Here is a 141613-nt window from a genome sequence, read left to right as displayed (position 1 = left end):
GTTTTTTGTTTTGTTTTTTGCTTTGTTTTGTTTTGAGACAGGGTTTCTCTGTGTAACAGCCCTGGCTGTCCTGGAACTTGCTCTGTAGACCAGGGTGACCTCAAACTCACAGAGATCTGTCTGCCTCTGCCTCCTGAGGGCTGGGATTGAGGGTGTGTTCTTTTATTTTCTGAAGAAAGGTCCCTTAACCTTGGAATAGGGCACAGTTGGGACTGCCACAGAGACCCGTGTCCAGAAGTAGGGAGGAACCAAAGGCTGGCCTGTGTGCCGCCATTTTGGCGTTTGCAGGATCCAGTCCTGAGCTCATCAACTCGTTCTGAAGGGCAGAAAGAGCCCAGAGTTGAGTGGTCTAGAGAGCAAGCTGGCAGCCAGTCTGGTGTCCCTTCCTGGCAGGGAAGGATACTAATGCTGGCCTCTGCCTAGAAGAGAGTGACTTTTGCTGAAACTGAGGCGAAGAGGGGCATCTAGGGCCAAGAGCATGGTGGTTGTGCCAGGATGCAGAATCTACGTTCTGCCCTGGCTCACACATCAGTGTCTGATCCTGCTGTAAAACTCAGCTGAAGATTATAGGATATTGCTTCCCTTCCCAAATGTACAAATCAAGAAACCAAATCCGAGAGATGGGACCTCTGTGGCTGAAGACTTGGTGGCTGGAGGCCAAGCTGTCACCTTCCTTCTTTCACAGGGGTAAATGACTCAGGGGAATCTGCACTGCTGCAGACATAGCCTGCAGCCCAGCAGTCAGGCCTCCCTTGGCTCCCCTCCCCGCCCCCATCCAAGGATTTGCTGGCATCCCAGCCTGCCTGGCCTCACAAGCAGAGAAGCCAGTCCTTGGCAGTGCCTGACCAAAGACTGGTTCTCAGCATCTCCCCAGTGTAGAAGTTCCTGAGCCACAGATCACCAATGACTCCCTTGGGAGCCCTAGAAAGAACAAGCCCTTTTCTCTGAGCCCTTCTGGCCCAAAGCTGGAAATGAGACCTGGAAACAGTTGGTATCCTGTACAACTGTTCACCTGAGGCTCTAGACTTCGGACTCAGTCAACTTGTGGCCAGTATGGATTCGCCATATTACTTGGCACCCTTTTCCAACCACTACCTCAGTTGACCTAGCTGTAGCATGGGAACCATCTCCCTTGACTTCCACAGAACTGATGTGAGGATCAAATACAGTACTGGATGAGAATGCTTGGGACCTGCGATGCAAAGGGAAGTAAATGGAACCCCCAGGCTCGCAGCCTCTCTCTCAATGTCCTAGCAACTCCACCCTTTCCAAGCACTAAGGCTCGCATGTTATTCTTATTAAACAAAATCGGATACATGAGAAGACGGTAACGGGGGACCTGGTGTGGGGGACACTTGCAGCACTGTCCGCCAGACCTTACACCCACTCTGTTGTGGGGGCTGGAGGTGGCCCTGGAGGCCAAGCCATATGCCCTGTCCCTGGTGGGTCCCTTCACTTCTGCAGGAAGGAGGTATGCCAATGTAGACTACTGTGCAACCACTACCCAACCCAAACACAGATGAGGTCAAACCTCCCCACATACTATAGCGCCCAAGCTTGTGGTAAGGGGATAAGCAACAGTGCTTTGGGGAGACATGGGACCACAGGGAGCATCCATCAAGCAGAAGATTAGGGCAGGGGTCTGCAGGTGGGTGGGAGGGGGTAGGGTGTGGGAGGCAGAGGGAGGTGTTGGGCAGGCCTCAGCCCCTCCCCATCCTTCCCAGCGGCGCCCGCTGGCGACATTGCCCCTCCTGGGCAGGGGGGCGGAGAAGACCGCTACAGGAGGGGAGGAGGCGGCGGCATAGGCGGTGGTGGAGGCGGGATTTGGAGTTTCCCTCCGCAGCGGCGGTAGCAGCGGCGGCCCCTAAGCCCCGGGAGAGGCCGCCGCCCGGAGCTCTGGTGGCTTTGAGGGTGGCAGTTGTGGCAGCGGCGCTTTTCACTGCCCAAGCTACGGAAACTTCCTGGCCACGACACACAGAGCCAGGGATCAAGCTGAGGCCAGCCGAGGTGAGCAGAGCACGCGGAGCCCCACCCCGCCCCCACCCCTCTGGCTGCCTACCTCCAAGTGCGTTCCTCCACCTTGGACCCCCAAAGTCCTGCCAAACACATCCCAAAGGCCCCTAGGCATGCCTGGGAACAAGAATCTACAAGACCCATTAGATCCTATCACTACACACCCCTGCCACCCTGCCCGTGCGCCTTCCATGTCCCCTGCCATTTCCACCAGCTGCACAGTCGTGAGCGCACAGGTTCTTGTACTGTACATAACAACACCCCCCTGCCTCACTACTCACCACTATCCCCAACTCTGCCAACACTATCCCAGACCCTGCCACGCCCCAGTACACCCAGGTGCTGACATAGTGCCAACACATCCTGCAATGTCTGCACTAACATAGCTCTCTAGCTCGTGCGCTCTCTCTCTCTCTCTCTCTCTCTGTCTCTCTGTCTGTCTCTCTCTAACACACACACACACACACTATGCCCCTATCATCACAAACTTCCCATATGCCCATTACAGACACCCACCCACGTCCCCACAGTTCAGAGTCACTGTTATCCACCCACTATAACACAAATGCACACTCCAGCGGCCGAAACTCCCCATTCCCCAGACAGACACCTCCAGATCCCCAACACCCTAATATATTGGGATACCTGCTAGATTGCTAGAGCTTCAGCATCCTGCCCCACCCCCATCGCAAATAGCCCTGAACCCCCCCCCCCCACACACACACACACTTCTCTGAGTCCCTCCTACCACCACCCCAACACCTGGCACACAGGCTCTAAAGACTACAGCATTTGGTGGCATCTCTGCCAGGCGGTGGCTCTCTAGCTTGGGACACCCCTCCAGATGCCTCCTTAGACCTTGAGATTCCCCAGGGACTGATTTGACTTCTTCTTCTCTAAGAGATAAAGAAGGCAATTGAGGCCCAAGGTATGGTACTTAGATGTGGAGACAAGGGGCTGTGGGGCTGGAAGGCCAGGAGAGGCAGGCACTGAAATGGAGGAGGCCTAGCTGGGACCAAAAGGGTCCTTTGCATAGTGGGTTGCTTCCTTAAGGGCTGAAGTCTGCATGCACTGTTTGTATCCCAGACTTCATGTATGCTGTGAGGAGTGCTATGTGTGCATGTGTGCTTGTGCGTGTCTGGGAGGAATGTGTGCTCGATAAGGAAAAAGCAGGAGCAGCACCCTCCTGGGCTCCCCCAGGCAACAATTGGTTTCATTCATTCATGCCTTCTTTGTTAATGAGTATTTCTTCTGCAAGCGCCCTCAGGCCCTCACTGGGGGGCTGGGGCCAGCTTGGGACCGGGCACACACCAGTTCCTGCCTTGGAGGAACTCCCAGTCCGGCGAGGAGCCGGACCTGAAAAAGCATAAAGCCATTCCCAGTGTAAAGTGGGTTTTGTGGAAAAGATACTGCATTTGGTAGAATCCCTGTCTCTGGGAGTTGCGCTCCTGGCCATGTGACCCGGCCGTGACAGCTGAAATCCTACCACTGGGCCAGGCGGGAATCATTGCTTTTTGCTGGGGGCAGTGTCGCTCTTGGGCATCTCAGGGGGACCTAAGAGAGCCCGCATCACGCGCTGGACCTGTGGGGGTCATTGGTCCGGCCAGGAGGCTCTGGGGCGCCCAACTGGGGCGGCAGTGGGCTCATCGCCCACCCTGCGGCCCCGCGCGAGCACCGCCTGACTCTACCGCCGAGGGGGGCCAGCGGAGGCCCCAAGTGCGGCGGCCTCCCCAACCCTGGCGGCTGCGAGAAGCGGGCGAGGGGCGGGGCCAGCGCGCAAGCAGACGCTGCCAGGGACATGAGTGGGGGCGAATGGGGGGGGGCTTGGCTGCACCGAACCCTGCAGTGCGGGGGTGGCAACAGGTTCCCATTTGTCCTGTTTGCTGGCACTGCGGGCACAGTAGGCGTCGCGCACTGTGCGCTGACTTTGGAGACTCCCTATCTCACACTAGGGTTGGGACCTTGCCAGCAGGGGCCTAGAATGAGGTGTAGGGGAAGTACTCTGCAGGTGTGGCCAGGAGTAGGGCCGATTGTTGACGCCGAGGATTCCCTCTCCTTCACCATTGTAGGGTATCTCCCTCCCATGTGCATCCCCAGGACAGTTCCTATTACTTCTTCTAGAAAGGCTACCCCAGAGAGCACACCTAGACTTCTAAGAGTACCAATATTTCCTTCAGGTTGAAGATCCTCCCTTCAAGCATTCTGAGCCTCCAGGACTGGGAGGGTGGGATACTGTCTCCAGCTCTCTGCATCCACGGCCCCACACCACCACTACCCCATTCACAATATAATCAAGACCCGCAGTCAGCCCTACTTACAAGTGTGATATGTTGCAGGACTTCTGTGTTGTCTTCGACCTCTGGCCTACCTCCAAGGTCTTACCTGTAGGTACAGTGGAGTTATGGAGGAAGGACCTAGTTTGGATACCCATGGCCAGGCAGCACCAGATGCCCACTTGTGACACTGTGAAACTAGTATGGAAAGGAGAAAGTAGAACATTGAGAAAGAAACGAGTCATGGCACAGTGCTGCCTCTTTGAGGCCACTGTGAGATAGAGAAGGAAGCCTGCCGACTTGCCCATGAGACCAACAGGGTATAGGGACTGGGACATGAGCAGCCATCCTAGGAGACCTGGCTGGGACTGTTTCCACAGAGCCCCAAAACCCTTTGAACACCAACATTGGAACTCATCTTAGAAGCAGGGACATGGCGAGGTGGGAGCTCAGTAGCCTGAGCTCCTTGGCAGTCCACTACAGTGGTGAAGGGGGGGAGCACGGGACGGGGACAACACAGGATGGAACAGGAAGGGACTGGAGGGCAAGGACCCTCTGAGGTAGCCTTAGACTGTATGGCCGACTTCTTCTGCAGCATCACTTCACACAGCATCTCATCTTAACTCTGACTCACTAGAGGAGTCTTTTCAGAAGGCATACGTGGTCTGCAGTGCTGTTAAATGTTCCTCTTTATGAGACTTTCCATTTTTCACCCCTGAGCAAAATGCTTTGCAGTACCCATTATGTGTGCACCAGTCTGCTTTCTTGTCTTTGCTTCCTTAAGCTGGAGCCCCAGAAGTAACTTATAAGTGTGAGTTTTTCTTGTCTGATTATTTTTTGTTTGGGGTTTTCATTGTTTGTTGTTGGTTTGTTTTTTGAAAAGCTGTTTGAGACAGGGTTTCTCTGTATAGTCCTGGCCGTCCTGGAACTAGTTCTGGACCAGGCTGGCTTCTAATTCACAGAGATCTGAGCATCTCTGTCTCTTGAGTGGTGGAATTAGAGGTGTGTACCACCACCCTTGTCCGGCTTTCTTGTCTGGTTCTTTTTTCCCCCTAGTTTTTCCAGACAGGATTTCTCTGTGTAACTGGCTGTTCTGGAACTTGCTTTGTAGCCCAAGCTGACCTCAAACTCAGAGATCTGCCTTTTTCTGCCTCCCAAGTGCGGGGATTAAAGGTGTACAATACCACCGCCCTGCTCTTGTCTAGTTTTGCTGTATATTGTTACACTTGTTTCCAAAAGGGTGCTGCCAAAACAAAATCCCCCCTAGGATGAGAAGAGCACACTTGTTTAACAGCAACCTTGCTTACACTGGGTGTTCTCATTTTGAGAACATTCTACTAATGTAGTTAACAGGGAAGCGTTTCCTTATTTTTTTTTTTGAATTGTATTTCCTTCCAAGCCTGAGCTTCAACCTTTCCCCAAATATTCTTACCCCATCGCATTCCTTCCTTCAGGCAGAGTGTGCAGTCCTTGAGTTCCTTACCCATTTATCTATGGGGTCTTAACCCTTTGATTATTTTGTGCAAGCTTTATCTTATCTGTTGTGTGTTTTCCTTTAACACTGTTATTTACTTTTCTTGGGCTTTAAGCAGAGAAAGAACACATGGCCAGATGGGGCTTTTTTTAGAAGCCTCCCCCTACCTCTCCTTTCATTGTTAGCACTTATCACCCTGATATCTCATTCGGTGTTTTTGCTTATTGTTAGTTTGTCCTGCTGGACTGGAAGACCCAGGCAAGGAGAGCCCCTGTGTGTCTTTCCTGTTCATCACCTGTCTGGTGGGCTGGTTGGTGGCCACCAGCTTTTGTGAACCGAATGGTGCTCTGGAATGGGGCAGGGCGGAGACCAAGCTGGTTTCAGAAACTAGGACTTCTGTAGCCATGGCCAGTGCAAAAGACAGAGGGAGCATGGAGATGGTGACACTGCAGAGGAACGACTTCCTTCCGTGTGGATCCATCCAGGGCTTTATGGGAAGAAGGCTACGAGGAGGAGGCAGGGATGGCTTTTAGGATTCATCATGTAATAAGAGCATAGTGCCCCAGTTTAGAATTGGGTGCTCAGAATCCCTGGGTACCTTTAGCCAGGTCTGTACAAATAAAGCCCGGATGGGAAAGGGGGACCCAGGAGCTGCCTTGTGCCTTAAGTATTTTAATGGCATTTCACAGTAGCCCAAATTGGATAGCTCTGATTAGCCCATTATACAGATGGGGGCCATCTAGTTCCAGACAAGGGCTGATAGTTTAGGATTATTAAGTGAGTTGTTTGAGGTAGTTTCTGGTTCTGGGGCTCTGGGCTTTTGTCCCCACCCCTCTTCCTGCCTCCAGAGACCAGACTGGCGCCGAGCAGGGGCAACTGCAACTGGTCCCCTGCTGGGCCCCCGACCTGCCCTTGGCCTCTGCCCCGACCCTGTCCCGCCTGGGTTGAAGCCCTTGCTCAGCCTGCTGCTCGCAACTCCCACCGGGCTGTTCGCTCGCACTGGTAGGCTGGCCTGGCCCCTGAGCCCGCCCTGCCGGCCCACCGCCCCGCCCTGCCCTGCCCCTCCGAGTTGCTACTAAGTCAGTCCGAAGGCAGAGGCTTCCAAGGTGGAAGCTGGATCCGGCTGCCAGGAAGCGGCCAGCGCACGAGTGGCGCGAGGCTTGGCTTCCACGTGTGAGCCTGCTCCGCCACCCCGCCCTCTCTGAGAGCCCAAGCCTGGAGACTCCCTCTCCAGGGACGATACCTGCGCCCTGCCGTGGCACTAGCTGTGGCCAGGACGTCCACGCGCGGTCGCCTGCCTCTGGATCTCGCTCCAGGTCTCTCCTTTTGTTCTCTCCCTGGGGTGGGGAAGAGTGGGGCCGGGTCAGCTCTTACAAAGACTCGCCTAGGCCCCTCACCTTGGTGACCCTCTTATTCTCTGGGTTTTTCTGGGCATAGAAGAGATCCAGGCCTTTAACGCAATTTCTCCACACATCCAAAGTCGAACTTGGGAAGTGATGGAGATCGGGGCAAGTGAGAAAGTCAGAAAAGGGGTGTGGAGGGAACTTGCTTTAGTTCTAGAACCCCAGAAAAAGTCTTCATTCAGGAGGCCACTAGATACCCAGCTTTCTTCTTCTGGAGTATGTCTCACGCAAACTAAGTGGGACCGTGAGCAGCATCCCAGTGGCAGCAGCCTCGGGTGTTTTTCCTGGGGCGCCTTTCTTGGTCTTCTCACTGTGGGTGGAGCGCAAGGAGAGAAGCAGGCGGTGGAGGAATGTCCCTGTAGGGACACTGGGCGCCTGCCCTCAGGACAGGGGCTGACTTCCCGTCTCCAGTAGTCTGGTCCATGCCGCGGGACTGGAGACAAACCTGCCCTCACTCCGCGCCTGACCTCTCTCCACAGCACCCGCTGTCCGACGTGCGGAAGTGCAGAACGCCGCGCGCCCATGGAGAGTCTGGGTCGTTCGTGCCTGTGGCTGCGCCAGGAGCTGTCGCCCCCGCGCCCACAGCTTCTACTGCTGGACTGCCGCAGCCGGGAGCTGTACGAGTCGGCGCGCATCTGCGGGGCGCTGAGCGTGGCCCTGCCCGCCCTGATGCTGCGCCGCCTACGTAGAGGAAGCCTGTCTGTGCGCTCGCTCTTGCCTGGGCCACCGCTGCAGCCTCCCCCACCCGCCCCTGTGCTTCTGTACGACCAGGGTAGTGGCCGAAGCCAGCATGGAGAGGCAGAGGCACAGGCAGAGGCACAGGCAGAAGAAGCCCCAGAGTGGGAAGCTGACTCGGTGCTGGGCGTCCTGCTCCAGAAGCTGCGGGAAGAAGGCTACCTGGCCTACTACCTACAGGGTAAGTGAGGGGCAATGGGCCGAGAGAGGGCACAGGCCGCCTCTGGTGGCCTCTCAGGTCAGGAGAAGGCCATGCCTTCCGAGGGGATTTCATTATTACTTTATCCTTGGGCAAACTCCACCTTATTTTGTGTAAAATGTGGGTAAAACTTCCTCCCTATAACCTGCCAGGCAGCGTTTGGGAAGGCAGACCTGAGCATGACCTTGGGCACGTCCTTTATCCATCCGAGCCCATTTATAAGTCTGGAAAATGGGGAGAATGGACATGAATCAGCCGCAAGTGCTGAGTGAGGATGGGTGGGTGTCCGCAGCACACACCACACATGGCACTCCAGTATAGGTGAAACTGATGGCTTGCATGTCCCCTTTGGCAATATCTGCAACCCACCTGGGCTGTGTAGAGTCAGCTCTCTAGCCCCAGCTAGCGATTCTTGACTGCCCAGGTGGCTATAATAGCAAGACCCCCTCCCATTCTTTCCTGACAGGTGGTTTCAGCAAATTCCAGTCCGAGTGTCCTCACCTTTGTGAAACCAGCTTTAGCGGTCGTGCCGGCTCAAGCTTGGCCTCAGTACCTAGCCCCGTGCCTGTGGTGGGGCTAGGTGGCCTGTGCCTGGCCTCTGATATCTCTGATGCAGAGTCTGAGGCTGACCGCGACTCCCTGAGCTGTGGCCTAGATTCGGAGAGCACCACGTCCCCTCCAACTGGGTTGCTACCACCCTTCCCAGTCCAGATCCTGCCCAATCTCTACCTAGGCAGTGCCCAAGATTCAGCCAACTTGGAGAGCCTTGCCAAGCTTGGCATCCGCTATATCCTCAATGTCACCCCCAACCTCCCTAACCTCTTTGAGAAGAATGGTGACTTCCACTACAAGCAGATTCCTATCTCCGACCACTGGAGCCAGAATCTGTCCCAGTTCTTTCCAGAGGCCATTGCTTTCATTGGTGAGTCCTCCCTATCCTTGCTGTCTTCTCTCTCCACCGGTCCCCACCCACCAGACTGACTCCTGGCCTCTCCTGCTCCTTACCCTCTTCTATAAGGAAATTCTTGCCCAGCTTAGCTACCATTCCCAGAGCCCACAAGGCACTTGGGTGGGGGAGGGGGGTGTAGAGCTCTGGTCATCTGCCAGTGAAACTTCCCAGATATGGGCAAGGAAGGATGGGGAGACTGAGATGCTGCCCCCAAAAAATTCACTTGGCTCTGGCCTCACTCATGCTGACCCTTGCCGGGGGGGTGTATATTTCTGTCCTGCTCTACCTAGATGAGGCCTTGTCCCAGAACTGCGGGGTGCTCGTCCACTGCCTGGCAGGGGTCAGCCGCTCTGTCACTGTCACCGTGGCCTACCTCATGCAGAAGCTCCACCTCTCACTCAACGATGCCTACGACTTGGTCAAGCGGAAGAAGTCTAACATCTCACCCAACTTCAACTTCATGGGGCAGCTGCTAGACTTTGAGCGCAGCCTGCGCCTGGAGGAGAGGCGCTCTGGGGGGCAGGGCAGTGGGGGGCCGGAGTCCACTGTCTCAGACCCACCTTCTTTCTTTACTACTCCTACCAGTGATGGGGTCTTTGAGCTGGACCCCACATAAGAGTTGTGTGGGGCTGCTGGGCTGGTCCCTACCTGTGACCCCATGTATTAGCAGAGTTGGGATGCAGCCATAAGCGGGGAGGGGGAGGGGGAGGGGAAGCTCAATACCTCACATGGGGGTGGTGGAGCAAGGCAGGAACAGAGCAGAGACCTGCCCTACCCCGGATTCTATTACACGTGCCTATGGGTGGACCCGTGGCTTCGGGCCTGACCTGCACCGCTTTAGAGCAGGACCATGCTCCAGAACCTGCCTCTTCTGCGACTGTTACTTTATTCTTTCCGGGTGGGAGTGGGGCTTCCTATCCAAGAGACCAACCATTCCAGATTTCTGCCTGCTGCCTGGGCCCTGCCCCTTCTTGCAGTTTCCTCTTCAGGAAGATTGTATCACACTTTGCCACAGGGACCTGCTCTCAGTTCCTTCCCTGTCTCCAAATGACCACCTGTGGGGAAAGGCCTCACAGCTTTCACTGGTATAGTCTCCTTCCTTCCTCTCTGACTAGAACTTCGCCTTCTTGGGGCTCTGGGGTGTGGTCTCTGAGACGCAATGGCTGCTCACAACATCCGCAGGACAGTATCTCTGGGTGGCTTTTTGCTGGGCAGCGTCACATGGGAGGGCATGGGCCTGGGAGCCAATAGGCGGGATCCCAGCCACACATCTGGTGCCCTGACTGTTTCTTTCCTCCTCCCCCAGATGTCTTGACAGGATCACTGAGACTCTTTGTGACTGAGGGTGGTCAAACTGCCACCGGAGGAGATAGGGTCTCAGAGTGAGAGCTGAGGGGGAGGGAGGGAAGGATGAAGGCCTCAATTTTGCTGCTGTGTGTCTCACACAGCCGGTGTTGGTTTGGGGGGCAGGGAAGGGGCCAAGCTGCAGACACACACATGGTCATTCATTGAAGTCCACACCCCTTTGGAAACAGTGTGTATGTATGTGTGTGTTCACACTTGCACACTAGTCTACTCACACATTCAGCCTGGAACTGGCAGTACCTGTGGCAGCAGGACCATCTTGTCTCTGAACCTGGAGAGGCTTGTGCTTATTTGTTTTTGTAATCCACTTTATAATCGCTTTCTTTAATTGTTCCTCCTGAATAAACAGTTTATTTAATATACTCGACAGAGGGTGCTGCTTCCTGGGCTCCTTGGGGAAGGGAGGGAGAGGAAAGGGAAACCTGCCTATCACCCATTCCTCATTTCCCATCTTTACGCTGCCTGTTGGTTACCTGGTCACTCACAATCCATTTGATCTCCTATTCTAGCACACCCTTAAGAAACTGGGGTACAGCCGGGCGATGGTGGCGCACGCCTTTAATCCCAGCACTTGGGAGGCAGAGGCAGGCAGATCTCTGTGAGTTCGAGACCAGCCTGGTCTACAAGAGCTAGTTCCAGGACAGGCTCCAAAGCCACAGAGAAACCCTGTCTCGAAAAACCAAAAAAAAGAAAGAAAAAAAAAACTGGGGTACAACAATAAACCAGATATGAAGAAGCTGCTTCATCTTCAGAGGGGAATGAGATACAGTGTGGGCCAGTGCCGCAATCAAATGCCCCAAATCAGTCAGGAAGTTACAAATGACCCCCAAGCCCTGAGTCAAAGTGGGCTGGCTGGCTGTGGTGCTGAGGGTGACTAGGCTTCAACAGGGGGAGGACGTGAGCTGGGTGGATCATATAGTGTGGAATCAAGGCTACAAAAGTCTAGGTGAGGTCAGGGAGAGTTGTGCGACGCTTGTTCACTGGGCCATCTGGCAAGTTAGGTAGAGTCCACATCACTGGGCCGTGTAAGTTTTAGGTGGGGCTTTTCTGCTCAACACTGCCAGTGCCTTCACACTCAGCCAGCAGACCTGGGAAGCTATGTTTCCAAAGCATAGAGATAGAACAGAAGGGAAGGAAGAGCAGCAGAGCGTTTATGGAGGAGAAAGTAATGGAGACCGAGTTGTTTCAGTCGGGTTTCCAGTCAGCACAGGCATACCTGAGGCAATAAGCTTGCAGAGAGAAAAGATTGATTTTTGGCTCACATTTCAAAGTTCCAGGCCACGGCTGGTTGGCCCTGTGCTCTAGGCAGCACCTGAGTGCACGGGAGTGTCGAGTGAGACATATGCGTGACCAAGAGGGAAAGGAAGGGACTGGTGTCCCTCAAGACCCTTCAAGACATCTCAAACTGGACTGGGCGCTGGTGGCGCACGCCTTTAATCCCAGCACTTGGGAGGCAGAGGCAGGTGCATATCTGTGAGTTCGAGGCCAGCCTGGTCTACAAGAGCTAGTTCCAGGACAGGCTCCAAAACCACAGAGAAACCCTGTCTTGAGGAAAAAAAAAAAAAAAAAAAAAAAAAAAAAGACGTCTCAAACTGAAGACATAGCCCCTCCCCCTAGGCTCTACTTCCCAGTAGCAGTGCCTGAGAGACTAAGCTCTTAAACACGGACTTCTGAGACATTCAAAAACCCAACTGCAGCAATAGACTTAGAAACGGGATGTTCAGGTAGCACCCCCAGTACAAAAACCCTAAAATGAGGGTGAAATTTAAAACCCTGTGACCAAATGGCTGAGCTGGTGATAAAATAAGAGAAAGGTTCTGAGGGGGAGGGGAAGTAGTGAGGAAAGTCCACTCCAAAACTGCCTGAGGCCTAATAGCTTAGGCCTGGGAGCCAGGAGCCTCCACAGGAATGCAGCCTCTCATACCTGTTGGTCTTTAAAACTAGGATACACCATTCTTTCTGGCAGGGTCACATGTAGCCCAGGCTGGCTTTAAATTCACTGAATTCATTTTGAGGCTGAGGATGACTTTGAACTCCTGATCCCCTCACTTCCACCTCCCAAGCGCCAGAATTCCGGGCAGATACCACCACCGCAGCAGGCAAAGTGCTGGCTGGCTCATTAAATTTATGGTAGTTTGTGACAGCAGCAAATAAATACAATAGATGCCCTTGAAAAATACCCTTTCAGAAACAAATGAGGATGCATACTTATCTCAAACTTATATTTGTGTCAAAGTGGAATGAAAAGAAAATGTCACCCCCTGAGAATTTCTTGCCACAATAAAAGCCACACATATACAGAAGGACTTATCACACCAGTGCGCATATACAACAATGCAGGCAAAATACTCATAAAATAAAATGTTAAAATAAATCTTAAAAATAGCAAAGTTTAAGGTGAGTATGGTAGCACACACCTGTGATTCTGGCATTGGGAGATGGGATCAAGAGGATTAGGAGTTCAAGGCCAGCTTGTACCTTGTCAAAGAACTATTGGAGACATAGTCTAACCCAGGGAAGAGCACACCAATTGGTTATTCAATACCAAATGGTCGGCCCTAAAGTCATATATACACATAACATTATACAGACTGAGCAGATTATATTTATGTCATATATGCATGTCAAAACAATTAATACAAATAGAAGCCATGAATTTGAAAGAGAGGAAGGAGTGGTTTATGAAAGGGTTTGGAAGAAGGAAAAGGAAGGGGGAATTTATGCAATTATAATCTCAAAAAATAGAAAAACTAATTTTGAAAAGAAAATTTTGAAAAATAATTTTGAAAATTTTCCACTATGGAAAGATTTTATGGGGGAATTGCTAAGTATTCCCAGTCTCTGTCTTCCCCTTTACCCTTTTATAAATAAAATACCCAACAGTCAATAGAGCATAAACATCCCAGATAGAGACTTCATTTTCTGTCCTTCCTTGTGCCAACTGTGGTCTTGTTCTTATGTATCATCTACTTTTTCTGGTAGTACCTTAGCATTGTGTGTGTGTGTGTGTGTTCTTTTCTGTGCAGATGTGCATAGAGTTTAGAAAATAACCTCGGTCGTCAATAATCTCTGAAGCATTGTTCACCATGTTTTTTGAGACAGGATTTCTCTCTGACTTGGAGCTCACCAAGTAGGATAGTCTGACTACTCAGTAAGTCCCAGTAATCCACCTGTCTCTGCCTCCCCAAATCTGGATTTACAGCATGAACTATCGCCTCCAGCTTTTTAATGTGGATTCTGGGGTACTGAATTCAAGACCTTCTGGTTGCAAAGCAAAGCACTTTACTGACTGAGCCATTTCCTAGTCCAGCATTTTAGCATTTTATTTATTTATTTATTTTGTTTTTTTAAGATAGGGTTTCTCTATATGGCCCTGGCTGTCCTGGAACTAGCTCTGTCAACCAGGCTGGTCTCGAACTCACAGAGATCCGCCTGCCTCTGCCTCCCGAGTACAGGGATCAAAAGTGTGCACCACAACTGCCTGGCACATTTTAGCATTTTAATCAGTTATTTAAAAATTCTCAGTCTGATAAATCCAACCTTCCTACACTATCTGATTTTGTTTTTGGTACCCATTTTGCCTCATCTTTGGAACTGTCTTGTTGAGAGTTGAGCATTATGTGCCAGGGAAAAGTAATCACTATAACAGTCCCCTGTCATGTGGGAATGAAGTGTCAGAGAGAGGCCATGTGTCAGAGAGAATACATGCATTGTGTCTTGGAGAACCTGTCTCTGCCCTGTGCTTCTCAGATTCTGACTCCCCAAAAGTGGGGCAGGATGACCACAGGAGACTAGAGCTGGGCATTCCCTTTGCCCACCCACCCCTGCCATGAAGGCTCCAATAAAGCCCAGCAGTGCAGACCCTGCTTCAATAGCTTCTCTTGAGGACAGGATGTGTTAAGAATAATGTGGTGTTCTTACCTATGAAAGATAGAATCTCAGAGTTGTTTTGATTTGCATTTCTCTGATGACTAAGGATGTTGAAGATTTCCTTAAGTGTCTTTCAGCCATTTTAGATTTAGACTTTGTTGAGAGTTCTCTGTTTAGGTCTGTACTCCATTTTTTTATTGGATTATGTGATCTTTTGGTGTCCACTTTCTTGAGTTCTTTGTATATTTTGGAGATCAGACCTCTGTCTGATGTGAGGTTAGTGAAGATCTTTTCCCATTCTGTAGGCTGTTGTTTTGTCTTGTTGACCGTGTCCTTTGCTTTACAAAGCTTTTAAGTTTCAAGAGATCCCATTTATTAATTGTTTCTCTCAGTGTCTGTGCTGCTGGGGTTCTATTTAGGAAGTGGTTCCCTGTGCCAATGTGTTCAAGTGTACTTCCCACTTTCTCTTCTATAAGGTTCAGTGTGGCTGGCTTTAATGTTGAGGTCGTTGATCCATTTGGACTTGAGTTTATGCATGGTGATAGATATGGGTCTATATCCATTCTTCTTCATGTTGATATCCAGTTATGCCAGCACCACTTGTTAAATATGCTTTCTTTTTCCATTTGATATTTTTTGCTTCTTTATCAAAGATCAGGTGTTCGAAGATTTGTGGATTGATATCCGGTTTTCTATTCGGTTCCATTGGTCCTCCTGTCTGTTCTTATGCCAATACCAGGCTGTTTTTAGTACTGCAGCTCTGTAGTAGAGTTTGAAGTCAGGTTGTGATGCCTGGTCTGGCTGCATTTTAAATACCTAGGTTCTCTTCCCCTGCCAGAAACATGAGCTTGTTCTTTGTGTGAGCCCTACTAGGTTTATGACGACAAAGTTCCTAAGAGCATGCAAATCTGCAAGTTTTAATTGTTTAAACTTTCCACTCTGAGCCTCTGCAATTCAGCAATTTCCATGAAGTATGTCTTTAGTGATTCTGGGTGGCTTGTAGGTTCCTTGGGTTCCTGTGTGTGCTTGCCCCATTCCAACCTGGTGAGGATGGTTTATGGATTTGAAGGGGTGCTTCATTTTCAGCTGCTTTGACTTTGTTTAGCATAGCAATGACTTCTCAGCTCCTTCTGCAATGCATCACACATTAGTTTCCTAGGGCAACTTCTAGAATAAATACAGAGAACACTGATTCCAGACTAGAAAAGGGAAGCGTGAAATGATGAAGGGAAAAACTCTCTATTAATGCAGAAGTCAAGAGAGAAATACAGAACACTGGAATAAGTAGAAAATATAAAATAAGATGACCTCTGGGACAACATTAAGCATCTAAGGTGGGCAATTTAGAGATATGAAGAATGAGAAAGAGAAACAAGCTGTGGCATGACTTTTCCTGGAGAAGATGGGAATAAGCATCTATTGGGGGCATAGTTACAAGGGCATTGGTGAGCATGATGAGTCAAAGGCAAGCTGCCTCACCTAAAAGACCAGCTCAGCAGAGCTAAACAACTCATGAAAACTCCATCTCTGGAGCTTCCTGAAGAACTTGCAGGTTGCTTGGTGTACTGGAGAGTCTCTCTTCAGATACTGTTTGCTGCTGAGGCTAGAGAAATGTCAGTGGATGACTCTTGTATGGGACCTGGGTTATGTTCCCAGCATCCACATCAGATAGCTCTACTAAGAAAACGTGGGTGTTAGTCAATGTTTCATTACAAGGACATACCTTACATAGGCTACTAATGAGGAAAAGAGGAGAATTTCGGTCACAGTTTTAGAAATTTAAAGTAGAAAGAACAAAGGCAAGAACCACCAGGTAGCTGCATCATCTCAGAGCATAGATAGCAATCACACAAATCCCAGGAACAAGTAACCATTACATTCCAAGACAGGAACAGAGAGGCTCTAGGGAACTTGAGAGGTCACACAGAACTACTTCCCAGGAGCATACCCCAAATGACCTAAGGACCTGTCACAGGCTCCACCTCTTAAAGGTCCCATCCAAGTCTTTCATCACAGAGACTTTTGATAGAGACACAAACTCTATTCCAATCATAGCAAATACAAAGAACGCCATTCACAGATACTCCACAGTCACTATGGAAAGACAAAGATACACAAATTGAGAAAGTAGCAAGAGAAACATGACCCACAAAGACAATTTAACATCTGACTTATGGTCAGAAACATTGTGGGTCAGAAGTCAGAGTAGTGATACATTCAGAGTGCAGAAAAGCAAATAATATTATCAATCAAAAGATCTATACCCAGCTTTTCAAAAGTAAAAGTTTGGGGTGAAGATGTAACTCAGTTGACAGAGTGTGTGTCTAGCAAGCATGGAGCTCTGAGTTACGTTCCCAGAACTGCATAGAACCGTTCTCTAAAATGCATTTACCCTTTTTCCAGAGATTTTATTTTGTTTTTATTTATATGTGTGGAAACATATATGTGAGTGCCCATGGGAACAGAAGAGGATTTCGGATTCATCGGAGTCAGCTGTGATGTCAGCTCTTTACGGTATTTTACTATATAATAGGTCTCCTTTCCTGTGATGTCAGCTCTTTACGGTATTTTACTATATAACAGGTCTCCTTTCCTGTGATGTCAGCTCTTTACGGTATTTTACTATATAACAGGTCTCCTTTCCTATCTCCTCAGGCTCAAGTCAATGTTTCAGCTAGTTCAGGGACTAGCAAGAACTATCCATGACTTGCTGCCAGTCAGCTTCTCATTGTGTCCTCACCTGGCATCTCTTCAGTATGTGCCTGTGGAGAAAGAGAGCAAGTGAGCTCTCTTGGTTTCTCTTATAAGGATCCTAATCTTATCAGATAGGGTCCCATCCTCACGATTTTTTAATTATTTCCTTAGAGGCTAAGTTTCCAAGTATAGTCCCATGAGAGTTTCAACACGTGAATTAGAAACATACCCTTTCAGCCCATCATAATCTACAGATTATCTGAGGATTCAATGATATCTCTGCCAAAACCTCACTTTTTTTGTTGCAGAAATTGACAAACTGATGTTAAGAATTCATATGAAAATGCAAGAAACTTAGAATAGACAGAACAATTTTGAAAAGAACCAAGTTGGAGGACTCTCAAATCCTAATTTCAAAATTTATCACATAGCTACAATAATTAAGACACTATAGTACTGACACAGGAATAAATGGAATAGAATTGAGACTTGAACAAAAGAGACCTAGCAGGGTGTGTAGATTATGTCTAATCCCAGCATTTGGGAGGCAGAAGCAGGTGGATCTCTGAATTCAAGGCCAGCTTGGTCTACAGAGTGAGTTCCAGGACCCAAAGCTACATAGTGAGACCCTGTCTCAAAAAACAAATGGTACTGGAACAACTAGACCGCCTATATAAAAGAGGAAAATTGCAGACTGGAAAAATGGTTCTGTGGGTAAAGGTACTTGCTCTGTAAGTGTGAGGACCTGAGTTCAAATCCTCAGAACTCACATTAAATGCCTGGCATAGCTGCATGTGCCTATAATCCCATTGTGGAATGGGCAGAGACATGTAGATCTCAGTGCTCAATGGCCAGTCAGCCTAGCCAAAATAGTGAGCTTCTGGATCAGAAAGAAACCTACTCTGGAGGCTATCAGATAGACAATGACAGAGGAAGACGACACACAAAATCCTGTTCTGACCTCCTGAACGTTCATACACATGCACACACAAACATTGGAGAGAGCCGGGTGGTGGTGGCGCACGCCTTTAATCCCAGCACTTGGGAGGCAGAGGCAGGCGGATCTCTGTGAGTTCAAGACCAGCCTGGTCTACAGAGCTAGTTCCAGAACAGGCTCCAAAACCACAGAGAAACTGTCTCGAAAAAGCAAAAAAAAAAAAAAAAAAAAACATTGGAGAGAGGTAGAGCAGCCCTTCGCTCTGCAGCTCAGAGGTGCAACTGATTCAGCCACAAGCGGCTCCACTCGCCACGTTGAACTGTGCTGACCTCAGGCGAGGGAATTATTGTAATTACCATAATAACAACGCAGTTAAGATTTAGACTGGCAGTAAACAGGCAGTACCGTATTACTTCTACATGGTGCAACTTAAGTTTTTAAGAAGTGCTTAACATTTTAAGAAATGCTCCTGGATAATAAAGAATTACAGATTCACAATAGAACAGATTCAAACATAAAAGACGTGTAAATGGGTCACAGTGTTGGATGAGTGTACGTAGGCTCGGGAGAGAGAAGAAAAAGAATATAGAGAGTAAAGTTAATGCCTTAAAAAAGGGTAAAGTCTTTAAAGAGACAGAGTACAGATAGTTATAGATTAAAATAAATAAAGAAAAATAAGCCACATAAAAATGGAAAATTCTCAGAGAGCCTGGATTCTGTGTATTATTGTGTTTTCTTTAAAATTTTTGACTGTAAAGGAGCTAAGTACAGAGAGACATTTCATTATATGGGCTGCCAAGCGGAACCAGAATGGATATCATAAGGGTATGACTTCAGAATTTGGATCTAAGAACATGATGCTTTGGAAAAGAGGGTCTTCTTCTTTCGTTTTCACAGAGGATGAGACCCTGTGGATTGTGTCTATCCCAATATGGTATGATAGACCACACCCTCCTGAAAGGTTGCTGTGAACACCCTCAAAAAATTACTTCACTCAACTGCCAACTGAAATGAACCTGGCACACAGGTTATACCATGAAAGACCTAAATAACAGCGCCCCCATACAGCAGGAAGCAGTTTGGAGAGAAATAACTGCGCCCATGTTCCCAAATATTGTTTATAAATGTTCTTTTACATTTAAAGGGGGCTATGATATAGATGTGAATAATTTGCATTGGTATGGATTTTAAGGACAATTTTGTTATATGTATATGTATTTCTGATCTTGATTAAGGTATTGTGATTGTGTAGTTCATTTAAAAATGTAATGTATAATTAGGAAAGATAAAATAGATATAAATATTGTAACTGTAATTCTTACTTGATAACTGTTTTGTTATATGTAAATTTTACTATGTTAAAGTTAAAGCCTTTCTTTTTTGTTTAAACAGAAAAAGGGGAAATGATGTAGGTGGGTCTTCTATCTATCTGTTGTTTCATTGGTTAATTAATAAAGAAAACTGCTTGGCCTAATAGGTCAGAACATAGGTAGGCGGGGAAGACAGAACAGAATTCTGGGAGAAAGAAAGCTGAGTCAAGCAGACGCTATAGCTCTCCTCTCCAAGATGGACGCAGATTAAGATCCTTTCCGGTGGGCCACCACCTTGTGGTGCTACACTCATTAATAGAGGTGGGTTGGTCAAGATGTGAGAGTTGGCCAGTGGGGGGCTGGAGCTAATGGGCCAAGCAGTGTTTAAAAGAATAGTTTTCGTGTAATTATTTTGGGCAAAGCTAACCATGCGAGAGTCGGGCGGGAACGCAGCCCAGCACTCCTTCTACATACACCTACACATATACACACTGTTCTATAGCAGTTTCATCTCACTTGAAACTCCATCTTGGAAGGAAACTTGTCAGTTAGGAAGTTCTAAAAGGAGGCTCTTCCTTAAGACTTAGGAAGTAAACAATTCAAGAGTCTCAAGAAGTCCCTGAAACTGGCTATATTTACAAGACCCCTCCATTTCCGAGGTTACATACGCAGTAAGAGGACTGATGAGAAAAAATTCTCTCAACAGTTGAGCAGCCTAACTGTTGTCCAGAGTTCTTACTTTCATCAGTTGTCACCCATGTTGGGGTGACTTTTGGTGATACAGCTGTCTTTTAGTTCTCCATTTTCCTGAAAATGACCCTTCCTTCATCTATATTCTTATAAGTAACCCCATTAAATTTATTAGTTCATTAAGTTGAACTTAAGTATATGTTTGCTTTGGTTTATCATCAATTCCCAGTATGGGTGAGTAGATGTTTGATCATGTGTCACAAGGAAAAAGTGTCACACAACACAGACATGCACACATGCATACATGTGCACACACACATAAGAAATTGGACCCCAGTGGAGCACGCCTTTAATCCCAGCACTTGGGAGGCAGAGGCAGGTGGATCTCTGTGAGGTCAAGGCCAGCCTGGTCTACAAGAGCTAGTTCCAGAACAGGCTCCAAAGCTACAGAGAAACCCTGTCTCGAAAAACCAAAAGAAGAAAAAGACAGAGAAGAAGAAGAAGAGGAGGAGGAGGTAGGGAGGGAGGAAGGGAGGGAAAGGGAAAGAAAAGAGAGAGAGAGAGAGAGAGAGAGAGAGAGAGAGAGAGAGAGAGAAGGAAGGAAGGAAGGAAGGAAGGAAGAAAGAAAGAAAGAAAGAAAGAAAGAAAGAAAGAAAGAAAGAAAGAAAGAAAGAAATTGGACCCTAAACTCAAGTGGCATACAAAAATCAACTCAAAATATATCAAAGACATGAATGCAGAAGTTAAACTTCTGTTGTGGGGTGCTGGCCTCAGCATGGTGTGACGTTATCATCTTGAAATTAGAACAGCTGTGATAACAGGCAAGAGAGTCTCAAAATTGGACCCCTAACATTCTCTCTTGGAAGTAGGGATCTGGCTCATAAGGTCCATGAGGTTTCACCCTTCCCCAAGGTTATATAAGGGTTCACAATTTCTAAAAGAGGAAGAATTCTTTCAGTGCTGTAGCTGCTGGCAGGTTACCCAGGTTCCTTGTATGTAACGCCTCACCTATGCTCCTGTATGTAACGCCTCACCTAAATTCCTGTAAGTAACACCAATTAACCTTACTATTCCCATTGGTGGAATAATTTCCTTGGTCTGTTGATGCCTTATTTGGAGTGAATACATGTTTATCCGTATCTCCTCAAAATGTTAATACAACCACTTAAAAAAATATTAGCATCAATTTTGTTATCAGGATTAAACAATAGTTCTTTACAATATTGTGTAATTATGACCTCCAACTTAAAATATTGTCTCCCGGAGAGAGGAGGGAAGCTCAAGTAATTTACCAGGTTCAGGAAAATAAGGAAATTTCTAAGGCTCTGAGAGCTCAAAAATTTACAAGATTCTTTCCCCAAGGTTGAGAAAGCAGTAAACAACTGTAGGCTGAGCTGCCAGCAAATTGTTCAGGAAGCTCCAGGGATGTAGCTTTCATGAGTCATCATCCATGCTGGGATGTGCTTTGCAGAGATACAGCTGGTTTTGAGTCACCCATGCTCCTGTAAGTAACCCTTCACCTGTGCTCATGTAATTAGCACCAGTAAACTCAGAGGCTCATTGAGCCACAGTTGGGTGGAATCATTTTTTCGGTCTGTCATCAGTGTCTCATCTGAGGTGAACACACATTTGTTCATATCTCCCCAGGAAAAGTCACAAAACATACACCACAAGCACAGGAAACCAAAGAAAACCGTTGGAGTTTATCACAAGTTTAAAACATCTGTGAATAAACAAGTAAAAAGACAGCACACAGAGTGGGAGAAAAGACAATTTATATATCTGATAATGAGCTACTAATAGAAAATTAAAAAAACTCATTAACAAAAAGACAAATGACTCAAAAAATGAACAATTAGAGAATTGGAAATCTAAGGCTAGGTAGGATTATCTTCATAACAAGCCCTGGCCAGTTTGTCCGACATAAAACCCTGTCTCAAACACACACACACACAAACACACACACATACACACACACATACAAACACACACACACACACAATGTGAAAAGATGTATAACATCATTGATCAGCAGAGAAATGCAAATCAAAGGTGTGAAATACCCTTGAGTGACTCTGAAAAAAAATCACAGGCAATAGCAAATGTGAGCAATAAGGTGGAAAGTGGGAGCGCTTGTGTACGTAAAGTTGTATGTCTGCTTTGGAAAACAGCCTGCTGTTTCCTGCAAACATGCAATTTCCGTATGTCTCAGCATTTCCTTTTCTAAGTCTATGTTCAAGACAGTTGAACCAGTTAGAGTAGTGCATGCCTATAATCCCAGTTCTGGGGAAGCTGAGGCACCAGATAGTGAGTTCCAGGCCAGCCTGGAAACCTTATCACAAAAAAACATGGATAATGGAAAATCTATTTACTGAAAATCTTCCACACAAATGTTCATAGCAGCATCATTCACAATATGTAAAATGCAAAAACAACCTAAACATCTAAACTCTGTCTAGCCATTAATAATAATGAAGTCTCAGACACACGACAATAAAGCATTATGCAGAGGCTAAGCAGCCAGACATTGAAGCTCATAGATGGCATGACTATGCTTATTTGAAATTCTAGAGTAAAGCAAATTCACAAAAGCAAGAAGTAATTTAGTAGTGGGCAGGGGCTAGTGAGGACTGCTAATGGGTACAGGGTTTTCTTTTGCAGTGATGAATATGTTCTGAAGTTACACAGTGGTGATGATTGTGAAACTCATTGAACTGTACAGGATACTGGGACTGAGAATGAAATTGCTATGTAGTCCAGAAAAACTTTGAACTCCTGACCTTCTGCCTCCACCTACTGAGAGCTGGGATACAGATCTATGCCACCATGCCCTTACACTTTGAAACAGTAAAGTTTGTGCTGTGTGAATTTTGTCCTCATATATGTTGTGTACTATATACATGCCTGGTGCCCTTGGAGGTCAGAAGAGGGTGTCGGAGTTACTGATGGTTGTGAATAAGCTGTGGGTGCTGGGAATTGAGTCTGTGTCTTCTGCAAGGGCAGCAAGTTCTCTGAACTGCTAAGCAATCTCTCCAGGCCAGTGAAAAAATTTTAACCTTGGGAGGAAAAGGATTTTTTAAAACTAGTAAGAAAATAATAACAAAAAGTAGTAGTTGCCATATTAATGTTGACAAAGAGGATTTTAAGGCAAAGGCAATCTTAGTACTACATTTTTAATAAAGTATTGGACCAACCTGAAATGTGGAACTGAAAAGTACATAAGGCAGCAAACCAAAGAACTATAAAGATATTCTGGAGAGATGGCTAAGTGGTTAAGAGCACTGGCTGATCTTCCAGAGGACCCAGGTTCAATTCTTATAGTGACTAACAATTGCTTATAACTCTAGCAATGAGAATCTGGCTAAAAGCACTTAGCCTTTGCTTAAAGGATCATTCAAGGTATCTTACCCCTGGGGACAGAGAAGGAGGAGACCTGAGGATGAGGTTTTAATTTTGATCAAAATGACCAGATAGAGTTGAAAATATTGAAAACTATGGCTCTGCTTGTGAAAGCCCCAGCCATGAAAGTCTGACATCCTGAGTCTGATCGCCAGAACACATAAAGTGCTCACCTAATGTTAAGGATGGAGACCCGAGGCCTGGCTAAAGCTAGGCTTGGGTAAAGAATGTGGTTGCAACATGTCCTTTGGACATACGCCTGACAGGAAGGAACTTGTAGCTATGTTGCTAACTCAGTCACTGTCTGTCCAAGGGACCTTCATCCCTAGCTCTTTCCTGGGTTCTTGGCCACACCCTTGACTTATCCATGGCCCACTCCTGCCCTTCTGGACAGCCTACCTTCACTGAGTCCAACTTCAGCTAAAGGTTCTTTGTGTCATGTGCCTTGTTCTTCTGTGAACCCAGAGTGCCTATCTCCAAGTTACTATGACTACTCTGAACTCTAGAGGTATCTTTGTAGGGCCCAAATCTTATCCCCCACCCTACCACCATGGGAAGATTTCCTGGTTTCTGTTTAACAGGACATTAAAGGAGGTAATAGAGAATGCTAACAATTACACAAAATCCTTTAAAGACAAGACTGAAATCTAGTCTTGTATTTTCTCTCTTTGAGGACACTGACAAGAGGGGGCTAGAGAGAACTCTCCCTTTCTTCAGTTACCCAGTCCTTATGGCCCAAGCAAGCCCGTCCTTCATATGAAAGCAGGCAAGATAATTCAGGGTGAAAGATTCTCCCTCTGCCACAGGCTGTGTATCCTTGGCTCAGTTAGTTAGCATCTCTATGTCTCAGTTTCCACACATTAACAGTGAGGGTGATGACCACCTTATTCACAGGTGAGCTTTAAGTAACTTTACATTAAGCTTTTCCAAAGCCTGGTATAAGGTAAGTGCCCAATAATGAGTCATTGTCAGCTTCCTTTTTAATACAAGAGAGAAGCCTTCCATAAATATTAGCTATAAAGCTAGATACATATTTGCTATAAGAACGGTAAAGAGTAAGTTGCTCTTTCTCTACTTTTGGATCCCTCAGGCATCTTGAACTTACCGTATCCAAAAGTGATCTTATTACCTCTCCCACCGAGCATTCCCAGTTGAATCTTTCTCCAGATCTGTAGCCAGGGCCACCCACTCAACTCCTAAAGCGCTCCTATCTTCGGCTGAGGTAGAGTGCTGCCTAGCATGTGCTAAACCTTGGGCTGGCTCTCCAGCAACACACACCTGCAATTCCAACACTCAGCAAGAGGAAGCCTGAAGTACATCTCTGGCCACATAGCAAGTTTGAGACCGGCTGGGTCTACTACATGAGACTGAGTCTCAAAATAACAACAAAATGCGCTCCTGTTACCCACATAGCCCTACAAGTTCAGCTTTTTGAAACCTCTGCCACTCACATTGGTTCCAAGATAGAGTATGAGTCCTGTTTGCTCATGATCTGGTGAGGCAATGTTCTCTTGTGACACCCACAAAAGGTACCCCCTGAATTTCGGTCTGTCCCTGAAAGACTGGGCCCCGCTCCTGATTCACAGCACCTGACTTTCAGAGGCATCTCAAGCCCAACTCTCACCCCAAACTGAACAAGAATGCTGCTTGTGGAGAATACATCAGGAGCACCATTGACCACAGGCTGTCTCCTTCCAGGTTTTGGTGTGGCTCCTTCCTCCGTTGACCAGTCTCAATGCCTGAGCCTGCCATGATGGACGGAGGGACGTCTTAGAGCCCCTACTTTCCAGTAACGGGCATAGAAGACAGGGAGTCCCTCTGCCAGGTGACCCAAAGCTCTGCTCTCACAACCTGCCTTCCTCCAAGGGGAAGATCTGAGAATGAAAAACATGCTGCCTCTATATGAGCCAGGGGTACCCTGATATTCCACTCCAATATGAAGAGGATGAACCTCTTGCCCCAGATCAGGTTTATCTAGGGCAGGATTTAGGAGGCTGGTGGCCAATGAATGGATTTGCGTCACTGCCCCATACTAAAGGAATAGTCTAAACATGTGTCTGTGGCATCCCCTGCTGGTGGTGAAAACATATTGCACCCTATGCAAGGCCATTGCGTCAAGAGGGCAGATGTGACCCAGCCCTATGCCTAGACAGGAAGAGCACCCACTGATGTTCTGATACTCATGCTCAGGGCTCCCAGAGTAGCTAGGAGAATACTTTTCCTGTAAAACTCGTTAGGGTCATCCTCATCAAAACACCCCCTTTGCCCACCAAGATCCTCCCCCTGCAGTGGAAAGGTCCAATCAATACTTCAACAAAATAAGAATGGGAGGGTTCCCCTGTTCCCTTGCCCTAGAGTCTCCACCCACCTCAGTGGCCAGAGCCCAGGCTAGGCCTATGCCTACCATAGGTACTCCTGGTAATGGCTGGATCTGCCCTGTGCTATCCCTGACCTGTCAGGGAAACAGGGCCCACAGGCAGGCTGGAAAACCGGGTTCTTCTGTCCATCAGTAAGTAATACTCCCTGCTCGGCTGCCCCTCCCCACCTTTATATAAATTCTCTGGATCACCTTTGCATAGAAAATAAAAGTTTTCGCTTTGTAAGAAAAAAAAAAGAATGGGTGGGTATCATGAGTGACTGAGGGGAAAGGTGAGAAGCAGGGCTGGAGGGATGACTCAGAGGTTAGAGCACTGCCTGCTCTTCCAAAGGTCCTGAGTTCGAATCCCAGCAACCACGTGGTGGCTCACAACCATCTGTGATGGGGTCTGGTGCCCTCTGCTGGCCTGCAGACAGACACACAGACAGAATATTGTATACATAATAAATAAATAAAATAAATAAATACTATATTAAAAAAAAAAAAGAAAGGTGAGAAGCAGGACAGTCTGACCAAAAGACAATGAGGTTCCAGGACAGGTCATTGGAAGTGAGTGAACCAAGCTGCTGAGACCCATTTATGGTACTGGATGTCCAAGGTTTCCCTCCAGTGACCCCATGGGGTGAAACAGCAGGACACTGGGCAAGCATGTCCAGGATATCTGGTCCAAAGCCTGAAGCACAAAATAGCCTGGGGTGACCATGAAGCTGCTCACTTGCTTCCAGACCTCCTGGCTCCAATCCCAAAACCCAGGCCAGCACTGTATTAGACCTCAGTATCTCCCTTTGGATCCCAAAATTTGACAAGAGTTCTCATACACACATCCCAGTCAGGCTCTGTCATCCAGCTCACATACTGGGAGTTGGAGCAGAGAAAGAAAGAGGAAGCAGAGTCTCCTCCAAACTCTGACTGGCTGAGGCCTTCTCCTGACTATCCCAACAAGGCAGACTTCTGGAGCCCTGACCCTGGTGGTTAAGTGGGGCTGGAGTCACTAGAACCAGAAGCAGCCGTAGAGGAAAGTACCCCAAACTCCTGTCTCCTTCCCCACAGGCTCAAGCCCTTTCCAGCCCTGGGAAGGATCTGGAGCCGATGCTGCTGCTGGTGAATTATGCCTCCTGCCATAGCCCCCTGCTGGCAGCCCAGTAGACCTTGCTGGCATCCATTTTCTATCAAAAAGGCAGTCAGGCAGCCTTTTACTGGCAGCACGGTGGGGGACAGAATCAGGAAGTCCTTGAATAATCCAGGGAGCCTGTGCCTCAGTCCCAGCAAGAAGAGGTTCAGGATGCAAAGCACAAGACCCAGTGCAGATCCACTGGCAGTGAACTTGCTTCCCTCATGTCCTTCCATGAGGTGACCTGCAGCCCCGTACTCATCCCAGACTCAGTCAGCACCAAGGCATTGCTCTGTTTGTCTTTATTGGTTGGGAGGAGAGGAAACTGAACAGCTACAACACAAGCAGGGCCACCCACAGTCAGCAAAGCACAGAACAGCCATGCGATGCATGTGTGCGTGCAAGGTGCAGGAAGGACAGCCCCAAAATTCACTTGCAAACACCTCCTCAGTGTCCAAAAAGTGTGGCAGCAACATGGGGAAGAGAGCCTCCACCATAGGTAAGGGTAGGGACTGGGGGACACACTGGGGAAGCCCCCTAGGCCAGTGCCATGCAGCACACCCACAGTCTCAAACTTTCCAGCAGAGGCCAGCTCGGGAGACAAGGGGCAGGGAAGGAGATCAAAAGGGCCGGAGGAAAGAAAAGCTGGGAGTCAGTCCACTTGGTCTTCTTTGGCATCCACCTTGGGTAGAGGGGAGAAAAAGGAAGCACAGGAAAACAGGTTTAAAAGGCGCCAGCCTTCCTGCATCCTTCCTAGCATCTTACTCAAGCCTTGGCTTTCCTGAGACTCCAGAGGTCATGCCTCTATCTCTAGCATAAGGTGTCTGCTATAACCCTCTGCCCAGCTTCTCCTTCTCTGACACTCTCTGACCTTGACCCTGCAGATCCCACCTACTTCACTGCCATCCTCTAAGCTCCCTAAGAAGTCAGTTCTCAGAGAGCACTGGGCATACACACCTGGTTGTCACCACTTGGGGGACTGGCTAGTCCCAAGGCCTGGGTGGCTGTGACAGGTCCTACCCTGCCGGGAGACCTCCTCACCCTCTGGGCTCTGCCCCAGCTTACGGATGTGATGTAGGAATGATGTGGCATTGAATGCTCGCTGTGGGAAGAGAGTGGGGTCAGGCCAAACTGGGCCCAGCAGCAAGATCAGTTCCAAGACTAGCATCAAGACATCAGTGGCCACACCCTGAAACAGGAGCATGGTAATCTCTCTCTCCTTGCTCACCTTCCAGTGTGTCCGGGCAAAATTCTTCTGGATCTGTTCACTGACAGAACCCAGGATGTCTTTGTCCAAGGCTGCATCCCCAGAGATCCTAGAGAAAGGTTGAGTTAGGAAAAGTGTCGTTCCTGTCCCTGTACCACCTGCCAGGCATCCCACTCACCAAAGATGCTGTAAGGCCTGTTGGCAGGTGAACCTCTTCTGGGGATCACGCTCCAGCAGGTGCCTGATGAAGTCTTTGGCTGGAGCAGGGGGGCAAAGTCAGTCTGCCATGTCCCTGGTGCCTTTTGTCAACTCCCTAGCACAAAGCCCACCTTACACTCACCTGATTCTGAGATGTCATCCCAAAAGGGAGAATCAAACTCATAGCTGGCCCTCAGAATCTGGCTGAAGAGTTCAGGGTCGCTCTCGTCGTAGAAGGGGGGGTACCCACAGAGCCTGGCACCCACAGATGAATCACCCAGATGTCCACCCCTCCCCAACCCAGCAGGGGCAGGCATGTAGGAGTTGAGCCGTCCCAGCGGTCACTCACAGGATGTAGGAGATGACACCCAGGGCCCACACATCTACGGCCTTCCCGTAGGGTTTCTGCTCCAGGAGCTCTGGGGCTGGCGGCCAGAGGCAGACAGACAGACAGACATGTCTGCACAGGCACGTACACATGTCATGCCCTCGAGGGCCACACCTGGTGTACTTATTCAGCCCCAGGCAGCAGGTGTCCTAGGTCCTGGAGCTTTTGCATCCCCAGGGTCACCAGCTCCCTCCCCACAACAGTAAGCCTTAGAGCACTTCCCTCTTACCCACATATCCTGGGGTCCCACAGGCTGTGCCTAGCATGTTGCCAGCTTGTATTTTGGACAGGCCAAAGTCAGAGACCATGATCTTGGAGTCCTCAAAGGGTGTGGCATAGAGGAGGTTTTCAGGCTGTAGACACATGGAGCCAAGGAAAGGACCTGAGTCCCAGAATGGTTTAGGCATTGGAATGGGGTGGGCCTCAGCACCCTTAATTTCCCCGGACCCAGACTGAAGTGTATTTTGGAAAAAAGACACTCAGGGCCAGAAGTGGGTGGGGCCCAGCCAGGCACCTTGAGGTCCCGGTGCACAATGCCCAGGCTATGAAGGTAGGAGACAGCCCCGAGGACCTGCCCTACAAGGTGGCTGGCATCCTTCTCTGTGTAGGAGCCCCGCTCCATGATGCGGTCAAACAGTTCACCACCAGTCACCCTGGGACAGGAGGAATGAGGCAAGAAGTCAGCTGACCCAGGCATGGATCCTGGCATTGCACCCCTTCTGCCCAGCCCCCCCAAAAAAACAGCCCTCCTCACAGCTCCATGGCCAAGTAGAGGTGAGAAGGGCTCTCATGAACGTCTTCCAGAGCGACAATGTTGGGGTGACTGATCCTGCAACAGAGAGAAAAAGGCTCCTTGTGGAGCGCTGCATCCCCTTCATCTGGAAGAGCTCTGCCCTGAACCCTCCCCTCTTCTCTTCCTTCATCTGGGCTCCCATTCCCTACCAATCCCTGCCCCCACTAGCCAAGGTCTTCCTAGAACACACACTTCTGTAGGCCATTTATAAAGTACAGATGAATAGAGTGCCTCTAATGTCGCCATGGAGACAGTGCTGACTCAAAGGGGAAGAGACAGGTACGGCCCCCCTGCAGACTCAACCAGGCCTGGTGAGTCCAGAGGACTCAGCCTGTGGTCACAGATCTCCCCAACGCAAGGGTCAGGGAAGCGCACCTGCGGAGTACCGCAATCTCATTCTCCACCAGGGCCTCCTTGCCCCGAAGGGCTTTCTTGGGGATACACTTGAGGGCCACAAGATGGGCAGAGCCCCTTTCCTGGGCCAGCATCACCTCGGAGAAGGCACCCCTGCCATAGAGCCAGATGGTGGGAGGCAAGAAGGGAGGGGAAAGGTACCAGTGAGGAGGAAGAGCAGAAATGGAGGATTCAGGTCATACCACCCACCCTAACACACACCCACAAGTGTGCACACACACATCCCCACACCACTTCCCTCACATTCACACACACTGACACATTCACCAGCATTCACATACCACTGCCCACATAGACGACATGCCTCCCAGTTCACCCCCATGTTCACACTCATACCACACTCACCACTCATAAGCTCCCTCACACATTCGTTCACATGTGCACAGGCCTCACATTCGGAAGCGGTCACTCCCACAGCCCGGCATGTACACTCACGAGCCCAGCTTCTCCCGGATCTCATAGACACTGCTGATGTCCTCCGTCTGTTTCTTGAGCAGCAGCATGTCTGGAGGGGGTGGGGGGAAGAGATGGAGCAAGGCCCTTGGCAATGCGCAGCTCCCTTGCCCACCAAGTCAGATGTCTCCCAACTCAGGATGGAGCCACCCCACTCCCCAGTCCAAGTATACCTTTCCCCTCCCCCACAGTCAGAATCACACTCCCACTGAGGCAGGCCACTGCATGTAGGCCTCCCACCCAGGTATGCTGCTGTCAGCCTGTGCTCCCCGACTCCAACATCCAGAGCAAACGTAGTGTTAGCCACCAACACTACAACACCCCTTTCTGCCTCCACTCATGGAACCAGCACTGCCGGCTATTTTGCAGAAGGCTTCAAACACTCCCATCCTGGCTCATCCAGGCCCACCTCCACCCCTAAGGCCCGTGCCCCTCCCCCACCAAACCTGCCACCGTGGCACAGTTCAAGAATACACCACCTAGGCCACCAACCCTCTCGAATGCACCTGCGATCTTGCTCGCAGCCACCTGTCACAACCGCAGCCACCCAACCTCTGACTGGCCCCTTGGCGCCTCGAAGTCGGGGGTGAGGGTGAGGGACTCCGCAACCTCGGCCGCCTGCGTCCAGAGCTGCGTGGACCGCGCGCGTGCGGGCAGGGGGCGCGCTGGGCGTGACAGGTGTGCTGGGGTAGAGGAAGCTGCGGAGCTAAGGCGGCCGTTGGCCTGGACCCTGTATGCCCTGGCTCGCCCGTTCCGCTAGCCCGCTTGCCCCCAGCCCAGAGCTGCTGGCAGGTGCTGCAGACCTGCAGGTGACGCCACCGCAATGTCGCCTAACGCAGTAGCTGCAGCGCCGAGCCCCCCGCCCGCGTCCCGCCGGCCCCGCCCCCTTCGCGCGCGCCCCCGCGAACCCTGGGCAGTCGAGCACGCGGTGGCCATGGCCACAGCACTGCAGAGCTCCTTGTAAGGCAATTCCTGGGCTCTGGCCACCAGTATCTGGCTCCTTAGTTATGCTTGTTGACTACTGAATGCTCCAGTGCCCCATAGCCCCCGCTAGGTGGCCCCAGGACCTTTGCACCACCGGTGACTTCATCCCGAAGTGTTGCATACATGAACCTGGCTGTCTGCCTTCCCTGAGCTGTTTTAATGTGCTGTTCACAAAGAGGTTGTCTAGGCCATTTGCTATACAGCAGCCTCTTTTCCTAGTGCCTGCTGGCCCTTGTAACCTTGATGTCAACACAGTGGTGACCTGGCCTAAGTCTCCACCAGCTGGGCTTTCTCTGCTCCCACCCTTACCTCCTGCTCCTCCTCTTTTGCACCACAGCATTCCCTTTGCTGAGGTCATGTCGCTCCAGGAGGCACATATGCCACTCCCTGGCAGATTAGGAGTCTCTGCAGCGTCTGATGACTCTCCGCAGCGTCTGATTTCCCCTCTTCAGCCTCCTCTGAACCTGCCCCCTGGCCTTTCATGCACTACCCCTCTTTGCCCTGATATCTGCTCAGTTCAACCCTCCCTCCAATAATTAGTTTGGTGTGCTGCCTCCTCAGACAGGCCTCCCTTGCTTGCGCTTGCCAGTTCTCTAGTTCATGGTCTGTCCCCTCTTCAAAACATCTGCTCCTGCAAATCACCTTGTCTTCTGCCCCAAAGCGAGTGACCCGGCCCAGGGGAGGCACTAGGGAAACAGCACTTCCTGCTGATGGGGAGCTGATAATCTTATGGGGACCCAAAGAAAATTTGGGATTATGGTCAGTCCTGACTGGAGTATTCTGTGAGGCTGGATCATCTCAGCCAGCGGTCTTGAATCTGTTCTGGATGTAGAAAACTGCAACAGAGGAGTTCCGAAACATTTGGTCACCTGAGCCAGCCATTGCCATTGGAGATTTTTCAGGGAGTCTTCCCACGCACCATGTAACTGGCCAAGAAGCAAGGTGTAAGGTAACAAACCACGAGCCTCGTGGTAAAATATAAAATAATAGAAATGGGTTAATTTAAGATGTAAGAGATAGCCGGGTGGTGGTGGCACACGCCTTTAATCCCAGCACTCAGGAGGCAGAGGCAGGTGGATCTCTGTGAGTTCAAGGCCAGCCTGATCTACAAGAGCTAGTTCCAGGACAGGCTCCTAAGCTACAGAGAAACCCTGTCTTGAAGAACCAAAACAAAACAAAATAAAAAAAAAAAGTAAGAGCTAGCTAGGAATATGCCTGAGCCGTTGACCAAAGAGTGTTGTAATTAATATAGTTTCTATGTAATTATTCAGGTCTGGGTGGCCGTGTAAGACTTTAAGACAATCCTGAAGCCATTTTGACAATTCTGAATCCTCTCAGCCTCTGTGCCATAGTGTTCCTCCCCTGGGAACCAAGGACCTAACAGCTACACTCGCACGTACTCAGTTCCTGAACAATTACCCATATACGTGTGTTTTGGTTCAGTCCCCTGGAAAATGGGGTCAAAATGACCTCTTACCTCACCTGATCTGGCAACAGCTCTCCAGTCAATTATTGGTAATAGCCCTTTCGAATAAGCCAGTCAAAATAGTCAAAGAACAACCCCCCTTGCTTCTGTGGCCCCTTTAAAAGTAGCCTGTGCCTTCTATTCGGGGTCCCTCGGCTTCCTGAATGCTGGGGGACCCTGTCATGACAGAATTAATAAAATCCTCATGCTTTTGCATCGGCTGTGGTGTATGAAGTGGTCTCTGGGGCAACTCCTCCTCAGTGTTTGGACGCTAGAGTCCAACAGCCGGAAAACAAAAGCACAGTCTCCATTTACATAAACATGGAGACTTGATTCTTACTTATAAAAGCCTGGCCTTAGCTTGGCTTATTTCTAGCCAGCTTTCCTTACCTTAATTTATCCCACCATTTGCCTCTGGACTTTTTCCTTTTCTTACTTCTGTATGTCTTACTTTCACTTTTTTTATTCTTTTTTTTGTTTTGTTTTTTGTTTTGTTTTTCGAGACAGGGTTTCTCTGTGGTTTTAGAGCCTGTCCTGGAACTAGCTCTTGTAGACCAGGCTGGTCTCGAACTCACAGAGATCCGCCTGCTGGGATTAAAGGCATGTGCCACCACCACCTGGCTTTACTTTCACTCTTACTCTGTGGCTGGCCGTGTGGCTGGCCCCGTGGGTTCACCTCTCCTTGTTCTTGCTCTTCTTTTGTCCTCCAGATTTCTCCTCTCATTTGTTCTCTCCCCCGTCAACCCTGCCTGTCCTTCCCTGACAAGCTATTGGCTGTTCAGTTTTATTAAATCAGTCAGTTGTTTTAGACAGGCAAAGAATCACAGCTTCACAGAGTTAAACAAAGGCAGCATAAAAGAATGTAACACATTTTTGCATCATTAAAGCAAATGTTCCACAGTATAAACAAATGTAACACATCTTAAAATAATAACATCCACAACAGATGATCAAGGCAGAGAATCATGAAAATCAAAAAAAGTACATGGTGGGGTCTCTTGGCAGGATGTTCAGGCAGCCCTCTGGTCCCCCACCGCCCCTGCCTGGGCTCCCAGGCCAGGCCTCGCTTCTGCAAGCCACGCCTGGGACTCCAAGACCATTTAACAGCACTTCCAGAGGTTCTGAGTTCAATTCCCAGCAACCACATGGTGGCTCACAACCATCTGTAATGAGATATGGTGCCCTCTTCTGGCCTGCAGAGATACATGCAGGCAGAACATTATATACGTAATAAATAAATCTTAAAAAAAAAAAAAAAAAAAAGGTTGCAGTTGTCTGCCCAGAAACCAGATCAAGTTATCAAAGAGGATGTCTCAGAACTAAGGAGTGAACTACAGTGAAAAGACATGTTGGTCCAGAAGCACTTGACAAAGCTAAGGCATTGGCAGCAGGTGCTGGGGACATCAATTTGCAGCACAAGAAGCCAGCTGAGATCCCCCAGGGCTCCTCAGCCTACCTGGAGCAGGCATCTACCAATATTCCTGAGAGCACTCTGCCTGGGATACAGCCGTGTAGTCTTGCCTGATGTCTTTCTTTGTAGACATGACCTATTGGAAGAACTCCATTGATAATGCATGGGTGGTAGTTTATGTTCCTGCCCATTTTTATGATTTCTTTATTAGGTAGAATTTAAACATAACCCAGGCTGACCTTGAACCTATGAGTCCCTTTCCTCATCTTTGCTAGTTCTCTAAATTCCTGGAATTCTTTATAAGATGCCTGAAGCTTTGATAAGCCAAGTAAAGTTGTTGTTTTTTCAAATTCTTTTTTTAAAATATTTATTATGTATATATACAATATTCTGTCTGTGTGTATGCTTGCAGACCAGAAGAGGGCACCAGACCTCATTATAGATAGTTGTGAGCCACCATGCGATTGCTGGGAATTGAACTCAGGACCTTTGGAAGAGCAAGCAATGCTCTTAACCACTGAGCCATCTCTCCAGCCCTGTTTTTCAAATTCTTTAGCCAAGTTTGGACTGTGAGAATGATTACTCACATTTCTATTTGACCTTTGCCATTTGTTTTGACAACATTTTGTCATTTTGTGCCTTCATCTCTTTAATTTTTTTTTTAGTTGTGAATTTGGTAAAACCTGAAGGAAAAGATTTTTTAAGATTTATTTATTTATTAAGTATACAGTGGTCTGCCTGCGTGCATGCTTGCAGGCCAGAAGAGGGCGCCAGATCTCATTACGGGTGGTTGTAAATCACCATGTGGTTGCTGGGAATTGAACTCAGGACCTTTGGAAGAGCGGCCAGTGCTCTCAACTGCTGAGCCATCTCTCCAGACCAAGGAAAAGATTTTTAATAGTTTGAGAAGCCAGGGGATAGAGAGTTTGGTGTCAGCCTTAAGAACCACCTATGGTAATAGAGGCAGATCTACAAATCTGCTGTTTCAAAACTTTGAACCACCTCACAAGGAATCTGACTCAAAATGCCATTCTTCCAGAACGGCACAGGCTGAGCAGACTTTGCAAGTGGCTCGGAAAAGGCTAAAATATGCTGCTGGTGTAGTATTAAAGGAGGATGCTTACCTTCATGTTCCATTGTTCTCCGGGGTAAGCTGCGTTTTCTGGGTCCTTTTCCGTTGTCTTGAAGGCACGCACAGCAGGAGCATGTGCTGAGTGCTCTCTGGCTGTGAGTGATGGTCACTGGAAGAAATGGGGGCACAGGAAGAAGGCACAGGTGAGGTCTGAGGACCAAAGCCTGGCTTGGATCGTCTCTAAGTTTTATGTGCTTGTTATTCATTTTTTTCAAAGCAGAGTACTCTATTTACCCAAAACAAATATTCCCTACCTCTTGAACAGTCAGTGCATCTCCAGCTTGGTTTGGTCTTATCCATTTTGGTTTCTGGAGCCTTGAGTACCGAGTCACTACTTGCCTAGTCTGGGCACAGCCATCTAGTCTGTGAAGTTTCTGAATCCCTTTCACTGCATCCCAAGGCATAGCTTTTCTTTTTAAATTCTATCAACTTTCTTAACTTCTCCATATGCGTGATGAATTGTGGCTGTCTCTGTGTTACTTGCCCTGTAGTATGCCTGTGAAAATTAGGCGTTTCCTTGCTAACGCAAGATCTTCCTATCTCCATGTGTGTGCTTGGTGGTATGTTTTAATCTAGCATTTGGGGGACAGAGGGAAGAAGGGTCAGAGTTTAATGCCACCTTCAGGTACATAGCAACTTTGAGACTGTTGTAGGCTCCATGAGATCCTGTCTCACAAAACCCTGATGAAAACAAAAACAGAAAAACCACCCACTTTATGAAGCACTGACTGACAGCTTTACATTTTGTGGATTTCTTAGCTAAAACCAAAACAAACTGATTACATTTTGGTTGGTTTTTCAATAATAAAGGTGTTGGTGAAAGTAAAAAAAAAAAAGTAAAATGATTGCTATTTTGCAAATATTATATTTCACAATGTATCACACACACTTGTTTCTCAGCAACTGGAGATTGTTCACATTGAGCAAGATAAGAAGGCCCAGAGTCTTCCAGAGAACAGCGGTTGCCAACTGAAGGAGGCCTATTTCCTGCTCTGGGGATGGGCTCAGTATCTGCACATGATGTGATTTTGTTTCTTTGAGGATTGGATTTTTCTTTTTGTTGTTGTTATGAGGTATGCTGGCTAGTTTTATATCATCTTAACAAAAGCTAGAGTCGTCTGAAAGGTGGGAACCTTCTTTGAGAAAATAACTTTATAAGATCCTGCTATAAGGCATTTTCTTAACTAGTGATGGATGGTGGAGGACCCAGCCCATTGTGGGTGGTGCTATCCCTAGACTGGTGGTCCTGGGTTCCATAAAAAAGCAGGCTGAGCAAGCCACAGGGAAGCAAGCCAGTAAGCAACACCCCTCCATGCCACTGCATCAGCTCCTGCCTTCCTTCAATTCCCAGCACCCACATGGCAGCTCACAACTGTCTGTAGCTTTAGTTCCGGGGGATCTGATACCTTCATACCAATGCATATAAATAAATGCACATAAAATAAAGTTAAATAAATTATTAAAAATGATATCCTAGCTTTTTGTTTGATACCAGTTGTCTTAGTTACTTTTCGATTGCTGTGCTAAGACACCATGACCAAGGTTTAATTTAGTTCATGATCATCATGTCGAGAATCATAACAGCACATGGGCAGGGATGGAACTGGATCAGTAGCTCGGAGCTCACATCTTGATCCACAAGTAGGAGGCAGAGAGAGGAAGAGACACTGGGAATGGTGTGAGTCTTTTAAAACCTCAAAGTTAACACACCTCCTTCAACAAAGTCACACCCTGTAATCCTCCTCAAATAGTTTCATCACCTGTGACCCAAGTATTCAAATATTTGAACATATGGGGGTCATTATCATTCAAAACACCATGCCAGTCATTCAGTAATTATAACATTTGCAACTATTTAGACATCCAATGAAATACTGTGCATGTCAACTTCAAGCTCCAGTGTGTGTGCGGTGGGAATTGGTGGCAGTGAATAAAGAACTTTTCAAAATCAGCTTGAAGAGGCTGGAGCATCCTGCTTCTCCCAGAGGACCTGAGCTCCAGTCCTAGTGTGTGCATCAGGTGGCTCACAACTGCTTATGTATTCCAGTTCTACAGTATACAATGCCCTCTTCTGGCCTCCACAGGCTCTTGCACACATGAGCACAAATCAACACCCCTCCAGATACATAATTTAAAATAAAAGAAATACTTTAAATTACATTTTTATGAATTCTTTGAAACGTAATACATTCTGAATATATTCACTCGTCCCAACTCTTCCCAGACCCACCCAATATTATCCAAAGTACACAGAGAACTGAAGTAGGAAAGTGAACAATCCAGTTTTTTTTTATAAATAACTTTTTTTAAGATTTATTTATTACCTATTCAGTGTTCTGCCTGCATGTATCCCTGCAGGCCAGAAGATGGATGCCCCAACGGTACAGAGAAACTTTGGGTGACTGTCAAGGCAGCGAGATGTCTCTGTCATTTCTAGAGTTTGAAAGTTGCTTATTTTTTGTTTGCTTAGGTAATATTATATCCTTCTGGAGTCTTTGAGGGAGTTAAAGAATATATAGATAGTTATTGTTTTCCTTAGTTATGATAAAGATAAAATAGATGTAAATATTGTAATTTTTACTTGATAACTGTTTTGTTGTATGTAATTTTGCTATGTTAAAGTTAAAGCCTTCCTTTTTTTGGTTTAAACAGAAAAAGGGGAAATGATGGAGGAAGGTCATTGGTTAAAAATAAAGAAACTGCTTGACCCATTTGATAGGCCAACCCATAGGTGGGTGGAGTAGACAGAATAGAATGCTGGGAGGAAGAGGAAGTGAGATCAGATGCAGGGCAGCTCCTCTGAGAAACAGACGCCATGCTCTCCTCTCCAGAGCAGACGCGATAAAGCTCCAACCCAGGATGGACGTAGGCTAGAATCTTCCCGGTAAGCGCTCCTTGGGGTGCTACACACATGAACAGAAATGGGCCAAGCAGTGTTTAAAAGAATACCGTTTGTGTGTCATTATTTTGGGGCATAAGCTAGCCATGCGACTGGGAGCTGGGGCAGCATGAACACAGCCCACAGCTCCTTCAACAGTGGAACTCACTCTGTAGCCCAGGCTAGATTCAAACTCACAGAGCTCCACCTGCCTCTGCCTCCCAGAGTTCTGGGATTAAAGGCGTGTGCCACTACTACCCAACTGAGGGTTGGCAATTTCTAATGAAGCTAAACTTACTTTTATCATAAAGTCCAGTGATAATAGTCCTTGGTGTTTATGACACAGACTTGAAAGTTTTTGCCCACCAGCTTTCTTCATAATTAGTGAAGACTAAAAGCAAGCAGGACACCCTCAGTAGCTCAGTGGAAGACTAGTCAATGAGGAAGAGGAAAGAACTATGCACCACACAGAGAAACTAAGAATTCTTTTTTTTTTAATATTTATTTATTATTTATTATGTATACAATAGTCTAACTGTGTGTATGCCGAAGGCCAGAAGAGGGCACCAGACCTTATTACAGATGGTTGTGAGCCACCATGTGGTTGCTGGGAATTGAACTCAGGACCTTTGGAAGAGCAGGCAATACTCTTAACCACTGAGCCATCTCTCCAGCCCGAAACTAAGAATTCTTCAGAAGATTTGCCTGAGCCAGGCATGGTGGCAAACACACTAAGGAAATAGATGCAGAGAGATCAGGAGTTCAAGGTAATCCAGAGGTACACAGCAAGTTTGAGGCCAGCCTAGGATACATGAGACCTTGCCCCCACCCACAAAACAAACAACATATTGTTAAGTGAAATAAGCCATGGGGAATGAACCACCTACGATAGAGTCTATTTCTAGAACATGCCAGAAAGGCAAAAGCATGGATACAAGAAACAACTCAGCAGTGGTCAGGGGAGCAAGAGGGGACAGTGTTTTACTAGGGGGAACATAGGGGATTTTGAGAGCAGTAAAGCCATTCTGCATGGGGATGTCATGGTGGAAGAATGACATTCAGCAGAAGTGTCTTGACAGTGGAAGAGGGAACTGAAGTTTATACAAGTCCTGGTGATCTTCTAGGAAGTAAGATAGTCACAATACAGAGTACAGACTGACAAAAAGACCTTAACAGTATCACACACATATACATCGCTGAAGCAAGGGAAAGGACCGATTTGAGTCCCTCTAGGCAAGAGTCTATCAGACTTAAGTGGAGGCTGCAAAACAAGCATAGGGCCCTGGATTCAATATCCAACAATGCAAATTATAGAAGAGGTTGGAGGAAAGAAAGGGAAGGGGTGTGATATAATCATATTTTAATTAAAATTTAATCTAAAACATTAAAATAAATACATGTGATTAAGAGTAGAGCTGGGGTCAGGCAGTGCTGGTGCACGCCTTTAATCCCAGCACTCAGAAGGCAAAGGCAGGCGGATCTCTGTGAGTTTGAGGCCAGCCTGATCTACAGAGCAAGTTCCAGGACAGGCAGAGCTACACAGAGAAACTCTGTCTCGGAAAAAAAAGAAAAAGATTAAAGCTGGGGCCAAGTGGTGGAGTGTATGCCTTTAATCCCAGCAGGAGGCAGAGGCAGGTGGATTTCTGTGAGTTCAAAGCCAGCCTGATCTACAGAGCTAGTTCCAGGACAGCTAGGGCTGTTACACAGAGAACTCCTGTCTCGAAAAACAAAACAAAACAAAATGAAAAGCTAGTTGGGGTCTCCAGAACTCATAAAAAGGCAATGCATATCTGTAATCCCAGTCCTGGGCAGGTAAAGACAGGAAGATCTGTGGGACTTGACCATCAACTGGCCTATCTGAATCAGTGAGTGCAGGTTCCAAACCAAGTAGAGGGCCAGCAAGATGGTTTGGCAGGTGCCGGATGCCAGATCCAATTACCTGACTTTCATTCTCACATGGTAAAGAGAGAACTAATTCTGGAAAATTTTTCTCTGACCTCCACATGTGTGACATGGCACACACACACACACACACATGTTGTAATAGGAGCGGCGGGGGCTGCATCCCCGGCACCCAGCCGCCCGCATGGCTAGCTTATGCCCCCAAATAATTACACGGAAACTGTATTCTTTTAAACACTGCTTGGCCCATTAGTTCCAGCCTCTTACTGACTAGCTCTTACATATTGATCTAACCCATTTCTAATATTCTGTGTAGTACCACGAGCTGGCTTACCAGGAAAGATCTTAACCTGCGTCTGTCTGGAGTGGGAGAATCATGGCGACTCACTGATTCGGCTTTCTCTCTCCCAGCATTCTGTTCTGTTTACTCTGCCTATCTAAATTCTACTCTATCAAAGGCCAAGCAGTTTCTTTTTTTTTCCAGTTCTTTTTTTTATATTTATTTATTTATTTATTTATCCAAGCAGTTTCTTTATTAATTAACCAATGAAAGCAACAGATAGACAGATGACCCTCCTCCATCATTTCCCCTTTTTCTGTTTAAACAAAAAAGAAAGGCATTCACTTTAACATAGTAAAATTACATATAGCAAAACAGTTATAAAGCAAGAATTAGTTACAATATTTATATCTATTTTATCTTTTATCATAACAAAGGAAAACAACTATATCTATCTATTCTTCAACTGCATCAAAGACTCCAGAAGGATATAATATTACCTAAGTAAACAAGTAAGAAACTTCCAAAACTCTAGAAGTGACAGAGACATCTTGCTGCCTGGACAGTCACCCAAAGTTCTTTTGTACCGCTGGGGCATCCATCTTTGGCCTTCAGGCCCATAGTATCCAGAGTCTTTTCCATGAAGCAGGAAATTTCAAAGGCAGTTTGGTCACTATCTGCTGTGTCCTGAAGAATGTTTCGCAGACTCCTTCATGAATCAGGAACCCCGAAAGATCATCTCACCTTTAGGCAAGTTCAGCACTCCTCTCTCTGAGGGTTCTCTGTGTCCAGTTTATGCAATAGTCCAGGCAAGAGCAGTTTCTTGCCCAAATGGCTATCAAACTCCATAAGGATCCTCCTCGATGCCCATCTTCCTCTTGAAGTAGATCGGTGCTGCCAGGAGCAGACGTGTCTCATTGTCATGAAAAGTCCTAAGTTATTAAAACATTAAATGCCATATTCTGCAGTCTTTGAAAGATATGAAGAATGCCTATCTAACTGAAATATATCTCTATATATCTAGAAAATCTAACAACATGACTACAAGCATGACTATTATTGATGATTATCCATTAACAACCTATATTTCCTAATTATACATTACATTTTTAAATGAACTACACAATCACAATACCTTAATCAAGATCAGAGATACATATACATATAACAAAATTGACCTTAAAATCCACACCAATGCAAATTATTCATATCTATATCATATCTCCCTTTAAATGTAAAAGAACATTTATAAACAATATTTGGGAACATGGGCACAGTTTTTTCTCTCCAAACTGCTTCCTGCTGTATGGGGCGCTGTTAATCAGATCGTCTAGGGTGTAACCTGTGTGCCAGGTTTCATCTCAGTTGGCAGTTGAGCAAAGTAATTTTTTGAAGGTGTTCACAGCAACCTTTCAGGAGGGTGTGGTCTATCATACCATATTGGGATAGAAGTAATCCACAGGGTCTCATCCTCTGTGAAAACAAAAGAAGAAACTCCTTTCCAAAGCATCATGTCCTTAGATCCAAATTCTGAAGTCATAATACCCTTATGATAACCATTCTTGGCAGCCCATATAATGAAATGTCTCTCTGTACTTAGCTCCTCACAGTCAAATATTCTAAAGAAAACACAATGTACATAATCCAGACTCTCTGTGAATTTTCCATTTTTACGTGGCTTATTTTTCTTTATTTCTCTTAATCTATAACTATCTGTACTCTGTCTCTTTAAAGACTTTACCCCTTTTTTTTAAACCATTAACTTTATTTTCTATATTTTTTTCTTCTCTCTCTCAAGCCTATGTACACTCATCCAACACTGTGGTCTTTTATGTCTGAATCTGTTTTATTGTGAATCTGTAAATTTTTTTACTATCCAGGAGCATTTCTTAAAATGTTAAGCAGTTCTTAAAAACTTAAGTTGCACCATGTACAGGTAATATGGTACCGCCTGTGTCCTGCCCAGTCTAAACCTTAACTGTGCTATTATTATGGTAATTACGGTAGTTCCTGCCTGAGACCAGCACAGTTCAGCATGGCAGAGCTGAGCCGCTCCTGCCTCAGAGCCATTTGGTACCCCTGAGCCACACACAGTTCCAGGCACACAGCAGTCCACATTGCCATCAAGCAAGCCATAGCACTTTACTCCAAATGCTCCATTCAAAAGCTCTGTCTCCCGCAGGAGCCAGACAGAGATGGCGATGGCGGCACAGCCCAGAATGCCGGCATTTTAAAACAGCCAGTTTTTTCCTGCTGCTGAGTCAGAACAATTTCTCTCTGCTGCACGCAACCCACAAACAACAAAAAGCTGTCTTAAACTCTCTCTCTCTCCTTTTTAAGCCCTCTCAGGTTTTACGTGGCATTACTTAATCACATTGGGCGCCACTCTGTAGTGATAAGAGCGGTGGGCTACGTTCCTGGCACCCGGCCGCCCGCACGGCTAGCTTTATCCGAAATAATTACATGGACACTGTATTCTTTTAAACACTGCCTGGCCCATTAGTTCCAGCCTCTTACTGGCTAGCTCTTACATATTGATCTAACCCATTTCTAATATTCTGTGTAGCACCACGAACTGGCTTACCAGGAAAGATCTTAACTTGCGTCTGTCTGGAGTGGGAGAATCATGGCGACTGCCTGACTCGGCTTTCTCTCTCCCAGAATTCTGTTCTGTTTACTCCGCCTATCTAAATTCTACCCTATCAGAGGCCAAGCAGTTTTTTTTTATTAATTAACCAATGAAAGCAACAGATAGAAAGATGACCCTCCTCCATCACACACACACACACACACCTAAATAAACAAGTTTTTTAAAGATGGGCATGGAACTCAGGAAACAGAGGCAGGCAAATCTTTATGAGTTCAAGGCTAGCCTGGTGTACATAATGAGTTCCAGGCCAGTCAGAACTACATAGTCTTAAAAAATAAAATATTAAAGGCAGATGGGGTGTGGTGGGAGGGTATGAGTTAACAATCCTAAGACCGCTAGATCTTTATAGTGTAGTTAAACCTATCTGGTGGCCAAAGGTGGAAGCCAGGTTGTTTGCACAGGGAAGAGGCTAGAATGATCCATATGGTGAAGGGTTAGTGTCAGAGACATCAATTTGAATTCCTATGTAGCTTAATGCAGACACCAATGCATGTCTATTTATAGATAGTACACAGGGTAATGCTTTTTGTAAGATTCTTTGCTCTGTCTGCTGACAGGGCCCAGAAACACTAGTGCACGGCAGTGAGCATTTCCAATGAATGACTCCTTGGAGAAATGGCTCATTCGAGATCCACAGCAGGTAACGCATAAACTGGGCATGCAGTCAGAAAGCAAGAAAGTGCTCAAATAGGCATGTACACTCATACAAGTGATGAAGGAGGTGTCAAGGGGATACAGAAGTGATCTGGAAGCAAAGGTCAGTGGTAGAGCACATGCCTAGCATGTCTGAAGCCAGGGGTTCCCCATATAGTACCAAAACAGTTTTTTTTAAAGGGCCCATGTTGGCTCACAACTGTCTGTAACTCCAGTCCCAGAGGATTGGACCTCCTCTTCTGGCCTCAGGTATGCAAGTGGTACACAGGCATACATGCAGGCAAAACCCCCATATACATGAAAATATTAACATTTAAAAGGGCCCATGATAATTAACATTGTCAAATGGGCATGCTTGTAAGGGACTATCTAGATTAGGTTAACTGAAGTTGGAAGACCCACCTTAATTGTAAGCATCAACATTCCATGGGTTCGGATCCCAGACTAAAAGAGAAAGAAAAGCAGAGGAAGCAAGCTGAACACAAGCCTTCATCCTTCTCTGAATGCTGACTGTGAATGCAATGTGACCAGCTGCCTCATGCTCCTGCCACCATGATTCCTCCACCATGATGGACTGTACCCCTTACACTATAAGCCAAAATAAATCTCTCCTTCCTTAAGTTGTTTTTGGCAGGTGTTTTGTCACAGTGCCCAGAAAAGTCACTTAGACAGGGGTCCAAGGGAGTCAACTGAAAGAACCTCCAAGAATCACAGATGTAAAATGTAAGCAACACATTAGAGAACTATTGAGCCATTAACAAAGATATAAACTACATCTAGTGTGGTAACACACAACCTACTGTCCCACCACTTGGGAAGCAGAAGCAGTAGAATCAATGCAAATTTGAGACCAGCCTGGTCTACATGGCAAGTTCCAGTCCAGCTAGGGCTATATAGTAAGACCCTGTTTCAAAATAACAAATGAGACAAATGAGAAGTGAGAGCCAGGTGTGGTAGTGCACACCTTTAATCCCAGTGCAGGGAGACAAGCAGATCTCTGTGAGTTAGAGGCTGACCTGGTTTATATAGTCTCAAAACAGCAATAAAAACAAAGTAACAAGAGAACAAAAAAGTATAAAGTAAATATTCCTAAGTCCAAACTATACTAAATCACTTATTAGCAAATAAATATGAGAGAATAAATAAAACACCTGTGAGGACTACTACATATCATCATGCCTACTCTTGTCTGTTACGATTTATAATATGGATTAAAGGCTTGCTCACCAGTGGGTAGTGCTATGGAGAGGGTTGGAACCCTTAAAAGATAGGGCTTAGTGAGAGGAAGTTAGGTCACTGGGGTGTGTCTTTGAAGAGGATATTGGGGACCTCTTCTTGTGGCTTTCTGGTCAAAATGGGGTGAGCAGTTTTACTCTCCCATGGTGTTCTGCCTCACTGTACGACAAAGATCCAAGTGACTTTGGTCTGAAACTCTAAAAATTGTGAACTAAAACTAACCCCACCTCTGTAAGCTGCTGTACAGGAAGTGACTGCCATAGCCCCAGGGAGGTGGGAATGTCTTCCTTGTAAAGAGAGTACAGTACAGAAAGAGAATAAGGGGTCACTTTGATAAGTGGGAATCTGACACACCTCCACCAGACAGCCATTGTGAACACTAGCCAATGGTGCTATAAGCACTGATTTACCAAAGAATGGATGAGTATGGCCTTACAAACACCTAAAGTCCAGCTAGCTATAAGAGAAATGGCGGAAGATCTAACAAGGGACATTCAACCTCCATCAGCTCTCCTTGGTCTATCAGAGTCATTGAAACAAAGCACTCCTCACAGTCACAGTGACCATGATAGCCCAAATGATAGCCCAAATCAGTGGTGGATTCTGGAGATGGGATCTTGGAACAAGAGTACTTGCCGCAGAAAGCTGAATAAACTGGTCTATACTTAGTAGAGGAACTCTGTTGACTCATTAAATGGGATAAGTGTAATAATCTAGGATAGATGCAACAATCTAGCATAAGAATTTTGTGGCAGAGGGGTGTGGGAGCACTCACTATCACACCAATTTCTGTAAATCTAAAAGGAGTATAAGCAGCATATAGTATCCCACATCTGGAATCCCAGCAGTCTGGTGATGTGGGATTCCCCTCTGTGTGCTGTGATTATCATTAATGAATAAAGAAACTGCTTTGGACCTATAACAAGGCAGAACTTAGCTAGGTGGGGAAAACTAAAATGAAAGAAAGAAAGAAGGGTGGAGTAAAAAAGATGCCATGGAGCCACTGTAACTTTGCTGGTAGGCCATGACCTCGTGGTAATACACAGATTAATAGAAATGGGTTAAATTAATATATGGGTTATCCAATAAGAAGCTAGAGCTAATGGGCCAAGCAGTGACTTAATTAATACAGTTTCTGTGTGATTATTTCGGTTCTAAGCTAGCCAGGTGGCCGGGAACCAACAAGCAGCCTCCCTCCAACACTCTGGAGATGAAGACAGGAGGATCAGATGAACAAAGTCACCCTGAGCTACACAGTGGGTTCAAGGTACCTGAACTAAATCTTGTCTCAAAGCATTGGAAAAATATTTCTGTAAACCTGAATGTAGTAAGTCACACCTGTAATCTCAGCACTCGGGAGGTTCAGACAAGCGGATCTACTCAAGTTCAAGGTCAGTCACTGTCCCACCATGCCCCCACACAAAGGGAAAAAGAAGTTTATGGCAAAATGTAAAACACCAATCCTTTCAGATTGTCTGTGTGAGTGAGCACAGCTGGTAGACAAGGCAGACTGTGCTGGGGTGGAGGCTTCTGCAGCTGCACCTCGAGCTCCAGGAACCTTGACTCTGGTCCATTTATTCCCCTTGCCTGTTGGCACAAGAGTTGGAAGTACAAAGCCTTGCCAGGTGGACCCCAGTTTTCCCTTTGTTCCCAGCTCATTCTAATTCCAAAGTTCATTGTGCTTGGCCTCTAGAGGAGGTGGCCCAACCCTACCTTTGGCTGCCTAGCTCCTTACAGAATCACTGTAGGGGTGACAATCTCCATCTAGTCTTCTCTCAGTTCATGGTTACCTCAGGCCTGGGAAGGCACTAGGTTCAACTTTAGCCTTACTTGCCAGCCTCTACCAACAAGGGCCCTGTGGCAGCCCTCTCCCAGCTTGTTCCTTCTGCTCTCAGCTTCTACCCCAGCTCCTAGGGGCTCTCAGCACAGTTCAATGTCATTATGACTGGAACACCAGGGCCCTAAAGTGCTAGTTAGGACGATCTTGTGTTTATCAGCTGAGATCCTGGGAGTCCACCATGCTCCTCCCTAGCAACTGCACCTCCCCCCAGTAGGAGTATGCTCTGGAGAGAGCCTGCCCAGGATTGGAAAGAGAGTTCCCCTAGTGCTCTGCACCTCCTAGGAACTCTCACTAGACACATGAACTGACCCCATCAGGGCACACGCTTCTACAGCACAAAATTTAATCATTCTTAATAATAAAAGCCCAGAGTCAGCTATCAGGGGTGAAAGCTGAAGGATCAGAGAAGCAGAGTGGCCAGACACTAGAGAGTTCTTCCCTCTACCAATGCTCAGACCGCAGGGGTGATCCTGTCTCTATGAATCCTCAGACTGCATGCTCAGACTGGCTGCTCCTCCGTCTACTTGTCCAGACTACTTCAGACTGTACTGCTTCCTGTCTCCTCCTGCCTGCTATTCCTCTCTCTGCCCAGTCATATCACTTTCTGACTCCATCTCCATGGTGCTGGCATTAAAGCTGTGAGCCACCATCTCCTGGCGCTATTTCTCTTTGAGGGTGGCAATGAAGGCTAGACCAGGCCCTGAGTGCAAAGATGCAGGGTGAGACTGGCCCTCAGCACCATCCAGATCTCTACATCCTGGCCACCTTCTGAGGCCACAAGGCAGTGCCTGCCCCAGTGCCTAAGAGCGGGTGACTGGTACCTTAAAGTGCCTTTTGTGCCGAGGTGAAAACAATACTCCTTACATTCCTGTACCTGGGCTTGGCACATGCCCTTACCCAGCTGCTCAGCATAGGCCCAGGATGGAGGGAGGCCCTCACCCTTGCACCCAGCCTTGACTTTTTCACCTTTGGACCTCCGCACACACTGCTGTGACCATCTCCTCAAAGTGTCATCGGCTCACCCCCATGTTTCTCAGGCCACTATGTTCTTTCCCTCCCACCACGACTCTGGACAAGCAGGGTCTTAAATCCCCAAGAGTAGCCAGCATCCAATCCCCAGTCTGCTCTCACTTCCACAGGCTGACTTTCCTATGGTCGACTGGTCTCCGCCCACACGTCATCCAGGTCACTGCTGCCGCATTTCCTTTCCCTTTGCAGGTCTCACATCTGCACACTCTAATCCTTCTACAATAGAGTCCTCTGTATCCATTCCTTGGCATCCGATTCTTTCCTCTCTTAAATGCTCCTTGTTCCTTGGGTGGCTCCAGCACTTCCAGGATGTGTGCTATGGGGTAACTCCTCTATGGCCTTTGTTTCTACAGGAGGACTTTGGTCCCAGGCTGGGCCAGAGAAGACCCAAGTTTGAGTTCTCTGATGAGCAAAGAGACTCTGCCATGAAACAGGCACGTGACACACACACACACACCCCTCCTCCTCCTGCTAGCCTGGGTAAAAATGCTGCCCCTCCCTCCTTCCTCACCTATCAGGCTCAATCTGGCTCAGACTGAAACTGCTTTTCTTTCTAAAGCCGCCTGATGGCTGCATGCTTAGCACGACGGGATGGGGGGGGGGGGATGAGCCACCTGGGAACTTTGGTATCTGATCAGATCAGGGAGTTGCGGATTGAAATGGGCACGTCTCACCTTTCTAGTCCACCCCAGGCTAGTCTTGGCCCTGGAAAATTCCCAAGAATCTGCTCAGTTGCCTGGAGGTCCCTATGGAGCAGGTGTTGAGTTTAGGGAGAGGGTCTGTACAGCAACCAGGCACCAGGGGGCAGCCTTACCCTATTCTTACCTCCGTATCCATAGGTCACACGCCCTACCCACCCCCACACCAGGCAAAGGGTGAACTAACTGGAGTATCATGGAGTCCCCTCCTCTACCTTGGTGACAAATTGGAACGCTGATCCTCAACCAGGCAAGCTACCCTTTGCTCACTCTGGAGACATACAGAAATTGGTCACACCCAGAGCTGACACCTGGACCCTTAGCTTATCTTTGGGGAGGCCTAAATGTCTTGAAGAGACAGCTCAGTGCTTCTGGCAAAGTTCCACAGAACCCCTGGAGGCAGATCTCCCTCTCCAAGCCAACGCAGAGATAGTCCTTCAGGAGACAACCGACAAGGGCACCTACTTTGGTGCAGGTACCAAGAAATTTTGCACCTGGATACCCAACTCTCCCAATTGGGAGACATGAGGCAGGTTAGATGAACCTTGGTCAAGGACGGTCCATCAGGAAGGGAGACCCCAGGCTAGAAACAGTAGAGGAAAGGAGAAGGACTTAGGATGTCTGGAAGTCAGCCAAGGACTCCGTTTTCCTGGTGGTTCAGAAAAACCTGAGGGGACTTTGGCCCCACCCGGGCCAGGTGATCCTGGAACGACTGACGGCAAGGCCCACTGAGGAGGAGGTGCTGGCCAGCGCCCCAGGTAGCAGCCATCCTGCTCCGAACTAAAGCAGCCTCTCCCGAGGAGGAGGAGGAGGTAGGCGGAGTGACGGGGAGGGCGGGATAGAGGGGGGGAGGGGAACAGCCGGATCGTGGGGGTGGGGCGACAGTGACATCACCGGGAGTCGGTTCTTAAGCAGCAGCCGGTAGCGTCGGGAAAGAGACGGACAGTTGGAGTGCCTTGGCGAATCTGAGTCCGCCGCAGCCGGAGAGCGGCTGTAGCAGCCGCCACCGGGAAGGAGGGGGCGAGGCGAGCCCGGGGCCACCAGAGCCGCTAGCTCCAGCTGAGCCGCGGGCGAGGACAGCCGCGCGGAGCTGGGCCGGGGCCGGGGGGGCGCGGGCCGCAGGCCCCTTGCTCCGGCCGCCACTTGCAGACAGTGGGCTTCCGATGCTACCCGCGGCGCGCTAGGGTGAGCCTCCGGCCAGGCGAGCAGTCGCCGCCGCAGCCGCCGCCACCGGAGCGGCGGGCAGGAGTCTTGGGAGCCGCCGCCGCCCGGTCAGGCTCCACCGCCGCCCGCGCGCTCCCGGGCCCCCGACACACATGAGATTCTTCAGGCTCACTTTCAAGTGTTTCGTGGACTGCTTCTGACTGCGCCGCCCCCGCCGTCCCGCACCCCGCCCGCCCGCCGCCCCGTCCCCCGGCCCGGCCGCCCCCGAGGCCCCCGGGCGGGCCCGTGCTTTCGGGGCCCTCTCTCCAGGTGCCGCCGAAGCCCCTTGCCCGCCCGCCACCCTCAAGGCGCCGCGACCCCCGGCCCGGCCTCGCGGCCCCAGGGACCATGGCGAAGAAGAGCGCCGAGAACGGTATCTATAGTGTGTCTGGTGACGAAAAGAAGGGTCCTCTCATCGTGCCCGGGCCCGACGGTGCCCCAGCCAAGGGCGATGGCCCCACGGGCCTTGGGCCGCCCGGCGCCCGCCTTGCCGTGCCACCACGAGAGACCTGGACACGCCAGATGGACTTCATCATGTCGTGCGTGGGCTTCGCCGTGGGCCTGGGGAACGTGTGGCGCTTCCCCTACCTGTGCTACAAGAACGGTGGAGGTGAGTGCCCTCGCCCCTGAGCATCCCGGCTTCTCATCAGGGGTCAGTTCCAACCCCCAGCCTGCCTCAGGCCCACCAGAGCAGTGGGGTGAAGTCCAGAGGGTGGGGAGGCCCGCCCAGAGCTCGTGGGGGCCATAGTGCCCCCTCACCGGCCAAGCACTCAGTGACCCAGCGCACCAGCCTCCACCCCCCTCACCGGTCATGTGCCTGGCAGTGGAGGGGGAAGCTAATCAAGGAGAGCTTCCTGATGAACTGAGGGGGCTACTTCCCAGACTTCCAGCCCAGACTAGGAGTGATTGGCCCTGAGGTGGGAAGGGAAGGCCTGCCCCCAGTGGAGGGGACTACGGGAGGTGAGGAGCCCTGCCTGCCCCCGTGGGTCAGGCACACAAGTGACACATTGTGTGCCCCCCCCCACGTGTGCACACAGGAACACACACAAACACAATGGGCCACTCTGTCCCTCCCCCACGCTCTCCTCTCCCCTCCCTTTTCTCTTCTCTTCCCTCCCCTCTGACCCAGGCTTGGAACACTTGGTGCTTGAGCCAGGCTTGGGAAGTCTGCGGCCTGGCCCGACTGGCGCCGCCACTAGACAAGCTACATGCACATCCCATGCCCAGTTGCTGAAGCTCAGCTTAGCAACAGTAGTGGGCACTTGCCTGTCCTGGGACTGCAAAGCAGAACTGGATTCCTTGAGAGCTAAAGCAGCTAGGTGATGGGTGGGAAACTGAGTCCCAGAGGGAAGGCCTCTAGCCCAAGGTCACACACGGAAAGGATGCTGGGAGCAGGAGCCCGCCTGGCAAACTGCAGTTAACTCCATTACTGAGTAGCTGAAAGAGCTAAGCCTGAGCAGAGTAGGGGGTCCTAGAGAGCAGTAGGGGGAAATAGGTCAGAGCTTCTCTGTTCTCCCCTCCTTGCTACTAGCCCATCTAATACTGAAATCTTGCCTCAGTCCCTTTCCTTGACTTGTCTACCTTTGTCCTACACCAAACCCCCATAAGCAGAGGCTTGCCACCCACCCATCTTTCTCCTGTGACCCTCATGAGTGCAAAGTACAGGGTAGTTGGGCACACTGCCTTTGAACAAGCCCCCAAGACTGAACACCCAGCCTGGAAAACACACACACGTGCACACGCACACACGCACACACCCTAGCCATTCCATCCTGTTCTGCTGCCTGCCAAAAAAGATGGTCTCCATGCATGAGCCTGTGTGGTTTTGATGCCTGTGAAGTCACCCTAGGTGGTGTCCACAGGCCAAGGACCCCATGATACAGAGAATACTGTGCCTCCTCTCACCAAACCTAGAGTAGATCTCCTGGGACTGTTCACCTTGAGCCTCTGAGTCAGTGACCACTCTTGCACTGATTCACCCAGTGGGAAGTCATGGGACTGGGGCTCTGCCTGGGACTTCTAGGCCTTTGGAGGCCGGGCTGGTCTGTGAGGCCTGGACAGCTTGGCTGAAGGGTTTGGGTTAAGTCCTTGCCTACTGCAGGGGCTCATCAGGACACATCCTGAGTCCACTCTATGCTTCCTCCACTAGGTGTGTTCCTTATTCCCTACGTCCTGATTGCCCTGGTTGGAGGAATCCCCATTTTCTTCCTGGAAATCTCACTGGGCCAGTTCATGAAGGCCGGCAGCATCAATGTCTGGAACATCTGCCCTCTATTCAAAGGTGAGCCACCCTGAGCCAATTCTCAGTACTCCTTTTTTTCAACTACTGGGACTTAGGGCAGGGGAACAGAGTATAGCTATGATCCACATGAAGAAATCTTGCCTAGGTAATACCCTCCCAGGCTCAGGAGAGAATCTGCAGTTAACTTGAAGAGTCAGGAACTAGGGTGGAGTGGCAAGCTTGCTTTTTTAAGAAAAGGATGAAGCAGAAACAGTTAAGCTTAGGGACAGGATCTGTTGGACACACTTGACTCACTCCAGAGGTCCTTGTCCTTGCCTTCTGTAGCTGCAGGGTGGCAGTGGGACCTGGGAAAGGGACAGCATTTGAAGCTGGACTAGCAGCAGAATATAGTAGCCACACAAGGTAGGAGAGGAGGGCTGTCTAGCACTGGGCTAGATAAAGGAGCTGAAGCACAGAGATTAGTAGAGGAACATGGCAAATGTTAGCGGGAGACAGACAGGAAAGGTAGCCCACTGTTGGAACACACACAGTCGTGCTCCAAGTTTGGAGAAGCCTCTGGCAGGATAAAGGAAAGTAGAATACTGGGAAGGAAGGAGACATGCAAGAAGCAAGCTGTCAGGAACTCAGCAAGAATCAGTGCCAGCTCTGGAAAGGGAGATAATGGGGGTAGTAGAAAAATGGCCATAAAGAAGCCCAGAATAAAAGGAAGCTTCTCACTCATCCTTAGGCCTGGGCTATGCCTCCATGGTGATTGTCTTCTACTGCAACACCTACTACATCATGGTGCTGGCCTGGGGCTTCTATTACCTGGTCAAGTCATTCACTACCACTTTGCCCTGGGCCACATGTGGCCACACCTGGAACACTCCTGACTGTGTGGAGATCTTTCGCCATGAAGACTGTGCCAATGCCAGCCTGGCCAACCTCACATGTGACCAGCTTGCTGACCGTCGATCGCCTGTCATCGAGTTCTGGGAGTGAGTTGGGTGCCTCTGGGCCAAGCCCGTCCTATCTCATCCCTTGGGCTCTCTATATGTGGGCCAAACTCTGGGGCACATGGCCAGGGATGCAAAACAACCCACTCCTGGGCTTTGTCTGTCCCTGTCCTCCTGGAGCTTATAGACATTGCTCCTACAGCAACATGTCATTTGCCATTGCCCTATCATGTTGACCTGGCTAAGGAGCTGAGACTGCATATTTGCAGAAGGTTGGGGTGAGGATGATCTGGGGTAGTCAGTCCTACAGATCAGGGCTGTGGTGAGGGAGGACCCATCAACTCCTAAGCAAATCCCAGTCACCGTGCCCTTTGCTGACATGACCCTCAGGTGCCCTCCTTTCTTTTCTACCCTAGGAACAAAGTCTTGAGGCTCTCTACGGGGCTGGAGGTGCCAGGGGCCCTCAACTGGGAGGTGACCCTGTGCCTGCTGGCCTGCTGGGTGCTGGTCTACTTCTGTGTGTGGAAAGGGGTCAAGTCAACAGGAAAGGTATAGCTGGAGGCAGGCGGTGGGGGGGCGTGCAGCATTGCCTGGGAGGGACACAAACACAACGGGCGGTGACTATACGGAGGCTCAAGCCTACAGAGTAGACAGGTCTTTATTGTCACCCTGTTGATGGGCATTATTTCTCGTAGCCTTCAGACCTGAGGGTGAAAGGTCAGGCCATACCTACTCTTCCCCATGTCCACCACTCCATCTCAACCCTTTCTCTTTCCTTCCGCCTCTCTCTGTTTCTCCCTACTTATCTCTAGATGCCTAATCTTTGGGGCTCTCCTCACCTCTATGATCCTCAGACCCCCCAGGAAGACTTCATATAGCCCTCCTTCAGAGGTTCCCTCTCAGGTTACAGATACAGATGAACCAACATATTAAAACTGCTAAGCCATGGAACATGGTCAGATGCCTAGAGGGCCAGATTGCAAACATTCATTCCCAATAGTGTCCTCAACGGCTGTCTTCCTCCCTCCCTCTCCCTCCTTCCTTCTCTCTCTCATCACCAGTAACACTGAGCTATAAAAACCAACCCTGTCCTCTAGCCCACCTAGAATCCCTAGCTGCCATGGACCCCACCGCCCTATCAAGGATGCCCTGGAGTTTGGGACCACAGGGCTCTGAGGAATATGTACTTATTACAATCCCATGTAACATTGCCACAGATTCTCCTTACCCATACTCCCCAAACCTTCTTGTCCTCATAGGCATGTCCCCACATGGACATACTGAGATGCTGCCCGTCAGGAGAGTTCACATTTTCTCACTCCCCATGGACTGATTTTCCTCTTTATACATTAGATGTGCCTAGAGACCCTCACCTTGGAATGCCATGATCCTGTCTCTCCCCTCCTACAGCTGCTATGAGGCTGCCTGGGCTCCAGGCTGGCCCCTAGCTTCCCTGGGGATGGTTGGTCATTTAGGAATAGAATGAGTGCTACTGGCTTTCCTCACCTAAATTCTGAGCATGACTGCAGTTTGGGGTGACTGTGGCCACTTAAGGGGAACTGGGGTTCAGAACCTCTCTGAGCACCCTGGCCCCCTAGATCGTGTACTTCACTGCTACATTCCCCTACGTGGTCCTTGTCGTGCTGCTCGTGCGAGGGGTGCTGCTGCCTGGAGCCCTGGATGGCATCGTCTACTATCTCAAACCTGACTGGTCGAAGCTGGGGTCCCCTCAGGTGAGGAAAGGTGCTTTATGACAGCAAGACTGGGGGGCACAGCCTGTTGAGTAGGGTCCTTTATGACTCTGATCTTTGCCCATCCCTTCCAGGTATGGATAGATGCCGGGACCCAGATTTTCTTCTCTTATGCCATCGGCCTGGGGGCCCTCACAGCCCTAGGCAGCTACAATCGCTTCAACAACAACTGCTACAAGTAGGCACCCGCCTCTGCCCTGCCTGCCCTGCCTTGCCCTGCCCTGGAGCAGTGGGGCTGCCTAAACCAGAACATTCTGCCCCTCCACCCCCAGGGACGCCATCATCCTGGCACTCATCAACAGTGGGACCAGCTTCTTTGCTGGGTTTGTGGTCTTCTCCATCCTGGGCTTTATGGCCACAGAGCAGGGTGTGCACATCTCCAAGGTGGCAGAATCAGGTGAGCTGCCAGACCTCACCCACCTCCAGACCTGCAGAACTATCCTGATGTAGGGCATGCACAAAAGCATTCTGAAACGTGACAGACGAGTTCAGCTAGCTGTTGAGATGGCTCTAAGCAGCTGAAACAAGGCTGTTCTCTGGAGCCAGGAGGGCCTCCTGCCACCTACCTCTAAGGCTGCAGAGTGTGTCTTCATAGTTGTTGAGTACTGGAGATAGAAAAGGAGCTGCTCCTTCAGCCCCTGCTGTGTCACCCCAGGGCAACCAGAAACTGCCATGGCTGTTTGAGCCCAGGGAAAGTAGTGTGAGTCAGGAGGTCCTGCTAATATGGGGTGAAGCTGCCAAGGACCACAGCCTTCCAGACTATTGGTGTGAGGTACCTGTAGGACTTCAATGGGTCTAGCCATGCTGAGGCACAAATAGCCCCCAAGTTTTTATTATCTGGGGGATGGGCATGACCTTGAGCGTCAGGGTACTCAGGATGGTGCTGAGGGCCAGTCTCACCCTGCATCTTTGCACTCAGGGCCTGGTCTAGCCTTCATTGCCTACCCACGGGCTGTCACACTGATGCCTGTGGCCCCACTCTGGGCTGCCTTGTTCTTCTTCATGCTGCTGCTGCTCGGTCTGGACAGCCAGGTTTGCAGGAGCTCTAGGGCAAGAATGGGGTAGGGGCTGGTGGTCAGGGGGCTTGGCACATTGGGCAAGAGATGCACGGGGACATGGGAGACCTGGGCCTGAGCTGCCCTGGCCACAGTTTGTAGGTGTGGAGGGCTTCATCACCGGGCTACTGGATCTCCTCCCGGCCTCCTACTACTTCCGTTTCCAAAGGGAGATCTCCGTGGCTCTCTGCTGTGTCCTCTGTTTTGTCATCGATCTCTCCATGGTGACTGATGTGAGTAGGGTAAGGTGGGCTACTACTGTCAGTCTCCAGCCATGGGCCATCATCTTTCCTTACCTGGCTCTGTTCTCCAGGGCGGCATGTACGTCTTCCAGCTCTTTGACTACTACTCAGCTAGTGGCACTACCCTGCTGTGGCAAGCCTTTTGGGAGTGTGTGGTGGTAGCTTGGGTTTACGGTAGGTCGGGGTGAAGGGCTGGGCTAGAAATTATAGGGTGGAATGGAAGGGGGTAGTCTCCAACTCTGTCTTTCCCATCCACCTCACCCTATTCCAGGAGCTGACCGCTTCATGGATGACATTGCCTGTATGATTGGGTACCGACCTTGCCCCTGGATGAAATGGTGCTGGTCCTTTTTCACCCCATTGGTCTGCATGGTAAGATTGGGGAAGCTAGGCAAGTGGGGTGGTGTAATGGGGCCCCAATGACTGAAGACACGTGTCCACACAGGGCATCTTCATCTTCAATATTGTATACTACGAGCCGCTGGTCTACAACAATACTTACGTGTACCCATGGTGGGGCGAAGCCATTGGCTGGGCCTTTGCACTCTCTTCCATGCTGTGTGTGCCCCTCCACCTCCTGGGCTGTCTCCTCAGGGCAAAAGGAACCATGGCAGAGGTAAGGTCCCTGCCCCACTCTTTCCTGGGAGGGGCAAACCGTCATCCAGAAGCACAGCCAGCTCAGACTACATAAGAAAAGCTAATCTATCATGGCTTCATGTGGAACCAAGGAAGCAAGGCCCACCTCTCACTTTCCACACAAGGGCCACTTAACCCTGCTTCCCATTGTAGGGAGCATGACCTGGAAGGGTGCCCTAAGAGAAACGGACCTGCCTTGGTGGCAGGTAGCAGAAGCTATTGCCATGGGGTAGAGCAAGTGACTCATGGGAGGCTGGCTCAACGTGCTCTCCTCTCCCACAGCGCTGGCAGCACTTGACCCAGCCTATCTGGGGCCTCCACCACTTGGAATACAGAGCTCAGGATGCAGATGTCAGGGGCCTGACCACCCTGACTCCAGTGTCTGAAAGCAGCAAGGTTGTCGTGGTGGAGAGTGTCATGTGATAGGCACCCCAGCTCACATCACCAGCTCATCCTTTGGTAGCCATAGCAGCCCCTGCTTTAGCCTCTACCCATCCCTCCAGGGGGCTTGCCTTTCCTTGACAGTTCGGGGGTCTGCCTGGGGGGAAGGGGAGGAAGCACCATGAGTGCTAACAAAAATAACTTTTTCCATTTTTAATAAAACGCCAAAAATATCACAACCCACCAAAAATAGATGCCTCTCCTCCCCAGCCCCCAGCCACGCTGGTACTTGCGTTGCTTCCAGGTCCCACCTCCAGTCCTTCCTCTCAGTTCCCAGGACCCACCTCCTAGCCCTGCCAGCCCCACCTGCCTGCCTCCTAAGCTCTGCTCTGTACCACACCTTCACCCTGCAAACCACAGTGGCAGCTTGGGGAACAGGAGAGGAGGGAAAGAATAAGGTGGGACAGGAGGGTAGGCAAGAGAGGGACAGTGGAAACAAAGCAAATGTTTCAGCTGGATTAGACCCCTCTTCCCACCCCTATTCTAGAAGCTAGAGAGCCAGTCAGCAATGGAACCTTGTGTTCTTGCGCCAATTGCCACCAATATTAACTGTATGAGCTTGGGTCCGAGTGTGTGTGTGTGTGTGTATCTGTGCACGCATGTGCGTGTATAGAAGATGTGTAGGTCTCTTATCTCTTTGTGAAGGTGAATACCAGAAGTTAAACAGCCTCTGGGCAAAGGAGGCTTGTATTTTGCACATTTTATAAGAAAAAAAACTGAGAGTGAGACTTCTGCTTGTATATTTCTAAAAAGCCCCAATCATCCCCACCTTACCACTCCTCTCCTTCACATCCCCACCTTTCTTCTCTGACCCTAGCCAAGGAGTGTGAATTTATACTTAACTTTCATAGGCAAAACAAAAGCTTCAGGCTGTTGACTATGTGAGTCTGTTGTATGGATGTTTTGTATGGTCTCCAGCTGAGACTGGAGTGGGTAAGTGGGAGCCTCAAGGGCATCCCCACACTATCCTTTGCCCCTAAGCCTATGGGGTAAAAGGCTACAGCATTGTCCCAGGGATCTGGGTCTGCTCACCTGGCATGCTCAGGCTTGCCCACACCCTGTTCCTGGGCTGGGTATGATTGCAGGGATTGCCCATGGAAGGGATCCTGGGCACAGCTCCCACCTCTGAGCTAAAGGCTGATGTACTTTTGACATCTCAAGTCTTCCGTAGCAGCTTAAACTCACATCTGTGTCCCGTCAAGCCTGAAATAGCCAAGTAGCCCCTAGAAAGGCTTCCTTCACACAGGGCTAGACTAAGCCAGGGAGATGGGGCTGGGTAAGAGTGCAGGCCTTTGGGGACATTCTTACTGTGCTAAAAAAGCCACTGCAAACATAGCAATAAAAACACTTCATTTTCCAAAACTGGCTCCTGCTTCTGCTTCTCTGGAAGATGGATAAGGTGGGGAGATAGGTGTGGGGACCTTCCTCCAGTTCCAACTTGGCATTAGGTAAGGCCCACTGTGAGGGGCTCTACACCTAGCACCATGCCAGAAACTGGAAAAAGAGTGGGGAAGAAATGCAGGAATAAAGCCTCAGTCCCCCAGAGTGAAGAGCATGGGGTGACATAAGTTCAATAGGAACAAATACAGCAGAGAAGGGAGGCTGCAGCCAGGAGTTGCTTGCTCTAAGAATCTTACTGAACTAGGCATGATAGCTTGTGGCTGTAAGCCCTGCACTTAAGATCAACAGAAGTGTGCTCCTGAGCAAGTAAGTAGCTTTCCAAGATCGAAAAGTAAAGGGTACACTGGGAGCACAGACAGTAAGATGTAACTTTGATCCACGGACTAGGGACCGGCATCTGGACCTGGTTTGTGGCACCAGTTAGTGGGGTAGAGGGGGTTCTTTGGATTGGGATCTACTTTGCTGGCAGGGCCAGAAGGAGCTGTAGATGACTACATGATGCAGGACTGAGGAGTCAAGACAAACACCAGAGATTTGGCTTGAGACACAGGTTGAATGGTGCTGCCAGGTCCTGTGATGACAACTGGGAGTTGGCTTTGGGCATGTCTTGTTGTCCAAAGGAAGATCTCTGGTTGGCAAATGGACACAGGAGTTTGCAGTTCTAGAAAATCTGGCCTGGAGCTAAAACTTCTGAAGTTCTCAGCTGGGGGTAGAGCTTAAGTGAGTACAAAGGGAGACTCAGCCTGGCTGGCCAACAAGGATTAAGATGGTGCTATAGTTCACTGTGTAGCAAAGAGATCGTGGAGACTTGGACAAGAGTGGTCTTGGGCCACATGCAAAAACCTCACTAAAACTTGCAATAAAAGAAGTCAACCGGGCCAGGAAGCAAACCTGTCAAATCAGCTACTCAGGAGGCTAAAGCAGGAAGACCAAAAGTTTAAGGTCGCTTGTGCTGCAGAGTGAGTTCAAGGACAGTCTAGTAGCTAAGGATATGATCAATGACAGAGAACCTAACATATACAAGGCCCTGGTTGTCAAAGGTGTGGAGCATGGTAGGGTGGTAGTGAAGTTAGCTTAGCCTGGCAATCCCAGCTATTTGGGGAGCTAAGGCAGGGCAACATACATAAATTCAAAGTCATCCTGGGCAACATACGGATTGTTTCAAAACATAAAGAACAGGAGATAGAGGTCAGAAGTACAACACTTGCCTAGCATGTGTAAGACCCTAGGTCTTACAATGCCTAATAGAAGAAGGGAGGAACCCAAATATACATGAATGAATTAAAGTATGGCTTATTCATAAAATACAGTATTAATTAGCCTGAAATAGGAAATTGAGATATATGCTACATGGGTGGCCCTGAAGGACATGATTGGTGAAACGAGCCACTTACAAAAGAACATTGTATGATTGTACTCACAAGAAATTCCTGTAACTGTCAAATCCATCTCTATGAATGATGAGTACCAGGGGTTGGGGTTAAGGGGACATGGTTTAATGGAGACAGCTGCAATATGGGGAGATGAGCACTTGATTATGATGTCCAACTGCTTAATGCCATCAAACTATGCACTTGAAAATGGTGAAGATGTGTAATGTGAATTCTAATTGGTCTTAATAATAAAAACATGTAGCCAGATACCAGGGTAAATGCTGAAAGATCAGAGAAGCAAAGGAGCAAGCCACTAGAGAGAGAGACTTCTTACCTCTACCGAATCCTCAGACAGAAAGGGTGAGCTCCTGTCTCCTCCTGTCTTATATTCCTCTTTCCACCCAGCCATAATCCTGTTTCAAACCCCGAGTGGCAGGATTAAAGGCGTGTGCCTCCCAAGTACTGGGATCAAAGGCATGAGATCCAAAGTGCTGCAATCAAAGGTGTGTGCCACCATGCCTGGCCTCTATGGTTAACCAGTGGCTAGCTCCACCTTGTGATCTTCAGGCAAGCTTTATTTGTTAGAGCAAACAAAATATCACCACAAAGAAGTTTTATGTGTTACAAGTATATGAATTTATATTTTACCATAATATAAAAAGGTGATACAAGACAGGTCTTGGAAGGGTGGGACGTAGTGCACAGAGGTCAGCCTCTGATGAGTATGTTGTGCCACAGGACAAACCAGACAGCCCTAATTCTGTTATGTGCAAAGTGGTTGTGTTCTATGCAGAGCAGGAAGCAGGCATCACCTGGTGCAGGCTATAGCCTCCCTGTCCTCTTCTTAGCACTTTTATTCAGTTCCTTTATTCCTTCACAGACCCCATGCTCTTGCCCAGAGTGCTACTCCCAATCTCCCTCTTGCTCTCATCCCTAAGTCTCAGCCTGTTATCTTCAGCTGCAAAAGATCTTCGCAAAGTCCAGTAGACTTTTCCCCAGACCCTCATGCCAGTCTCTCTCAACTAACTCCACCCATGAGGAGCTTAGAGTCTCAGGCTTTCTCCACCAAGTATCTATTCTGGATAAGAACCCTAGTGGGGGTCACACTAAAGGCCTTCCCAGCAAACTGTCACAACACTAGATATAAAAAATGGTAGCATCACAGAAAGGCAACTTCACAGACTTCACTGTGTGCTTCACTGGATGCTACAATAGATGGGGCCTATTTACTCAGGAAATCAGCTTTTATACAAGGGTTTAGGAAACTGAGACCAAAAAGTTCAAGCAGAGTGAGAAAATAGAGTGGAGAACCATCAGACAGGCTGTCCCAGGAGCTGGGCCAGAGAGGAGAGTGGTCAGGGTTAGAGTAGAAAAGCAGGAGAGGTGATCTGGACTTTAGCCTTCCAAAGCACAGACAAGCAAGCTTAGGGAAGCCCAAAGTAGTCCGGAACACTTCCTGGAAAAGCAGACTAGTCCTATGCCTTGGCATAGCAACCAGAGGGTGTTACCTCTACCCTCATGGGCACTGCCTCTAGACTGCTGAGAAAGGGGCAGCCTCCTTACAGGGCAGCCATGCTTTGAGGATGGGTAAGAGTGACAGGATGCTTGGGAAGGCAGCTGCTTGGCCTAATCCCAGACAGAAGTAGGAACACAGTTATTTGTCAACCTCTAGCCAATATCAACATCTTCAGGAGTCACTCCAATCCCAAAAGATACTAACCAGCTCCCACAATTCCTCTTTAGTCTTCACAGACAGTAGGCATAGCACACACCCTGAGCAGGAAGGCTAACAGGGAGGAGGGGGTGACAAGCATGTGATCAGGAACAGGCCCTTTCTTGTGCCTTGCTGGAGGGAAGCTTAGCTGCAGGCTGATCTTGCTCTAAGGAAGTAAGCAATGAGGGCATGGATCTGTCAGCAAAACAAGTCAGTGCAGAGGCAGGACCCCATCCCATCCTGTAAATCTTCATAGCCGGTGGGCAGTAGAGAGACACAAGCACTCTGCAGTCCCTTCTTGATTGCCTTGCAGCCCCCCTCTATAGCCTTGTTCTGCCCTAGCCAGTTCTAGGTCACTGCCAAGGACAGTCTCCTCTCCCAGTCAGCATTAGTCAGAGGTCACGCTGTAAACCTTCAGTAGGGGGTTGGGCAGCGAATGACTGGTGGCACTCTGCCACATTCTATCTGTCCCAAATGTGATGAATAGGAACCCAGAGAAAGTACCAGGAAGTCCTGCTGGTTTACCTGGCTTCCCAGACAGTTACCAGCTCCCAGGGAGGTTGACAAGACAGACACTCCCTAAGAGCCATAAAGTGGAGTTGTCCTGGTTGAAGCGGAACAAGAGGGGGAAGAGCAGGGGCAAAGAAAACAGGAGTTTTGAGGGCAAGCATGAGCCTGCTCTTCAAGGGCTAAGAACAAGTCCAAGTAAAGGAAGAATGTCACACTGAACCTGTGCAACCTTCTGGACACTCTTCAGTTTTGAGAGGGCAGAAGCAGAACCATCCCCAAAACCTCAGACACAAACAGCTTGTAACCTAACAACATTTATTGTCCTCAGGATAAAACAGTTGACCTGCCTCACAACCACCTTAAGGACATACATCAAAATAAATGGGGCTCAACTGCAGGCCAGGTCACAAGTGCTCTTCTACACTTCTAGAAAGTACCCTGGCCAGGCAGCACCATGGCAAATTACTCCAAATAAGCAACAATCAGGTCCCTTTTGGTTTGATGGCAGGTATGTGTAAAGGAGTCAAAATAATGATCTGTAAGCTGTGGAAGAAAACTGGGGAAGTAGAAGGGGATAAACGCAAGTACCAGAGGGAGAGGGTAAGCTCTCAGTGGTAAACAGTGAGCATGGATCAGGAGGAAGCCAGTTGCAGGGAGGGGTAGAAACAAGCCTTTACTCCTCCTTCTTGTCCGAGGGACCACGTACTAAGGCCTAGAAAAGGAAAGAAACCCCAAAGAAGTAAGTTAGCAAAGCCTATCCCCAAGCCCTTGGGCCTTTAGTATTATGCCCCCAAACACTTGGTTCTTCTCTCCTGTTAATAGCAAGTACCCAGACAAACAAGGTACCCTACCCTCAACAGTACCCAAAAGCTTGTCAGGGTGAGTGTATCAGCCCATCCATCCACTAGGGAAGACCCTGTACCTACTGCCAGGAGAGGATTGGCAGGACTTCAGGGAACTGAGCCCCATCAGGTGCAGTGGCAGCTGGAGGTGATAACTGCAGCTCTCTTTTACTACAATGAGAGCAGAACCAAGACCTCCTCTAGAGCACACAGCAGACCACCAACCTTTAAGTTCCAATTTGGGGCCTTTCCACCACTGTGTACTATGCATGGTGTTCTTAAAACTCAAATCCTTAGGGGTCAGGAGATAGTATCTGGCATAAAAGTGTGAGTACCTAGGTTCAATCCCCAGAACACATAAAAAAGACAGGTAAAGTAGAGCATACTTGTTATTCCAGAGTTGGGAGACATATGAGGCAGATCTCTATAGCTAGTCAGCTTAGTTTACTTCATAAATTCTAGACCAATAAAGAGATCCTGTCTCATAAAAATAAGTTGGATAGCTCTTGAAGAATGATACCAAGGTTTTCCTCTGGTGTCCATAGTCATGTATGGACATGTGCATGGACACATAGACCCCAACCACCAAGTCCTTTCCAGATGCCTGGTATATTCTGAGGGCACAGGGACTCCCTGTGGGGCTGGGCTCTCCCTCTAACTCACTACCTAATGCAAACCAAACAAATCTAGGAATTTGTCTCCTTCCACTCATCTTCCTGACCACCTAAGCTTCCAGCTATACCTGGAGTTGTGAGGCTAGCCTAGCCTAAAAACTCAGATCAACAACCAGAGCCTACCAGGTGAGGCACCCTTTGAAGCTTTCTCCTCACTTGCCAAACACTACTCCCCCTGCATCCCACAGGAGAGGTAGCTAGAACAAGATCCCTACTTATTGAAGGGTTTTGTTTTTTAAGATAGGGTCACAGTATCTAGTCTAGGATGACCTAGACTTTTCTCATTCTCCAGCCTCAGCTTCCTAAAGTACTGGCATTTCAGGTGTGGCCACCACACCCAGCTTTCCCAAGCATGTTCCTGATAAAACCCCTACCACAGCTGATAATAGCCTAGAATGATAAGTACCCCTCTTTAAGGGCTTGTCACTGGATTTAAGGTAGTAAGGGCTCAAAGCAGAGAGAGCCAACCTACTTATATGAGCTGCCCTTAGTAGGTTCCAGCCCAGCATCTAGTACCATGCCATACCTCCTGCATGAAGGGTTGTAGCAGCTGAGTCTGCCCACACTTAGCAACAAAAGAGGCAGCAAGGGAGGGCAGGAGAGCAACACCAGTAAGACATGTAGACCTACTGCAAGGCCTATAGAAGAAGCAGCAGGCTCCCCAGCTCCCCTAGGAACTGTGCTGCAGGACCCTGGCCCGAACTCTAACCCACACCTACAGGTAGGGAGACACTGACCTGCAGCTTGGCGTGCTCTTCCAGCAGACGGTCATACTCCTTGGTAAGACCCTCAGACTGCTTCTGCATGGCCAGAGCCTCGTTTTCAGCTTTCTCTAGCTCTGGCAACGATACAAATGAATACAGGAAGAAATTAAAAGACTGGGATTATGTAAGAAAAACACCTACCTACGAATAACATGGAAAATTGTTCTGAATCTGTCTCAAAAGAGGTTGTACAGTTTCCAGTGTTTGTTAATGTCTCTGCCTTCTATGTCTTCCTCTAGAGAGGTGAAAGGAAGGGAAGACCCAATAGGTACACAGAACAAAAAGTCAGAGCACCGCCCCTATGAGTCCCTTCAATGGAGGGATGTTAATGGTTCTCAGGAGGGGTGACCTTTTGAATGGCCAGGAGTGAGAGGCCATGAGCAAAATCCCAGCATTAAGTGACAGTGACACCTTACAGAGTATCAGTGGCCAATGCCTACAGTGCTGGATGTGTCTGGACTTAATGCAGGAGAAGGAAAAGAGAAGGGAGAAAGGGAGCAGATACCACACAAATTCTTCCTGACACTCCTTTTGTTCTCAGCTCCCAAGCATCCTGGGGCTCCCCCCTCCCTCGCCTGCCTGTCTTGACAAGAAATCCCTAGTAGGCACTACTAAAGCATGCACAGCAGCTGCTAGGGCTTCTCCAAAGCCCTAAACCACTAAAATGTTCTAGCCGTGAGCTCGCTTAGTCACACTTGGGTGTAAAGGTGCAGAATGCTATGTTTGTTTCTACCCAACTCTAAAGTTTGCACATGAAGTATACTATTAATACTTGATACTAGGGGGCAGCAGTATGCGGGAGTGTAACAAGAGGGCAACTCACTTTTCTTGCTGTTGGCCAGCTCATCTTTTAGCTTCTTCAAGTCATTCTTCAGGCTCTTGTTCTCCTCTAACTTCACCTCAGCACTCTCAACATCAAACTTGCCTCCGTCTTCGGCAGCTCCCTAGGGAGAGTGAAGGTGAAGCATCTCCAGACCAGTGCACTCCTTTGAACTGTACTTCCTCAAGCTACCTCCAGCAATTACTTGCACTTTTGGAAATGTCAAGACAGAACTGACCACTAGAAGCTCCTAGGCATGGACCAGGCTATGGCTAGCTGCTGAGGAAAGGAGAATAGCCAGTAGGGGCACCTACTGCAAGCTCATAGGCCACACACTCTGCCTACCCTGGCCCCTAGACCTACCTTCCCACCAGTAAAGCTCAACTTGCTGTTACCTGGAACTCTCTGCCCAGATAACCTAACTACTCTTATTCCTTCTCTTCCTGCAGGAAACGCCCCCAAAATTTGTTCCTATCCACCCCACCAATCTCCAAACCATCACTCTCCTTCCTAGCTTAACACTTCACCTCCTCTGACAGACTAACAAACTAGTCTCTGCTTCTTCCCTAGTACCAAGGGGTCCATTAGCCCCATGTTGCTGGAAGTGTTGCACTGACAGCTAACTTCTGAAGAATAAAAGGCTGAGTCCCAACAGAAGTCCCTGCTTCCAGAAGATCTATTCTCATCAGAGAAAACTGCAACTGGCACCAGCATATGGGTACAATAGTAGTATACCCTCTTCCTCTACTGTGCCTCAAACCAGCTAGCAGAAGGCACCAGACTCACCCCAGATTCTTTCAACAGGCACACCCTCCCCACTAAAAACTTCCTTTATCAGGCAACAGCACTCTCACATGGGTCCCAGCCTAATAGTGACCACTGTGGACCCTTAGAAATGTGGCTCTAGAAGGCAGACTTAACTCACCTTCTTTAGCTGGTCATTCTCCTCCATGTATTTCTTGGCCGCCTCACTGGCACTTTCTGCTTGCTTTTTAAAGGCTTCATTGGAGGCCAGCAGTGTGGCCTGCTGGGAGATGAGAGTTACCAGGCGTCTAAGTAAGCTGCAATTGTTTACAAAAAGAGGGAGAAGTAAGAAGCACGAGAGCAAACGGCCTGGCAGGAACGCTTCTTGGCTGCTACCTGTTCAGACTGCCTCCATCCTGGACCTGGCAACATAAAGTGGGGCCCAGGAATTGTCCTCTGCCACCTCCCCCAAACAGTTACACTGGGCTCTGGGAAGTATCTCAGGGAGGGGTTGGAAACAGAAGCACACCCAGGCATGGCCTAGCTATATAGAAAAAGATCTTAAACCACCAGCACTTTCCAGGTAAGGGCCTAGATGTGCTAGACAAGCCTCAGCACTGTTTGCCTCACTGCGAGGTCAGGCTTGCCTCCCTAAGAGAACAATGTCAGAAAAACAAATTTGGGCACTTCCAACATGCCAAGTGAATTCCTCATAGTTACTTTATGAGGTAGTTACTTTTGCTACCCTCATTTGACAGAAAACTGAGGTTCATCAGGATGAAGCAATGTATTTAAGATAAAGAGCCAAAAATTCATATAACTACAATTCCAATTCCCATCTACCTGCACTGAAAAACATTCTCTCTCAGCTTCCAAATCCCAACATGAGTAGAAAAAACTCTTCTCCAAACCCCTTTCCCAAACACATCTTACAATCAGCTGCCATAGTGTAGCTAGTATATAATAGCATTCAAACTGAGGTTGTCTTTCACTACTTGGAACAGAGAAAGACCAACCAGGACACAGGTGTCTGTTGCCTGTCTCGAGCATCTGGAAAGGTAAACAGATAGCAAGTGGGGATAAGCACTGGTCCCTGAACAGTAAGACTAGATAGAGGACAGAAGGACTTGCTACAGTCTTGAGAAAGACACTGCTCAGGCAGCCAAGAAAGAAGAGTACTTTCCCACATGTCTCGGAAAGTCTAGCCACAGCACTTGGAGTCAGGTAAAGTGCATGCAGAGGCCTGGGGAAAAAGGAAAAAAACATGCCTGATGCCTGTTCCAGGGCACTTCAACAAAAGTGCTTGCTCAGAGGAGCAGTAGCAGCCTTGGTAGCCTATTCCAGGGCTGGCCTCTCTGGTCCATGATGCATTGGCGTTCCGTCATTCCACCTACAGCCTGGGCAGGCAAGGGAACCAGAAGCACAGAGCTCTATTCTCACCCTCAGTCCAGGCTCTGCAGGGCTCTAGAAGAACCCTTTTTGGGAATGCACATGTGGAATAGAGGGGTCTTGTAGGTCTTGCTTTGGGGAGACACTCCCAGGGGTCTCCGGTGGCACAGTGAGAACCAAGCTGTTGATTCCTGGCAGGAGAGGAGAGTTTCCAGTGACATGTGCTCTCTAAAATTAGCGGCCCAGACCTCGTGGCCTAGAGCTCAGGTTTCCCTGCCTCAGCCTCGAGCTGCCCACCAGCCTGCCCCCCACTGGGCTGAAGCCCTGAAAGCAGAAGAAGTTACCAAGCACTCCAACAGCCAGCAAGAAGTCATGGGCCTGACATACAGTGATCAGAAGTAACAGAGAAGCCAGAAAGAAAAGCAACTCTCAACACAGAAGCTTCCTGGTTCCCGAACAGATCTCTAAAAGTTTAAGAAAGCCCACTCCATATCTAGAAATGGTGAGGGGGGGGAACGACACCAATGCATGCCACCTAATGGTAAAGATGGGGTCCATGGACATTTTTGGGTCCTAGCAAAGATGAGTGAGTAAAACCAAGGGTTCCCACTCCTACCTGGACAGGCAAATAGCTGCTAGGGAGTGTCCACAGCTGTCACCCCAGTGGTAGATGACACAACCAGAAAGGCAGTACTATCAGGAATGACAACCACAATGCAACAGCTATCTTCTGTGCTATCCAAGGCTTTCCTCAGATATCGCAAACTAGGATTTCCTAGATAGTTCAGGATACCCACAGAAGATATACCAGATACACCAGGATACCCAAGCATAAGATCTTAGACAATGTCTGCTCACAATTCTGGCCTTTGGTTTCCAGCCATTAAGAAGATAACAACAGGGGGCTGGAGAAATGGCTCAGTGGTTAAGAGCATTGCCTGCTCTTCCAAAGGTCCTGAGTTCAATTCCCGGCAACCACATGGTGGCTCACAACCATCTGTAAAGAGGTCTGGCGCCCTCTTCTGGCCTTCAGGCATACAGACAGAATATTGTATACATAATAAATAAACAAATATTTAAAAGGAAAAAAAAAAGAAGATAACAACAATAACAATGAGGTCCGGATTTTCCTTCCTCTGGCTAACTGTCATGGACACTTCCCACTTCCCTTCCAGAACACCCTCGTTGGCACCCCCAACATACACAGTGCAGTTCTTTTGTACCACCTGTGTTGGAGCTATCTATGCCTCTAATCCATTCAAGGCTGATTTGGGGGTCATTTTCCCTTGTATGTTGCATCTCATGCCCTTGCCTACAATTTCTCCTCATCAACTTTCTTGCCATTTCCAGTTACATCCATCTTCTCTCCTTCCCACTTATCCCCTGCCCTTGCATCCTTCAACCACTCTTGAATTTTCAGAGGATATGCACTCTGTAACATACGCTGCTACTAACAGGTCACTTTTAAGATGTCTGCCATGTAGTACTCTGTTCCTCAAGTGTCTACTCTGTACTCTAGATTTTCCTCCAGCTAACTTTATCTCCTAAAGTGTTTATCTGCTACCAGACTCACAATTAAACTATCTACTAAACATCAGCTTCTGATGTTATCACAAACACTCCAAACACAGCCTGCCAAGATGGGTCTTCCCTTACTCCATCAGAGGGCACTGCCAAGTGTGTTCCTGCTGTACTTCCAAACATGTAAGCTGTCTTGGACTCTGTCCTCCTTGTTCCTGACCCCAAGTCACTATTCAGTGCTTTCCATAGCAACTCTAGAGAGGATACCCTCTAGTCATTCCACTGCCAGTGCCTGGTGCCTCTTCCCTACTGGCATCTGTACAGAATTCCCATCCACCACAAAGCTGACAAATTTGACTGGTTTCTCCTCTGCTTGACCCACTGTGTGGAAGTAATGCCAAGCCATCACCATCCCTTAAACATGCCTCGTTCTACACATCAACCACCATATCCTTTCTTAGCCAGTTCAACTACCACCTCCCTTAGGAAACTCTTGTTGCGGAGGTACCCTCTGATGCTCCCACAGCAGCCCCCAGTACACTCCAGGCTCTTGTATCCACTTTCTCAGGATATTCAGTTATTGGATTGCCCTATCACGCTACAAATACCTTAGGCTGGCCCTATAGCAGCCATCACTGCTCTCCCAGACCAGGTACAATAAAAAGAAACTTTCCAGGTGACCTAATTTCACTCCTAGGACAGGGGAAGGGCCGTGTTTGAAGCTGCTTGTCAGGTCCAAGCCTGCCCATTTTTTTCTTGTAAAACCCATGTCTACCTGGCAGCCTGTCACTGGGGGAGGGGAGGAGGACAAGCTGATATAGCATTTACCACACTAACAAAAGAGAAGATAGAACAAGCAGCAGGAGGTGCTGGCTCACACTCTTTTAGCGAGCAAGCTGGGCTTATGGCCGAAGTGGAAGCTGAGAAGCTACATGGAAAACTCAATTCACTACCTCAAGCTCTCTCTCTGCCCTCCTCCCCAAACCTTAAGGCCCCAGCAAGACAGATTAGGCCCTTTCCAGCATTTGCCAGCCTCGGAGTGAGCTTTCTGGAATATTTTACTGCTCTTTCTCACACTGAGCTACGCATCCAGGTCCCACTTGCTAGTCACCTCTCGGGCACTGTCTTGAGGCCCCCAGAACCGAGTGTGGTATATGGTGAACAAGGACAAGCTTGAGAATTGCCGTACTCTGGTCCTAAAACACATCAGCTTACAGAAATCAGAAATGACTACTTCATGGCCTCTACTCCTGCTGTGTTATCTATCATGCATTGCTTTGTTTTATCTTCTGAACACTGTTACATTAACTGTTCATACCTACTCACTTTTTAAAAACACACAGCTGAGATGGGGGTGCATGCCTTTAATCCCAGCACTTGGGAGACAGAGACAGGCGGATCTCTGTGAGTTTGAGGACAGCCTGGTCTACAGAGCTAGTTCCAGACAGCCAGGACTGTTTCACAGAGAAACCCTGTCTCAAAAAACCAAACAAAAATAAAAAGCATAAGTAAAAACCAAAGAGCCAAAGAGAATTTCTAAAGGTCTAGGGTACTCATTGACAACAGCTCAGGGTTCAGATCAACTAAATCCAAACATAGATATTAAGCCCAGAGAACAACACTTAACGGAATACAGATGTGTCCTTGGCACCCAAATACCTGAACTCAACTTGGCGTTCCTGGTAAAATATTCTTGGATGCTCAGCGGGGCTACAATGCTTTCATAAAAGGCCGAGTAAACAAGAGAAGGCAAGAGAAGCTGAATCTCTCTCTGGCCTCTAGAGAAACAGGCCAAATACATCAAATAAAGAGACATGGCTCACAGGGACTTTTCACCTATCTGCCTCAGTGAGCAAACAGGAGAAAAACATGAACAGGAAATGGGAAAAGGATCAAGTCCAATTGAAAAGTCCCATGATGTGGCTCAGAAGAGCCTCAGCTGAGAAGCCGTCCCTTCAGACATAAGTTGTATATCCAAGTTCTTCTACACTTTAGCCCCATGCCAAGTAGAGCCCTGGTGTCACAGTGCCACCTGCTGATTTTATGCTGTTACAGTCTAGCATACAGTCTACAATGTGGCATGGCCCGGGGATACTCTGAATATGTCTCAATTATTGAAGAAAAGGTGAGATGGCTACCCTGACAAGGAACCACAATCAGGAGATGCCAAGGCAAGACCAGGTGAAGCAAGTAGTATCAGAGCTTCCATTGCTCAAGGTCTCTCAAGCTCAAGTACCAGCAGTCATGAAAATAAGGAAGAGATAGGGCATCAAACCAGCCATGCTCCAAAAGAAAAAAGGCGTAACACTCAAGGCTCTCCAAGGTGACATGTCAGAAAGATCAGGGCACAACAGAACAGGAAAACTAGATAGAGCAATAGAACACTTATGAGAAGCTCCTGCCAGTGGACACAAAGGATAATGGTGACTCTGTTGTGGTTCTAACTTTGGCCTAACAGAAACCATGCCCGTCCATGGGTGAATGTCCTTTACAGCTCCCAAACCTCTTCCTCTTTCTGAAATACACTCAGTCCTGACTGTCTGTGCCCAGTAGCTTGCCTGCCTTGTCCTTCCAATGTGCTCTGCTGTCCCTATCCATGAGCTGCTCGCTCAGAAGATTCCTTATTAAGCAGTCCACAGAGTTCCCTTTCTTTTTTTTGGGGGGGGGGCGGTTGTTGCTTTTGAGACAGGGTTTCTTGGTGTTCTGAACTAGCTCTGTAGACAGGCTGGTCTGGAACTCACAGACATCTGCCTGCCTCTGCCTCCTGAGCGCTGGGATTAAAGTAACATGGTGGTATGCTACCTCATCCAGCCAGAGCTCCCTTTCTAGCCAGTGACCAGGTCCTCACATTCAATATGCTCAAGAGCAGAACACCCCAGCTGCCAGAGCCTCTCACACCACCTCCTGGTGTGGGACAATGCTCTGTATTCTGTCAATTATATTTTAAATAAACACTGATTGGTCAGTAGTCAGGCAGGAAGTATAGGCAGGACAACCAGCCAGGAAGTAGAGGTGGGTCAATGAGAACAGGAGAATTCTAGGAAGAAGAAAGTCCTAGTCTACAGTCGTGACCCAGCCACAGAAGAAGCAAGATGTGACTGCCTTGCCGAATAAGGTACCAAGCCACGTGGCAAACACAGACAAGAATAATGGGCTAATATATGTTATAAGAGTTAATAGGAGTCTGAGCTACTAGGCCAATCAGTTTATAACTAATGTAGACCTTTGTGTGATTTCTTTGGGACTTAACAATTGCGGGAACTGGGCAGGACAGAAACCCCGACAACATCCTTCCTGACTCCTATTACTGCCTCAGTTCAGTCACCTGCATTTCTCGTGATGATTTTTCACTCCTAGATTCTCCTGGTTTCCTCCAACCCATATACTCTTACAAAAAAAATCTTTAAATTCATGAAGCTGACCAGACATAGCACTACCTAAATAACTGTCCACCACTGAGAGATCTTGCCCTTTGTCTCTCCTGACCCATCTACCCCACTCTATCAACCAGGGACTATCCAGCTCCTCCTGGTGAAGTAAGAACACAGAAGGCAGGTAGGCTGCCCCAATACCCCCCATCTACCGGACCCTGCAAGTTACAAGCCCCACCCTGCCCCCAAACATGCCTATCCTACAACCCTGGTGGAAGGCTGAAACAAAGCTTGCTACAATGCAGAGAGGACCAAGAGGTGAGTGACCAGTCACCTGGTGGGACACCCCACTCTCTAGGCCCTCCATTCAGGGCAAAACCCTGAGACCCTCCCCCCACCTGCCTCAGCTTCTCTAACCAGCCAGTAAGAGAGTTTCCTGTAGGTAGGCTGCCCCAATACCTGCCCCCATCCATCCGACCCCACAAGCTACTAGCCTCATCCCACCCCCAAACTCGTCTATCTTCCTGCAATTTCAGTGGAAGTCTGAAACACAGCCTGGTACTACACAGAGAGGACCAAGAAGTGAGTGACCAGCCACCCAGTGAAACACCCCACTCTCTAGGCCCTCCATAATGAAGCAAAACTCGGGTCCCTCCTCCACCTATCTCAACTTCTATAGCCAGATGGCAGGTGAGTTTCCTGCAGGTAGACTGCTCCAACACCCCATCCCATACATCAGACCCTGAAAGCTACAAGTCCCACTCCGCCCCCAAACCCTCCAACCCCCACCCCTGCAACCTCAGAGGAATGCTGAAACACAAACTGCAACTACACAGAGAGGACCAAGAGAGAGGACCAAGAGAGGACTCTAAAGCACAAGCTGTGAGTACAGAGTAGACCAAGAAGAGAGCGAACCAGAAGAGAAGAGCAAGAAAGCAGGCTAAGAGAGACCTCAATGGCTCCCTGAGACACAGACAGTGACAGTATAGAGCAAATCAAGAACAGTTCCCAAAGACAAAGACAGCTACTGCAAGGACTGAATCAAGATGCAAAGACACTGCTGGCACCAATTGAAGGAAGAGATGGGTAGGCGCCAATGCAAGAATTCCTCCAACAACCTAAAAAGCAACGTGATAACACCAGAACCTAGTGGTCATACAACAGGAAGACTTGGATCATCCTAACCCAGAAAAAAACGATTTTAAACTTAACTTTATGAAGATGGAGACCTTTAAAGAGGAAATGAAAAACTCCCTTAAAGAAATGGAGGAAAAGACAAACAAAAAATGGAAGAAATTAATAAATAAAGACCTCAATATAAATCCGACCACATTGGACCTGATAGAAGAGAAAGTGGGAAGTAGCCTTCAATGCATGGGCACAGGAGACCACTTCCTAAATATAACCCCAGTAGCACAGACACTGAGAGCAAAAATAAATGGGACCTCCTGAAACTGAGAAGCTTTTGTAAAGCAAAGGATACAGTCAATAAGACAAAAAGGCAGCCTAATAAATGGGAAAAGATCTTCACCAACCCCACATCAGACAAAGGTCTAATCTTCAAAATTCCAAATAACCCAATAAAAATTGGGATACAGAACTAAATAAAGAATTCTCAACAGAAGAATCTCAAATGACCAAAAGACACTTACAGAAATGTTCAACATCCTTAGCCATCAGGGAAATGTAATTCAAAGCAACTCTGAGATATTGTTTTATACCAGTCAGAATGGCTAAGATCAAAAACACCAATGACAGCTTATGCTAGAGAGGGGGTGGAATGCTGGTGGGAATGCAAAGTTGTACAAACACTTTAAAAATCAGTATCATGGTTTCTCAGAAAATTTGGAATCAACTTACCTCAGGATCCAGCAATACCACTCTTGGGCATATACCCAAAAGCTGCTCAATTATACTACAAAGACATTTGTTCAACTATGTTCATAGCAGCATTATTTGTAATAGCCAGAACCTGGAAACAACCTAGATGCCCCTCAACTGAAAAATGGATAAGAAAATGTGGTACATTTACACGTTAGAGTACTACTCAGTGGAAAAAAAAATGACATCTTGAATTTTGCATGCAAATGGATCGAACTAGAAAACACCATCCTGAGTGAGGTAACCCAGACCCAAAAAGATGAATATAGTATGTATTCACTCATTAGTGGATACTAACTATAAACAAAGGACATTGAGCCTATAGTTCATGATTTTAGAGAAGCTAAGTAACAAGATGAACCCTAAGAAAAAACATATATAGATCCACCTGGAAAGTTGAAATAGACAAGATCGCCTGACAAAACTGGGAGCATGGGGGGTGGAGGGAGAAGGGAAGGTGAAAGGGGAAGAGGAAGGGAAAAGGGAAGGGGGGAAAACTTGAGGGAATAGGATAGTCGAGAAGGAGGAAGAACAGAGATGAGAGCAAGGAAGGAAATATCTTGACTGAGGGAGCCATTATGGATGGCTAGCAAGAAACCTGGCTGAAAAAGCATTTGACAAAATTCAACATCCCTTTATGATAAAGGTCTTAGAGAGATTAGGAATACAAGGGTCGTACCTAAGTATAATAAAAGCTATTTATAGCAAGCCGTCAGCTAACATCAAATTAAATGGAGAGAAACTCAAAGCTATTCCACTAAAATCAGGAACACGACAAGGTTGTCCACTCTCTCCATACCTCTTCAATATAGTGCTTGAAATTCTAGCGATAGCAATAAGACAACATAAAGGGATCAAAGGGATTCAAATTGGAAAGGAAGAAGTTAAACTTTCATTATGTGCAGACGACATGATAGTGTACATAAGCGACCCCAAAAACTCCAGCAAAGAACTCCTACAGCTGATAAACACCTTTAGTAGCGTTGCAGGATACAAGATCAATTCCAAAAAATCAGTTGCCCTCCTATACACAAAGGATAAGGAAGCAGAGATGGAAATCAGAGAAGCATCACCCTTCACGATAGCCACAAATAGCATAAAATATCTTGGGGTAACCCTAACCAAGGAAGTGAAGGATCTATTTGACAAGAACTTTAAGTCTATGAAGAAAGAAATTGAGGAGGATACAAGAAAATGGAAGGATCTCCCTTGCTCTTGGATTAGGAGGATCAACATAGTAAAAATGGCAATTCTACCAAGGGCAATTTATAGATTCAATGCAATCCCCATTAAAATCCCATCAAAATTCTTCACAGATCTTGAGAGGACAATAATCAACTTTATATGGAGAAACAAAAAACCCAGGATAGCCAAAACATTCTTATATAATAAAGGATCGTCTGGAGGCATTACCATCCCTGACCTCAAACTCTATTACAGAGCCTCAGTTTTGAAAACAGCTTGGTATTGGCATAAAAACAGAGAAGTCAACCAATGGAACCGAGTAGAAGACCCTGATTTTAACCCACAAACATATGAACACCTAATTTTTGATAAAGGAGCTAAAAGTATTCAATGGAAAAAAGAGAGCATCTTCAACAAATGGTGCTGGCAGAACTGGTTGTTAACCTGTAGAAGAATGAAAATAGATCCATATCTATCACCATGCACAAAACTCAAGTCCAAATGGATTAAAGACCTCAATATCAGTCTGAACACACTGAACCTGATAGAAGAGAAAATGGGAAGTACTCTACAACACATGGGCACAGGAGACCACTCCCTACGTATAACCCCAGCAGTACAGACATTAAGGGCAACATTGAATAAATGGGACCTCCTGAAACTGAGTAGCTTCTGTAAAGCAAAGGACACTGTCACTAAGACAAAAAGGCAACCCACTGACTGGGAGAAGATCTTCACCAACCCTGCAACAGACAAAGGTTTGATCTCCAAAATATATAAAGAACTCAAGAAACTAGACTTTAAAATGCTAATTAACCCCCCAAAAAAATGGGGCACTGAACTGAACAGAGAATTCTCAACAGAAGAAATTCAAATGGCCAAAAGACACTTAAGGTCATGCTCAACCTCCTTAGCGATAAGGGAAATGCAAATTAAAACAACTTTGAGATACCATCTTATACCTGTCAGAATGGCTAAAATCAAAAACACCAATGATAGCCTTTGCTGGAGAGGTTGTGGAGAAAGGGGCACACTCATTCATTGCTGGTGGGAATGCAAACTTGTGCAACCACTTTGGAAATCAGTGTGGCGATTTCTCAGGAAATTTGGGATCAACCTACCCCAAGATCCAGTAATACCACTATTGGGAATATACCCAAGAGATGCCCCATCAAATGACAAAAGTATCTGTTCAACTATGTTCATATCAGCATTGTTTGTAATAGCCAAAACCTGGAAACAACCTAGATGCCCTTCAATGGAAGAATGGATGAAGAAAGTATGGAATATATACATATTAGAGTATTACTCAGCGGTAAAAAACAATGACTTCTCAAATTTTGCATGCAAATGGATGGAAATAGAAAACACTATCCTGAGTGAGGTATCCCAGACCCAAAAAGAAGAACATGGGATGTATACACTCATAATCGGTTTCTAGCCATAAATAAAGGACATTGAGCATATAATTTGTGATCCTAGAGAAGCTAAATAAGAAAGTGAACCCAAAGAAAATCGTATAGTCATCCGCCTGGAGAGGGGAAGTAGACAAGATTGCAGGGCAAAAACTGGGAACTTGCGGGGGAGGTGGCATGGGGCAAAGGGGAAATGGGATGAGAAACATGAGAAGGGGAGGATGGGAGGAGCTCGGGGGATTGGAATGGTTGGGATATAGGAAGGGTGGATACGGGAGCAGCGAAGTATATATCCTAACTAAGGGAGCCATCTTAGGGTTGGCAAGAGACTTGACTCTAGAGGGGTTCGCAGGTGTCCAGGGAGATGTCCCCAGCTGGTACCTTGGGCAACTGAGGAGAGGGAACCTGAAATGACCCTATCCTATACTGATGAATGTCTTACATATCACCTTAGAACCTTCATCTGGCGATGGATCGAGGTAGAGACAGAGACTCAATTTGGAGCAACGGTCTGAGCTCTTAAGGTCCAAATGAGGAGCAGAAGGAGGGAGAACATGAGCAAGGAAATCAGGACCACGAGGGATGCACCCACCCACTGTGACAGTGGATCTGATTTATTGGGAGCCCACCAAGGCCAGCTCGTCTGGGACTGAATAAGCATGGGTTGAAACTGGACTCTCTGAGCATGGCGGACAATGAAGGCTGATGAGAAGCCAAGGACAATGGCACTAGGCCAGAAATGGCTCCATAGGTAAAATGCTTACCATCAAATCTGATGACCTAAGTTCAATCCCAGGACCCACATAGTAGAGGGAGAAAACCAATTCCTATCTCTAGATGTCACAGATACCTCAATGTCTCCAGGTAAAGGAGCTGTTGATTCTACATGGCACTGCTGTGTAAGCCCTGTCAAGCATCACTCTGATCTGACATTTACACAGGAATGACAGAATCAGTTTGTTCATCTCAACAAAAGCTGAACCTTCATCTAGCTATGGATGGAGATAGAGACAGAGACCCACACTGGAGCACCGGACTGAGCTCCCAAGGTCCTAATGAGGAGCAGAAGGAGGGAGAACATGAACAAGGAAGTCAGGACCACGAGGGGTGCACCCACCCACTGAGACAGTGGGGCTGATCTATTGGGAGCTCACCAAGGCCAGCTGGACTGTGACTAAAAAAGCATGGGATAAAACTGGACTCTCTGAACATGGCGGACAATGAGAACTGACGAGAGGCCAAGGACAATGGCACGGGGTTTTGATCCTACTTCATGTTCTGGCTTTGTGGGAGCCTAGACAGTTTGGATGTTCACCTTCCTAGACCTGGATGGAGAGGGGAGGACCTTGGACTTTCCACAGGGCAGGGAACCCTGACTGCTCCTGGGACTGGAGAGGGAGGAGAAGAGGTGTGGGGGGAGGGGGGGAGGGGCGGGAGGAGGGGGAGGGAAATGGGAGGCGGGGAGGAGGCAGAAAATTTTTTTTTCAATAAAAAAATTGTTTAATGATTAATAAGATTGATATTATGTATAGAAGGATCTGGAAAGGTATATGCAAGACTGGCTTTTGCTGATATGGTGGTGCATGTTTTTAAGCTCAGCACTTGAGAGGCAGAAGCAAGTGAATCTTTGAGTTTGAAGCCAGCCTGGGCTTCATAGTGAGACCATCTCAAAGGAAAAAAGAAGTGCAGCTATAAACAGGGATAGAGTGGTGGCTCAGTGGATAAGAATGCTTGCTGTATAAGCATGAGAATTTAAATTCGGACACTAGCCCCCAAATCAAAAAGCAGGCAATGGCTACATGTACCTATAATCCTAGTACTGTGAGGAAACAAAGACAGGGGGGTTGGGGGGACTTGTCTGCCACTAACACTGAATGCCAGCCTTGTTTCAGGCTCAGTGAGACCTATCTCAAGGGAAAATAATAGAAAGTGACAGAGTCAGACACTTGATGTCCTCCTCTGGCCTCCATATCCCCACACATATATGCACATACACCAAGTGGTCATAGATGGGCTGGAGAGATGGCTCAGTGGTTAAGAGCACTGACTGCTCTTCCAGAGGTCATGAGTTCAATTCCCGGCAACCACATGGTGGCTCACAACCATCTGTAATGAGGTCTGGCGCCCTCTTTTGGCATGTGGGCATACATGGAGGCAGAATGTTGTATACATAATAAATAAATCTTTAAAAAGAAAAGCAAAAAAAAAAAAAAGAACCAAGTGGTCATAGAACATTTTAGAGAGCATTTTCCTATTTTTGCTCATTTAAAGTCTCATTTGGGTGAGATGAAGGTCAAAATCAGTTGAGAAGAGTTTATTTAATATGCAAAAGACCCTGGGTTCAATTTCTAGCACTACAAAAAGCCTTATGTTCCTTTAATAAACATGTGCTACCATTTTGTTTTGATCTACAGATATATGAAAGTCAAATAAGATATTACAGTTACTAACCTCTTACAATACTAATGCAAACAGGATAGTGGAGTTTACCTCCCAGACCAGGCCAACACCTGCCTACCAAAAGCCAGGAAAAAGTATTTTACTGTGTGATCTGAAGCTGGACGTGAGCTTAACTCACTCATCCAATCCTAAAAAGTTTCATCATTGCAAGGAATCTGTTATCTGGACCATATCTAGCATCAGGCATTAACTCTGGGTATGGCAGTCTCTCATGAATGTCCTCTATATACAAAGGTCCACCTAATATTTTGTTTATGATCTAGCAAATGAAGTTTGCCTGAAGATCAGAGTGCGGAGTGAGCCACCAGTCAGTCATATAGGCCAGGCAGTAGTGGCACATACTTTTAATCCCAGCACTAGGGAGGTAAGACAGGAATAAATATGGTTGGGCAGAGAGAGGAATATAAGGCGGGAGGAGACAGGATTCAGGATTCAGTCTGAGGACTTGTAGAGACAGGATACCACATTCGGTCTGAGGATTTTATAGAGGTGAGAACTAGTGGCTGGCTGCTCAGCTTCTCTGATCTTTCAGCTTTCACCCCCTAATATCTGACTCTGAGTTTTTATTATTAAAACCAACTAGAATTCACGCTACATAAAAGGATTGTTACAGTTCCTCTGGTTTCAGCTAGAACCTGAATAAAACACACTAGGCTCAGGCACATACTCCACCCCCGCCTCCACAGGACATCTTGCAGCTGACCAATGCCCTAGATAAGCCCTTGTTGAAGACTGGGGGTGAGAGAGGAAGGCTGCTTATTTAAAGCCAAAATGCTGCTGGAAGAAAAACATGGGTATGGGAACACAAGCCCTCTGACCTCTAATACCTGTTCTACTGCCCATACAAGCAGATAACCCAACAATGTAAAGGTGTCTGATGTCCAGCTATGTTCCCACAGAACATGAGCATCTTCTCTGCCCTGACTCAAACATGCTACACTAAGGGCAACTCAGTGTGTTATCTCCCACTCTGCTACTTTATTTGCCTTTCTGTGGAACAACCCAACAATTTCCTAAACAAAGTAATGCTCCATGGTTTGCTAAAAATTCCAAAAACGATTCTCATAACACGATTAAATTTGATACAGTAAAGAGACATTACTCTTGATAGTCCACACAAGAATATACATACATACCAATCATCCACTAAAAATATTTAGAGGAGTTTGAGAGATAGTTCAATGTTCAAAGTACTTGCAAACATAAGGACATAAGTTCAGATCCCCAACACCAATGCAAAAATCAGGCATGGTGGAACATACCTATAACCCCAGTGCAGGGCAGAGGGAAGAGGGGTAAATGCAAATCTACCTAGAGCTCTCTGGCCAGCCAGACTAGTTGAAGAAGTGAGTTTCAGATTCATTAAATGTAGCACGAACCTAATTGGTCTTAATAATAAAAAAACAGAGTCAGATATTGGGGTAAATGCTGGAAGATCAGAGAAGGAGCAAGCCACCTCAATGAAATCCCCAAACTAAAAATCAAAGAGTGAACTCCTGTCTCCTCCTACCTTATATTCCTCTCTTCGCCCAGTCATATCCCTTCCTGTCTCCACCTACCTAGTGCTAAAATTAAAGGTGTGTGATCCCAAGTCCTGGAATTAAAGGTGTGTGCCCCCACCACCTGGCCTCTAGAGCCTTAGCTCTGCACTCCGATCTTCAGGCAAGCTTTACTTGTTAGAGCACAAAATACCATAAATAAAGAGACATCTCAAATTAAAAAAAATGGAAAGCAACAGAGGAAGATATTGACACTGGCCTCAATATTCACAAATACACACACAAACACAAACAAATCATATTTAAAAATGTGTACAAGAGCCAGGCATACAGGCAGTGGTAGTGCATAGCTTTAATCCCAGTACTTGGGAGGAAGAGGCAGGCGGATCTCTCTGAGTTCGAGGGCAGTCTGGTCTACAGAGCTAGTGCCAGGACAGGCTCCAAAACTACTCAGAGAACAAAAAAAGCCAGGCGTGATGGTTTACACCTATAATCCCAGTACCTGGGAGACTGAGGAAGGATGGTGAAAGAGAAGCCCTGTCTGAAAAACAACAAAAAAGGCAAAGTGATGGTATCTGATTTTAGGTGCAGCACTCAGGAAGCAGAAGCAGGTAAATTTCTATGAGTTTACAGACAGCCTGGCCTCCCAGGGCTACATAGATCTCTTTTTGTTTGTTTTGTTTTTCCAGGCAGGGTTTCTCTGTGTAGCCTTGGCTGTCCTGGAACTCTATAGATCAGGATGGCCTTCAACTCAGAGAGATCCACCTGCCTCTGGGATGGAACTAAAGGTGTGTGCCACCACCCAAAAGATCTCATTTTTTAAAGTTTGGAGGGGCTTATGTACAAGAGGATATGTAGAACAAAAACAAAGGTATAAAAGGTATTATTAATTTACTATTAGGGTCAATCAACAGTGTTTGTTGACAGATTCAAGAACATACTTCTTGCTGGGTAGTGGCACACGCCTTTAATCCCAGCACTTGGAAGGCACAGGTTGACAAATCTCTGTGAGTTTGATTGAGGCCAGGCTGGTCTACAGAGCAAGTTCCAGGACAGTTAGGGCTGTTACACAGAGAAACTCTGTCTCAAAAAAATAAATAAATAGAAGAACATACTTCTTTTTGGTTTTTTTTTGGGGGGGGGGGGTTGAGACAGGATTTCTCTGTGTAGCCCTGGCTGTTCTGAAACTCGCTCTATAGAACAGGCAACAGACTGGCCTCGAACTCCAAGCTCTGTCTGCCTCTGCTTGTTACTAGATGGAGCCACAGGAGGGTGCTATAGGCACAGCTAGGTAGCTGGCATGTAGTTCATGGAGCACACACATGTGGCTGCTTGAGCAATCTCAACAAGAAGTTAAATCAAGCCATTTGTCTTGCCATATATGCTTGTCAAAGGCTAAACAACAGTTGTCAACATAACAGATACAAGATTAGCAGGATTAGGACTACATGAGCAGGCTCAGTGGTGCATGCAAACTGAAGTTTTCCATCCTAAGTACCAATCACTCTAAGAGAACTGTATACAAGATCTACTTTTTATCTGAAGCTACCCAACTGCAAAACATTTTGCAAACTGATTATAGTAATTGCCTGATAGGCTTCATTTCCCAGTGTTAAATCACTTACTTATATGGAAAGGATACATCCTTGTGTTTCATTCTTAGCACAAAGAAAACACAGAACTATGTGTCTCAAAGTGAGAATTTTACTATACATTCATGCACCGTTTCCTCAACAATGCACCACACATGACATGGCTCTAATTAGATTAATGTCATTTTTGTCTATAGGAAACACAGCTGAAATGGAAAAGGAAACCGAACATTTAAACTGCAAAATTCACCAGGCAGTGGTAGTGCATGCCTTTAATCCCAGCTCTCGGGAGGCATAGGCAGGAGGATCTCGGCAAGTTCGAAGTCAGCCTGGTCTACAGAGTGAGTTCCAGGACAGCCAGAGATACACAGACACACCCTGTCTTGAAAACAAAACAAAACAAAAGCAAATAAAAGTTAACTGGGAGGCGGTAGTGTACTCCTTTAATCCCAGTACTCAGGAGGCAGAGGCAGGAGGATCTCTGTGAATTTGAGGTCAGCCTGGTCAACATAAAAAGTTCCAGGAGAGACAGGGTTATTATAAAGAGAAACCCTGTCTCAAAAAACAAACAATCAAAAGTCAAAATAAAAGCAGCCTACATATGCAGTATTTATAAAGTTTATAGTATGGTAGTCCTTCACATTCACTTCTCAGCCACTCACAATACCTCACCCAGAGCAATGGCCTGTACTGCAAGCTATATTCATGCCCTGTTGTAGGAGATTGCTTGTTTGTTCCCGGGTGCCAAGAACCGAATAATCACACAGAAACTATATTACACTGTTTGGACAATGGTTTAGGCTTCTTACTAACTCTTTTTTTTTTAAAATATTTATTTATTTTATTATGTATGCAATATTCTGTGTCTATGCCTGCAGGCCAGAAGAGGGCACCAGACCCCATTACAGATGGTTGTGAGCCACCATGTGGTTGCTGGGAATTGAACTCAGGACCTTTGGTAGAGCAGGCAATGCTCTTAACCTTTGAGCCATCTCTCCAGCCCCTCTTACTAACTCTTATATCTTAAATTAACCCATTTCTTTTAATCTGTGTATCCTGATTAATCTGTCTCCTTCAGGGAATCTGTCTCCTTCGGCAGCTATAAGGCGTCTCTTTGACTCTGCCTACTCTGTTCAGATTTCCCACCTGGCTACATAGTGAGACCCTGTCTTGGTGGCTGGGGATGGGGTGGGATGTCAGATTCCTTGGAATTGGTTATGGATGGATGTGAAGTCACCAACGTGGGTGTTGGGAACCAAACCTCCTGGGTCCTCTGCAAAAACAAGTGCTCTTAACTGCTGAACACTTTGTTTTGTTGTATTGTTGAGACAGGGTTTCTCTGTGTAGCCATGGCTGTCCTGGAACTTGCTCTGTAAATCAGGCCATTCTAGAATACAGCCTCCTAAGTGCTGGGATTAAAGGCATGTATCACTACCACCTGGCCCCCAGATGTTTTCTTGTTTTGTTTTGTTTTTAATGCTGAGCACTGAACTAAACTACAGGCTCTTTCCCTGCCTATGAGTTTTTGCCACTAATTCAACTAAGCTGTAACAAGCCCCCCAAGTCTTTGTGTTCCTGTTTACCTCAGTTTCCTTGCCCTTGATGAACCTTATATGCCCATTTATAAATCTCTTCCCATTAAAAATTCAAGTCTCACATTCCATCCAGCTCAATTATTGAGGCGATCTAGAAAGCTGGGATTCTGAAAGGTCATTCACCTACTTGCTATTTTTGTTAGTGTCTACTTCTTGTCCTATCTACTCACCACACCCTCATCTGCATGGCCTAGGCCAAGAGTAGACAGAAAGCCTCATGCGGCCTCTATCTGAATGGCACTGATCTGCATAGTAGCAACTCATGTGAATTAGAACTACACCTAAGTACACTAGGAAGGCCAGTGCCTTGCCCACACTTTAGCATTGGGTCCCTGCGATCTTTCAGTATTGGGATACTTTATCATTTATTGAAAAATAATACTCAGGGATAAATATTAAGGAATGAACCTGAGAAATCCACAGAGTGACCATGAAGACACGATTCTCCCTGTCTACTTCCTTGATCTAAGCCAGTGCAACCCCTTGTCCCCACCTCTTCCTTTTCTGTGTGCTGCTTTCTCCTCTTAGTCCAGAGAACTCAATGACCCATTCCAGTCAGCTGAATGTGGAGGTCAGCTCCATTGGTGGTGGTCTCAGAGCAATCGGAGCAATCATTATGAGCAAATCTCCCCCAACATTTCAACCTGGCAAACACTACTGATAATATTATGTTTGATCTATAGAAGGGAGGGATAAGACTTACAGAACTCTCCAGTAATTTAGATCCCCTTTCTCAAAAGCATACCAACCTCTCTAGAATATGACTTCAGGTCTAATGCAAATCTTCCCAATCTAGTCATTTCCCCATCTACTCTCTCTACTTGGTAATTGGGAACCAAGCATGTCCATTGTCTTCCAACATTTATCCCACTCTGCAGTTCCGTAAGAATCAGTAGCAATTCCATTTATAGCTGGTCTTACAGTTTCTGAACAAAATATCATGTCTAAATAAATTGTTTGGAGAAGCTTGGTATTCTGGTAGAGCCTTATATGCTTTGATTTTGATCTGTCCATCTCCTTACTTAACAAAACCATGTAAAGCCTGCTTTCCACACAGTTATTCTCATTTCCCCAAGCAAAACAGCAGGTTTTCACTGTCCTTACTCTGTGCATGTGTGTGTATGTGTGATTAGAGGTGTCACCTACAGCCTTGCACACACTAGGGACTCTTGCCACTAAGTTACACCCCTAGACCCATCCCCACTGTACTTTTTAAAACTCTGTATATCTAAAGTATTTGTCAAGTTCTCTCAGCATTCTCACTTCCTGAGTTTCCTAAATTTGAAGATGCTAAGCTTGAAGATGATCAAACATACTACTTTAAGCCAAGCAGGTTGACATATATTTAATAATCCCAGCTACTTTAGGAGACTGAAGCAGAGGAACAATAATCCGGAAAACAGCCCAGGCAACTTGATGTTACCCCATTTCTTTTTCTTTCCTTTTTTTTTTTTTGGTTTTTTGAGACAGGGTTTCTCTGTAGCTTTGGAGCCTGTCCTGGAACTAGCTCTTGTAGACCAGGCTGGCCTCAAACTCACAGAGATCCGCCTGCCTCTGCCTCCCAAGAGCTGGGAGATGATAACCCATTTCAAATCTTAAAGCAAAAGGGGTCTAGAGAGATGGATCAGTGGTTAGGAGTACTTTTTACTCTTGCAGACAACAGATACAATTCCAAGCACCTATACAGTGTCTCACAATCATCCATAACACCAATATCAGAGGATCTAACAAGCACACAAGTGATACACATATATGTATGCAGGCAAAAGATTTAGACACATAAACTAAAAATAAATCTAAACAAAATTTTTCAGTGAAACAAATAATATAGTTCAGTAGTAGAATATGTGCCTGGTATGCAAGAGGCCATGGCTTCAAGCCCAGGTACCACAAAAATATTTAACGCTCACATGTACATAAACATAGTCTTAAAAATGTCTTAGAGCTGAAAGTGAAGGTAGTAGCAGAGCATAATGTGCTTTGCATTTGTAAAGGCCTAGGTTGTACAAACACAGTAATGACTCAGCACACTAAAGAGATATAAAGATAAGTAGACACAGACACTCACACACAGAGACAGACAGACACACACACATCCTTACTTGCCTCCATATTTTTTTTTTTTTTTTTTTTGGTTTTTCGAGACAGGGTTTCTCTGTGGTTTTGGAGCCTGTCCTGGAACTAGCTCTTGTAGACCAGGCTGGTCTCGAACTCACAGAGATCCGCCTGTCTCTGCCTCCCGAGTGCTGGGATTAAAGGCGTGCGCCACCACCGCCCGGCCTTGCCTCCATATTTTACCCTCAACTTGGATCCAGAAAATCCAAGATCATTGAACTGATTGTTTTCTGGAAAGTTAAAATCTGGACAGGTAGTCATACTAATGCCTACTGAAGCACAACATGCCAAGTGATTAAGATGATAAAAATTCCTTAAACACTAAATCTTGAGTCTTTGGGCCTAAAGCCAGGTGAGAATGACTATCTTTGAACCTAGCATAAGAATCCACTCACTCACAAAGTAGCACTGTCTGAATGGCCCCCAAATTCATCTGTTTAGCTTAATCTCCATTGTGATGATACAAAGAGGTAGAGTAGGGCTTATTGGGAAATCATTAAGTAAATCCTTTATTACTGAGCTATATTCCAGCCTAGTATTGATATCCTTTTAATACCTTGTTCACATGCCTTAGCCTGAACATGTCTATTTCTCGGCTAGGCCATTAGATTAAAGCCCAAGGGTAAAACCAGAAGCAGAAAACAGGGCTCCAGATGCTAATAAGCATTTTCTACTCATCTAATCTTACCCAATTAGCCACCCTTGCAACCTTGGTCGAGCATTTCAGTCTCATAAGATATGACCAGAAAGATAATCACAACAACATGATCTGGATACAAATTTACACTAGGGAAGGCCCGGAGGACAGGGTGAATCACAACCCATTCACATTACTTCTGCCTACCCTACCCAACTCAGTACCCCATATACCCCAAATCAGTTAGGCCCTTATTAGATGGGCTTCAAAGATCCTTTCGTAGAGAAAAGGCTTTGCAGCTTACTTCAGTCTACAAGCAAACAGAGCACAAGATATAACACATCTGACCTACCACAAAATGTAGGTAGGTATGGTAGCACACAACTTTAATCCCATCACTTGGGAGGCAGAGGCAGGTGGATCTTAATAAATTCAAGGACAGCCTTGTTTACATAGTGAGTTCCAGGATTCCAGGATGGCCAGTGACACATAGTAATATTGTCTCAAAAAAAAAAAAAAATAAGGTCTTTTAGAATTTGTTGCACCCTACTCCTAATCTCCATGCTGCCTTGGAAGGTCAGGAAGCAATTCTGTGGTTTTTCAAACAAGGTCTTTGGGTCCAGGATATACAATGAGGAGTTAAAGTCACAGGAGAAAGCCAAACTACACAGCTCTATATTCTTGGTTAGCCACAGCTTCCCCCACAAGCCCCTGGCCCCTACTCACAAGGACAGCAGCAAGGAAAAGCCAGCAATATAGAGATTCCTCTGAGCACGGAAAAGCTTCATGTGGAAGTGCTCCATGGCACCTGGATTGTTCTGGAGGTTCACCTTTTCTGTCACATCATCATATTTCCGGATCTCACGTGCAGCATCTATGATAGAGCAGAGATGGCCATTTAAAAAGAAAAACAGGTAGCAAGACTCCTTTCGTTCATATCCAAGTACTAATTCTATGCACACCTTTTGTGGGAGGTTTTATCAAGTTCCCAACCTTAGACCTTCCTCTCTTAACTTTCTATAAACTAAGCCTGTAAACTAGATAGATCATAAACTTGTACTATACTCCAAGATGCTATTCAAGATTGAGGCTTTGTTGGCAATGGAAACAGATTCCCTTTCCCATGATACTCCCAACCTCAGTTTGTCATTTTTCTCTCAAGTTGAACTGTCAATCACTTAACTGATAAGTCAGAGGTCCTGTTGGTAGAAAGCTCACAAGACCTATTCGGGAAGCATGGGCCACAGTAAGCATTATTATTCTTTACTTAATTAAAAAACTTCATGGGCTGAGGAGATGACTCTGTGGGTAAAGGTACTTGCCATCAAGGCTGACCACTTGAGTTCAATCCCTAGAACCCATATGGCAAAAGGACAGAACCAACTCTTGCTAGTTGTCCTGACCTACATATAGACACTGTGACATGCATGTGTCACCAACCACCAATAAACTGTAATTAAAGGGTTTTTAAAGAAGAATTCATGCCCATCAAAAATTCAAACAGCAAAATTGTAAAAAGAAGTTTCTTAATACAATCATTTTAGTAGGGTAAATAACACAGCTATCAAATTTAAAGTCAATTGGTCATAAAATCCTATAATGTCTTTATAACATACATTTGTCACTGAAATTATCTTCAGTCTGTGTTTCCTGTCCATCTTCCTCACAATAGATAAACTACAAACAGAAAGAAAAAGCCTTCTCCTCTATATCCCCTACAGTTTAGCACAGGGCACACAGCAAAAACTCTAACTGTTGAATGAGTGAACAGCCTCTGCTCCCACAAGCGCCACTGACTGATGTACAATGCTCTGGTTTAATAATATAAGTCCTCAGAATCTTTTGTCTGTAATGCAGAAATGGAACCTTAGTGTATCTACTAATCTCCTCCACCACTTAACTCAAAAAAGAATTTTAACTGGGGGGTGGTGGTGCATGCCTTTAATCCCAGCACTTGGGAGGCAGAGGCAGGCGGATCTCTGTGAGTTCGAGGCCAGCCTGGTCTACAAGAGCTAGTTCCAGGACAGGCTCCAAAGCTACAGAGAAACACTGTCTCAAAAAAAACAAAACAAAAAAAAAAAAAATAGCAGGGTTTGGTGGCATACATCTTTAATCCCAGCACTTGGGAGGTAGAGACAAGAAGCCAGTTTGAAGTTTGAAGCCAGCCTGGTCTATGTAGGGACTTCCAGGACAACCAAGGCTACACAAGGAAACACTGTCTCCCACCACCACCACCACCAAAAAAGAGGTCAACTCCTCCAACAAAGTGGGGACATTTTTGAAGTCAACACATAAAAATCTACCTGAAGAGCTGAGTATGGTGGTATGTACCCATAAACCCGGCATTAGAAAGACTGAGGCCTGAAGGTCACAGGATGACCTGTAGCCCTGAGGCCAGGGCTACAGGATGAGACCGTATATCAAACAAATGCCTAAAAACAAAAAAACCCAACTATATGAAGGCACCTCTTAACACGCCTCCATGTGAGACAGGCAAGATATCATTGTTTGGGTACTGTTCACTTTGTAGTTTCTAGTTTGAGACTACTTGGCTTTCAAGCTCATCTTGCATTACAACAATATGCCTGTTCTCATAGTATTTTTTGCATTAAATCTGTGCCATAAAGCACTCTCAAATGCTGCCAGTAGGAACATAAACTGCCATAACACACCTGGTAGAAAATAAAATACATTCATACCCTCAGGTTCACTGATGTGGGATTCCCCTCTATATGCTGTGAATACCATTGGTTAATAAAGAAACTGGCTTGGGCCTGAGCAGAGCAGAAGAGAGGTAGGCAGCGAAAATTAAATTGGATGCTGAGAAAAAGGAGGTGGAGTCAGAGAGAAGCCATGTAGCCCTGCCAGAGACAGACACAAGAACTTTACCCAGTAAGCCACAGCCACACAGCGATACACAGATTACTAGAAATGGGTTAAATTCAGTACTGAAAACAGCCTGGTATTGGCATAAGAACAGACAGGAAAACTAATGGAACCGAATAGAAGTCCCGGATATCAATCCACACATCTTCAAACATCTGATCTTTGATAAAGAAACAAAAAATATCAAATGGAAAAAAGAAAGCATATTTAACAAGTGGTGCTGGCATAACTGATATCAACATGTAGAAAAATGAAAATAGACCCATATCTATCACCACGCACAAAACCCAAGTCCAAATGGATCAAAGACCTCAATATAAAGACAGCCACACTGAACCTTATAGAAGAGAAACTGGGAAGTACACATTGGCACAGGGAACCACTTCCTAAATAGAACCCCAGCAGCACAGACACTGAAACAATTAATAAATGGGACCTCCTGAACTGAAAAGCTTCTGTAAAGCAAAGGACACGGTCAACAAGACTAAACAACAGTCTACAGAATGGGAAAAGATCTTCACTAACCCCACATCAGACAGAGGTCTGATCTCCAAAATATACAAAGAACTCAAGAAAGTGGACACCAAAAGATCACATAATCCAAAAAAAAAAAAAAAATGGAGTACAGACCTAAACAGAGAACTCTCAACAAAGTCTAAATCTAAAATGGCTGAAAGACACTTAAGGAAATGTTCAACATCCTTAGTCATCAGAGAAATGCAAATCAAAACAACTTTGAGATTCCATCTTACTACCTGTAAGAATGGTCAAGATCAAAAACACCAAAGGTAGCTTATGCTGGAGAGGTTGTGGAGTAAAGGGAACACTTCTGCATTGCTGGTGGGAATGCAAGCTGGTATGACCCCTTTGGATGTCAGTGTGGCGATTTCTCAGAAAATTGGGAAACAACCTTCCTCAAGACCCAGTAATACCACTTTTGAGTATATATCCAAAGGATGCACAATCGTGCCACAAGGACATGTGCTCAACCATGTTCACAGCAGCTTTGTTTGTCATAGCCAGAACCTGGAAACAACCTAAATGCCCCTCAATCAAAGAATGGATAAAGAAAATGTGGTACTATTACACAATGGAGTACTATATAGCAGAAAAAAATAACGACATCTTGAATTTTGCGGGAAAATGGATGGAGCTAGAAAACATTATTTTGAGTGAGGTAACCCAGACACAGAGAGACAATTATCACATGTACTCACTCATAGGTGGTTTTTAAACACAAAGCAAAGAAAACCACAATCCCAGAGAACTTAGACAACAATGAGGACACTAAGAGAGACTTACACAGATCTGATCTACATGGGAAGTAGAAAAAACAAGATTTCCCGAGTAAATTGGGAGTATGGGGACCTTGGGAGAGGATTGAAGGGGGAGGGGAGAGGCAGGAAGGGGAGCAGAGAAAAATGTAGAGCTCAATAAAAATCAATAAAAAAGGAAAAAAGATTTATGTATGTATATGGTGTTTTGTATGCATATACACGTGCACACCAACAGAGGCGGGGGGGGGGGATGTCTAAAGTACAACACGTAAATGGAAAAAAGTACAAAGAAAAGTGTACAAGTCCGGGCTGTAAATATTTCAACAAATAAAAAAGTATCCATGACAGTTATCTATGCAGTGTGTTACAAGGGATTAAGTGTTTACCTTTTGCATTTAAAAAATATGCATTATTTTTATAATTAGAAAAAAACTAAAAAAAAAGAAAAAAACTTAAAAAAAAGAAAAAACTAAAACCATTTTTATATTGTTACTTGTACGTAGGAATCCCATCATTCCAAAGACTATCTTGGCAAACAATCAAGAGGAACCTGGGAATAGGAGACACTGTATGCTATCAACAAGGACTGCAGCAGGACTTCCTCTCAGGCCTCAATCCATAAAAGTAATCTCTTTATTTCCAACTATCTCAGAAAGATCTAATCTAGGTCCCTCAACATCAGGAAGGGCTCTAGCTGGTTATGCTCACTATTGCCATAATATTGTTATCAAAAAGCATGTCTATCTGTAGAAGGTATGTAGACTTTTCTAAGCTTTGCTTTTTAAATTTTTTTAAAAGATTTATTTATTTATTTATTTATTTATTTATTTATTTATTTATTTATACAGTATCCTACCTGTAGACCAGAAGAATGACCAGATCTCATTATAGGTGGTTGTGAACCACCATGTGGTTGCTGGGAATCAAACCCAGGTCCTCTGGAAGAGCAGTCAGTGCTCTTAACCGCTGAGCCATCTCTCCAGCCCCTGCTTTTTAAATTTTTAAATCATCTTTGTGTATACAGTGTGCACATGTTTGTTTGTGTATGAATAGAAATACAAGATCTCTCAGAATACCTACGGAAGAGGATAACCTCAGGTGTTAATCCTTGTCTTCCACCTTGTTTGAGATAGGACCTGCAAACTACCAGGGATTTTTCTACCCTACCTCCCAACTCCCTATAAGAGTTATGGGACTGTAGACACTTACATTCAGCATCTGACTTTTATGTGGGTTCTAGGAATTTGAAATCAAGTCCTTACATCTGCACAGCAAGTGCTTTTATCCATTGAGCCATCCCCACACCTCCTAGATTATGCTTCATAGCATTAAAGTAAGAAGTCATATTTTCCTAGAATTCCCAAGCAGACAGTTGCAGATTCCTGATCTACAAAAAGAATAGTTTGTGTCAACTAGTAGATCTACATAGTTCTCTCTGGCCCGCTGAGTTGTACTAGGAAATCAACAACTTTTGTGACTCTAGTTAGAGAACAGAGCAAAACTGATGGAATAATCCCAACATTTTATCTTGTCTCTACAATTTTTGGCTCTATTCCAAACTCAAAAGCAAACACACAAACTTAGTTTTTAAAAAAAAGCCAGGCAGTGATGGCACACGCCTTTAATCCCAGCACTCAGGAGGCAGAAACAGGTGGATCTCTGTGAGTTCAAGGCCAGCCTGGTTCACAGAGTTAGTTCCAGGACACATTCCAAAGCTACAGAGAAACCCTGTCTCGAAAAACACAAATAAACAAACAAAAATGCCAGGTGGTGGTATATGCCATTAATGCCACCATTCAGGAGGCACAGGAAGACAAACTCTGTAAATTCAAGGCTGGGGAAGAGGGGATGGGGGATGGGGACCCCATGACAACAACAAGATGGTGTGTTGCTGTGATTGGTGTAATAAAAAGCTGAACATCCAATAGCTATAGAAGGGGCTTCCAGGAAGAGAGAGAACTCTGGGAAGAAGAAAGGCAGAGTCACTAGCTAGACACGGAGGAAGCAGGATAAAGATGTACAGAGATGAGGTAATGAGCCACATAAAAGAACATAGATAAAACAATATGGATTAATTTTAAGTTATAAGACCTAGTTAGGAACAAGCCTAAGTTAAAGCCAAGCTTTTATAATTGATAATAAGTAAGTCTCCATGTCATTATTTGCAGGCTGATGGTTCTAATGAAAGTCCTTACTATACATGGCATCGAACATGGAGGCTAAAATATTCAAACATAAGGACTGAGAATGGAAAAGTTTTACACAAGGAGCCAGACGTGGCTTCCTAGTCCTGCAGTTTCTCAGATGGGCCCCTGGTCAATGTACAGAGGCTCAGCATACAGAGGTATGACGATTGGCTGCTGCCTGTAGACTTCAGCCAGCTGCCAGCAAAGAACCATGCAGTAGATTGACTGACCCTTGGCTCCCGAGATCAGAGAATACTGCAGATCCAGACAAGATCCAGACAAGGAAAATCTCTTAACAGATACAGTATGCTTAGAAATATGCTTAGATGCTGAAGAAAAAATGGGTATAGACAATCATAGAAAAATAAATAGTTTGAAAATAATTTTTTTTTTTTTTTTGGTTTCTTGAGACATGATTTTTCAGTAGCTATGGAGTCTGTCCTGGAACTCTCTCTATAGACCAGGCTGGCCTTAAACTCACAGAGATCCACCCCTCTCTGCTGGTATTAAAGGTGTGCACCAAAAAATAATAAAGTAAAGTAATATAAAAATAAGCCAAATAAGGATGGGAAATACACAGGGTGACTAGATCCTGTATGGCGCTTTGTTGACTCTGAATTGTTTTAAATGCTAATGAATTAAAAAATGACAGCTACTGTTGAATTGTGGGAAAAAACTGTTGCATTATACGAGCATATACATTTTAAAGATGTCTTTAAACTTCAGAATGGAAGTCAAGTGATGTGGGATTCCCCTCTGTATGATGTGAATATGTTTTATTACCATTGGTTAATAAGAAGCTACTTTGGCTTATGGCAGGACAGAATAGATCTAGTTGGGAAAACTAAACTGAATGCTGGGAGAAAGAAGGCAGAGTCATCAGAAAGCTGTAAGCTAGCCTCTGAGAAAACAAGACATGTAGTAAATGAGGTAACACTACAGCCACATGGCAATACATAGACTAATAGAAATGTGTTAATTTAAGATGTAAGAGTTAGTTAATAAAAATTCTGAACTAATAGAACAAACAGTGCTATAATTAATATAGTTCTGTGTGATTATTTGGGTCTATTCAGCTGGGAACAAAAGAACAGTCTCCACTTACAGTCAGGAAATGTGTTGAGGGGGAGGTTATGCCTTTATTTCCACATGAAACAAAAAGAAAATGGCAACCCTGACTCCTGGAATCTCAGAATGAGACTGTGTCTATGAGCTGTCTCCTCCCATCATACATCCCTCTCTAGAGAAGAGCCAGTGGCTGACTGTTTTGCTTTTCTGACCTTCAGGTTGAGCCCCGATTTCTGTATCTGGGTTTTTATTAATTGTGCTACAAAAAGACATATTACTTTGGAAAGAGGTTCTGCTTTAATTTCCATAGAAAATAAAAGATTTGTTCAAAGTTAAAGATGATCAAGTTTGATCAAGGAAGACTCCCTGAAAATTCTGGCTACAAAGAAATAAACCTAGAAGAACTACAAGACACATGACGTTTATTTTACCTGCTCAAACATAAAACAAAAAAAAAATCATCTTTGGCTGACTTGTGTACTTATATTTATGCAAAAATGTACTTGTATTTATGCGAAAATGTATGTTACCTTTAAAAGTTTATGTATTTTCAGAATGAGGGGACCAGAAACCAATGAAAACAAATGGCCCAGGTGATCTAGCATCTCAAAATGACTCTGTTGCAGTTTCCTTGGAGCTCTTCATCCAGCTTCAAGGCTGCTGGCTGAGATGATCCAGCCTCACAGAATACTCCAATCAGGACTTGTCCGTAATCCTAAATTTTTTCAGGGTCCCCCAAAGATTATCAGCACCCCTAATCAACAGAAGTAGTCTAAAGAGCTATGACCACATTTCCAAAAAATGGATTATGGATACTTATTATCATTTAAGAAGGATTGGTTACAAGCTGTTATTGGTAATCGTCATTTAAAAAGCTGAACAAATGAGATTAGATTCAGGGATCTCATTCTAAAAAGAAAAGGGAGAGATATAGAAATGATAGGATAAAAAGGTAATTATTGAATCTGCTTTAATCCAAAAAACAACTATTAATCTCAAAATATTTTACCTTGGGATGGAGTTTGGTTCACTGATACAAATTTAAAGTTAATTTTGCTATACTCTATATATATTTCTACTCTTGTTAAAGTATTTTGCTTATGCAGCTCATTTAAAATTGCAATGTATAATTAAGAAATACAGATCAGTAGTCATCTACAATAGTCAAACTTATAGTCATGTTAGGTATGCTTTCCAAGGTCATACACAGATATAGCTAGTCTCAAATACTTCAGAGGCCTACATAATATGAAATTTAATATGTCTAATAACCTAAAAATTTTCATAACAGTGAGACACATATGCTTCTGGCAAGCACCAATTTATGTCAGAGAAGATGATGGGCATCAAAGAAACTGTATGCAGCTTGTTTTCTTTATGGCAAAAGCTAGCCATGTGGGTAAAGAAACCGCCCTTGCCTCAGTTGCTGACAGTTACTGTCCAAACTGGACCAGCAGGATATAAGAAAGGCAACTGGTGAACTTTGCCAAGGTAGGGCAGTCCTTCAGAATTCCCTGCTTCGCAGAAAGTCTGTCAGCTATGCTAGGTCTGTAGGTCAGAAGTGGATGCCCCAACATTACAGAGGACCTCTGGGTTACTGTCCAGACAGCCTGATGTCTGACATTGGGTAGCATTTTCACTCTTGCGGGTCTTTGATGGAGTTGAAGACTATATAGCTAAACTTATAGTTTTCCTTAGTTATGATAGAAAGCAAATTAGGCATAAAACTTCAGACACACCAAGATAAGATAGATAATAGAGTTCTCTAATGTTGCCAAATACAAATAGACGGGATATTATAACTATAATCTTACTTGATAACTGTTTCTGTTTTATATAATTTTACCATGTTAAAGTTAAAATCTTCCTTTTTGGTTGAGTGGTGGTGGCACATGCCTTTAATCTCATCACGTGAGAGTTAGAGGCAGATGGATCTCACTGAATTCGAGGCCAGCCTAGTCTACAAAGTGAGTTCCAGGACAGTCAGGGCTGTTACACAGAAACCATGTCTCGAAAACCAAAAAAGAGCTAGGCGGTGGTGGTGCACGCCTTTAATCCCAGCACTCAGGAGGCAGAGGCAGGCGGATCTCTGTGAGTTCGAGGCCAGCCTGGTCTACAAAGGGAGTTCCAGGACAGGCTCCAAAGCTACAGAGAAACCCTGTCTCGAAAAACCAAAAAAATAAAATAAAATAAAATAAAAAAATAAAAAAAAGAAGAAAAGAAAAAATAAGAAAACCAAAAAAGAAAAAAAAAAAAAAAAAAAAGAAAGAAAAATCTTCCTGTTTAACTAGGCAAAAGGGGGAAATGATGTGGAATCCTTTTGTGCACTGTGTATATATCTGTAAATGGAAGTAGAGCTTTTCTATTCCGACTGCCCAGTATCCCACAGCATATATATCGCTGACTGGTTTAGTAAACAAGCTAAAGAGATCATAGCCAAAGAGGATAAAGTTAGGTGGGGAAAGCCAAACTGAGATTGATAGGAGGAGGAAGGGTAGAGTCAGAAGAGCCGCCAGACAGACAAAGAATGAGTCAGACATACAAAACAGGATAGAGGAGAAACGATGAGCATCAGGACAGCACATAGATTCTGAGTTAAAGGCGAATCTGTAGCTCCTTATCTACTGGGAAACCCTGTCTAGATAAAACAAAACAAAACAAAAAAGATGTCAAGTTTATAAGGTTGGAAGATATAAAAGCTTAAGTTGTTTATCAAGAAAATGTTTTAAGATCTACAAAGATATTTTTAGGATGGTAATAAGTTATGAAAGAAAGTGGCTTAGGTACAAAACTTTGGACTCACTAAGATAGAATAGATATTTTCTCTGTATCTGCCAAATACAAATGGACTGCACACTGTGAATCTAATTCTTTTTTTTTTGTTTGTTTGTTTTGTTTTTTCGAGACAGGGTTTGTGAATCTAATTCTTACATAACAATTGTTCTTATAATTTTACTATGTTAGAGTTAAAATCCTTCCTTTTTATTTAGACAAAAAGAGGGAAATATTGTGGGATATTTGTATACTGTGTGAAGATGTATTGCAGTGAATGGTGTAATAAAAAGCTGAACGGCCAATAGCTAGAAGAAGATTATAGAAGGGACTTCCAGGCAGAGAGAGAACTCTGGGAAGAAAAGAGGAGCCAGCCAGATGCAAAGCAAGCAGGGTGGGCAGTATGGAGATGAGTTAACGAATCACATAAAAGAACAGAGATTTAAAAACAGGGTTAATTTACACTGTAAGAACTAGTTAGAGACAAGCCTAAGATAAAACCAAAATTAATAATAAATAAGTCTCACTATTTGTGGGCTGGCAGTCATGATGAAAAAGTACTACTATACTATTACTGCTTGGCATTTCATGAAGTTCAACTCTAAGCAAGACCTGCATACTCCCTATTGGCTCCTATCCCAGAAACTGCTCAGACCCTAGGTGGAAAAAGCCACCTTAGAGTCTTGCTAAAAGCATTTCAATAGCTGTGCCTGGGAATCTATAGGCATATTTGGCCTGTTCACAGGAAGTCCCGCCTGAACAAATGCCATCAAACCCTAAACATTAAGGGAAAATGCCCAATGCTGCAGTTAGTGGATGGAGTTGTGCATAACACTAACTCAAACTCTACCCTGCAGCATTTTTGCTGGAACTTGAGGAAAATATTCCATGTCTATGTGGGCATCACATCTCTGAAACAGGACTTGATGTTTCACAGCAGAGTAAAGAGAATCGAGTTCAAGCAAGGGAACATACTGATAGCTCACTATAGCAAATCAACAGTCAAACAACAGCTTAATTGGCTCCCTGTCTCCAAATGGGCTCACTACCACCTCACTGTAAAATGTTCATCTTCCATCTTTTTGGTTTTTTGAGATAAGGGTCTTTCTATGTAGCCCTGGCTATCCTAGAACTTTCTATGTAAGACCAGACTGGCCTCAAACAGAAATTCACCTACACCTACCTCTTGGGTGCTAGGATTAAAGGCACGCACCACCTTGCTTGTCTCCACTTCCATCTTGATACCACCTATCATGGCCACAGACCTAAGCCTGCCCTCTGATCCATTTATCTTTCAAAGTCTTGTGGATAATGCATGCTAATGCTGAAGTTTACAATACTATACAACTGTATTACCTGGAAAGACTTTATACCTATGCATATACAGAGAGGTCTCAGCTCTATCTCTAAGACATGCTGTCACTTAGTTTTCTACCTCACACTATAGGAGAAAACAGAACCCCATTTCCAGCTAGGCTGTTTAATTGCTCTGGTCTTGTACTTGGAAGCCCTGCTTCACCAGCCATGCTGGTATATACATGTAACTCCAGCACTTGAGAGACTAAGCCAGATGTTTAATGCCAGCCTAGATTACAGGGTAAGACCCTATCTCAAATAAAAGAAACAAAAACCAACTCATACCTTTTTTTCTTTTTTTCAGAGATTTGCTTTTTTATTTGTATTGGTCTTTTGCCTCCATGTATGTCTGTGTGAGGGTGTCAGATCCTCTGAAACTAGAGTTACAGACAGTTGTGAGCTGCCATGTGGTTTTTGGGAACTGAACCCAGGTCCTCTGGAAGAGCAGCCATTGCTTTTAACTGCTGAGCCATCTCTCCAACCCCGTCACGTCTCTTTTTAAGATGAGAAAACAACAAACAAACAGCAGCCAGGCACACATCTCTTTAATCTCAGCACTCAGAGGGCATAGGCAGACAGATCTCTGATTTTGAGGCCAACCTGGTCTACAGAGCCAAGACAGTCCAGGCCACATAGATAAACTGTCTTGGAAGGGGGTGGTGTTCGAGACAAGGTTTCTCTGTGTATCTCTGGCTGTCCTGGAACTCACTCTGTAGACCAGGCTAGCCTTGAACTCATTGAGATTCACCTGCCTCTGCCTGGGTGGAGGGACTCTATCTTAAACAACAAAAAATAGTAACAGTGATAAATAAACAAAAACTAAAAGACAAAATAATTTTTAAAAGATGATGTCAGGCTTCAACGGAGAAGACCACACTGCTGTCTCCATGACTGAAAAGCAACACTATCTGGACCAATGTCACAGGCCAGTTAGTTCTCTCTGCATCAGTTCTAAAATAACTAGGGTACCCTGGAAATACAGGTGGTCATAAGAGTATATAAAAGCCACTAAATGTAAGCCCACATGGACTGCTATGGGAACCTCTTGAAATGAAGGCCTTGCTAATAGCACCTCCTTTGCAGATAAATGATTAGTTTGTCTCTGAGAAGGTAAAACTTGTTTTCTATCCATCCAAGATGACACAGGGCTTTAGAAGCCATGACACAGGACCTGGTCATGGAGCAACCTCTGCTGCAGCTCACTCACCAATGACCAACAGCACAAGGATGACGATGAGAACCACAAAGAAGGTGTTGCCATAGGTCACTACCAGCTCGACCAGCCGGGATTTGAAAATCTTCTGCCATCTGTGAAAGAGATGAAGACAGACACTAAAGAAGATGCACCTTCACAATACAAACCCTGAGTAAAATGTAAAGACAGCTTGGTGCTCTTCTCCAATGGCCAAGGGACCTGTACAAAAATCAGTCTCAGCCGGGCGATGGTGGCACACGCCTTTAATCCCAGCACTCGGGAGGCAGAGGCAGGCGGATCTCTGTGAGTTCGAGACCAGCCTGGTCTACAGAGCTAGTTCCAGGACAGGCTCCAAAACCACAGAGAAACCCTGTCTCGAAAAAACCAAAAAAAAAGAGCCGGGCGTTGGTGGCGCACGCCTTTAATCCCAGCACTCGGGAGGCAGAGGCAGGCGGATCTCTGTGAGTTCGAGACCAGCCTGGTCTACAGAGCTAGTTCCAGGACAGGCTCCAAAGCCACAGAGAAACCCTGTCTCGAAAAACAAAAAAAAAAAAAAAAAAAAAAAAAAAAAATACTGGCAGTCTTTAGTAAGGGAAACTTAGTTTTTATTGTACTTTCCCTTGTAGCAGTTGAGTATTTGCCACAAACATAGTTATTCCTTTTGTCTTTCTTTTCATTTTTTTGTTCCCTGTGGCAGGGTCTTACTAAATAGGTCCCTGGCTGTCAGAGAACTTACTAGGTAGACCAGACTGTCTTTGAACTCAGAGATCCACCTGCCTCTGACTTCCTATGCTGGAATTAAAGAAGTGTGCCACTATGCCTAGTTCCTTCTGTCTTTCTAATATGTGACAATCTTTTTTTGTGTAGACACCTACCACTCTAGGTTATAAAAAGGAATCCAAACACTCCATCATTTCTATGAACAAACACTCAAGACATGGCTCTAAAAAGCCTTCAGAAGGAGTTCCATAGTACTAAAAAAATTAGCAAGTCAGGCTGATCATGGTGGCACACACCTTTAATCCCAGCACTTGGGAGGCAGAGGCAGGTAGATCTCTGTGAGTTTGAGGCCGGCCTGATCTACACTGCAAGTCCCAAGCCTACATACTGAGACCCTGTCAGCAAACCACCCTTGTCATCAAATGCAGATTTAAAAATGAACAGTTAGTTTGCTAGAAACATGACATGGCATGGTTCTGAATTTGCATTTAGTGTTTTAAGTTGGTCTTAATCAGTTCCTCCTTCCTTCTCCTTTTTTCACTTTTTTCTATGTGTTTGTATCTATATGTGGATACACGTGTGTTCTGGAGGGGCCTTAGGTATGTATGTATCTTCTCTAATCATTCTCTACTTTATTTTCTTTTTTGCAAATGTCTCACTGAACCCAGAGCTTACTGATTCAGCTAGACTGATTAGGATCCTCCTGGTTTTTGCCTCTAAAGAACTATATTACAGGAATGCGTCACCTGGTCCAGCTTTTACATAGGTGATGGGGATCAAACTCAGATCCTTATATTTGTGCAGTAAGCACTTTATTGACAAGCTATCTCCCCAGTCCTTATCATTTTCAGATAGAAGGGTCTCATGGCTAGCCTCAAATTTGGTAAGTAGCCAAAATAGACCTTGAACTCCTGATCCTGCCTTCACCTCCTGAGTGGTGGAACCAAATTAGTTGTCCTAAGCTGGGCGATGGTGGCACACGCCTTTAATCCCAGCACTCGGGAAGCAGAGGCAGGTGGATCTCTGTGAGTTTGAGACCAGCCTGGTCTACAAGAGCTAGTTCCAGGACAGGCTCCAAAACCACAGAGAAACCCTGTCTCGAAAAAACAACAACAACAAAAAAATTAGTTGTCCTAGAAAACATCCAAGACTACAGTCCTGCCAGTGTTTTGGTCTCTATATTTCCTGTAAGGTGGATGCCAATATGAGTTTTGGCAAGAATATTCCTTAGGTATTATTAACTGTGGTGATTTTATAACATATTAATTTGAATAAGGATAATGTGTTGATGTATTAAGTATAATTTAAAAATTAGTAACTAATTCACTTTTAGCAAATCTTGTTTGTTAAAAGAGAATATGGCTTCATCCTTCATAGGCTGAGTAATGTTCATGAGCCTACTAAGTATTGCCAGTAAGAGCTAGTTAGGAGGACAAAAGTCACCAAATCAACAATGAAGGCCTGTGGTGCAAGTATTGTGATTTCCACACAGCCATCCCCACAGCCCTGAGGCCTAAGGGTAGGCAAGAGAACATCAGCCACAAAACTGAAGATAGATCTTCCTTTACAAAGAGCAGAAGGCAGGGTGCACAGAAAAGGAACTGAAGAAGTAACAAGGCAAAACAGTGTGCAAGAAACAAACCAACAAACCTCCTGTCATTTTACTTGTTTCCATTTAGTCCCAATTTCAGGGTCCACCAACTCTACACACAGAAACTCTAAGGTTCAGGGTTAGACAGGCACCTTCCCCATAATGCTTGTCTTGTTGCTCTACTTGCCATACCTTTTGGGGGAAATGAAGGGAATACAGAGAAGCAACACAGCAAAGACCTCTGCGTAGAGGAAGGTGGCAACTGCAGTCCACTGTAGACTCATCCTGTGACTTAAAGGTTTCCAACAGAGAGATGGGCGTTTGTCTCCTGGTAGAGCAGAGGGAACAGGAGAAACCACATGAGCTGGGCAGTCACTGACATCTAGTTCAAGGACCTTGGAGAGGCTGGGGCTGCTACTCTTCACAACAGACTCTGGCACTCTGCTTCAGAGCTTGTGCAGCCCTGGCTGAAACTCAATAGGAATACTTGGCCGATGATGCTTCAAAGGGACTGCAAAGTTAGCCCAAGACCATGTTCTCAGCACATAGATTTATTTGGCCCCAGAGGGACAAAGGACAGGAGTTGGAGATCTAGGGAGAAGGGGTAGAGGTATTTGTCTCTCTGGGACAAAAGACTGCCTCTGTATAGAGAGACAGACATGGCCCATAGGTAAATGGCAGTAAAAGGGAAAAGGAAACCCCGTGTTAGGATGAGTTAATTCTGAATAGACATGATAATTATGGCACTTCAAAAGGGGGCTTTTGACTGTTGAACTTCAATACTTTGATAGCTATATCCTGGTATCAGCCTCAGGAAGAGGTAGTAGCCAAATAAGGGAACAGACCTTGGTGGCTAACTTTAGGAATGTAATCTAACAGTTTTTAGCAAGGAAGAGGGAATGGGAGAGGGAAAAGACCTGCCAGAGCCATGTTTGCCATGCTTGGGCCTGCGAGAGCCCCTCCAATGCTAGCCAGGCAACGAACTTCCCTTGACTGGGATAGTTACTTATGGCCCTCCAGCATGTGTGTGTTACCAAGACAATGTACCTTTGTTGATGATTCCTTTCGGGGGAGGGGGGAGTCCAAGGGACTCCTTAGACCTGTTTAACAAAAAAAAAAAAAAAAAAGTTTCTCGTAAGAACAGTACATGAACAAGGGCACCCATCAGGCTCCCTTCCCAGACCAGAAGCCTTTGATAGATGAGCTACAAGTCTTTCAGTCGCTCCTTCAGTGGGCCTGGGACTGCAATGTTCATATGTGCACCTTCTGCAAACACCACTGCCTTGGCCCCAGCGCAAGCAAGGCGGTCCATTCCAACCTCCCACGGCAACACCCGGAAGGGTCAGATAACCCAGGAGCCTCCCTCTGAAGCTGCTTTTCGGAAACTAAACAGGCCTTCCGTCTGCTCCTGCGGATGCATGAAATGTGAAGCATTAATGTGCCCTCAAAATGCCCACACACAAGAGCGACTCCTAGAGGACAGAAATCCAGGCCAAAAACAAATGCAGGTCTCTACAGAACACCTCAAAGCCTTACCCAGAGAAAGTTCCAGAACCAGAAACTCTCGCCCGAAGCCAAAGGGGACGGACCAACAGCCTTAGTACGCCACAATGCCACCCAAGTCCATCGCGCCAGGTGGCCTTCAAGGTACTGGGCCTACCTGGGCAGCTCTCTCGGATTGGGTTTCATCACTGACCCCCGCCCTCGAGCTCCGCTCCACCTGCCACCCCAACATCCCTCTACTGGACCCTGCCCTAGACTCCTAAGTCAGCCCGGATCCAGAGATTTTACAGAATCCCCAGTCTTTCTGAGACACATAGTTCCTGCCCTCATGAAGGGACTGGGGTAACCTCGGTGATCCGAGAGGCAGCCACACCCGCGGGCTCAGCTTACCGAGTTTCAGACAAGGCGTACACGCTACCGCCACTAAAACTCTCACCACCGCTCCGGCCCGCCCCTTAGCCCGCAACCGGAAACCGGAAACGCTCATCGGGCCCCGCCTACAAGCTCTTGTGAGTCCCCAAAGGCTCCGCCCGCTGCCGTTTCCCGCCCCGCCCCCAGACCTCGGGCAATTGCCTGGGTTTTCGGAGGAAGTGTCAGCTGGCTGCCGCTCGCGTCTCTGACTCTTTGGACACGCAAGGGTGGTGCTCGGAGGAGCCTTGGCGGGAAGGCTAGGGCCGCTTCTTTAGCCTACGCGGTCATCCCTTGTCTCCGTGGTCAGAGACGGGGTGGGGCCCAGCCGTTGGGCGAGTACCGGGTGGGGTGCCCCTTGCCCGAACTCCTCCTCCTGCCCCAACTCCGCCCCATTCCCCTGGGGGAAGGTGGGTGGGAATTCTGGGCCTTGGCAAAGTCACTGTAGCTTCAGCCTGGCTGCCGAGCGGACGAACCCGCCTGTTGCCCCAGGGAGGGGCGTCACAAGGCGGTGGGAGGAGAAGCAGTAAGAGGAGGTGGTGGGGAAGAGACAGCCTCTTTGCTTAAGATCTCTCGAAGCTGACCTCAGGGGCTAAGGAATTTTTATCTAGAGAGGGAAGCCTGTTTCCTCCACCTGGGCTGCCTGAAGAGGCCACGACCCTGGAGGATCCTAAGCCAACATCCAGGGGCCCCAGCACCACCCCAGGGGCCTAAAGTCTCAGGGACCACTTCAGGGTATCCAGTTGCCTAGACAACGAGCCCTGGATCAGAGCAACAGCCCTTCCAGCATCTGCCCGAACTGCAGCCTTGGGCAGTAAGTGGTACCAGACCTCAGCCTGCCCACCAGTCCAGGTGACATGCCGGTGCTTTCCACTCCACGGTCCTCGAGGGTGACCACGCTGAAGCGCACAGCTGTGGTTCTGGCACTCACAGCCTATGGAGTCCACAAAATCTACCCTCTAGTTCGGCAGTGTCTGACTCCTGCCAGGGGCCCTCAGGTGCCAGCTGGAGAGCCCACGCAAGAGGCCTCTGGGGCCACAGCAGCCAAGGCTGGCATGAACCGGGTATTCCTGCAGCGGCTCCTGGTGCTCCTGAGGCTGCTGTTCCCCCGAGTCTTATGCCGGGAAACAGGGTTGCTGGCCCTGCATTCTACTGCCCTGGTAAGCCGAACTTTCCTGTCTGTGTATGTGGCCCGCCTGGACGGCAGACTGGCCCGCTGCATTGTTCGTAAGGACCCACAGGCCTTTAGCTGGCAGCTGCTGCAGTGGCTCCTCATCGCCCTTCCTGCCACCTTCATCAACAGTGCCATCCGCTACCTAGAGGGCCAGCTGGCTCTGTCTTTCCGAAGTCGACTAGTTGCTCATGCCTATAGACTCTACTTCTCCCAGCAGACTTACTACCGAGTAAGCAACATGGATGGACGGCTTCGAAACCCTGACCAGTCTCTGACAGAGGATGTGGTAGCCTTTGCTGCCTCTATAGCCCACCTCTATTCCAACTTGACCAAGCCACTACTGGACGTGGCGGTGACCTCCTACACTCTACTTCGAGCTGCCCGCTCCAGAGGAGCTGGCACAGCCTGGCCCTCAGCCATCGCTGGCCTGGTGGTGTTCTTAACAGCCAACGTGCTTCGAGCCTTCTCTCCCAAGTTTGGAGAGCTGGTGGCAGAGGAGGCAAGGCGGAAGGGTGAACTGCGCTACATGCACTCTCGAGTGGTGGCCAACTCAGAGGAAATTGCCTTCTATGGGGGCCATGAGGTGGGGCAGATTGAAATGCTGCTTATATAGGAGAGGAGGTGGCTGGGAGACCCTTGGCAGCCAGCCATAAGCCATAGGGAAAGCCCAAGGCGTTCTCAGGCTGATGTTAAAGCTGTAAATAAGCACTGGGACAAATTTGGGGTAGACCTTGGATGGCGGTAGTCTTAAGGTGCAGAAATGGAGAAATGGCACCACTGGGTGGGAACTTCCCCGTACTGGCTGCCTGAAACCTCTAGGCTACTTCTGCTTCCTTGGTGAAATTGTCTTGGACTTGAAGCTTTGTATTCTAGTGGTTTGAGATGCTACTGGTTCAGCTCACTCCAATATTGCAGTCAACCATTCCTGTAACCAACTGGGAGAAATTAGACTCCTACCATCTGGGAGCAGGAATGGTAGGACACAGCCTGCTACCTAAAGTCTCTTACATCTGTGAGACCTTTGAAGGCCAGCGTCCAATGGAGCTAGCTGGCTGGGCTGGCTGGTATTATGGGCATGACTCAGCCCAAGCAGAGGTTAACAATCAGAGCTCAGCACAGCAGCTGCTGTGGTGTTGGTGCTCAGGGTCAAGGCTGTCAGAGCCCCAGGCATGCCTGGCTAGTGACCGACAGGCTTGGCAAGCAACCTGCTCTCCCTCCCTCCCTCCCTCTCTCCCTCCCAGGGATAGGGATGCCTGGCCTAGCTTCAGCCACTGCACGTTAGGCCTGACAAGCTCCCCCACCACGACTGTCTTTGTAGCCGCCCTTCCGCACAGATTCCAGCCACTCTGTGAGCTGGGCTGTGGCCAGGAGGGCCCTCAGACACTGGGAAAGGCAACTTGAGGCCAGTGCAAGCTTCATCCTGTGGCAGCCCCTCCCCTTCCTTATGCCTGTGGTTGCAGCTGCCTCAGGCTTATTCTGGCAGCTAGTTTCGGTTCTCTAGTGCTGGGGGCGGGGGGAGGGACACAAGCACCTATTTCATGAAGGTCTCTGTGTTTCCTGGGTCAGGTAGCCACTTGCCCCAGGACCTTGTCAGGTTGGCTGCACAACTTGTAGAGAATCAGGCTTGTCCTTGACTTTTGGAAAGGATCTGTCTCTATGGTCTACAAAAAGAGGCATTTCTGGTCCAGGTCAAGTTTCAGATTAGAAGAAAAAGTGCCTCACCCTCACTATAACCCCTCTCTCATTCTCTTCTCCAGAATACTGGGCTGCAGGGGTCTTGGCAAGCAGCCAGGCCTTGGGTGAGGCACTTGGCACAATACCCCATAGCTACACCATCAGTCTTAGCTGACAGTGCTCCCAGCTTAAGGCAGAAACCTAGATTACCAAGGTGCTTCAAGGTGGTTTACTCACTTCAGGAATGAGAGGCTGGATTTGAGGAAAACTGGGCTGTATGAGCAGGCCTAGGCAGAACGTGCAAGTGCAAAAGAAAGAGCATGGTATTTAGAAAGACTTCCTCTGTGCTAGCTTCAGGAAATAGCACATTCAACAATAGAGTTCACTTGCTGGGACACCCTTAGTCTGTTTGTTTAAACTATATGAAATGATGGTAGATTGAGTGCCTTGGTACAGGCACATGTCCCACTCTAGTAGTCCCACTGACTAATGTACTGTAGATAGGGGCCTAGATTCAAGTCATCAATTTATTACAGAAGGGAATTAACTGGCTGGCTGGCTGGCAGGCAAACAACATGGTATTATATTCTTGCTAGAATTTCAGATAGTGCATATGCAGGTTACATACACATGTATACAACCTCCTGCTTGAAAAAACAAAGTAAATCTTAAATCAGCTTCTAAATTTATAAGAATCTTGTTATCAGGCTGAGGCAGGAGGATGACTCTGAGTTCATGGACTACATAGTGAGTTTCTGGGCACATAGAGAGGCTGTCTCAAAAATAACAAAAAAGCCAGGCATGGTGGTACATACCTGTAATCCCAGCACTTGGAAAGCAGAGACAGGAAAATTGCCACAAATTTGAAGTTGGCTCTGGTCTACATAAAGAATTCCAAACCAACAGAGCTGTATAATGAAACCCAGTCACAAAAGAAAAAAAAAACTGAAGTCTGGTTCTCTAGGCCTGGGAATATAGCTCAGTGGTAGAGTGTTCACCTGGCTAGCATGCCCAAAGCTAGAATGGCCAAGGTCCTAAATTCCATCTACCATACCTCAAAACAAAATGAAAATCTGGTTCTCTTAACAGCCCAACCCATTCAGTCCACATTCCTACACTGCTTGCCACCTCTAGGCAATATGAGTTTAGGCAGGGCACATGGTCTCTTTGTTTCTGTGTACTACAATAGACGTGAGAATATACACAATGAAGTGTGTGTCAGTAAAATAGAGAAAGAAGTGAAAACACTTGACAACCAGTGCCCTGCTGGGCATGCGGTGGGAGGCAGAAAAATTTAAAACACCAGTCACCTTGCCATGAATACTTCCCAATACTTCTAGACTTCTCTGAGGTCTGTCTGACTTCAACTGCTACCAGATTTGAGCATATATTCACCTTGTTTTAGTGGGAAAATTCAGTCTAATTTTCTCACAGCAAAGAGTCCTAGGAAAGCTGGGCGGTGGTGGTGCACGCCTTTAATCCCAGCACTCGGGAGGCAGAGGCAGGCGGATCTCTGTGAGTTCGAGGCCAGCCTGGTCTACAGAGCTAGTTCCAGGACAGGCTCCAAAACCACAGAGAAACCCTGTCTTGAAAAAAAAAAGTCCTAGGAAAGTAGCAGGAGCTGGGCGGTGGTGGTGCATGTCTTTAATTCCAGCACTTGGGAGGCAGAGGCAGGCGGATCTCTGTGAGTTCGAGGCCAGCCTGGTCTACAAGAGCTAGTTCCAGGACAGGCTCCAAAACCACAGAAAAACCCTGTCTTGAAAAAAAAAAAAAAAGTCCTAGGAAAGTAGCAGGAGCTGGGCGGTGGTGGTGCATGTCTTTAATCCCAGCACTCGGGAGGCAGAGGCAGGCGGATCTCTGTGAGTTCGAGGCCAGCCTGGTCTACAGAGCTAGTTCCAGGACAGGCTCCAAAACCACAGAGAAACCCTGTCTTGAAAAAAAAAAGTCCTAGGAAAGTAGCAGGAGCTGGGCGGTGGTGGTGCATGTCTTTAATTCCAGCACTTGGGAGGCAGAGGCAGGCGGATCTCTGTGAGTTCGAGGCCAGCCTGGTCTACAAGAGCTAGTTCCAGGACAGGCTCCAAAACCACAGAAAAACCCTGTCTTGAAAAAAAAAAAAAAGTCCTAGGAAAGTAGCAGGAGCTGGGCGGTGGTGGTGCATGTCTTTAATCCCAGCACTTGGGAGGCAGAGGCAGGCGGATCTCTGTGAGTTTGAGGTCAGCCTGGTCTACAAGAGCTAGTTCCAAGATAGAAGTGTTTCACAGAGAAACCCTGTCTCAAACAATGAAAGAAAAGAAAGAAAGAAAGAAAGAAAGAAAGAAAGAAAGAAAGAAAGAAAGAAAAGAAAAGAAAGCAGGAAAGGGAGCCTGAGTAGACTAAGACCATTGACTGAATTTTATAAAATGAATAACTTTATCATTTGCTCTCCCATGCTGGCCTTTGCTTAGTTCAAGGTAAAAAAACTTGCTCATGATTTCTGGAGTAGGGAGGCATTAGGAGGGAGCCCAAAGAAATGGGGTCAGCAGATGAAAGGAAGCTGCCCTCAGGGGCCTGGATCTGCCCAGGCAGGGTACAGAGAGGGAGTGGTGAAAGATCCAACCACAGCAGTAATTGAAAGAGAGAACAGGAGCTGCCCCATAACATCAGGCAGTCCCTTATCATCACCCCTATTTGAGACTTGGCCCTACTACAAGTATAGTCCCCAATCCCTTGTTGTTATGGCCATCAAACAGCATGGTATGTATGTGGGCTGTACTTGAGGACTCACTATCACCCCCAAGGAGTTGTCCCATGACTTTTGTATATCTATTGTCCTTGCAGGTGGAGCTGGCACTACTGCAGCACTCCTATCAAGACCTGGCTTCACAGATCAACCTCATCCTGCTGGAACGCCTATGGTATGTCATGCTGGAACAGTTCCTCATGAAATATGTATGGAGTGCATCCGGCCTGCTAATGGTAGCTGTCCCCATCATTACAGCAACTGGCTATGCAGAGTCAGGTAAGAGCCAAGGATTCAGGGACTAGGGCCCAGAGCTCAGCCAGCCCACTTTCCCCTTCTATGTGGGTGCACTGAGCCTACTGGCTTTGAGATGATCAGAAGTCAGGCATTCCTCTGAGCTCTTAGCTGCCAGGTATACATCTCATGGTCCTTGGTGCCCAGAAGCCTAGCACAGGACCACAACTTAGGAACTCCACTTTTCCACCTGTGCATACCCTTTACCCACCTGTCCTCAGTTTTAATTGGAAATAAGCATAGGGTGGCTTGGTTTTTTTTCTTTCTTTTTCTTTTCTTTTCTTTTTCTTTTTTTTTTTTTTTGGCTTTGGAGCCTGTCCTGGAACTAGCTCTGTAGACCAGGCTGGTCTCGAACTCACAGAAATCCGCCTGCCTCTGCCTCCCAAGTGCTGGGATTAAAGGCATGCGCCACCACCGCCCGGCCCATAGGGTGGCTTGGGTAAGCCCTTTCATGACCCAGCCTTTGTTATTTCCAACAAATGGTTCTCACAAATGCCAATGGTAGACAGATGCCTTTGTACAGAGTAGGAAGCCTGCCCTGCCTGTCATTTTGGTGGTGGTCAGGTTGTCTTTATTTCTGTTTGTTCCTTTACAGGTTTGTAGTTTATTCATTCACCTTTCAGAGATTGCCCTTGAAAAGGTGAACATATATTCTTGAAAACCTCCTTAGATTAATTAATAGCTCTCTTCCTCCTAAGCCTTAGACTAGTTTACCTGGAGAAGCAACCCCCATGACACTTGTTAGTACAACCCAGCCTTAATTTTAGTTTTGTGGGTTATTTTTCTTTTTGTTTTGTTTATGTGTTTTGATTTTTGAGAGGTCTCTTATAGCTCAGCATAACCTTGAACTCAGTATGTAACTGAGTATGACTGTGAATTGTTGATCCTCCTACCCATTTCCTGAGTTCTGGGGATTACTAGTGAGTACCAGAACACCTGACCTATCATGTGCTTTCATTCTCTGTTATGGCTTTGTGTGATGTATGTAAACTCACCCACATGGATACTGATTTCTCTGCTCAGTATTCCCTTCCTTCAGTCATCCCTCCCAATAGACATTTTCAGAAGTTCACTCTTTCTTTTTCTGGTTTGTTTTGATTTGAAATGGAGTCTCTCTTTATAGCCCAGATGACCCTTGAACTTGGCCATCCTCCTGTCTCAGCCTCCCCTGTGCTGGGATTACACTTAGCCTGGCTAAGCTAAAATATTCTTTCAGTAAGGGGATCTGATGTCCTCTTCTGGCTTCTGCAGGCACCAGGCATGCACTTGGTACACAAACATACATGGAGGCAAAACATACATATACATAAAATTTAAAAAAATATTTAAAAAAGAAAACCATGCATATTTGAAGAAAATACAAGTTTGATACAGGAAAAGCAGAATTCCATACCTAAACATAGTTCACTAAAGCTGAGGAATACAAAAGAGAAAGAAATGGGTATCATCTTTTCTTTTGTTTTTGTTTTTTATTTTTCAAGCCCTGGCTGTCCTGGAACTAGCTCTGTAGACAAAGCTGGCCTCAAACTCAGAGATCTGCCTACCTCTGCCTCCTGAATGCTGGGATTAAGGGTGTGTGCCACCACCACCCAGCTTCATGGGGTCTTTTTCACTTAGCTTGTCTGAAAATATCTTTCACTCTTTTTATCTTTTACTCTTATTCCTGAACTAATTAGGTTAAGCATAAAAATTTAGTGGAAAGTTAATTTATTCCAGTCATTTGACAAAATTTCATTGTCTTCTCCCTTCTTGCATAGCTATTAAATTTTCTTTGTGAATTTAATTATAAATACCATGCATTTTCTCTATAGATACCTTTATCATTTTCTTTCTCTTTTGTATTCCTCAGCTTTAGTGAACTATGTTTAGCTATGGGATTCTACTTTTCATGTATCAAACTTGTATTTTCTTCAAATATGCATGGTTTTCTTTTTTAAATATTTTTTTTTAATTTTATGTATATGTGTGTTTTGCCTCCATGTATGTTTGTGTACCAAGTGCATGCCTGGTGCCTGCAGAAGCCAGAAGAGGGCATCAGATCCCCTAGAACTGGAGTTACAGACAGTTGTAAGCTCCAAACCTAGGTCTTCTGTAAGAGCAATGTCTTAGTCACTGTTCTATGGCTATGAAGAAACACCTTGATCAAGGCAACTTATAAAAGAAAGCATTTAATTGGGGGCTTGCTTATAGTTTCAGAAGATGAGTCCATGACCATCATGATGGAGAACATGGAATCAGACAAGCAGGCATGGCACTGAACAGTAGCTGAGAACTTACACATTACCCACAAATTGGAGGCAGAGAGCCAGAGAGATTGAACCTGTCATGGTGGGCTTTTGAAACTCAAAGCCCACCCTCACCTGTTATGCCCAAGTTTCTGATCCCCAAATGAATTTATGGAGCTGGATTTCTGACGCAAATTACATGAGGGTTTTTTAATAATATTCGAGCTCGGGTTTGGACTATACCTCCACCACACCCACTTCCCTCACCCGCAGTGGGTTAGCAAAGTACAGCCCTGAACTTGGGGAAGGGGAAAAGGGGCAAACTTTTAAAGGGGATAGTCAGGGGAGTTCCAAGTCCTGTCATTTTAGGATTGGGTGAGGAGTACATAAGATAGTTTCTGAACCCATTGGTCAGTTTGGGGGCACAAAAACCTAACAAAGAGCCATTAATAACTGACAAGGTATCTTCAAAGACAGGATGCCTCCCAAGAACATCTGGACCTCATTAAATTTTATGGCCCTGCTCCCTATCATTTTAATTGGCCATTTTTAGGGTATCTATTCAAATTTCTCTTATGGCAGCACATTTCTGGAGCCAGGGTCAAGAAGGCTCAGTTATTTACCAGGTGGCCTTTAGGGAAAACGGAATCCCTGTAAAATTAAGGCTTAATTAAATCTTTGGTCTTGCACACCCTCCTTAACATATCTCCTCCAAAAGGCCATACTTCCTAATTCTTTCTTTCTTTTCTTTTTTTTTTTTTTTGGTTTTTCGAGACAGGGTTTCTCTGTAGTTTTGGAGCCTGTCCTGGAACTAGCTCTTGTAGACCAGGCTGGTCTCGAACTCACAGAGATCCACCTGCCTCTGCCTCCCAAGTGCTGGGATTAAAGGCGTGGGCCACCACCGCCCGGCACTTCCTAATTCTTTCAAAAAGTTTCAACTGAGGACCAAGCATTCAGAAATATGAGCCTATTGGGCCCATGCTTATTCAAACCATCAAAAGCATTAACTGTTCTTAACCACTGAGCCATATTTAGGCTTTTCAGCTTCTCAGTCTTCCTTTTTCCTCAGTAATTCTCCAGGTCACCTGTTGTTTTTCTTTATCATGTCCAACTTGAATATTTTAAATAATTTAACTATTGCCAGGCGGTGGTGGCGCACTCCTTTAATCCCAGCACCCGGGAGGCAGAGGCAGGTAGATCACTGTGAGTTCGAGACCAGCCTAGTCTACAAGAGCTAGTTCCAGGACAGGCTCCAAAGCTACAGAGAAACCCTGTCTCGAAAAACAAAAACAAAAAAAAAATTTAACTATTTCTGGCTACCTTTATGTGCTATGCCTTATTGCTCTCCCAAGTACTGCCTCTCTGTATAGGTCACTTGTTTGTGGGATTTCTCTCCTTCACCTTTTACATTGAGCTGGATGAGGGTGGAGATGTGGCAAGTGCTGTTCCTGGTACTTCAAAGAAAGCCTTGAAGGAAGACACTTTACCACTGGGGATGATTTTAGATAAGCTTTGTTTTGCTGTCCTGTAATGGTAGCCCCAGGACTGGAAAAGGGGTGTGGCTGCAATATCTTGTTTACTCCTCCTGCCAAGCCTAAACTCCAAAGGTCCTAGAACAGTCTGCTTCTAGAAAGCGCTAGCAGCTCTCCTAATGTCCTGGCCACAAAGAATTGTAGACCCTGTTCTTGCATTCTTGCATAGCTATTAAATTTGTCTCACTGACAAAGAAAAAGGAGGGCTAATGTCTCAGCTGCCTACTGTAGTTATGTCTTTGAAGACAGTAGAAAGGGCAATATTTAGACTTAGCTCACCACATCCTTAGCACATTAATTTACCCTTCCCCATTTCCTGGGCCAAACCCCAAAGACATCCATCCTGTTCCCTTTCAGACTTTTCAGAGCTGACTCTTTATACCTTTTCCTCCTCCCTGACCAGCCCCAACCATTAATCCACTTGAGGGTCATATATGTCCTGGTTACCTCTTCCCACAGCGTTAGCCCCAGAGTCCTGATCCTTTCCAGGGCTTTATTATTTATCCACTTATCCAGCCCTTCATTATTTATCCATCTGCACCCAAGGGCCCATAGAGATGGCTTCCTCCATGTTCCCCACCATCATTTCCAGGTTTCATGTGTAAAAACCTTGTTCTGAGGCTGGCAAGATAGCTAGCAGGTAAAGATGCTTGCCCTGAAAATCTGGTGATTTGATTAGTTTCTGGTGCCCACACAAAAGTGGAAAGAGGAGAGATGGATGGCTTAGTAGTTAAGAGCACTGGCTGCTCTTCCAGAGGACCTGGGTTCAATTCCCAGCACCTATATGGCAACTCACAACTGTTGGTAACTCCTGTTCCATCCAGGGGCTCCAACAGCCTCACACATACATAAATGCAGACAAAACATCAATGCACATGAAATAAAAAGAGAGAATTTTTTTTTTTCTTTTTCAGGACAGGGTTTCTCTGTGGTTTTGGAGCTTGTCCTGGAACTACCTCTTGTAGACCAGGCTGGTCTCGAACTCACAAAGATCCGCCTGCCTCTGCCTCCCGAGTGCTGGGATTAAAGGCGTGTGCCACCACCGCCCGGCAGAGAAATTGTTTTTCAAAAAGCAGAAAGACAAGCCAGGTGGTAGTGGTGCACACCTTTAATCCCAGGACTCAGGAGGCAGAAGCACCCAGATCTCTGTTACATAGAGAAACCCTGTCTTGAAAAACCAAAAAAAGGACTGGAGAGATGGCTCAGTGGTTAAGAGCATTGCCTGCTCTTCCAAAGGTCCTGAGTTCAATTCCCGGCAACCACATGGTGGTGGCTCACAACCATCTGTAATGAGGTCTGGTGCCCTCTTCTGGTCTGCATACATACACACAGACAGAATATTGTATATATAATAAATAAATATTTTTTTAAAAAAAGAAAAACCAAAAAAAAAAAAAAGGTGGAAACTGGGTGGTGGTGGCACATGCCTTTAATCAAAGCACTGGGGGAGCAGAAACAGGTGAATCTCTGTGAGTTCACGGCCAGCTTTGTCGACAGAGCAAGTTCCAGGACAGGTTCCAAAGCTACAGAGAAACTCTATCTCAAAAAAAAAAAAAAAAAAAAAAAAAGTGAAAAGAGAGAACCCATTCTACAAAGTTGTACTCCCACCCACACATGTATGCTGTTATACATGTGAGCCCACATATTACATATATATACACATACTACTATTAATAATAATTTATTAAAGCCTTACTCTTATGTGGGCCGCAAGGTCATGAAAGTCAAAACTGTCAACTAAGGAGACTTTAAAGGCGTGACTATGGGATGTAAACTGACCAAAAATGCAGCTTTAGACAGGAGTGATTCTTTTTTTTTTTCCATTTTTAAAATTTTTTTTATTAAAAATTTCCGCCTCCTCCCCGCCTCCCTTTTCCCTCCCCCCTCCCCCCATGCCCCACTCCTCTCCCCCTCCCTCTCCAGTCCAAAGAGCAGTCAGGGTTCCCTGCCCTGTGGGCAGTCCAAGGTCCTCCCTGCTCCATCCAGGTCTAGGAAGGTGAGCATCCAAACCGGCTAGGCTCACACAAAGCCAGTACGTGCAGTAGGATCAAAACCCAGTGCCATTGTCCTTGGCTTCTCAGCAGCCCTCATTGTCCGCCATGTTCAGAGAGTCCTGTTTTATCCCATGCTTTTTCAGTCCCAGTCCAGCTGGCCTTGGTGAGCTCCCAATAGATCAGACCCACTGTATCAGTGGGTGGGTGCACCCCTCATGGTCCTGACTTCCTTGTTCATGTTCTCCCTCCTTCTGCTCCTCATTTGGACCTTGGGAGCTCAGTCCAGTGCTCCAATGTGGGTCTCTGTCTCTATCTCCATCCATCGCCAGATGAAGGTTCTATGGTGATATACAAGATATTCATCAGTATGGCTATAGGATAGGGCCATTTCAGGCTCTCACTCCTCAGCAGCCCAAGGACATAGCTGGGGACATCTCTCTGGACCCCTGGGAACCCCTCTAAAGTCAAGACTCTTGCCAACCCTAAAATGGCTCCCTTAATTAAGATATATACTTCCCTGCTCCCATATCTACCCTTCCTTTATCCCAACCATCCCATTCCCCCAAGCTCTCCCCATCCTCCCCTTCTCACTTTTCTCTCCCAATCTCCCCTTTCCCCCATCCCACCCCACCCCCCAGTTCCCAATTTTTGCCTAGCAATCTTGTCTACTTCCAATATCCAGGAGGAAACTATATGTTTTTCTTTGGGTCCACCTTCTTATTTAGCTTCTCTAGGATCGCGAATTATAGGTTCAATGTCCTTTATTTATGGCTAAAAACCAATTATGAGTGAGTACATCCCATGTTCATCTTTTTGGGTCTGGGTTACCTCACTCAGGATAGTGTTTTCTATTTCCATCCATTTGCATGCAAAATTCAAGAAGTCATTGTTTTTTACTGCTGAGTAGTACTCTAATATGTATATATTCCATACATTCTTCATCCATTCTTCCATTGAAGGGCATCTAGGTTGTTTCCAGGTTCTGGCTATTACAAACAATGCTGCTATGAACATAGTTGAGCATATACTTTTGTTGTATGATAGGGCATCTCTTGGGTACATTCCCAAGAGTGGTATTGCTGGGTCCTGGGGTAGGTTGATCCCAAATTTCCTGAGAAACTGCCACACTGCTTTCCAAAGTGGTTGCAGAAATTTGCATTCCCACCAGCAATGGATGAGTGTACCCCTTACTCCACATCCTCTCCAGCAAAGGCTATCTATCATTGGTGTTTTTGATTTTAGCCATTCTGACAGGTGTAAGATGGTATCTCAAAGTTGTCTTGATTTGCATTTCCCTGATCGCTAAGGAAGTTGAGCATGACCTTAAGTGTCTTTTGGCCATTTGAACTTCTGTTGAGAATTCTCTGTTCAGTTCAGTGCCCCATTATTTAATTGGGTTAATTAGCATTTTAAAGTCTAGTTTCTTGAGTTCTTTATATATTTTGGAGATCAGACCTTTGTCTGTTGCAGGGTTGGTGAAGATCTTCTCCCAGTCAGTGGGTTGCCTTTTTGTCGTAGTGACAGTGTCCTTTGCTTTACAGAAGCTTCTCAGTTTCAGGAGGTCCCATTTATTCAATGTTGCCCTTAATGTCTGTACTGCTGGGGTTATACGTAGGGAGTGGTCTCCTGTGCCCATGTGTTGTAGAGTACTTCCCACTTTCTCTTCTATCAGGTTCAGTGTTTTCAGACTGATATTGAGGTCTTTAATCCATTTGGACTTGAGTTTTGTGCATGGTGATAGATATGGATCTATTTTCATTCTTCTACAGGTTGACAACCAGTTCTGCCAGCACCATTTGTTGAAGATGCTCTCTTTCTTCCATTGTATACTTTTAGGTCCTTTATCGAAAATCAGGTGTTCATAGGTTTGTGGGTTAAAATCCGGGTCTTCTATTCAATTCCATTGGTTGACTTCTCTGTTTTTATGCCAATACCAAGCTGTTTTCAATACTGTAACTCTGTAATAGAGTTTGAAGTTAGGGGTGGTAATGCCTCCAGACGTTCCTTTATTGTATAAGATTGTTTTGGCTATCCTGGGTTTTTTGTTTTTCCATATAAAGTTGATTATTGTCCTCTCAAGGTCTGTGAAGAATTTTGATGGGATTTTGATGGGGATTGCATTGAATCTATAGATTGCTTTTGGGAGAATTGCCATTTTTACTATGTTGATTCTCAATCCAAGAGCAAGGGAGATCCTTCCATTATCTGGTATCCTCTTCAATTTCTTTCTTCAAAGACTTAAAATTCTTGTCAAATATATCTTTCACTTCCTTGGTCAGAGTTACCCCAAGGTATTTTATGCTATTTGTGGCTATCGTGAAAGGTGATGCTTCTCTGATTTCCCTCTCTGCATCCTTATCCTTAGTGTATAGGAGGGCAACTGATTTTTTAGAGTTGATCTTGTATCCTGCCACATTACTAAAGGTATTTATCAGCTGTAGGAGTTCTTTGGTAGAGTTTTTGGGGTCGCTTATGTACACTATCATATCATCTGCAAATAACGAAAGTTTAACTTTTTCCTTTCCAATTTGAATCCCCTTGATCCCCTTATGTTGTCTTATTGCTATTGCTAGAACTTCAAGCACTATATTGAAGAGGTATGGAGAGAGTGGGCAGCCTTGTCGTGTTCCTGATTTTAGTGGGATGGCTTTGAGTTTCTCTCCATTTAATTTGATGATAGCTGTCGGCTTGCTGTAAATAGCTTTTTGATGGAGGAAGGTCATTGGTTAAAAAATACACTGCTTGGCCCTCATAGGTTAGAACATAGGTGGGTGTAGTAAACAGAACAGAATGCTGGGAGGAAGAGGAAGTGAGCTCAGACGCCATGCTTTCCTCTCCTGGGCAGATGCAGGGCAGCTCCTCTGAGAGACAGACGCCATGCTCTCCTCTCCAGAGCAGATGCGATGAAACTGTGACCCAGGATGGATGTAGGCTAGAATCTTCCCGGTAAGCGCACCTTGGGGTGCTACACACATGAACAGAAATGGGTCAAGCAGTGTTTAAAAGAATACAGTTTGTGTGTTATTTTAGGGCATAAGCTAGCCAGGCTACCAGGAGCTGGGGCGGCAGGAACACAGCCCGCAGCTCCTCACTACAGAATGGCTCCCAATGTGTGGACAACTATATCCATAGAAAGCCTGAGAAAGCTTGGGAAAGAATAGAGTAAAGCATGTTTTCTTGGTAGCAGCAATTTCTTGGGTCTGCTCTGCTTGCTAGAGGCAAGCAAGCGCTCTCATCTAAGAGAGGCTTCCTGACTCAGCTTTAGCTGCAAAACCTGCAGCTCATTAAGAGGTCCTGCCATGAATACTTGAACGGTGTTGATGAAAAGCTGACTGCATGATTGTTTGTTTTCGGCCGTAGCAGGAAAAAAGTTGTGCTGTTTTAAAATGCCGGCTTTGTGGGCCATCCTGCCAGGGCAAACTCTGACTCTTTGAGGCAGGAGGTCAGCTACAGAGAGAGCATTTGAGTGTTGTAGCTTGTTTACTGGCAAGGACCTTAAAACGCCACAGAGTTGTGGTGATAAACATGGCTGCAGCCGGTACCTCCGCCATGAGGCTGGGAAGCTAAGGAATGGGCTGGATCTAGCTGGCAAAGCCACGGCTTTAATCCTACCCATATTGCTCAGTAATTAAAGGCTCGTGTGGTCAGAAAAAGAGAGATATACAGTAAAGAGAGATTCAAAGACAAAGAAAACCTTTAAATGATTTACAGTTGTTAAAAATATATGCAGGCTAAAAGTTAAAGTTCTTAAAAGTAAAATAAGGAAGAAAGAAAGTAGTTGGGTGTGGTAGTACACACCTTTAATCCCAACACTTTGGAGGCAGAGGGAGATTGACCTCTGTGACTTCAAGGTGTGGTAGCACATGCCTTTAATCCCAATGCCTGGGAGGCAGAGACAGGCAGATCTCTGAGAGTTCAAGGACAGCCTGGTCTAAAGAGTTATTCCAGGACGAAGATATACAGAAAACATAAAATAAAAGTAAAAGTAAACGAAATAGAGGTTAAAATAAAATAAAGCCCCACAAAGATGGAAAATACAATGAGAACCTTTTTTTTTTTTTTTTTTTTGTGGTTTTTCGAGACAGGGTTTCTCTGTGGTTTTGGAGCCTGTCCTGGAACTAGCTCTGTAGACCAGGCTGGTCACGAACTCACAGAGATCTGCCTGCCTCTGCCTCCCAAGTGCTGGGATTAAAGGCGTGCGCCACCACCGCCCGGCCTACAATGAGAATCTTGATACTATATGCTATTATGCTCTGTTTGAATTGTTTGAATGCTGAGGAAGGAGCAATAGCTGCTAAAAGATATTTGTTTATAAATGTTGCTGAACTAATCCAAGATAGATATTTTCAAAATACCTTGACTTCAGAATTTGGATCTAAGGATATGATACTTTGGAAAAGAGATTCTTCTTTTGTTTTCACAGAGAATGAGACTCTATGGATTGCTTCTTCGATCCCAATATGGTATGATAGACCACGCCCTCCCGAAGGGTTGCTGTGAACACCCTTAAAAAATTGCTTCGCTCAACTGCCAACTGAGATGAACCTAGCAGACAGGTTATCCCATAAAAGACCCGAATAACAGCGCCCCCATTCAGCAGGAAGCAGTTTGGAGAGAAAAAACTGCCCCCATGTTCCCATATATTGTTTATAAATGTTCTTTTACATTTAAAGGGGGAGATGATATAGATGTGAATAATTTGTATTGATATGAATCTTGGTTTACTGATATTAATTTAAGGTCAATTTTATTATTTGTATATGTATTTCTGATATTGATTAAGGTATTGTGATTGTGTAGTTCACTTAAAAATGTAATGTATTTAGGTTGTTAATGGATAATTATCAATAATAGTCAAGCTTGGGGCTGGAGAGATGGCTCAGCGGTTAAGAGCATTGCCTACTCTTCCAAAGGTCCTGAGTTCAATTCCCAGCAACCACATGGTGGCTCACAACCATCTGTAATGAGGTCTGGTGCCCTCTTCTGGCCTGTAGGCATACACACAGACAGAACATTGTATACATAATAAATAAATAAATATTTTAAAAAAATAATAGTCAAGCTTGTAGTCATGTTAGTTAGATTTTCTACATGTACATAGATATATTTTAGATAGACATTCTTCATATCTTTCAAAGATTATAGAATATGCCATTTTAAATGTTTTAATAACTTAGGACTTTTCATGACAATGAGACACTCTGCTCCTGGCAGCCCCAATCTACTTCAAGAAGAAGATGGGCATCGAAGAGGATCCTTATGGAGTTGGTTGGCCATTTGGGCAAGAAATGCTCTTGCCTGGACTATTGTATAAACTGGACACAAAGAACCCGCAGAGAGAGGACTGCTGAACTTGCCTAAAGGTGAGATGATTCTTTGGGGTTCCTGATTCATGAAAGAGTCTGCGAGACATTCTGCAGGACACAGCAGATAGTGACTTAACTGCCTTTGAAATTTCCTGCTTCATGGAAAAGTCTGCTGGATACTATGGACCTGTAGGCCGAAGATGGATGCCCCAGCGGTACAGAACTTTGGGTGACTGTCCAGGCAGTGAGATGTCTCTGTCATTTCTAGAGTTTTAGAAGTTGCTTATTTCTTGTTTGCTTAGGTATTATTGTATCTTTCTGGAGTCTTTAATGGAGTTGAAGAATAGTTAGTTATAGTTTTTCTTAGTTATGATAAAGATAAAATAGATGTAAATATTGTAATTTTTACTTGATAACTGTTTTGTTATATGTAATTTTGCTATGTTAAAGTTAAAGCCTTCCTTTTTTTTTTTGTTTAAACAGAAAAAGGGGAAATGATGGAGGAAGGTCATTGGTTAAAAAATAAAGAAACTGCTTGGCCCTCCTAGGTTAGAACATAGGTGGGTGGAGTAAACAGAACAGAATGCTGGGAGGAAGAGGAAGTGAGCTCAGATGCCATGCTCCCCTCTCCTGGGCAGATGCAGGGCAGCTCCTCTGAGAGACAGACGCCATGCTCTCCTCTCCAGAGCAGATGCGATGAAGCTCTGACCCAGGATGGACATAGGCTAGAATCTTCCCGGTAAGCGCATCTTGGGGTGCTACACACATGAACAGAAATGGGTCAAGTAGTGTTTAAAAGAATACAGTTTGTGTGTTGTTATTTTGGGGCATAAGCTAGCCAGGCTACCAGGAGCTGGGGTGGCAGGAACACAGCCCACAGCTCCTCACTACAGCTTTTATTATATTTAGGTATGACCCTTGTATCCCTAATCTCTCCAAGACCTTTATCATAAAGGGGTGTTGGATTTGGTCAAGTGTTTTTTCAGCATCTAATGAAATGATCATATGGGTTTTTTCTTTCAGTTTATTTATATGATGGATTACATTGATAGATTTGCGTATGTTGAACCCACCCTGCATCTCTGGGGTGAAGCCTACTTGATCATAATGGATAATTTTTCTTTTTCTTTTTTTTTTTTTTTTTTTTTTTTTTGGTTTTTCGAGACAGGGTTTCTCTGTAGCTTTGGTGCTCGTCCCGGAACTAGCTCTTGTAGACCAGGCTGGCCTCGAACTCCCAGAGATCCACCTGCCTCTGCCTCCCAAGTGCTAGGATTAAAGGCGTGCGCCACCACCGCCCGGCTATAATGGATAATTTTTCTAATGTGTTCTTGGATTCGGTTTGCCAGTATTTTGTTGAGAATTTTTGCGTCGATGTTCATGAGTGAGAGAGGCCTGTAATTCTCTTTCTTGGTTGGGTTTTTGTGTGGTTTTGGTATCAGGGTAACTGTAGCTTCATAAAAGGAATTTGGCAATGACTCTTCTTTTTCTATATTGTGAAATACATTAAGGAGTATAGGTATTAGCTCTTCTTGGAAGTTCTGATAGAATTCTGTATTGAAACCATCTGGTCCTGGGTTTTTTTTGGAAGGGAGGTTTTTGAGAATAGTTTCTAATTCTTCGCGACTAACAGGTCTATTTAGATTGTTCACCTGGTCCTGGTTTAACTTTGGTATATGGTACTTATCTAAGACAGGAGTGATTCTTGTAACAAATCAGAGATGTCTGTTGACAGGAGGTTAAAGACCACAGAGTAGGATGTGAGATGGAGAATGGGGGAGACAGCAAGGTCAAGAGGAGAAAAGTCACACTTAAGAAACAAAGCTCAGAAAGAGGGATTGATATGGTACCCAACAGAAAGTAGAGGCATTCTAGATGATAGGAGGTACTTAAGCTAAGAAATGAAACTCAATGCTTGGTGGCTCATTTTTTTCATTATGTGTATGTGGGGGCGAGTATGTACATGTGAGTGCAGATGCCTTTGGAGGCCAGAAGCACTGAATCCCCTGGAGCAGGAATGACAGGCAGTTGGAAGCTAGCTGACATGAGTTTTGGGATTCATACTTAGATCCTCTGCTTTTAACCACTGAGTTGTCTCTCCAGCTCCTGTTCTTCTCTCTCTTTCTCTCTCTCTCTTTCTTTTTGTTTTGTTTTTTAAACATGATTGCTCTGTAGCTTTGGAGCCAGTCCTAGAACTAGCTCTTATAGCCCAGGCTGGCCTCGAACTCACAGAGATCTGCCTGCCTCTGCCTCCCGAGTGCTGGGATTAAAGGCGTGCACCACCACTGCCCGACTTTAGCTCCTTTTCTTAATACATGTTACTGAGATGTGATGAACAGACCATACAATTCAGCCTTTTAAAAAATATACCTCAGCTGGGCGGTGGTGGATCTCTATGAGTTCAAGGTCAGCCTGGTCTAAAAAAGCTACAAAGCTACAGAGTAATCCTGTCTCGAAAAACCAAAAAAAAAAAAAAAAAAAAAAAATACACACACACACCTCAAGTCAAGTGATGATATATATCAGGTTTTTTTTTTTAAACAATTGTGCAATCATCACCACTATCTAAGTCCAGAACATTTTGATTACCTCTAAAGGAAATTCCATATCCATTATCAGTCACTCCTAATCCTCAATCAATTCCTGGCACCCTCTAATCTGCCTTCTATCTCTATAAATTTGCTTATTCCAGACATCACATAAAAATGGAATCATATGATATATGACCTTTGCTATCTGGCTTCTTTCAGTGAGCATAATTGTTTCAAGGTTCATCTATGTTGGAAGTGAACCAGGCCTTCGTTCCCTCTTATGACTGACTAATATTTCATTGTACACATATACCACAATTTCTTTTCTCTCTGTTTGTAACACCCGATTCTGTGTTACACCCTCGGTACAGTTCGCGCGCCACTGTACTGTACGCGAGTCAGGCAAGGGCCTGGAGATTGAAAGAACACACAAAGAGACCTAGGTCATTCGAAAGGAGATCAGCCGAATGCCTGCTGTTTATTCAGACTTGGGGAAGTCCTTAAGTACCTAGCTGCTCCACAAGGACCCCTGCCCAGGCAGTTGGGAAATTACCATATTAACAATGGAGTCAATGCCCAAGGGCTAACCACCAGGCGGGGCAGGGAGAGCACGGAATCAAACAGGATGCTTAGTTAGCTGACCAGAAACTGTCCCCGCGAATGCACCCCAGGTATAAGGCAGACCAGGGCCCTACATCTGTTCTTTTGAGACAGACATGTGCCATTACATCTGGCCTGTTATAATTGTTTTTAACTATATATTCATTGTGTGTAGCAAAAATTTCATAACAGTATGTTTGCTTGTTTGTTTTTCTTTTTTTCTTTCTTTTTTGTTTGTTTTTCAAGACAGGGTTTCTGTGTGTAGCTTTGGTGCCTTTCCTGGAATTCACTCTGCAACCCAGGCTGGCTTTGAACTCACAAAGATCTACCTGTTTCAGCCTCCCAAGTGCTGGGATTACAGGCGTGCACCACCACCACTGCCTGGCTTTTTTTTTGTTGTTGTTTTTTGTTTTTTGTTTGTTTTTTTTGTTTGTTTGTTTTTTTGAGACAGGGTTTCTCTGTAGCTTTGGAGCCTGTCCTGGAACTCCCTTTGTAGACCAGGCTGGCCTCGAACTCACAGAGATCCGCCTGCCTCTGCCTCCCGAGTGCTGGGATTAAAGGCGTGCGCCACCACCGCCCAGCTTTGTTTGTTTTTTTAAGACAGGGTCTGACTATGTAGCTCTGGCTGTCCTAGAACTCAATATATAGAGCGGGTTAGCCTCTGCCTCCCAAATGCTAGGATAAAAGGCATGCACCAACTACTATGTTCAGCTTTCTTTCTTATTCTGTTTGTTTGGTTTTTGAGACAGAGTTTCTCTGGGTAGGTTTTGGAGCCTGTCCTGGAATTTGCTCTGTATACCAGGCTGGCCTCAAACTCAGAGATCCTCCTGCTTCTGCCTCCTGAATGCTGGGATTAAAGGTGTGAGCTATCACTGCGCAGCTACACTCAGCTTAGTATGATGATCTCCAGTTCTATCCATTTTCTTTATGGCTAAATAAAACTCCATTGTGTATAATGTATCACATTTTCATTATTCATCTATTGATGGGCATCTAGGCTGGTTGCATTTCTTTGCTATTGTGAATAGCGTAGCAATAAACATGGATATGCAAGTATTTCTGTTTTAGGACTAAGAGTCCTTTAGGTGTTTGTCCAGGAATGGTATACATAGGTCATATGGAAGTTCTATTTTCAGTTTTTTGAGGATCCTCCACAGTGATTGACATAGCAGCTCTACCCATTTACATTCCTGCACAAACAAAAAAAGAGGTTCACCTTTCCATACATCTTCCCAGCATTTCTTATCATTTCTTTTTTTATTTATTTTTGGTTTTTGAATTTGCACTATAGATCAGGTCTATATTCCTAGGCCCTATGGTAATTCACTGTTTAGCTTTGTAAGGAACTGCCAAGTACTTTTTCATTTTATCTCCTCCCAGACATGGGTGGGGGTCCCACTTCTCTCCTGACCAATGTCTGCTCTTACCTCCCTTTGTTCCAGCTTCCCTGATTAGGATGACATTTATTTATTTATTATGGTAGTAAGATGGGAAAGTACACATGTTACTACACACGTATAGAGGTCAGAAGATAACTTTTTGGAGTTAGGTACTGTACAGATCCTGGGGATCAAACTCAGGTCATCAGGCTTGGTGGCAAGCATCTTTACTAGCTGAGCCACCTCACCAACCCACCTTATTGCTCTTTATGTATCTTTGATATTTTTGAGAAAATGTTTTACACTATATAGCTCAGGTTGGCCCTGAACTTGTGGCAGTCATCCTCCCTCAGCCTTCAGAGAACTGAGATTATAGGTGTGACTACCACACCTGGCATATATAGCTTTGTGAACTCAAGATCCTCCTGCCTCAGAGATAAAGGAGAGATACAATAATAATTTGGAGAAATGAATAAGTGTGATTGACCCCATGCAATATTACATATGATAACCTCATATAAGTCCCTAATTTTATTTTATTTATTTATTTTATTATTATTATTATTTTTTTTTTTGGTTTTTTGAGACAAGGTTTCTCTGTGGTTTTGGTTCCTGTCCTGGAACTAGCTCTTGTAGACTAGGCTGGTCTCGAACTCACAGAGATCCGCCTGCCTCTGCCTCCCGAGTGCTGGGATTAAAGGCGTGCGCCACCACCGCCCGGCTAAGTCCTTAATTTTAGGTTCTTTAAAACACCTTTCATCACTGCTAAAACTAGTTAAGATGACAATGATGTTTCTTGTGATTCTTGGGTTTTGTAATTTTCCTTGATTTGTCATGATTTGCTTGCTTATTATTATTTCAGACACTTCAATTATTTGGCAATTACCCAAATCCCTGTCTTAAACCTTATTGTTGAGTGCTTTACATTTTCATTATTTTTATCTAGATGTAAATCTCTCTGCACCTTAAAACTTACCAATAATCCAATGATTTGTCTCTCCCACTCAGGAGTCAATTTATAACTAACCCCAGTGAACCCAGTGATTGTTTTTTTTTTTTTTTTTTTTTTTTTTTTGGTTTTTCGAGTCAGGGTTTCTCTGTGGTTTTGGAGCCTGTCCTGGAACTAGCTCTTGTAGACCAGGCTGGTCTCGAACTCACAGAGATCCGCCTGCCTCTGCCTCCCAAGTGCTGGGATTAAAGGCGTGCGCCACCACCGCCCGGCTTCCAGTGATTCTTTTATCTGTTCTCTTTTTTACCTGGATTGATAGCTACAAGAATAAATTTAAAATATTCTCTGAAAAAAAAATCCTCCTGCCTCCACAACCCAGATGCTAAGTTGCTCTGGGCTAAGAAAAGTTTTTTTTTGTTTGTTTGTTTTTTTTTTTTCTAGATAGGATTTCTCTGTAGCTTTGGAGCCTGTCCTGGAACTAGCTCTTGTAGACCAGGCTGGTATCGAACTCACAGAGATCCACCTGCCTCTGCCTCCAGAGTGCTGGGATTAAAGGCGTGTGCCACCACCGCCCGGCTCTAAGGAAAGTTTTAGAGGACTATACCTTTACTAGCCATGTGGTTTACAAGTAAGTATTCTTTCCCAGTCTGTATGTTGCCTTTGCCCTTTGCTGATGATGTCCCACAGTGTTCAAAATATTTATTTTGAAGTTCAGGTTGATCTGCTTTTCTTTTATTCCTTGTGTTTCTAGTCTCATAGCCAAGAAATAAAATCCAAGAGCAAGTTTTACCCATTTTCTCCTTTAAGTCAGTTTTCATTTATGCTGTGAGAACATATGTGCTTCTCTTACATCTGCCTGTCATAACATGGTATGCACAATGCTTATCTTTCCATGGTGGGCCTTGACTTTCCACTGTCTGTTCTGCCCCCAACCTTGGCTTGTAGACTCAGAAGCCATGAAGAAGGCAGCCTTAGAAATGAAGGAGGAGGAGCTGGTCAGTGAGCGCACAGAAGCCTTCACCATTGCCCGAAACCTCCTCACAGCTGCTGCAGATGCCACTGAGAGGATCATGTCATCCTACAAGGAGGTAACCCCAGTGTAGCTGCCACCCTGCCCACTTTCCCATTCCCAAACTGGTTGGGGTTGAGCCCATGTCACCCTCCTTATAGGTGACAGAGCTGGCTGGCTACACAGCCAGGGTGTACGAGATGTTCCAGGTTTTTGAAGATGTCCAACACTGTCGTTTTAAGAGGACTGGGGATCTAGAGGAGGCTCAGGCTAGGCCTGGGGCCATGGTACGGTCTGGTGTCCGTGTAGAGGGGCCCTTGAAGATTCAAGGTAAGGTACCCTCTGTGTAAAGTGCTTCCTCTGCCTTCCTACCCATTGCTTTGTCTCTTCACATTACTACCCCAACATTCAAGCAGTCCTGTATACCCTGTCTCATCCACTTAGCACTCATTGCCAGAAAGGTCATTGAAGACTAAGTCACTTGGGAGGGGACTGGCCCAGCAGCCTGCCTTCTCCAACCACTGACCACCAGTTCAGCTGCTGACACACCCTCCCAAGAGTGTTGGTTTGGATTACCAGTTAAGACAGAGGGGGTTCTGGACTCTCAATACTGGATATCACACACCCACACAAGACAAACAGATAAATCAAGGCAGTGAGTGAGGGACAGGGATGTAGTTCAGTGGTAGAGTACTTGCCTAACATGTATGAGACCTTGGGTTCATTTCCCAGCATTGCAATAAAAAAAAAAGGCATTGCATGGCTGGGAATATAGCTCCATGTTTGCCTAGCATACACAAGGCCCTCAATTCAATCCCTACTGCCACATAAAGCACACATGATAGTGTCAAGGTCAGCATTCTGTCTAAATAAATGAATAAGTAAATAACTAAAATATTTACATTCATAAGTGAGGGCTAATGCCTGTAATCCCAGTACTTGGGAGACTGAGGCAGGATTGCTGCATATTCAAGGCCAGTGAGGGCTATAGTATAAGACCCTGTTTCAAAAAGAAACAAAAGAAAAAGAAAGTCAAGGCAAAGCACAAGCACAAAAGAAAGTCCACCCAGCTGCCAATTCACAGGAGTCAGGGCACTGCAGCAGAGGAGCCCAGGCATTGAAACTCATCTTACAATATTGCCAAGAGAAGTTGTCACAGGGCAAGACTACCCACTCAAGCTGGGCAGTGGAGGCAGAGGCAGGCGGATCTCCGTGAGTTCGAGACCAGCCTGGTCTACAAGAGCTAGTTCCAGGACAGGCTCCAAAGCTACAGAGAAACCCTGTCTCAAAAAAACAAAAACAAAAAACAAAAAAAAAAAAAAAGAAGAAGAAGAAAAGAAAAAGAAAAGAAAAAACTACCCATTCAATGCCTTGGAACCCAAAAGGAGGCAACTGAAGGCATACTACTTGACTCTGGGGTTATTAACTTGTTGAAAAATCTCTGTTTTTCCATGGGCCCTGGATCACACCATTCTATTTAAGAACCCAGGGCCTACTGTTGAGGTAGATTAAGTCTGTGCCAAGGGAGAAGGGATGAGCATCAGGGCATAGGAAAGCAGAAAAATGCTGTGTTCCTATCCTTCCATGTTCTCTACAGGCCAAGTGGTGGATGTGGAGCAGGGGATCATCTGTGAGAACATCCCTATCATCACACCCACAGGAGAGGTGGTGGTGGCCAGCCTCAACATCAGGGTAGGTCAAGTGGAGGAGCATACCCAACTTGAAGTACTAACCAGTCTAAGCCAAGTAGCTGGGGACAGGTTATCTGACCACCTGCATCTGTGAACTGTAGCCCTTGGCATATTACTTAGCTATCAGTGGGTGGTGTTGTTCTCGGGTCTGCGTGGAAGATGGGCCAAGGTCAAGAGAGACCAACCCGACTCTGATCTTGAGTTCTGAAGTAATAGCAGGGGGAGTGCTGATAGAAGACACTAACAATTACCAGGATTGTCCAAGGGTTACCAAAGTGTTTCTGGTTTGATCATTTGCTCTTCCCACAAGGCTTCCCTGAACTCTGAGCTATTAGAAACCAAAGATAAATCAGAGAGTGGGCTGCCCTCAAAAATTACCCACTGCTTGGTATGGTGGTGCACACCTTTAATCCCAGCACTCAGAAGGCAGAGGCAGGAGGATCTCTGAGTTTGAGGCCAGCCTGGGCTACAGAGTGAGTTCTAAGAGTTTTTAGGCAGGTGGTGATGGCACACACCTTTAATCCTGCACTCAGGAGACAGAGGCAGGCAGATCTCTGTGAGTTCAAGACCAGCCTGGTCTACAGAGTGAGTTCCAGGAAAGGCTCCAAAGCTACAGAGAAACCTTGTCTTGAAAAACAAAAAAATAAAAAATAAAATAAAATAAAAATAAGAGCCACCAAGGGGTGATAATCATTTCATGAGAGGAAGCCCAGTAAAGCTTTTCCTCAAAGCATAGGTAGGCACAACTGGAGTTAGAGGCTGAGAGACAAAGGGACCTGGGCCTGCCTTGTCCCAACAAGGAAGGAAGCTGGAAAGATGCAAGAGGAAGTGGAATATCAGCTCTTGACCTTCACTGAGGAGTTGAGCCTGAAGAAGAAGAGCAAGATCCTAGAAAGCCAGTTGAGGCAGTGTACAGAATATGTCTCTTCTCTACACAGTATAACATAGTGGTGTGGTCCCTGATGGACCCGAGGTAGGTAGTTTCCTGGTGCCCAAAAATCCAAAATGCTGCAGCCTGTGTGAGCAGATTGCACCTGGGTTGAGAACAAGGCTGCCAAGGAATCTGGTGGAAGAGTGGGGCAGAACCAAGTGCCTATGCTGGTGAGTGTCCTGGGGCCTAAACAAGCCCCTTGGACTGAACAGCACTATCACCAGAAATGGACTCCTTCCATATTCTGGAGGTCAGAAGTCTAGCTTCAAGGGGTAAGATGGTTCCTTCTTGGAGGGAATGTGCACCCCAGGCCTTGCCTGACTTCTGGTTTAGACAGTCCTTAATATTCCTGGGTTTCTGCTGTATCTCCCTACTCTCTGCCTCTATCCCACACACATACACACCCCTCTGTGTGTGTCTATTTGAATCTTACCTTTTGTAAGGACTCCAGCCATGTTGGATTTAGCGCACTCCCCTCCAGTGTGCCTTAGTGTCCATTTAGCTAATTTCATGTGCAATGCAGTTTCCACTCTGAGACAGTAGGACATAGGACTTCAGATAAATCCAGGGTGCACAGGTCAACCTATCACATTGCTCAAGGTAAATCAAAGGCCAGAACCTGGATCGTCCTGGGAGCCCTGTGCTGCAACACCCTTATCACTTGCAGATAAGGAAATGCCCACACTGAAAGAAGGAAGGGACTGAGGATGGTAGTGCTGGGGATGGCCATGCCACGTCTGCTGTGCAGTGCTATGTCTCCTTTGTGACGCAGTCTCTCTGCCTAGCTAGCAGTGGCACTAAATGAACTAACCCTCCTTCCTGCCACAGCTGCCAGCACTCCATTGCTCAGCTACTCTGGGGCCTAAAGTCCAATAAGGCCCCTGTGTTTGGCCTTAGGGGACAGAACCAAGTCTTGTCCATTCCTCTATATGCTAGACCTGGCATTCAACTGAGGCTCTGCATACTGAACCCCATCTCTGTTGCCTTACAGTCACTTGCCAAGAAATCAAGAATGGCTGGGTGGCTAGGATTGGTGGCTCACGCCTTTAATCCCAGCACTTGGGAGGCAGAGACAGATGGATCTCAGTGAGTTCTAGGCCAGCCTGATCTACAGAGTGAGTTCCTGGACAGGCTCCAAAGCTTCAGAGACACCCTGTCTCAAAAACAAAAACAACTCTGTGAGTTCGAGGCCAGCCTGGTCTACAAAGGGAGTTCCAGGACAGGCTCCAAAGCTACAGAGAAACCCTGTCTCGAAAAACCAAAAAAAAAAAAAAAAAAAAAAAAAAAAAAAAAGAATGGGCCTGGTAACACACACTTAAAATCCTTGCCCAAGGCAGGAAGACTGAGTTTCAGACCAGCCTAGGCAACAGCAAGACCCTTCCCACCTGCCAGCCTTGTATAGTAAAGGAAACTAGCTTGCTTTTCTTCATTCCTATCTTGCTTCCTTCCTTCCTTCCTTTCTTTTTTGAGACAGGATCTGGTGTAGCTCAAGTTGGCCTTGAACTTATTGTGTAGCCAAGGATTTAAGTTGAATTGAACTTGAACTTATGATCTTCCTGTCCTATCTTTCAAGTTCTGGCATTACAAGCATACATGGTTTATATGGTACTGAAGATTGAACCCATGGTCTGTGTATGCTCAGCAAGCACCCTGCCAACTGAGCTGCATCCCCATCCCAGATGTGGAAAGTTTTATGAGACTGGGAAGGAGGCCACAGTGATTCCAGGTATGGGGAAAGAGACTGAAGCTCTGGATGCCATGCCCTGATTCTTCCACAGGTGGAAGAAGGCATGCACTTGCTCATCACAGGCCCCAATGGCTGCGGCAAGAGCTCGCTGTTCCGAATCCTGGGTGGACTCTGGCCCACATACAGTGGTGTACTCTATAAGCCCCCACCCCAGCGCATGTTCTATATCCCTCAGAGGTGAGTTAACCCATTTTCTGTGTCTTCCCCCACCTTTTCCCATCTGTGCAGTGGGAGAGTACACTTCTCAGGAGAGGATGCCAAGATATTACACCAAATCCCAATAATCATCTAGTCCTGTCCATTTCAGATTGGGATGGTGGGTCTTACACTCATGTCCACAAATAAGGATGATACACATACTTGTGTCCATGCACACATGTGAATATATGGACATGTTAGCTGGGCAAGTGCCTGGGTGTGGTATGTCAGCGGTTGAAAAGCTCTGTGACCAGGGCCACTCTGGACGCACAGGGCACTACTGGGAAACAGGGCTACCTTGCCCTAGTGGACATGCAGCTTTCCCATAGGCCATACATGTCTGTGGGCTCCCTGCGCGACCAAGTGATCTATCCCGATTCTGCGGAGGATATGCGGAGGAAGGGTTGTTCGGAGCAGCAACTGGAAGCCATCTTGGGCATCGTACATCTTCGCCATATCCTGCAACGGGAGGGAGGTAGGGGCAGGGCATGGGGTTACACACCAGTCACCCTTTGTCCTGAGACTTTAATGGGAACCTGTTGCCAACCTACCTCTGGCCTCTTCCCCTAATCCCAGGGGACAAGAGTTACCTCACAAAGTTCCTGCCAGGGAGGAAGGGTAAACAGGTTGCTTGGGTGCCAAAAAAGGAGATTTGTAGCAGAGCACTCGCCTCATTGGTTACCTAGAGACCCTCTGTCAAAGAAAAAGAGCAACAACAACAACCTAGGACCTAGGACGGTTACCTTGTTGGGGAGCTAGATGGCAACAGGACAGGCTGCAACTGGGGCTTGAGATACAAAGATATTGGCTGCCTCTGTGAGGTACTGGAAGCTCTGAGGCTTTAAGTAACCAACTAACAGAGAAGTTTTCCATTTGAGCAAGCTGACCCTTCTGTGGGTAGGGTAAAATGACCGGCCAGGTATATGCTTCCTTGCACAGAGGCTTGGGATGTGAATGGAGAGCAGAACCAATGGGTGACTCTGAGGAAAGCCCCAAGAGGGAGAGACAAATGGCAAGAGAAAGTGTTTTTGAGAAGAGAAAGCTTATTGAGGGACATCTCTATAGTGCCCTGTGGTTGCCTTGAATGACTACTACCTGTGGCCAAGTATTGCAACACCTTAGCATTGAATTCAACTCTGAATAACAGTACCATGCTATTCCCCATAGGCTGTAGGATGGAGGAAGTGGTGACGGACAAAGACAAAGGATATTTACCTTGGTAGTACATGTATGACAGTGGCTAGAATTAGCACCTTGGTTACCCTTCACAAGAGGGCAAAGCTAAAATGTTCCACATGCCCTAAAGAAACATAGGATGGATGACAGGAGAGGAGATGTCACTTCTCCCACTCAGTCCTGCCACATCACCCTCCTCACATGCTCACTCAGTCCTCTATGCCAGCTTAGTGGCATCAGTCCATGAGTTGTGGCCCAATTCTTCTAGTGAGGGGCCTCTGTTCTGAGGAGAATACTCTAACATCTCTGGGGCTCTTTGCCCTCAACATCTGCTGTCTGCGGAGGGCAGTGTTGGCAGGTTCTTTATTGGCAACCCATTTCCTGGGGCTGCCATGACTAAGTACCATGGACTCACAGGCTTCAACAGAGACCTTTGTTTTCTGGCATTCTGGAGATATATTTGGGTGTGGCAAAGCCAGCTCCTTCAGAGGCTATGAGGAAGGACACACTAAGGGACTCTGATCAGCTGATAGCCAGCCAGCTTCTTACTGTGTGTCTTCACATCATCTTTCCTCTGTACATGTCTCTGTGTTTAGATGTCCATTTTCTATAAAGGCAACAGTTGCACTGGGTTAGGGTCTACCCTCTTGACCTCAATCTGAGCACAGTTGAAAAGACCCTCTCTCCAAATCCTGCTGGGGAGACAGTACTTGTTCCAGATAGTTCAGTTATTAGCATTATAGGCAGATGAGGACGCAGAGCAGAAGTCTGCAGGTGGACAAGTTCAGCCAGGATCAAATGTGCTCTGGCTTTTCATCAGCCTCATGCAACCCTGCTCCTACCCTGACTCCCACTGGGTATGTGTGAATTGAGCTGAGCCCCTCACCTCTTGCCCAGGTTGGGAGGCTGTGTGTGACTGGAAGGATGTCCTGTCTGGAGGTGAGAAACAGAGGATCGGCATGGCCCGCATGTTCTACCACAGGTGAGCACTACAGTGCCTTTCATGGACATTCAGTGATTTGGAACCAGGAGAGGGAAAATGGGAGCTCCCAGTAGGAGGAAGATAACTGCATGGAGGAGCCTCGACCCTCCTTCCAGTACAACAGGGCCACGGTTCACAAGTGGCTAGCCACAGGCAGGAAGTTGGACACTGGTGGGTAATCCACAGCTTTCCTCTTCACCCATTCCCACCCTAAGGCCAAAGTACGCCCTCCTGGATGAGTGCACTAGTGCTGTGAGCATTGATGTGGAAGGCAAGATCTTCCAAGCAGCCAAAGATGCTGGTATCGCCCTACTGTCCATCACTCATCGGCCCTCCCTATGGTAGGTGTTCTTGGAGTTATGGGTGGGGCTGCCTGCCACCTGAGCTGGGAAAGCAGCTGTGACAGCCTTCCATCTCTCCTGTTCAGGAAGTACCACACACACTTGCTGCAGTTTGATGGGGAGGGAGGATGGAAGTTTGAAAAGCTGGACTCTGCAACCCGCCTGAGCCTGACTGAGGAGAAGCAGCGCCTGGAGCAGCAGCTGGCAGGCATCCCCAAGATGCAGGGGCGCCTTCAGGAGCTCCGCCAAATCCTTGGCGAGGCTGCAGCCCCAGTTCAGTCCTTGGTCCCAGGTGTCCCCACTTGACTGGGGACCTTGTCCCCAGTCCCCACCCTTCTTCAGGCTCTCGGATCATATGAAGGAAATTGCAGTTCCCACCCTCCTCTCACTGCCCTGCATGCCTTCCCTGTCCCAAGCCTCCTAACCAATTGCCTGCCTTCCCTGAAGACCCCACTCTTGAGCAAGTCGATATGAATGAGGACACTCTGCTTCTTCTTGCCCCCATCTTGCCTTCACCATGAGGTCTGCTCCATGAACTGTGCCATGATAAGGCAATGTGTCCTTTACTTTTCTTTAGGAAGGGGTGGAGGGTTTGGAAGGCCCCAGTTCTGACCCTTCACCAGTATGCCTGAGCCATAGGAAGTAAACAGGAGCTGTCCCCTATTGCCAGCAGCCAGAATGTGTGGCAAGTCTGGTAGTTGTGAGCCACATCCCTCCTGAAACCCAAGTCCTCATTGTTCTTTTAATCCATCCCTTTGTTGTCATCCCCTAGGGTGGACAGCCAAAGCCCCTGTCCCACAGGACACCCCTCCCAGCCATGGAAACAGCCGGATGGGACATAGGACCAGACAGGGCCCAAAGCATGCCCTTCCCCATGGTAACCCCCAGAAGGGCATAGTGTTCCTTCTGAGCCATGAGAAAAATGGAACCCTGGCCTTCCCACTCCTCTGCCTTCTACAACCTAATTTATTGAACTCCCAGTTTATAGCTGTCTGAATTGCCAACGTGAGCACCCTGCCAGCACAGGAGGTAACTGGGTGGTTCCTTCAGTCTGCCCAGCCTCTGGTGCCAAACCTGACCCCTCACCAGCCTATACTGCCAGTTGCCACTGGGGGTGCCCTCTGCCGGCTAGGCAGGAGTGAGGGCACAATGTTCCCAGCTCAGTGCCAAAGATGGGTCATAGGAGGTGCTGTGTCTGTTAAGCCGGCCCTCAACAAGTGGGATACCCCCACACACACTGCCACTGTGTGCCTTTCCTGGGCCCTCAGCCCTGTAACTGGGTGCCCCCTCGGTCCTCTCAAGTAAAAACCTCTGGAAAGTACACTCCTGCCTCCTGGACTTGGTGTCTGGTAGAAGTTCTAAGGGAGTAAGCTGGGCATGGTGGTGTATACCTTAACCCTGTACTTGGGAATTAGAGGCAGGTGGATTTCTGAGTTCAAGGCCAGCCAGGTCCACATAATGAGTTCCAGGACAGCCAGGGTTACATAGAGAGACCCTGTCTCACGAAACAAGCCCCAGCCCTCAGGAGACAAAGGCAGACAGATCTCTGTAAGTTGAAGGCCAGCCTGGTCTAAGGAAGAGAGTTTCAGGACAGTCAGGGCTGTTACACAGATAAACCCCATCTCAATACCTACTCTCCCCCACACAAAAAATCCCAAAAACTTCTGGGGAGAGATCAGAATGTTGGCTGGAGAAAAATGGTCAGCTGCTAATCCCATGGGGCACAAAGACAAAAGCTGATTCAGTCAGTATTCTCTGCTTATACCTTCTGTGCCCTAGGGAGGTAGAGCTGACAATCGCTCTAGAATACCACCTGACTTTGAGCCCGTGCTGGAAAACAGGGACACCTGCCTAGTCCCAGAGGGAGAAGTGCAATGCTATAGAAAGTCAGTGAGCTGCCAAGGAGGGAAGCCGAGCACTGAGGAAGCCACAGGAAAGAAGTTATTCCTAGATTGTATTGCACCGAACCTTCTAGAAAGAGGGAATAGCTTGTGCAAAGACCCAGAGGTGAGTCCAGTGCAGGGGGAAGGAAAGGCTTGGATTGAGACAAAAGGTCACTGAGGGGACTCGTGCAGGATGGGAATGGCCTTGGGGTGAGGTAAAGCAGCTCTACCTCACTAGAGCACTAGGGCACAGAAGGTTATTATAAGCAGAGAATACTGACTGAATCAATGCAGCTGTGTGTGGACTCTTGCTAGGAATGGGGTGGGAGTGCTATAGGCAGCTCTAGTAAAGCTAAACTGAGTTCACATCCTGCCCAGCATTTCCCACCCTCATGTCATAACAAAAGAGCCAAGAACAGCTGTTCAGTCAGAAGCCCATGGTGCAGATGTTTATTGTGTAGATTCACAGAAGCCCGAGTGCCCACAGATGGACAAATGTGGCATATCTGAACAGTAGAATATTTTTTGGCCATAAAAGGTAGTGAAGCAGTGGCACATGCTACAACATGTACAGACCCTAAAGGCATGATACTGACAAAGAAACAAGACACAAATGTCTAGGTATTATATGATTGCATTTAAATGAAAGTATCCAGAACAGACAAATCCATAGCAACACAAAGCAAATGTACAGCTGCCAGGAATGGGAGGGGGTGTGTGGAAGAATGGATATAGGAAGAGATTGTTTAACTAATACAAGGTTTCTTTGGGGGGAAGGTAATGAAAATGTTCTGGAACAAAAGTAATAGTTGTGCAATATTGAAGATAGAGAAATAGGTGATGGATTAGTAGAACAATAAATTACCCAGACATGGTAGGTAGCTCAAGTCTATAATCCCAGCACTTAAGCTGTTGAAGGAGGATTGGCACAAGTTTGAGATCGCCTTTGGCTATACAGTGTACTCCAGGTAAGCTAGATTCAAGAGTTAGACCCTTTCTAAAAAAAAGCCAAAAAGAAAAAAAAAAGGTTCATAAATGATACACAAAAGAGGATTTATAGATAGTAGATGATAGAAGGATGATGATAAAGATGGATGGATAGATAGATAGGTAGATGATAGAGATAGATAGGTAGAGTTCTAGTTTGCTTTTCTGCTAAACATCCTGATGCACCACACAGTGGTGGTGCATGCTGTTAAACCTAGCACTTGAGAGACATAGGCAGATGGATCTCTGAGTTTGAGCCAGCCTGGTCTACAGAGCAAGTGCCTGGACAGCCAGGGTTCCATAGAGAAACCTTGTCTTGATAAACTTAAAAAAAAATATATTCGGACCAATACAACTTTGGAAGAAAGTATTTATTTGGCCTATACTTCCAAAAAATCATTAAAGGAAGTCAGGACAGGAGATCAAACAGGAATGGGAGTAGAAACCATGGAGAAAAAAGCTGCTTACTGGCTCACTCCCTCTGGCCTATGCTCAGCCAGCTTTCTTTAGAACCCAGCCCTAGGAATGGACCATCCTTTATCAATTAATAATCAAGAAAATGCCCCATCGGCATGCCCACAGGCTAATCTCGCTGAGGTAATCCCCCTAAGAGACTCCCTCAGATAACTCTGGGCTGTTAAAATAACAGTTGACGCTAACTAGGAGAAATAAATATGGTAAGTTATAAAAGACAGTAGATAGCTGATAGTGTCTTTTTTTTTTTTTTTTTTTTTTTTGGTTTTTCGAGACAGGGTTTCTCTGTGGTTTTGGAGCCTGTCCTGGAACTAGCTCTTGTAGACCAGGCTGGTCTCGAACTCACAGAGATCCGCCTACCTCTGCCTCCCGAGTGCTGGGATTAAAGGCGTGCGCCACCACCGCCTGGCTAGCTGATAGTGTCTTAGTCAGTGCTCTTTTGCTGGGAAGAAACACCATGACCAAGGCAACTCAACTCATAAAGCATTTAATTGGGTCTTGCTTACAGTTTCAGATGTTTAGTCATTATCATCATGAAGAGGAGCATGATATACAGGCAGACATAGTGCTGGAGAAATAGCTGAGAGTTCCACACCCTGGTCGATAGGCAGGTGGTGGTAGCTGGCAGAGAGAGAGACAGAGAGAGAGAGGAGGGGGTGGGTTGGGCCTGGCATGAGCTTTTGAAACCTCAAAGCCCATCTCCAGTGACACACTTCCTCCAACAAGGCCACACCTAATCCTTCTCAAGTAGTGCCACTTCCTGGTGACTAAGCATTTAAATATATGAGCCTATGGGGACCATTCTCATTCAAATAAGCACAGATTATAGGCAGACAGACAGATAGATGATAGATAGATGACAGATAGACAGAGATAGAGGCTGAGAAAGCCAAACAAGCAGGGCCCTTGCCTCGGCAGAAGTCTGAAATCTGGAGGAGAATCTGAGAATTTGGAGAGGCAAGGTGGCCCCTGAGTTTGAGCTGTCTGGGTGTGTAGGGGGTGGTAGTACCTTTCTTTCACGGAAATGCAGATTAGAAGAAGGATCTGGTTTGGGGAGATAATGTAGTTTCCACAGGATGGAGAAGAAGCCACGAGTAGCGGCCAGTGCAGTTCATGGTGTTCAGCTGAGCAGGATCAGCAGAGGCAGGTGGTAGAGGAAGTTGAGGAGTTGAGGCAACTTCAGAAGTTTTGAGCACCTTGAGTGACACGAGAAATAGAACTCCAAACTCTGCCAAAATGACAAATAATTCAGCTATCCAAAGGAATGTAGTCACAACAGAAAATAAGGGAAGGACTTAATAGACTGTGTGTAGATGCTCAGCAGTGGGAAGGAGCGATGGCTGATTTAGGAACAGGGCGAACTGAGCAAGTGATGGGAGGCACCAACAGCTGTGTACCCAGCATAAAGGCCACAATCCAAGGCCTCAGGAGAAATGAATATGGCAACACCATGATCTTAGACTTCCAACCTGTAGACCTGACTACATACATGGTACTGAAAGAAATAATGTTGGGGCTGGAGAGATGGCTCAGACCTTTGACTGTTGTTCAAAGGTCCTGAGTTCAATTCCCAGTACCTACATGATGGCTCACAACCATCTGTAATCTGGCGCCCTCTTCTGGCCTGCAGGCATACATGTAGGCAGAAAGCTGTATATATAATAAACAAAGTATTTTTTTTTAAAAGAAAGAAACAATGTTACAGACACATTCTTGTATCCTTATTTTCAGAAAGGGAAAGGCAGTTGCCATGGTGTAAAGACACCTAAGAAATCTGTGGGACCAAGGACTTCCAAGGTCAACAGAACCACCCATGAGGAGATTAAGGAGAATGTGTGCGGTTGAACTGGGATAGAAAAACAGGAAAATTATGCAGACATGGAAAAGGAAAGAGCCTCTCTCTTGAAAGTCTTATTCCTCTTCCCAGAGGATAATGAAGAATTCCATCTGTAGACCTGCAATTTTCTAAGAATCTCACCAGAAACCCCTTTACAGGAAAAGGCTTCTGTGGCACGTGGAAGTCATAATACAGTTTACAGGATTCAGTTCTCTCTTCCTCCAGGTAGGTCTTGGGGGTCAAACTCAGGTCATCAGGCCCAGCATCAAGCCCACTGCTGTGTCTCCTTGACCCACGTGGCTCTCAGTTTTACCTACCAGGTTATAATCCTGCCCAAATTACCTCTAGAGGCACCCTATCATCTCAGTTGTCAAAAAGAGAGGGCTGCAGAGATTGTTCAGCTGTCAAATTCCGTTCTTAGCAACTAAATGTGGCTCATAATCATCCTTATCTGATATCCTCTTTTTTAAAGATTTATTTATTTATTATGTGTACAGCATTCCATCCATGTCTGACTGCAGGCCAGAAGTGGGTGCCAGATCTCATTATAGATGGCTGTGAGCCACCATGTGGTTGCTGGGAATTGAACTCAGGACCTCTGGAAGAGCAGTCAGTGCTCTTAACCTCTGAGCCATCTCTCCAGCCCCTAATGTCCTCTTCTGACCTTCTCTGGTACCAGGCATATACATGGCACACAGACATACATGCAGGCAACCTACATATACATGAAAAATCTAAGAAAAATTTTAAGAGAGATGTGAAAGAAAAAAATTTTGGGCTGGAGAGATGACTCAGCAGTTAAGAGAACTCCCTGCTTTTCCAGAGGACCTGAGCAGAGACAGAGGAAAAAAGAAGGTGGAGTCAGTGAGATGCCATGTAGCTGTTAAAGGAGACAGACACCAGAACCAAACTGGTAAACCACTACCCTCGTGGCGATATATAGAATAATAGAAATGGGTTGATTAAGATGTAAGACTTAGTTAATAAGAAGTCTAAGCTAGCCGGGCGGTGGTGGCACACGCCTTTAATCCCAGCACTCGGGGGGGAGGCAGAGGCAGGCGGATCTCTGTGAGTTCGAGACCAGCCTGGTCTACAAGAGCTAGTTCCAGTACAGGCTCCAAAACCACAGAGAAACCCTGTCTCGAAAAACCAAAAAAAAAAAAAAAAAAGAAGTCTAAGCTAAGGCCAGGTGGTGGTGGCGCACGCCTTTAATCCCAGCACTTGGGAGGCAGAGGCAAGTGGATCTCTGTGAGTTCGAGGCCAGCCTGGGCTACAAGAACTAGTTCCAGGACAGACTCCAAAACCACAGAGAAACCCTGTCTCAAAAAAAAAAAAAAACAAAAAAAAAAAAAAAAGAAAGAAGATTCCAGTCATGCAGATAGGATATGTTATATATATGTTAAAGAGGAGTAGACAAGATCACAAATTGGAGGCTAGCTGGGCTATACCTTGGACCTCAAGAGGCGGCTTTGTTGGGCCCTAAAGCCCCACCAAGGAGGAGGTCACCCCAAGAGACACTCTCAGCACGGTTGATGCAATAGCAAGAGGAATTTTTATTCTGCCATGGCAGAGGTCCCTCAGCCTCGAGAGGAGGACGCCTGCTTTGTCTATTACAAGCTCTTTTAAAGAAAAAAACACAAAATCAGGGAGGGGGTAGTACAGAATCAAAGGGAAAGTCCAAAAATCATTTGTCAACTATTTTGACTAGTTCATTCAATGGTCAACTAACTCTACTTGATCAATGTTATGGCGATTACAAGGAGGAACACCTGCAGGTGGTCTCACTGCAGTTCCAGGGTCTGGGTCTATTGAAGAAAGACTACAATGGGGATGGAAAGTACCCGCGCACGCGTGGCTGGTTACCAGGGTCCTGGTTCCCAGGAAGGGGGGTGCAGTAGTGCTAAGGTGCCTCCTAATGCTAAAGGCCTGGTTCCCAGGAAGGGGGGTGCAGTAGTGCTAAGGTGCCTTAAAGTCTTTCAGCTTAAATGAATAAAGAAAAGTGTTTGCTATCAAATCTCAGGCTAATAAACTGAGTTCAGTTCCCAGAACCCAAATGGTAGAAGAAAAGAATTTTGTGTCAGGCAAAGTAGTGCACACCTTTAATCCCAGCATTTGGGAGACAGAGACAGGCGGATCTCTGTGAGTTCAAGGCCAGCCTGGTCGAGGGAGCTAGTTCCAGGACAGGCAGGGCTACACAGAGAAACCCTGTGATGGAGGTGGATCTTGTATCTTATCTGTTGCTTTCATTGGTAACTAATAAAGAAACTGCTTGGCCTTTGATAGGACAGAAAATTAGGTAGGTGGAGTAAACAGAACAGAATGCTGGGAGAAAGAAGCCGAGTCAGGCAGTCGCCATGATTCTCCCACTCCAGACAGACGCAGGTTAAGATCTTTCCTGGTAAGCCAGCTCGTAGTGCTACACAGAATATTAGAAATGGGTTAGATCAATATCTAAGAGTTGGCCAATAAGAGGCTGGAACTAATGGGCCAAGCAATATTTAAATGAATACAGTTTCTGTGTAATTATTTCTGGTAAAGCTAGCTGTGCGGAGCTGGGTGGGAACGCAGCCCACCGCTCCTACCACAACAACCCTGTCTTGAAA

At 46.3% G+C, this 141613-nt stretch overlaps 5 protein-coding genes and 1 pseudogene across 18 annotated transcripts; 4 read left to right on the top strand and 2 right to left on the bottom strand.

Moving 5' to 3' along the window:
• Positions 1-7685: 7685 nt before the first annotated feature.
• Positions 7686-9662, top strand: Dusp9 (dual specificity phosphatase 9). The gene is made up of 3 exons (XM_057760350.1): positions 7686-8079; positions 8564-9019; positions 9337-9662. The coding sequence occupies exons 1-3, from the start codon at positions 7686-7688 to the stop codon at positions 9660-9662; spliced, it is 1176 nt and encodes a 391-aa protein (XP_057616333.1).
• A 17432-nt stretch (positions 9663-27094) lies between these two features.
• On the bottom strand, positions 27095-41139 carry Pnck (pregnancy up-regulated nonubiquitous CaM kinase). 12 transcript variants are annotated; one of them, XM_057759449.1, is made up of 13 exons: positions 41049-41139; positions 35237-35353; positions 30235-30304; positions 29761-29892; positions 29347-29421; positions 29107-29245; positions 28822-28945; positions 28554-28629; positions 28347-28459; positions 28185-28263; positions 28028-28115; positions 27757-27901; positions 27095-27481 (listed from the first exon to the last, which is right to left on the bottom strand). In XM_057759449.1, the coding sequence occupies exons 2-12, from the start codon at positions 35247-35249 to the stop codon at positions 27764-27766; spliced, it is 1047 nt and encodes a 348-aa protein (XP_057615432.1). In that variant the 5' UTR covers positions 35250-35353; positions 41049-41139; the 3' UTR covers positions 27095-27481; positions 27757-27763. The 12 variants fall into 12 exon arrangements, with proteins under 12 accessions (XP_057615432.1, XP_057615428.1, XP_057615430.1 ...); XM_057759445.1 differs by lacking the exon at positions 41049-41139 and having other exon boundaries at positions 35237-35594; XM_057759447.1 differs by lacking the exons at positions 35237-35353; positions 41049-41139 and adding an exon at positions 31546-31564.
• LOC130867266 (mediator of RNA polymerase II transcription subunit 28-like) lies at positions 33687-34226 on the top strand (annotated as a pseudogene).
• An 8184-nt stretch (positions 41140-49323) lies between the features above and the next one.
• Positions 49324-58258, top strand: Slc6a8 (solute carrier family 6 member 8). Its single transcript, XM_057759444.1, has 13 exons — positions 49324-50224; positions 51764-51895; positions 52584-52833; positions 53208-53340; positions 54390-54524; positions 54617-54720; positions 54815-54939; positions 55462-55574; positions 55693-55830; positions 55911-56013; positions 56111-56211; positions 56285-56455; positions 56758-58258. Exons 1-13 carry the CDS (start codon positions 49963-49965, stop codon positions 56896-56898), a joined length of 1908 nt encoding a protein of 635 aa, XP_057615427.1. The 5' UTR covers positions 49324-49962; the 3' UTR covers positions 56899-58258.
• A 3954-nt stretch (positions 58259-62212) lies between these two features.
• On the bottom strand, positions 62213-103633 carry Bcap31 (B cell receptor associated protein 31). 3 transcript variants are annotated; one of them, XM_057759434.1, is made up of 9 exons: positions 103546-103633; positions 102517-102569; positions 101662-101797; positions 99171-99271; positions 87145-87292; positions 65940-66075; positions 65018-65138; positions 64168-64268; positions 62213-62626 (listed from the first exon to the last, which is right to left on the bottom strand). In XM_057759434.1, the coding sequence occupies exons 3-9, from the start codon at positions 101751-101753 to the stop codon at positions 62588-62590; spliced, it is 738 nt and encodes a 245-aa protein (XP_057615417.1). In that variant the 5' UTR covers positions 101754-101797; positions 102517-102569; positions 103546-103633; the 3' UTR covers positions 62213-62587. The 3 variants fall into 3 exon arrangements, with proteins under 3 accessions (XP_057615417.1, XP_057615415.1, XP_057615416.1); XM_057759432.1 differs by having other exon boundaries at positions 103533-103612; XM_057759433.1 differs by lacking the exon at positions 103546-103633 and adding an exon at positions 103363-103442.
• An 83-nt stretch (positions 103634-103716) lies between these two features.
• On the top strand, positions 103717-135138 carry Abcd1 (ATP binding cassette subfamily D member 1). Its single transcript, XM_057759430.1, has 10 exons — positions 103717-105137; positions 109046-109226; positions 126700-126842; positions 126925-127093; positions 128361-128455; positions 131164-131309; positions 131660-131805; positions 133404-133488; positions 133704-133829; positions 133916-135138. The coding sequence occupies exons 1-10, from the start codon at positions 104238-104240 to the stop codon at positions 134133-134135; spliced, it is 2211 nt and encodes a 736-aa protein (XP_057615413.1). The 5' UTR covers positions 103717-104237; the 3' UTR covers positions 134136-135138.
• Positions 135139-141613: the final 6475 nt, after the last annotated feature.

Source organism: Chionomys nivalis, chromosome X (genome assembly GCF_950005125.1).
Source record: "Chionomys nivalis chromosome X, mChiNiv1.1, whole genome shotgun sequence".
NCBI lineage: Eukaryota > Metazoa > Chordata > Mammalia > Rodentia > Cricetidae > Chionomys > Chionomys nivalis.
This window is presented reverse-complemented; position numbering and strand designations above follow the sequence as displayed.

Coding starts and splice junctions, on each gene's coding strand:
- Dusp9 (XM_057760350.1), top strand. CDS start 7,686: ATGGAGAGTCTGGGTCGTTCGTGCCTGTGGCTGCGCCAGGAGCTGTCG. Junction 8,080..8,563: donor CCTGGCCTACTACCTACAGG/GTAAGTGAGGGG, acceptor CTTTCCTGACAG/GTGGTTTCAGCAAATTCCAG. Junction 9,020..9,336: donor AGAGGCCATTGCTTTCATTG/GTGAGTCCTCCC, acceptor TGCTCTACCTAG/ATGAGGCCTTGTCCCAGAAC.
- Pnck (XM_057759445.1), bottom strand. CDS start 35,450: ATGAATAACAAGCACATAAAACTTAGAGACGATCCAAGCCAGGCTTTG. Junction 29,893..30,234: donor ATCCGGGAGAAGCTGGGCTC/GTGAGTGTACAT, acceptor GCTCTATGGCAG/GGGTGCCTTCTCCGAGGTGA. Junction 28,460..28,553: donor GGTGTCATCTCCTACATCCT/GTGAGTGACCGC, acceptor TGTGGGTGCCAG/GCTCTGTGGGTACCCCCCCT.
- Slc6a8 (XM_057759444.1), top strand. CDS start 49,963: ATGGCGAAGAAGAGCGCCGAGAACGGTATCTATAGTGTGTCTGGTGAC. Junction 51,896..52,583: donor CATCTGCCCTCTATTCAAAG/GTGAGCCACCCT, acceptor ACTCATCCTTAG/GCCTGGGCTATGCCTCCATG. Junction 54,525..54,616: donor CGAAGCTGGGGTCCCCTCAG/GTGAGGAAAGGT, acceptor CATCCCTTCCAG/GTATGGATAGATGCCGGGAC.
- Bcap31 (XM_057759434.1), bottom strand. CDS start 101,753: ATGAGTCTACAGTGGACTGCAGTTGCCACCTTCCTCTACGCAGAGGTC. Junction 99,272..101,661: donor CCCTTCATTTCCCCCAAAAG/GTATGGCAAGTA, acceptor TCTCTTTCACAG/ATGGCAGAAGATTTTCAAAT. Junction 62,627..64,167: donor AAGAGCACGCCAAGCTGCAG/GTCAGTGTCTCC, acceptor TTCCTTTTCTAG/GCCTTAGTACGTGGTCCCTC.
- Abcd1 (XM_057759430.1), top strand. CDS start 104,238: ATGCCGGTGCTTTCCACTCCACGGTCCTCGAGGGTGACCACGCTGAAG. Junction 131,806..133,403: donor TATCCTGCAACGGGAGGGAG/GTAGGGGCAGGG, acceptor CCTCTTGCCCAG/GTTGGGAGGCTGTGTGTGAC. Junction 133,830..133,915: donor ACTCATCGGCCCTCCCTATG/GTAGGTGTTCTT, acceptor TCTCCTGTTCAG/GAAGTACCACACACACTTGC.